The sequence below is a fragment of the Hippopotamus amphibius genome, chromosome 4 (assembly GCF_030028045.1).
Source record: "Hippopotamus amphibius kiboko isolate mHipAmp2 chromosome 4, mHipAmp2.hap2, whole genome shotgun sequence".
Taxonomy (NCBI): Eukaryota; Metazoa; Chordata; class Mammalia; order Artiodactyla; family Hippopotamidae; genus Hippopotamus; species Hippopotamus amphibius.
The window spans coordinates 12,108,793-12,250,034 of NC_080189.1; the positions used below are offsets into that span (position 1 = coordinate 12,108,793).

General features: G+C 45.5%; 6 protein-coding genes and 1 long non-coding RNA gene across 12 annotated transcripts; 2 read left to right on the forward strand and 5 right to left on the reverse strand.

Moving 5' to 3' along the window:
* The first annotated feature begins 5,039 nt into the window (after positions 1-5,039).
* Positions 5,040-11,390, forward strand: FAM131B (family with sequence similarity 131 member B). The gene is made up of 7 exons (XM_057732300.1): positions 5,040-5,162; positions 7,656-7,765; positions 8,069-8,104; positions 8,435-8,528; positions 8,850-9,047; positions 10,475-10,618; positions 10,816-11,390. The coding sequence occupies exons 1-7, from the start codon at positions 5,135-5,137 to the stop codon at positions 11,286-11,288; spliced, it is 1,083 nt and encodes a 360-aa protein (XP_057588283.1). The 5' UTR covers positions 5,040-5,134; the 3' UTR covers positions 11,289-11,390.
* A 3,969-nt stretch (positions 11,391-15,359) lies between these two features.
* On the reverse strand, positions 15,360-45,383 carry CLCN1 (chloride voltage-gated channel 1). 2 transcript variants are annotated; one of them, XM_057733685.1, is made up of 23 exons: positions 45,126-45,383; positions 42,435-42,555; positions 41,904-42,035; positions 41,189-41,317; positions 40,820-40,953; positions 39,680-39,757; positions 38,562-38,640; positions 32,389-32,514; positions 31,973-32,057; positions 31,652-31,753; positions 31,257-31,341; positions 30,830-30,979; positions 25,766-25,835; positions 25,468-25,578; positions 23,574-23,787; positions 23,195-23,328; positions 20,746-20,990; positions 20,343-20,454; positions 19,927-20,006; positions 19,650-19,688; positions 16,570-16,674; positions 16,383-16,469; positions 15,360-15,852 (listed from the first exon to the last, which is right to left on the reverse strand). In XM_057733685.1, exons 1-23 carry the CDS (start codon positions 45,303-45,305, stop codon positions 15,481-15,483), a joined length of 2,970 nt encoding a protein of 989 aa, XP_057589668.1. In that variant the 5' UTR covers positions 45,306-45,383; the 3' UTR covers positions 15,360-15,480. The 2 variants fall into 2 exon arrangements, with proteins under 2 accessions (XP_057589668.1, XP_057589669.1); XM_057733686.1 differs by lacking the exon at positions 45,126-45,383 and adding an exon at positions 44,559-44,654.
* Positions 45,384-50,101: 4,718 nt separating this feature from the next.
* CASP2 (caspase 2) lies at positions 50,102-66,903 on the reverse strand. 3 transcript variants are annotated; one of them, XM_057733028.1, is made up of 11 exons: positions 66,702-66,899; positions 63,057-63,207; positions 62,592-62,759; positions 62,350-62,431; positions 61,662-61,756; positions 61,218-61,394; positions 56,068-56,196; positions 55,827-55,917; positions 52,737-52,886; positions 52,491-52,600; positions 50,102-52,325 (listed from the first exon to the last, which is right to left on the reverse strand). In XM_057733028.1, exons 1-11 carry the CDS (start codon positions 66,773-66,775, stop codon positions 52,194-52,196), a joined length of 1,359 nt encoding a protein of 452 aa, XP_057589011.1. In that variant the 5' UTR covers positions 66,776-66,899; the 3' UTR covers positions 50,102-52,193. The 3 variants fall into 3 exon arrangements, with proteins under 3 accessions (XP_057589011.1, XP_057589012.1, XP_057589013.1); XM_057733029.1 differs by lacking the exon at positions 61,218-61,394 and having other exon boundaries at positions 66,702-66,901; XM_057733030.1 differs by lacking the exons at positions 50,102-52,325; positions 52,491-52,600 and having other exon boundaries at positions 52,771-55,742; positions 66,702-66,903.
* A 226-nt stretch (positions 66,904-67,129) lies between these two features.
* Positions 67,130-68,988, forward strand: LOC130851572 (uncharacterized). Its single transcript, XR_009053226.1, has 3 exons — positions 67,130-67,196; positions 68,075-68,127; positions 68,837-68,988. It is a non-coding gene; the product is annotated as an uncharacterized LOC130851572 (long non-coding RNA).
* Positions 67,152-69,688, reverse strand: TMEM139 (transmembrane protein 139). Its single transcript, XM_057732071.1, has 2 exons — positions 68,982-69,688; positions 67,152-68,763 (listed from the first exon to the last, which is right to left on the reverse strand). Exons 1-2 carry the CDS (start codon positions 69,488-69,490, stop codon positions 68,370-68,372), a joined length of 903 nt encoding a protein of 300 aa, XP_057588054.1. The 5' UTR covers positions 69,491-69,688; the 3' UTR covers positions 67,152-68,369.
* A 12,577-nt stretch (positions 69,689-82,265) lies between these two features.
* Positions 82,266-86,710, reverse strand: GSTK1 (glutathione S-transferase kappa 1). 3 transcript variants are annotated; one of them, XM_057733869.1, is made up of 8 exons: positions 86,535-86,704; positions 85,915-85,996; positions 85,600-85,728; positions 85,187-85,287; positions 84,980-85,015; positions 83,288-83,404; positions 82,859-82,952; positions 82,266-82,576 (listed from the first exon to the last, which is right to left on the reverse strand). In XM_057733869.1, the coding sequence occupies exons 1-8, from the start codon at positions 86,604-86,606 to the stop codon at positions 82,527-82,529; spliced, it is 681 nt and encodes a 226-aa protein (XP_057589852.1). In that variant the 5' UTR covers positions 86,607-86,704; the 3' UTR covers positions 82,266-82,526. The 3 variants fall into 3 exon arrangements, with proteins under 3 accessions (XP_057589852.1, XP_057589853.1, XP_057589854.1); XM_057733870.1 differs by lacking the exon at positions 83,288-83,404 and having other exon boundaries at positions 86,535-86,710; XM_057733871.1 differs by lacking the exon at positions 85,600-85,728 and having other exon boundaries at positions 86,535-86,707.
* A 21,254-nt stretch (positions 86,711-107,964) lies between these two features.
* On the reverse strand, positions 107,965-108,921 carry TAS2R40 (taste 2 receptor member 40). Its single transcript, XM_057733278.1, has one exon. The coding sequence runs from the start codon at positions 108,919-108,921 to the stop codon at positions 107,965-107,967; it is 957 nt and encodes a 318-aa protein (XP_057589261.1).
* Positions 108,922-141,242: the final 32,321 nt, after the last annotated feature.

The window sequence follows — 141,242 nt, forward strand, 5'->3', positions numbered from 1 at the left end:
GCCACTGCCAAACAATCTACCCCAGCCCCTTTACCCAGCTTCTCCAGTATCAGCACGCCCACTTCCGGTGCCTTAAGCAAACAGGGTCGCTGGTGAGACACTAAGGAAGGACTGCCCCAAGCTGACTAAATTTGGAGGCAGCCTGAATCACCTACCTGTTGCCTCGAGATACAGACTCAGATATGATACATAGACATTTATAAGTAGGAACTGAGATGTTCCTGTCCTCAGTACTTTGTGGTAGCACCAAAGACCTGTAGCAGGGGCTGCAAGTCACCTTGAGGAAAAATCATTGCTTTTCAAAACTCAGGAATGGGACTTCCCTGGTGGTGCAGTGGTTAAGAATCTGCCTGCCAATGCAGGGGACACAGGTTCAATCCCTGTTCTGGGAAGATCATGCCGAGGAGCAACTAAGCCTGTATACCACAACTACTGAGCCCACACACTGCAACTACTGAGCCTGCATGCTGCAACTACTGAGTCCACATGCTACAGCTACTGAGACCTGCGTGCCTAGAGACCTGCTTGCCTAAAGCCCATGCCCTGCAACAGGAGAAGCCACCGCAATGAGAAGCCCATACACCGCAACGAAGAGTAGCCCCCGCTCACAGCAACTAGAGGAAGCCCAAGAGCAGCAATGAAGACCCAACACAGACAAAAATTTTTTTCTAAAAATTTTAATTAAAAAAAAAACTTAGGAATGGATAGATGCATCCCTCTCTTCAGTTAATGGTCCCACCTTAATGTTAAAAAACAAAAACAAAAAAAAGACAAGAGTGAAAAAATGTATACCAAATAAAATTTCCTGAACCAAGTCACACCACTTATTTTGAAAAATTGAGCAGACATATAAATAAAGCTTTTTCCTACAGCATCCAGGATGAATTTTCCATCTAAGGGGCTGAGTTTAAGCTCTAGCTCCTTCTCTTTCCAGCTGGGTAATCCTGGGGAAAAGAAAGTGAATTGGCCTCTAACCCCAGTTTTCTCAACTGCAATGCAATGATAATGGCTTCCTTATTGGGCTGTAATAAGAGACTGAAAACTCCTTGTCAACTGTTAGGTGATATTCATATATTATTGATTATTATTTTATTCTCTGTCTCCCCCATCCTTAGATCTTGCTTCCTACTTCTCAGAGAGAATAGATGCTGTCAGACAGGAATCCCTCATTTCCCAACATCAAACATGCAACCGACCGGCATCTGCTCCAACCTTCCTTCTCCTAGAAGAGCTGGGTGCCTCCATTTGAGCCTAATCCTTATTCCTGAACTTTGCTCCCATTCCTGTATCTGCCTTAGGAATTCACCCTCGGTTCGATGAATCTTCCTCTCTTATACTTTGAACCTCATGATCAGATCTTTTCATAACCCCTTAACTATGATCTAGTGTCTCGCATTAAAACAAAAGCAGCACTTTATTAAGCTGTCGTGTTTCAGAGTTGCCTCTCCATTGGTTGGGGGCAGGCGTGCCTTTGGTGAGTCTCTTTCAGTCCTGCAGATAAAAGGGACATATCTTTATTCTTGGGGATCCAGTCTTCAAAACGGGATAAGTGTCTTGCTTGGGCCTTTAAGTTGGTTCTATTAACTGGACTATTAAGCTCCTGCAGAATTAGAGACCTCCCCCCCACCCCCACCACCAACACCACCAAATATGTGTTTAGAGGCCAGGGGTTCTTAAACTTTTTTGTGCCCTGGTTCCCTTGGCAATCTCTATGGTTTCCCTCTCAGAATAATATCACATGCGTAAAACAAAATACAGATTACAAAGGGTACCAATTATACAAAAATAGTTATAAAATTGTAGTATAGTAGTATATCTGCTTCTTTATAAAAGCATTAAGTAAGAAAAGAGAGAGGCAGGTTCAATACTACTATAATTTCAAAGTAGTGAAGAACATATAGGATATTGTAAAAAATCTGCAACAACGGTTGTATAATGGAAACATCTGCAATTTTAATGGCTGATATAGACACAGTGCAACACCTCTAATACTACTATGGTTTGCTGCCTACGTGCCTAATTCAAATGCATGGGGAATTTAAGTTACAAGTTAGTGAGCATAACAATTTTTTTTTCTCATCCAAGGTTATGGACTCTGGATTCTGTCCATGGATCCTGGGACAAGAGCCCCCATTTTAGGCAGTACTGGTTTGTCCTTCCGTCCAAGATCTATCCACAGGAGATTGGGAGCACGAAGCAGTAACCACAGAGAGGATGGAAGCATAATCTCACCTTGGGGTTGTGTCCCAAAGGGAACCAATAAGGAAGTGCCAGTGCCATACTTGGGCATTCTGCCAAAGTCCTATATTTTTAGACTTTGGAAATGGACTGATTAATATTGTAATTTCATTGAGAGTCAAACTGTAACTGATGAGTGGAATTGGACATTTGTAAAACATAGGCTTTCTTCAAGGAATCCCATCAATTATTTGGGATGGAAAGCCTGACAAAAGGCAGGAAAAGAAGCTGTGTGTGTGCGTGTGTGTGATTTTTAAACAAAAGTTGATATACTTTTATTCTTATAGCCTGCTTTTTTATATCATAATATATCATGAATAATTTTCAACAAATACAGATATGATAGCATTAATGGCTGCATAATATTCTATTATAGGCATATAGCATAATTTATTTAATGAATCCCCAGGTTTGAAGGTGTGGCCTGTGTACAATCTTTATAATTATTATGAAATTGTGCACTGATGGGTGCTGCAGATTTCATCTTTGTCCACATTCTATTTTTATTTTCTTAGAATATTTCTATAAATGGAATTGCTGTGTCACAATTTAGTAACAATAGTAAAGCACATTTTAAAGATTTTTTGATCTGTACTGTCAAATTGCCCTCCAGAAAGGTTGTTCCTGTTTAAAACAGAACTAGAATCTTTGGCCTTGGCTCAGAAGACAGCAAAGAGACTGGGAGGATGTCTCTACATGGAGAGAAGTAAGAGGATTCAGTACAAGAAGCAGGAAGGAAGCATGCCAGTGTTGTGCCTATGATATTCTCCTTTTCTCTGATGCTGGAAATATCTTTAAGACAGAATATGGGATGGGACTGAATCTTCAAGACCTGGAATCCCTTGTGTTGACTTGACTTAAACCATTTGGATAAATCTAGCCTTATACAGCTGTGCTAAGGGGACCCAGGGAGGGGTTTGTATCCATGTTTGGACCAGATTAATAGTGAGAGTAGTGGAATCAGAAAGCACCCCAAGGGAAGAGCACTTTCAGGTGAGAAGGCATGAGCAGAGCTGGCCACCTGGTCCATTACTCCTGATCTGGAGAGTCAGTGCCTTCTCTGCTCACACAATAGGGGTTTGGGAGCATTACTATAGTAATGGAGGCGGTTTCTTCTTTTAATCTTTTTTTTTTTTTTTTAACTATCTTTCCATTTTCTTTCCTTTGCAGCTAGGCACTATATTCCAGGAGGGCAGAAACCACTTGGTACCTCTTTTGTATAAGCAACAAAAGCTGACATGGGGGTGGGGGAAAGACTTTCTAATTCCCTTCACTGTCAAAATAAGACAGCAGATCTAGCCACAAAGTGCCCTGGACAATTAAAATCTAAGCCTGCCTAGCACTGACCATTCTCTCTTCTCTCTCATGGTTCTATAGATGTAGATTTTGTTTCTTTCTTCAGGCACAGAGACCAAAGATCAGTTCCCTCTCCGTCATCCTATCTCCCAGATCTGCAATTAAATCATTAGTGTCTTCCCCCATATCTGTCATCTGGGATTCCACAGAAGGCAATGGTTATCACCCTTCCTATTCATAATCTGAAGATTAAAAAGTTGTGTCCATGAGACTTGGTCTCTCTCCCTGTTCCATGCCCGCACTAGAGCCCTCTGGCCCACAGCCCTACTCTCTGTCCAACCTCAGGAGGGACATAAAATCAGGTGAGCAGCAAACAGACCCTGGATTAGCACCTGCTTCTGACATTGGTGCCCACCAGGTCGGCTCTCTAGCACCTTGGGGTACCCTTCCTTTCTCATGTGACCTTTCTGGATTCCACTTCTTGCCTGCTGCAACTATAGTGCCCACCTGACCCTTGCCATTTGTATGTCTCTCAGTCTCTTACCCAAGAGGCCCTTGATACCTACCTCAATAGCCAGAGGGGAATCCTCCCCGCTCTTGACCGCTTCTGACATCCTTGAGCTCATTTGTCAGAGAAGACCAAGGCTCAGAAAAGTTACATCGGACATAAAACTGTCTTCTACTCAGCCTTGGGTCCTGACATTTTTATTTCCCTCGAGATGGGATTGAATTACCTTCTGTTCCCCCCCTCCCCCCCCCCCCCCCCCCCCCCCGCAATCAGACCTGGAGTTAGATTATCTGCACATCCCCACACCCATGCCCGATTTTCCCGCGAGCGCAGAGCACGGGGAAGTCTAATACACGATCCACTTGCAAAGACTTCGCGATCTGTTTGGGTGGATAAAACAGCGCACAGGAAACGCAGAGCAACCGGAGCTGCATCCAATCACGCTCCCGTTTGTGTCCCAGATGCAGTCCCAGGAAGAAAACAAGTGTTTGCGGAATTTGGCGGCCAAGGCCCTTCATCCAAGCTTTATTCTCACTCCCGCCCCACTTTCTCTCTAGGCATCCCCCAACCCCGAGCCTCAAAATCAATCCCCCAGATCGAAAGGGTGGACCCGGGGTTCTTTACCCGGCTCCTGAGACCCAAGGCGGGCATCCTCCGGGTCTCCAGCAGCCCCCGGGCTCGAGCCCAGCGGGGACCCGGAGAGCAGCCCCCGCATGGGGCTGGGGAAAGGCGAGGGAGGGAAGCGGCGGCGAGGCCCCGCGACAGCCCGGCTCCCCGAGGGAGCGCGGCGGGGAGCGCGGGGAGCTCAGCGGCGGGGTCGGAGGCAGGGCGGGGAGGCGCCGGCTCAGCCAATCCCCGGGCCGCCCCCTCCCCGCCGCCGCGAGCCGAGCCGGGGCGGGGGAGCCAGGCGGCGGCGGCGGCGGCGGCGGCGACGGAGGCTGCCGTGGGGAGGGATGGAGAGGGGAGGGGGGAGCGGAGCCGAGCGGAGACAGCCGCGGCGCTGCAGAGCGGCTGGGGCGGCGGCGCGGCTCCCGGTGCTCCCCCCGGCGCCCGCCCCGCGTCGGTGAGGGCCCGGCCTGGAGGCCCGGAGCCATGGGCTGCATCGGCTCCCGGACCGTGGGTGGGTACCGCGGCGGCGCGGGCGCGGACGGAGGGCAGGGCTCCGCGGGGTCCGGTCCTCCGGCCCCCTCCTCCCTCCCCCCGCTCCCCGTGCCCCTCCGGGTCCCTCTCTCCGCACCCGCCCGGCCGGGCCTCGCTCGCTCACTTTCCCTCCATGCCCTCGCGGTCTCCGCCTTCCTCTCTCCTCCCGGCTCTGCTCTCGCGCCTCCGGGGCTTGCATCCCTCTGGGCTCTTTGCGTTCTCTCCGTCTCCCTCCAGCTTCCTTCCATTGCCCTCCCCCAGGCGCGGTCGCTCTCCATCATCTCCCCACCAACCTCTCTCTTCAACGTCGCTCTCCCCTACTCTCCCGTCCCCGCACCCTCCATCTCCAGGCAGGCCGTCGGCCTCGACTCTGCCTTCCCCAGCGCCTCCTCGCCCCCCTCCATTTCTGGAGCAGCCCACCTTCTAAGGACCCCCAGCCTCAGCCCCGAGTCTCTTTCGCACGCCCTCCCCCCCTTCTCCTCCATCTGGCTTGGATGTTTTGCCCCTATCTCTTTCCCTCTCCATTGCCTTTTTCTGTGGTCCCTGCCTCCCCAGATTTGCTTTGTTCACGTGCATTTTCCCTCCGGGGCGGGGGCGGGATGAGCCTGGTGCCTCGGGGAGGGGAATGCGTTCCACGCCCAAAGGGAATGGGGCCGAGCTGGGCTGGGGTGGAGGGGAAGAGCCGGGGGCGCCGGGAGGATGCAGGGGGTTAGAGGGCCAGAGAGGGTCGGGAGCCGGCTCCCAGGAGGGTGCGGCCCGCCCAGCGAGGGAACCCGCGGACCTGACTGCACCTGTCAGCGGGGGCTGGCGGGGCGGGGCAAGCTCTTTATTTACCTTTGACGGGGGGGAGGAAGAGAGGCGCCTCCTAGGTCTTCTCCCCTCAGCTGTTGCCTCTCTACCCCCCTTCTCCTCCACCCCGTGCACCCACTCCGCTCTCACAGCTCAACAGATTGATCCAACCCTCTTCCAAACCCCCCAATTTTTCCCATCCCAACTCCCAATTTCTGCCGCCTACATGCCCCAGTGACCTCAGGCTGAGAGAATAATTCGTATTATTATCACAAACAAACTCACTCTCCGGAAGCCTGATTTCTCTGAGACCCGATTTATTTCCATGGATACCCCCACCTTCCTCCTCTGCTTTCACCTCTTCTCTGGGTTCTTTCCCTCCCCCTCTCTGCCCCCTACGGCTCTGACTCAGCTCTCCCTTTTCTACAAAGGCCACCTCCCCCCACCCCCTCTCCCACTCTGCCCTCCCCATCTCCCTTCCCCTCAGAGGTTGTTCTCTGCCTGCCCCATTCCTGCTCTGTTCACCCAGATGTCCTTCTTTCCTCGTGCGTCCCAGCCACCGCCTCTGGTCTGACCCATCGCACAATTCCCCTGTAGCCCCAAGGGAGAATGTGCACATTTTGGAGGGGTCTTACCTCTCTCAGACCTGTCCACCACAGTCCCTTCCTCTTGCAGCAGCTATGTTGTTGCATGCCGAATGCCTCCTGGTGCCAGACCCCATTCAATTCACCCCTTCTCAAGAGTGGACACCTAATCCTAAATTCAGAATCATAAAACTTTATGTGTAGAAAAGATCTCTAAGGTCAGGTGGTTCACTTGGGTCTACCACTCAAGTGATTCTTCCCTAAGTCTTCTGGTTAGGCACACCCTCCTCTCATGCCAGCAGTCTCCCTTTACGAGGAGCTGTGGCCTCGGCTCAAGAGTTACCACCCTCCTAGGTCCTGCAGTTTGTCAGTCAGCCCTCAAACCCTGTCCACCCCCTCCCACTGTCTTTTGTCTTCTCTCTGACTTGAATTCTTATTCTTTCAGCTCTTATTTTTAAAAGTCCCCTTCTCTCCTCTTTAATCCATCACTCGTCTCCCAACAGTCAGGTAAAAGGATTGCCTCTCACTCTTTCTCTCTGCTCTCATTGCTTCTGCGTGGACACACCCAGCTCTTGCCCCTGTCCCAACCAGATCTCCTCCCTGTCAGACAAATCCACCAACTCCTATGGAGGGTCCACTAAGCAAGATGCAATCCTTCCACCTCACTAAAGCCAACCCTCAGAGAAGCTTGCCCCTAGAAAAGTTCTGCCCTTATTTGTAGAAACATAATAGAGGGAGAACACAGCTCCCATGTAGAAATCCTCAGAGATTCCTCAGAACAGAATGGAGAACTGCTTTCCTGCTAACACCCAGCCACTGACCCGTGCATTTAAACAACAACACATTCAGCCACAGAACACTTTCTCGAGTGCGCTGTTCTTGACTAAGCTCAGTGTTATTTTCTCTCCTACCGAAACTTTTGGGGCAAGTGGGGGTTTCATGGGAAATAGGCAGTCAGAAGGGGGGGGGGAAGGGGGAGGGGTCTGGAGGGCCAGCCCCCAAGTGTGGCTTCAGCATTCCAAAGGGAAAGAAAAAGGAGGGGCCTTCCAGGTGGGCACAGGGAGGCAGAAGGGAAGCAACTAACCATCTGTCCACCTCAGGAAATGAGGTGATTGCCGTGGACTGGAAAGGCCTGAAGGATGTGGACCAAATCAACATGGACAGCACCAGCTCGCTGCACGGGAGCAGCCTCCACCGGCCATCTACCGAGGTGAGGCCCTCCGTGCTCAGCCGCCCTCCCAATGGACCTCGAAAAGACCCGTGGAACCACCACGGCAAAGCCCAGTCCTTCAGCCGTCTTCCTAAATTTTAGGGCAACATCCCAAACACGCCTTCAGGCTGACACTTTCACAGAACGTTTCTCCTCCTTTCCTCAAAAGCAAGCCAAATGCTCCACACTGAGACCCCAGTTCCCTGTGTTAATCTCAGGAAAGCCCTCCCTACTTCACGCACTTCTGTAAGTCCCTCTGAGCAAGTGCCCTGGGTACCCATCCCCTCTCCTATCTCCTCACAGCAAACCCGGACCGACTTCTCCTGGGACGGCATCAACGTGAGTGCAGCTCCCCCTACCCCAACCTCTCCAATCCACCCCAAGTCCTCTTCCTTGTCCTCTCCCATCCAGCCTGCCACAGGACACAGTGCTCCCTGCCTCCAGCGGGCACCGGCAGCCCTCACATTCTTCACCTTTGCCCAGACTTTCAAGGGTGGCTAGGGGATAGGCCTCCTAGGGACTCTATAACGGGTATAACGGTGCCCTTATCGCCGGCCCCCCTTCCCCAGCTCATATCCTTCCTCCTGGAAACCATGGACTGTCCTCCACATATGAAGCATCCCATACCCTCGTATTCCTCTGCCCCTCCTCCCACATTCCCTATCGCAGCTCTCCATGGAGGACACCACTTCCATTCTCCCGAAGCTAAAGAGAAACTCTAACGCCTATGGCATTGGGGCCCTGGCCAAGTCATCATTCTCAGGTAAGACTCCCTACCTGGGGATGCGTCCAGACAGGAGACTACCTATGGGTTCCTGGTCTCAGTCTCCCTGTCCCTTTGGCCCTGAAGAAGACCCTTATCCCCATACCTCAGGCCTATTTGCCCTGTCAAGCCTCTCCCATCCTCCAGGCCACCCCTCTTATATGGAGTCTTAGGGCATACCTGCCCCCTTCATGGGATGGAGTCTCATGAGACTACGGTGGGGATAACGGGGGGGTGAGGGTAATGGGGGTGGGGGGATGGGGATCTAGTATGGGTATTGTGTGATGTTCTGGAGGACCTGGGGAATGTCTGACCCCTCAGGGATTTCTCGAAGCATGAAGGACCATGTGACAAAGCCCACAGCCATGGGGCAGGGCCGGGTGGCCCACATGATTGAGTGGCAGGGCTGGGGGAAGGCACCAGCCATTCAGCCGCAACACAGCCACGAGGCCGTGCGCAGGGATACGGATGCCTACTCCGACCTCAGCGATGGCGAGAAGGAGGCACGTTTCCTAGCAGGTACTAGTGCCCCAGCCCCTCAAGAGACATTTTCAGGATGGCCTGAGACCAACCCTCCCACCTGATGCCCTATGGCAGGATTGGCTCTGTCCATATGATGACCATCAGATTTAATTTCCCGATTAGCTTTAATTTCAAGGACTGTCTTGTTAACTCTGATAAGCACCCTCAAACTTATTTTTATTATCATCTCAGAAGTTGAGGGGAATTAATATGGGATTATGGGTCCACCTGATGCCTTCTCCCCTACACGGACTGTCCAACCCCTGGATTCCCTTAGTACAGGAGGAAAAAAAAATTCAGGAGCGTTAGGCTTCAAAAATCTCTGCTTCTACTCGTGTTTTATGATGAAAAAGAAAGAAAAGCCTTGGGGTTCTCTTCTAGCCATTGCCCATCAGCACATTGTAGTCATGGATTCACTTACAGAGCTCAATGCTTGTGACAACCACCAGAAGATCAAGGGACCTGGGTGAGGACAGAAGAGCTTGTATTCAGTATAGGTACGAGGCAGGCATATGGTGTCCCTACAACACTGGCTGAGCCCTAGCCAGAGATCTCAATAAGATACCCGGGGAAAATGATAGATCTGGGGTAGAAGAGAGGGTTCTTTGGTTGGTGGTGTGGGTGGTGGAGGAAATATTAGTGGGGAGGGGAGACAAACATGTAGGAGGTAGCGTAGGGCCACTAGCAACGTAAGCTTCAACTTACTCATGGCTTTGACTAGCATGGGAACCCCAAGTCTACCCATCTTCATTATTCTATCCTCCCTCCCTTGTCCTTCCCAGACCTTGAACTTTCAAATTGATACCACTGTGGACCTACGATCCCTCCCATTTAGACTCCTCTGGCCTTGCCTACCTAGCCCTAGCTACCATTCTTAGAAAATTCCAAAAATAAACTTCTGGAAGCCCCCAATTTCAATCCCTTAGGATATCTCACCAGAAGACCCCCAACTCTTTCCCCTAGGAATCCTAAATCTGAACTTCTGGGAAGTCCCCCACGATTTTGCCTTGTTTCGGGGCATGTACAAAGGCTGTGCTGTCCAATACTGTAGCCACTGGCCACAGGTGGCTATTGAGAACTTGAAATGTGGCTAGTCCGAATGGAGATGTGCTGTAAGTGTAAAATATCAACTGGATTTCAAAGACTTCACATGAATAAAAGAACGTAAAATATCTCAATAATTTTTATATGGATTACACATTGAAATGATAATGTTTCATATAAATTAGGTTAAATGAGATGTATTATTAAAATTAATTTCACCTGTTTCTTTTTTTCTTTACTATGGCTACTAGAAGCTTTAAAATTGCATCAGTGGCTTGTGTTATATTTCTGTTGAACAGCGCCGCACTGATGTCCCCCACCCCATGCATGTGTCTAAGGCTTCCCGGAGGTACCTCGTGTTAACCACGTTTCCTCTCTAGGTGTCATGGAACAGTTTGCCATCTCCGAGGCCACTCTCATGGCCTGGTCTTCCATGGATGGTGAGGACATGAGTGTCAACTCCACCCAGGAGCCATTGGGCTGCAATTACAGTGACAACTACCAGGAGCTGATGGAGAGTCAGGGTGAGGGATGGTTCCAGGATCCGACCTCAGAGCCCTCCTCAACTATCTAGGCTACCTCCATTCATCTCTGTTCTAAGACTTTCTGTTCCTGTCAGCTTTCCTACCCCTCACCCCACATCTCACCCTCAGTTCTCAGTGTTGTTGTTACTGCCCTTGATATTCTGTGACCCCACCAACCGCCATGATTCTCTTCACAGATGGCCTCGCTCAAGCCCCAATGGATGGATGGCCTCACTCCTATGTGTCCCAGGGCATGTACTGCCTGGGGTCATCGGATGCCTGGGAAGCAAGCGACCAGTCCCTCATTGCCTCTCCGGCCACAGGATCCTATCTTGGCCCTGCCTTTGATGACTCACAGCCTAGCTTGCATGAAATGGGACCTTCCCAACCTGTTTCCGGGTACTCTGCTCAGGAGCCTCCACCTTTGCTGGGGGAAGACACTGACTGGGCTCCAGGGGTGGGCGGGGTGGACCTGGCAAGGGGCCCTGCCGAGGAGGAGAAGAGGCCGTTGGCCCCCGAGGAGGAAGAGGATGCAGGATGCCGGGACCTGGAGTCACTTTCCCCACGAGAAGACCCCGAGGCGTGCACCGCTCTCAGCCGGAAGGTGTCTGACGTCACATCCTCAGGCGTGCAGTCCTTCGATGAGGAGGAGGGGGAGGGCAACAACTAGTTTCCTCCCACTCCACGCCCCGCTTTCCACTCCTACTCTGAGGGGCATGGCTGCAACCACACCCCCCTTCCCCCAGCAGTATGGCTGAAACCTGGGCAGGAGACCGTGATGAACCCAGGCACCCTCGCCAGCAACACGGAGGGCCAGGGTGCGATTTTATCCAGGCTTACACTGTAGAGACCACAGGTCCAGGAACTGAGGCCCAGGCAACTAGATGACCATGAACTTGGCTTGGCTGCGGGCTTCTGGCTCTGTGGTGGTGGAGCGCCAGTGTGTATCCTGAGCACAGGAGCGCAGAGCGGCCGGGGCCATTCCCTGGATCTCAGTTCTTTGCTGCCTGATCTCGTCTTCCAGGAGCCTTGACTGCGGCTGTCTGAAGGCCTCCTTTCCCCACATCACTCTTGCTTCTCCCGACTGTGTTTTCTCTGGCTGTGGCCCAAGCTCAACCCTCCTGTGAGGAACAGACCTCAGGGGCTGTTGGACGTGGTTCGATGGGTACAGACCACGTCTTCTTAGAGGGTGCGGAGTCTGCCCTCAGAGGTAGCTGGGCTTCTGAGATCAGGAGTCACGGAGGAGGTGGACACGGCAGCTGGGATGCACAGGGCCACAAGGCCTGTCCAGAGACCAGGCAGTCACTGGTGAGACCAAGGACAAATGTGGCCACTGTTCTGCGATCTTGAGTATCCTGTGGCTGAAAGGAGGACCCTAAGGATCTGGGAAAGGACCCCACCAGGCTGGCTGCTCCAGCTCTTGCTTTCCTTTTCTGCCTTCTTCCATCCCCTGCTCTGGGAGCCCCAGGGCCCCAAGGGGGGGTGTCACAGAATGCAGGTGTCCTGGCCAGACGGGGACGCGTGAGGCTGTGTCTCCCTCCATCCACCCCTAATTCTCTGGAGCTGTTTACACTTTTCTCTTTGCCTTTTCTACATTTTTATAACTTCTTGGGGACTCAGGGTTGAGTGGGGTGGAGGGAGGGGTCCGGTGCTGTCAGGCCCCCGGCCGGGGTGGGGTGTTTGCCGAGGAGCAGCGTGGGCTCTTGGCTCCCTTTGCCCCTCTTCATCTCCTCCCAGGACTCCCAGGAGGGCCTCACAGGTGTGCCCCCTCCCTCCCCAGGCCTCCTGAGGAGGAAGAGACGAGGACCCGGGTATTCTTCCCTCCAGGATGTGCTGCAATGAGGCATAAGACCCTGAAACTGCTTGCCCTGCCACACCCACTTTCCGTTCCGGTGGGGACTGCTGCACAGCACGTGAAGCCCCAGCACTTCTGTAAGAGAGCCTGAGGGCAGACAGCAGGGTTAAAGGGCAGAGTGGAGAGGTGGCAGAAGAACACTGCCCCTCCTCCACTGCAGCGGTGCCCCAGGATGAGGCGGTTGAGAGTTGGGGTGTTTCTGTCCATCGATGCCCCTCCCCCCGTCAAGCTCACACTGTCATACATACGTGCCCCTGAAATGCAACCGAGGCCGGGTCCCACGTCTTCCAGGGCGGGGGAGGATGGCTACCTGAAGCTGGTTCTTGGAGGAAACAGGAGGAGGCGTTGTGAGCACGGGCAGGTGACGTCCCCTTGTCTACAGCTGCTAAAGGGGTGTGTGTGCTCACGTGACCTGACTCGGGAGGCCCTCGCTGCTGCTGGCCTCGCCCTGCACTCCTGCTACAGGTCCTTGGGGTTTTGCACGTCACAGTTCTCTCCTCTCACGGGGGTCCCTGTTTCCTCACCTTGTGGAACCTGCCCTCTCTAAGACATCATCCTTTTCTCTTAGTCTCACCCTCTTCGTGCCCCATATTCCGCCCCCAGACCGCAGTGCACGTCCCGTTCAGGGAGCGGATGCGTTCGTCACAATTCCTTTTTTGCTCAGGGCCCTGAGGAGTGCGGAAAGGTCACCTAAAGCAGTGTTCTTTCCTCCCTCCTCCCCTGAGGAAGCCAAACAGTCCCTGCCGGTCCCTGCTGAAAGATGACTAAAACGCTGAGGGACTCTAGCGGAGTTCAGACATGCACGTGAGCAGGGCTCAGCATCCCTGGGTGCTGGCATTGCTGCTGACCAGGGGTCAGGTGGGGGTGGTCCTGCATCTTGCAAGAAGCTCCCCCTCCACTCTGAAGAGGGAGAAGACCCATGACCTGGCCTGGGACCCTCTTCGGACTCTGCTGGAGGGAGGAACTGCCTCTCTGGTGCTGGGGGGCAGGGTGCATGGGGTTTGCTTATAGCCTATTTTAGGGGGAGGGGAGGGGCATGTGCAGGAAGAGGCTGTTGGGGGGTGGGGGAGGGTTGCTTTTCCTTTGGGGTTAAAGGCTGTGCAGCACGTTTTACAACAGTCCCAGAACGGGGCTGTTTTTATATCATTGTGAATGAAACTGCTCTTGCTAAATGATTTTCTTCTGGTGGGGGGGCGCACTTTCATTTTCGATTCACTTTATTAAAGGAAAATCCAAATCTTCCCTTCCTCCCCTCCCACTGCCCCCCACCCCACCCCCACCCCCACCCTTTCCTTCTTATCCTTGTGTCAAGGAGGGAATCTTGGTGAATGAATTTATTACCTCTCCTCGCCCCCACCTGTACATCCCATTCTCCGTCTTCCAGGTCTGGGGAATACCCATTTTTATGGCCCGTCTCAGCATGTTTTCTTAATGTGACATTTCCATCCCAGGCCCAAGAGAGATTCTATGGCATATATTACAGAGAGAATTATATATAAATATATATATAAATATTATAGACTATATACACATGGGCGTGGGCCAGAAGGCCCACTGCCAGGCCCCCTCCCCAGGCTGCAGCCTCTCTCCCTCGGCCTGGGGAGGCGGAAGGGATGTATTGTTGGAGACGGCTCCGGGCTGTGTTCAGTGGCACTAAACAGAATGTGGTGGCACCTTTGACTCTACGTGTCTTATTTGGGGGGTGATGGAGGCTGAGTGGGGAAGGAGGAGGATGCTGGGGAGGGGGCACCACTGCAGAACTAAATAAGGTGTAAAAGAAGGGAGGGACAAAAGCCTTGGGGGTGGGAGCAAGGGTTTCTGACTGCTTGGAGCACCTGGGACCACTTACAGAAAAGGCAGGGTGCTGGCAGCCTCCCTGCGGCTGGTTTGGGGAGGATAAGGATACGACTTCCCAAGCGTGGGAAGCATCGAAAGGTCTGCCGGGTTGACGCTGAACCCCTTGAACAGGAGTACAAAGAACCAGTCCCTAAGAAGGGCTAGTCTCTGAGTGAACCAGTGGCCCAGCTGCCCTGAGCCTCGGTTTCTGGCAGGAGAAGCCCTAGCTAGAGCCGCTCCGGGGCAGAGCTGACCCTTGGGCAGGACAGATCAAGGACTACGGTGGGAGAGGGAGTGACCTGGAAACTGGAGGGTGAGGACGCTGTGATGTGAGATGGGAGGAATTTCTGCCAGAGGGAGTTAAACAAATCCATTGGGACTGCAGGACTGTTTGGCCACAAGGTACCACCCCTTTCACACAGAGCCTTCCTGCGACCTTTCCTCTTCCGGGCTGTTGCCCCTGATAGGCTCTTTATCCGTGTCTCGCTGCTTAAATGGAGGCCAAAAGAGGGAGAAATGGGATGGGCCTTTTCCTGTCCTAGTAATGGCTCTGCCCAGGGGCAGATAGTGGGAAGCAGGCCGGAGTCTGGAGGCCAATTTCAGGGAGTGGCTGTGGGCAAGTGGAGGACAGGGAGGGGAGCCCTGAGAGGAGGGGCTGTGAACACATTGCAAGTATACTCTGGGGCCACCAGTCCATGAGGCCGTGAGGTGGTCCCATCTCCTCCTCCAACATGGCGCTGGCAGGACCACAGTCATCCTGGGCCTCCCTTAAGCCACTCCCTGGGGAAACTGAAGGAGGATGGGCAAGGCCAGGAAGGCACTGGAACAAGAAGACAGGGGAGTTGTGGGGGAATGAGGGGGGCCAGGGAGAGGCAGGTATTCCCCACCCACATACAGGCAAACTCAGGAAAGCCACGGAAAACCAGGGGCCCTTGACAGCGGTTAGAACCACCGCCTGTCTGGGGATGGGGGGCCCAGATGACTGACCAGGGCTACTCCCTGCCCAAATTCTGGCTCCTCCTCTAAGATGAGTGGGATCTCATTTTAAAGTTCCCAGGAGAGGCCGGATATTGGTGGGATCTCTCCAGCTTCAGGAAATACCCTCTCCCACACAGGCCCATCCTCTAGCCTGGATCTCTGGACAGCCTTTATGCGGAGATCCGGGAGGTGGTCAAAGGATCAGCTCATCCTCGTCCTCCTCATCGGTGGATCGCAGGCTAGGGCCCTGCAAGATGTCGGCCAGCTCCTCTTCCGGCCCTGGACCCTCCACCAGTTCCAGCTCCTCCAGCTCGCTGTCTGCAGTGGCCGGAGCCCGGGAGAGAGGGGGCTCTGGGGACGGGGGTGGCACGGGCGTCTCTGGGGAGGCAGGAGCCACATCCCCTGCCTCAGTGGCCCCAGTTCCATCGTCAGGCAGGCTCCAGGCCTCTGCAGGTGGGAGCGGGCCCCCAGGATTCTTCCGAGCGGAAGTTGTACTCCGGAAGCTGGCAAAGGGGGGGCGGAGCTGCACCCCAGATTTGGTGTGGCCTTCAATGGCCTTCTGCAGCTGGGGAGCAGAGGGAAGGGGAGAGAGGGTACAACGTTGGGAGGAAAAGAAGACAGGCGCAGTGAGAGAAACAGACACGAGAGAGGAACAGACAAAAAAAAAGGAAAATAAATGGGAAAGCTATTGCGTGGCAAGAGAGATGGACAGTAAGGATGAATCAAAAGGAGAAGACAGAAAAAGGAAAAAACGGGCATGACGGACGAAAAGCCCCTCCTACACAGCAGTGGATCTCAAGACCCCCGACCCAGGACCTCCCTTGGGCCTTCTTCAGCCACTTCCCATCTCCTCCCTCTTTCCATGCCCCCCCACAGTGCACCCCTATGAAACCATGCCTCGGGCCCTGAACCCCCTTCCCGAGCCCATGCCGTCCTAGGAAGGGCACAGAACTGCACTCTAGACCCCCTCCGGTCTCTGCGTAAGAAATAGGAGGGAAATCTGGAGGACCTCCTAGATGTCAACCCTCCCCCCACCTCACCCTGTATCCTGTGCCCACCCCTTCCCCACTGCTCAAATGCGACAATGGCTCTTACCTCCTCCAAGGCCAGCACCCCCCTGAGCTTCCCCATGCTAGTCACGTAAGCAAGGTGGAGGCCGAGGAGGGAGAAGAGCGTGTGAGTCTGCGAGGAGAGAGCAGCAGGTCAGCGCCGTGACCCCCACACCTCCAGGCCCCCCTTGCAGCCCTGCTCAGTGGGCTGTGGGTCGTGGGCGTGGACTTGCCTTGTGCAGAGACGTATGCTCCACCAGCTGGAAAGGGGACTGGTCAATACAGCAGGAGTCGAAACAGACAGGCTGGCTCAGCTGGTCCTGCTCCCAGGCCTCAATCTGCCAGAGAGGAGGGCCGTCACCCAACATCAGGGCCCCCTTACACCTCACATCCTTGACCCCAAACAGCCCTTCAAGTCGTGGCTTAGAAGCCTGAGATGTGCAGTGAGCTATCACAGCTCCTCCAGATCTCTAGCCCTCCTCCCTTCTTCCCAGGGAATGGTACCACCCTTCTCCCTCCTCCGGCCCCAAATCAACCTTCACCCTCAGGTGCTCAGAACACGCTCCTTCTTCCTGGTGCCCCGGACACTTGCTATTTCCAACCCATCTTTCCAGTCTTATTTTCCACCACTCCTGTAACACCCACGGCGCCAGTGAAGTCAGATGTGCTTCTGCATCTGCATTTGCTGTTTCCCCAAGAACCCCAGCCTGTACCTGACGCCTGACATCCCTGGACAGACATGCTCTACCCTTCTTTCGACTCGCCTAGTGCTCTACTGGGCTCTCCTTTTCAGAAACAGCTCCATTTCAGACTGGTGTTTGCCTTAGCTCTGCCCCCTGGCAGGAACTTGTCGGGAGCCCTGCGCGGCATCAATTGCTGTGTGTCATGGAGAAACCTGCACTCTGACCTTTTACACAGCACATCATGGGGAAGATTTGTTGGATTTGAAGAGCTGTACTGGGTCACATGGCAGTTTGTTGACTCAAGCCGTTTTTCTGTGTGCGTTTGCTTGGTTTACTTCACACTGTTTTGTTTTGTCTGTGACCAAATCTCTAAGGCAAAAGTTCAACTCTCCTTTGGATTTTAGATTTGCACGCCAAAATCCCCAAGATTCCAAATAATCCAGTATCACTCTTGTTCCCATAAATGATTTTAAAATTTTCTGTAATCTCTTTTCAGGCAGTCCCTTCTGAATGAGGTACTACTTTCTTTGTTTTTCTGTTTGTCCAAATTTATAGGCTTCAAGCTTCAGAGGACATCACCAAATGCCATCCCCTAGTTCTCGTGTCCAGTGTTTGGTCCACAGTGCTGTGCTCTCCATCTGTCCTGTCTGGACTGCAATCATACCTGCTCTAAATTCTCACCTTCCCTCACTAAAGGTTCACACAAAGTTCTCACAGGATGGATGACCACTTAGCAGGTATGTGGCAGAAAGGATTTATTTATAGGACAGGGAGGCAGACCCTTGCCAACCCCAGTTTGGTGGGTCCTGTCCTCCTGGAGTGCTCTATGATCACGTCTGGCCTCCCTGGTTCCATTTTTGCCTGCCCTTAGGGGACAATGATAACAGAACCATTTCCAGCACACATGTACCAAGCACTTCCTCGGTGCCAAGCATTAATCTAATTGCTTCACTCACTGAATCTTCTGCAACAACCCTATCATTATCTCCATTATACAGATGAGGAAACAGAGGCACAGAGTGCTTAAGTGTTTACCCAAGATTACACAGAGGTGGGTTTCCGACCTTGACTGCCAATCATGTTCTGGGACCCCTAGCTTTTGTCTGCTCTTGATCTGATGTGTTCCACGACTTGAAAAATCTCTGCATCAGTTACAAACCAGGGCTCTAACTATGTGTATTCCTAACAGAGCAGTGGAATTAACCAAGTCATAGCAAGGACTTCTGGTGACCTAGAATTGAATTCTTTGACTATCCCCAGAGGTATCTTCTTGATGTTGTCAAGGATGTCATCTTGATCTAGCCTGAAAACCGTGTTCAAAATATGCTGAAATTTGACTCCTTCCAAAAAGTCTTGGTGGTTCTCATGGGAGCTGAGAGCTGCTTAAAGTCTTCCTTGAGAAAGATATCAGCTAAAAATGTATGATCTATCTTCCTTTTATCCCTAGTTTCTCTTTATTTCCAGCGGTCATTAAATAAACTCACTGATCAACTATCTGGCTTTCTTTGGTGTATTTAAAAAAAAAGTAGTATTGGTTTGAGCACCCCAGAAGGGCACTCCTTAATTGTAGTTATGACCTATCTGATTCCTGCTTGTGGGCAGAAGGAATAGTTCGGTTTTTTTTCTCCTGTGGTCATCCATTTGATTTTTCAGGTCATTTATCAGAAATGTGTGTGCCTTGAGGGGTGACAAGAGGAGAAGAGGAAGACTGCCTTCTCTCTTGTCACTTACCATCCCCTCCTCCAACCCTGAGTACTTTAAATTTTTAGCCATATGTATTCTGGACATCCAGTAGATATTTCTTTAAAGATAATACACAGTACGGTATTGCATCAGCTACATGCTTTTAAAGCTCCACCTTTCAGCCTTCAGAGCAAGCTGCATTCTCTTTTACTACACGGAATGGGTGCGAATGGGTTTTGCTGGTGTCTCTCCACACCCCAGAGTCGTTCTGGTTCTCACAGCCCGGCGGCCTGCTCACAATCGCTGCGCCACGTTCTGTTCCCTCGGCACAACCAGCCCCACCCAGTGCTTGATCTTCTCTCTCATGGATCCTATAACCACCTCTTTGGGGAAATAGTTATTTGTCCCAAAGAGGCACCACTGTCAATATCCGTGGATCTTCCCAGTCTCCCTTCCTGGAATCTTCTCATTGTCTACTGTCTCAGAGCCCTGATCAATCCAGCACAGGAAGCTTGCCGGGCACTGAATTCCCCATCATAGTTTCCATGCTGTTCTTCCACGTCAGTTTGTGTAAGTGCTGGTTGCCCGGTGCCACTTTCCTGCAGGTAAATCTCATCCTTCCCGCATAGCCTCTGCCTGGTCTAGAACTTCCCTAACGTCTAAAAGCTCTAAGGCTCATCCTAGCACCACGGGCCCATCTACACACAGAAGCTCAGAACTTCCCTCTCCTGAAACGATGCTGGTCCCCGTGAGGACACTGCCATGTTTCCCCACCTCCGAGCAACGTGCTCAGCACTGTCTCCATAGTCACATTTCCAACCTCTCAAAATGCTTTCCTGCCTCAACTCACATCTTATTCTTACAACAACACAATGAAGAAGGTTGAAAAAAAAGAACAATATCTTTGACAAAACAATCCACCCCAAGTTCCCGTTTCCTTTACTGACCTCTTCAGGTGACATGTTATCCACTAAATGCGTTGAATCCTAGAGAAGAAAGACATAGGTCCAAGTTCCTTCCCTTTTCCTCCCCGGGGAACCATAGCCATCTCTCCCTGGCCAGGCCATAGATGTCTCTTTCCAACCCATCATCCCGTCCATGTGACGAAGCTTCTCCTCCTTGGTGGGACCTCTTCCCTCCCGATTTAAGGATCATAGGTTTCTCACTCCTCAAAGACAAGCTCCCTTTGCCATATCCCCTCAACCCCAACACATCTCCTCTCACCTGGGTCGTTTTCTTCTTTGAGGGGCTAGCTCTGCCTAGCAAGCAGCACAGCAGGGACTGAAAGATGGAGGGTCTTTGACCTGAGAGGAGTGGTGAGAGAACGGACATGGAAACAAAGCAATATCCATCCTGGGAGGAAATGGTCAGGGGCTCCAAGTGGTCCTGACACTTTTCCGCAAAAGGTCCATAAGTCTAAGGGCCTCTCCTCCATGGAAACTCTCCCTTCCCATCTTCCTAATCCAGCCCTTGCCCCCATGCCTTTGGATGGTAACAAGGAGACTCAAAGAATAGAAACCCCCTCCCACCGTCCTCTGACCTCACCCTTCCTCATTGTAGGAGCCCTTAGGTTGAGGAGCACCCAGAGATAACCAAAAGGCATGAGGCAAGGGTGAGGTGCAGGATGGGAGAATCTTTACCTGTGGGCTCCGGTGCTTCCAGCTGCTGTTTGTGACTGGGCAGGGGCCCATTGGGCTCTTCGGGGGGCAGTAAAGCAGTAGGAAATGGGTGAGGAGAAGGAAGAGGAGGCAGCTGCAAAGAATGGTAAAAATTCTCAGTCCTAGAGAAGAAGCTACTTTTTCCTGCCTTTACCAGCTGGTGTCCTGGGAAACCTACCTAACTCTATTCTTCTTCCCACTTCAGAAGTCCTTTTAACCCTTTGAATTCTCATGGTACCATCATCTGCAACCTTATCTCCTTCAGTCCCTGGACCCAGGGGCACTGGTCTCTTTGACTTTGTCAGTGATTAGCCTATCCCTCTTTCTTCCTGTTTTCCCTTTGTCCCATCTATCCTGTTCCCCTGGCTCTTCCCAGCCCACTCACCTCCGGCTTCCCATAGAGGTCCTCATCTTCATCCTCATCCACAAAGGCAAAGGACTCAGGTCGACCTTTGGGCCAGACGCCACGGCGCCCCTCCCCAGCCTTCCGGGCCTTCCCATCGAAGGGCAGCTCGAACAACTTCCTCGCCATGTCCTGGGCTAACTGCAGCCTCCGCTCAGCACACAGGTGACGCTGCAGGAGAGACTGCAGTTCTGACCGCTCCACGGAGCCCAGCAGGATCATCGAATCTGGGGTAGATCCAAGCTCAGCCTGAGGGCCTGCTCAATTACCCCCTTACTCTGCTCAGCAGGATGGAGTCAGGGACAGAAGCCCAGCGCCCTGTCTCTTTTTTCAGCTCTTACCCTCTCTTCCTAAAAACTCATTTCAAAAGTCTTCCAGGATTGACCCCACTCAACCCCTTTTATTTCACCCATTGAGCACTTAGAGACCCAATTGGTAGGACACTAATTAGTGCTAATTTGTACTTATTTTGATGCAGCCCTCACACAGACTGCTTATAAAGAGGTGAACTTGGTATCAAAATGGCCAATCAACCCTGTCTCCAAAAGAAGACACATTGAAAGCCATTCAGACCCAGATGTGAATATACTTTGAAAGAAGTCTACAGGGATATCTGATGTTTAATCACTTCTAGGTATGAAGAAAACGCCTATTTTTCCTGGTAAGGTCTTTTATGTATTTATTGGAATTCTGCTACTATAATTAACATTTTCATTTTTTGTTTGTTTGTTTTAAGATTTTTTGATGTGGCCCATTTTTAAAGTTTTTATTGAATTTGTTACACTATTGCTTCTGTTTTATGTTTTAGTTTTTTTGGCCACAAGGCATGTAGGATTTTAGCTCCCCGACCAGGGAACAAACCTGCAGCCCCTACATTGGAAAGCAAAGTCTTAACCACTGGACCGCCAGGGAAGTCCCTACATTTTCATTAAGCTTCAAGTCCATAAGATTGTGGCAGTGTTATTGAGACAAATCTTACCACTAGGTCTTAGTCATTATTACGAAAACTCTGCACCCCATTGGCTGCGCCCCTGTTCCAATGAGAAGCCACTGCTTTAGAGGCCACCGAAAGGAATTTGGGATTTGGGAAAATATTAAAACTAAACTAATTTGGGTAATTTGGATACTCTGATTACCTGAAATTAGAACTAACAATTTACATGGCTCCATATGGTCCTACATGATTGTCTCTATTACACCAATACAAACATTAGACAAGTATTTATTTAATATCCAGTAAATACCTATAAAGAGGCAGTCTGAGGGAGACAGATGTTATAGTCTCTTCCCTCAAGGGATACCCAATCTAGTGAGGAAGATGAGACATCGATATAGAAACCACAATCAGAAATAATTACAAAGCAAGATTAAGTGCCAAAGGTGGGCAGAAAGGATGGTGAAGGAGGTGAGATCACTGTTCATTAAACACGCTCACTCCTTCATATGGGACAGTTTCACCTGTTCCTCAAATTGGGCTCGAAAGAACAGCTATCCTTTAGTGCGGCAGCAAAGAGAACCACATAAGGGGCTATAAGATTTATAGCTGAGCCTCATTATTCTTGGATTCCCTATCTGCGAATTCACCTATAGCCTCAGATATATTTGTAACCCAAAATCAGTACTCGCGGTGCTTTACCCATCATTCACGGACATATGCAGAGCAGCAAAAAATTTGGGTTGCCCCACATACACGTTCCAAGCTGAGTATGAACAAAGTGATGCTCTGTCTTTTCTTTTCTTTTTTTTTTTTGAAGAACTTTTATTGAGCTCTGCCTTTTTTTTTTCCTCTAGCTTTCGTATTACAAACAAATGTTCCTTTCGTGGTCCACCGAATGCCATGTTTTTTTTTTTTGCATTTTTGTGTTTTGTGTTGGTGATTTTGCTGTTTAAAATTTCCCCCAAGCAAGAAAGCTGTGCTGTGCTTTATGGAGAAAATATGTGTGTTACATAGGCTTTGTTCAACCATGAGCTATCATGCTATTGGCCATGGTGAGCTTAACATTAATGAATTAACAATAGATATTAAATAATGTGTTTTTAAGGAGACACACACCTAAGACGAGTATATGCTTTGATTACTTGAAGAAAGTGTTGTGACCAGAGGCTGGCAGGAACCTCACCTTGGATTTCCTCTAGGAGCAATGGTTCAGTATAATATCCCTAATTCAGTCTTCATGGAAACTGTATAGAACATAACTACAAGGAATAATCTACTGTATTTCTTTCACTGGATTTTTAACTGTCTTCTTGTGCTTGTGTTATGGCTGAGTTTTTCCTTCCTTGAAGATGATCACGTTCCCTAAGGCTGGGTGTCCTGTAGCAGACTGGGTGGCCCCTACAGACAAGCCCACACCACAATGCTGCCTCCACGTCTGTGGAGCCCTTGTTCGGGTCACTAGCTCAGGAAACTGCTTGCTTCCCTCCCACTCACCTTTTGAATCGACCAGTGGTAATGTCTTGACTGTGGTAGTCTGGAGCAGATTTTGCAACTCCCCATAAGTGCAAGAAGCTGAAACAAACTTCACATCCCGCACCATGATGTCCTCAACAAAGATTGTAAATTTGCTACGGAGGGAGAAAGCACAGAGGGGGGTTAGCCCCGCCATATGCCTGTCCCTTGTCTGTTCTTTCCACTGCTCCCATGAGGTTTGCCATGCATTTGACCACGCATAATATTTATTAAGTACATGGGAATATAAAAATAAGCAAAAAGCAGTGCTTCTGGACATTGACCCTAACCTCATCCTCAATCTTAGAACCTCCCACCCAACCCCATCAAATCTGAACTAATTCCAGCTGGTGCCCCTGACCTGAGCTGGTTCCAACCAAGGTCAGGCAAGTAGGGTAGCTTCTTGACCTGGATGATGCTGTCATAAAGGGAGGGCTGCAGGCTCTGAGCCACCATGTTGGCCAAGATAACAGCCACCATCATGGGTAGGATGTGAGCAATCTGACCCGTTAGTTCGAAGCAAATCACGGCCGTGGAGACTGTGTGGGATACTGCACCAGTCAGTGCTGCGGCTCCTAGAATGAGACACAGGGGGTACCCGTGGGTTAGGGCTGCCTTTATTGGCATGGAGGCTACATGGGGATGTGACGGGAGTGACATAGGGTGGGGACACATGACCTTGGGCAGTATGAACACTCCCGAGATAACCATTTGTCGGGAGTAGCAGCTTAGAATGCTGAACTGTTAGAAAACCATCATTTGGATCTCATTCTATGACCTTGGCAACTTACAAAAATGTTGTGTGTGTCCAAATTTTCATTTCTAAAATAATGATAGTGATGTGCTATCTATTCCTTGCTTTTAAAAGTTTCCATCACTCTTAACTGAGCATTTAAAAACCCATTTACAGCATTTTACCTTGGACCTCAGGTTTTGATGCCAACAATTTATGAGTGGATAGAATCAAAACCCAAGAATCATGCTGTGGAGTTGGAACAATGAGATCTTGATTCTACTATTTCTCAACTGTATGAGTAGAACTTAATTCTTCTGGAATCCCATGCTCTCATCTCTAAGGTGAAAAGGGTCATTAGATAAGTTCTCAGATTCTTGCAGATCTAAATCATTACGATTCCATAAGCACTTGGAAGACAGAATCTGTCTTACTCATTTTTGGTTACATTTTCCCACCAACCAAAATAGTTTCTAGTGCATTAACAATATTTCTTATTTAAATATGAGAAGATATTCTATGAGAAAAGATGCTGGGGAAGCCATATATCAAAATGGAACAAAAAGTCACAAAAGGGAAATATTGGGAGGAATGATTCTACTTGATGGTATACCAGATATCCTTCAGAACATAAATTAACACAGGATATATATATATATATATATATATATATATATATATATATATATACTGACAAATGTCCACAAGGGAGGTTGGGGGGATACCTGAGAGGCATGAAGATGGAGAATAAGAGCAGATGACTCTCACTGATGAAACATATTTTTGTGAATAATTATGATGGGGGAGTAAGGTCACCATATGCGCTATAAAGCTGGTTAGCTCTTCTGAATCAGAAGAAGGCGTGGCCTTAGATGTTATAGAATTTTGGTGAAGAGTGGAGGGAGGGAGGAAGCATAATAATTCTGGGACATATACCACTCATTTCGTTAGACATGGCTTTTGGTTGGAAAGGACTACAGATTTAATGGAAAAAGATTATCTCAGACTCTCAAAATGTTAGCACTGTAAAACATCTCAGAAGCCATTTTAGAATAAAGAAACTAAGGTTCAGAAAGGCAGCTAACTTGCCCCACGGTCATCCAGGTGACAAGAGACAGGGATGAGTCCAGAGCCCATGTTTCTTAGCTCTTAGTCATGTGCCCTTAAGTGCCATCAACATGAGCACATCTGCAGGTTAGGAGTATTTGAGCCAGTCATCTGGTGTTTCCACGATTCTTTGTAAAAAAGAAAAAGCTCTTACCAAACATTCAGAGGTGATCCTAGGTGCTCTCATCCTTATTATCTCATTTAATCCCCATAATCCCTTTTCTATGTGAAGAAACTAAGGCATAAAGATGTTTAATAAGAGCTAATGAGAGTCAGAGCCAAGGGTTGATTATTTGAATAAAAGTTGAATTAAACAGCATCAAATTAAAACCATATTGTGTAGCCTGGAATGCGGATGTCATGGGAGACATGAATGTGGGTATCTGGGGTTACAGGAGGATGGAATGTGTCTCACCAATTACTGCATAGCCCCCAGGTAGAATCTTGTAGATGATGTCGTCAAATAAGATACCATCAGGGAAAAGCATGGCCATGATCTCTCCTACCAGCCTTCCGAATGCAGCTCCTAGGGAGAGACAAAAGGAAGGAAGGTGTTGAGAGATTCAAGGTCTTTATCTTCTTTTTTCAGAGCCAATCCCTCTTTGGGCGCTAAGACCGAATGCAAACCCCCAGCATTCCAGACCATGCCTTATTTTCCCAGTACCCTAGATTGCAGCCATCAGTAAGATCCCAGGCTTCCCATCAGAACTTACCAAGCACAAACACAGGCATGAAGCCCCCGCAGGGTATGGGCATAGTGGTGGCCACGATGGACATCCAGAACTGGGGTAAAAAGAGGCGTCAGGACACACTCTCAGCTCTGCCCGATGATACACACACACACACACACACACACACACACTCACTCAACCCCCTTCCCCTTCTCCTCCTGCCTCAAGAGTTACAGAAATCCTAGGATAGCTAATCCTTCTGGAAGCCATCCTGTCTGTCACCCTTCCTCCAGAACCAAAAAAAAAAAATGGAGCACTCAGAGTGATCACCAAAGACAACAGTATGAGATTGCTCCAGGCAGTTAACTCAGATTGCTCTGCTTGGAGAGACAGTGTTTGCCTGTGAAGACTCCTCTGTCATTGCCCCAAAAGGGCCCTAGCCCACTGTATCCTCTGAGTCCAAAAAGGTCACCTCAGCAGAGCAGCCTGAAGCTCTTGAACCTGGAGGATATCTTTTACTGGACAGACTATGTTTCTGAAAAAGAGCCACAGTTCTAAGTGGCAGACACCTTACAGCTGTAGTGACTTACTGCATGACTGATTTAGTTTCAATATGGTCACTTAAAAAGCCATCTATATGGCAAACCTCACAAGGGAAATTGGAGTGAAGATGGTTCTGCCCCAGCCCTTTCCTTGAACATCAAATCACCTCCAACAACAGATCAGAAAATCAGATCTGTCCTGACCATCCTGGAAAAGCACATTGAGAGCCAGCTAAGTTAGCCAGTGTAACAGAAAAGACCTCCCAGGCCAAGGTAGTATTACAAGGGGAATTGGGATGATTTTAGCAAAAGCAGTGTGTATATTGTACAACAAAGAATGCAAAAGAACTGAGAAATGAAATGGGAAAAGGAGTGGTGGTTGAACTTTGGAAATATCGGTAAAAGAAACAAACATATGAGACATAATACATAAATTAAGCAACAGGTTTACATATCACTTCCAAAATAAATAAGCCAATCTTAAAAAAAGATCTCAAACTGATCTGGTAAAAGATGACAGCAGCTAAAGGTCAACACAAACTGCCAGGATCAAAATATTTACAATTTAAAAAACTGCACCAACTTTATTGCAAACTAGTGAGAAATAAATTTCTCAATTTTCTGAACCTTAGAGAGATTCCCTTGAGCCAGGGATGACCTCAAGAGACAATGATAAAGGCTCTGAGAAGCCTTCATTCCAGAAGCTCTGAGATGAGACAAAATACATACATTGTCATGTCCAAAGAGGACTGTTTAAAACAGTTGAAAACAACAAAACTAAAAGTACAAATGAAGATGATATAGACTTAGGAACTCCTTGATCTTGTCACAAGAGAGTATCTTGTTGTCTCAGCCTTTTCTCAGCACTGGCACAGTGCCCAGTAAATGCAGGTAACGTAAGTTAAATAAGAAGGAAGGAAGCAAGGAAAGAAAGAAAGAAGAGAGTTTGGTCAAACAGTATTCATGCAAAGCAGAAACGCTACTCAGAGCTAATATTTGCTTAAAACATCCAATAGTAATGCTTGCGGGGGAACTTGTTTAAACTGTGGTTGACCAGACACCACTGGAAGCTGAATGGAGACAGAGTTCTATGCACTTGTAGTTTAAGCTTCTTAAGTGATCCTGACATATAACATTTTGAGACCCCTTGAACTATTCTGTACTATCTCTTTGGAATAAGCACATGAAAGCCATAAGGGATTTTGTAGGCTCAGGTTAATCTGAAAGCTCCAGTGATGCAGATAATAGGTGGCCGATTGGTCTGATTTCAGAGGATGAATTTTAGATTATCCTCCAAGATATGTGTAAGAACAGCACCAGGACTGGAGGACACTGAACTTAATTAACAACTCCTACAGCACAGAGAACGACACTTGAGAGAACAAACTTTTTGAGCTATTAGCACATGAAAGGGAAGATCCAGAAGCAGGGTAAGTGATCTGTAACCCAAATAACTCCAAAGATTTTAAACACCCAGTTCGGACTCCCCTGGTGTCACAGTGGTTAAGAATCGCCTGTCCGTGCAGGGGACATAGGTTCGATCCCTGGTCCAGGAAGATCCCGCGTGCCGCGGAGCAACTAAGCCCGTGCGCCACAACTACTGAGCCCGAGAGCTGCAACTACTGAAGCCTCTGTGCCTAAAGCCTGTACCCCACAACAAGAGAAGCCACCACAATGAGAAGCCCACATCACAATGACGAGTAGCCCCTGCTCAGCGCAACTAGAGAAAGCCCGTGTGCACAGCAATGAAGATCCAACACAGCCAACAAATTAATTAATTAATTAATTAAATAAACACCCAGTTCTAGAGAACCAGGAAACTAGAGACCCTTTACCACAGGTTGTACTTTATGTACACACTTCACAGGAAGGAACCACGGGAAGATTAGGCAAGAATTCTACACAGCCTCAGGCTGTGTTGAGAACGCAGTGATACTAGGTAATAATGTTAGACTTATTAAAAAGGAAACTGAGATGTTGTAACTGTATTCATACTCTTTATAAAGACTCCACACTTCCAACCTGATGGTACTTTCCATGTTTTAAAATTGAAAACATGTAAGTTTCCTTCATCAATGTTAATAAAAGAGCCGAACTGAGAATCTTATCTGCAAGCACTGATATTGCCAGAGGGCCACATAGGCTAAATTTCAAATCAGACTGTGGAAAAATAGTTCTAGTCAATTTTATGTTCTAATTTGCCTAGGTACTCTGTTGTCCACATTTTGGAAATAATAAGGACACATATGCTTATGTATTCAATAATAGGACAGTGAAAATGCTGGAAGCAGTGATAACTAGGTAATATCATGGATTTACAGCAGTGAATGGTTTATATTTAAAATATTACAGAATAGTATAGGCCTGCTGCAAACTGTTGGGCTTGAAATATAGCCCAAGAAATGTGAGTTTCTTTTCTTGATTCTCTTATTATTAGATATTATCGAGGATGTAATTCAGTGAGAAGTTAATAAGAGTGACGTACAGTTGAGTCCTATATAATCCAAGCAGTTTTCTCAGAATAAACTTTAATCTGTGAAGTGAAAACCAGATATACTTGGGGATCTGGGGAAATGAGGTGAGGTGTGAAGGAAATGTTGAAAATACATACAGAATTTTGTGTCTCCAAAATTTTTCATACAGTTAACATTTCAAAAGTATATATGATCGTAAAGTTACAGCTCAGTCTAGAGGAGTATCAGAACACAATTATTATCATTGAAAAATAAATTCTGAAATGCCATCAAAACTTGGACTTGGTTACTGCAGATGGGTTTATATGCTCAACAACTAATTACAGGAAGTTGGTGTTTATAAATTAGAGAAGATAAACTCTATAACGAAAGTCCAAAAATCAGATCCCTAAAAAGACACTGAAAACTTCTTTATGACAAAAATATCAAATCTTTTGAAGGGAGAAACAAAACTAATCTAATTAATAAAGTGAGTGTGCAAAATATGGAAGCCATAGACCCAATTAACCCTTGTGGGGTGGAGTGAGAGAGAGCTTACATCATTAAAACTTCCAGAAACCCCACAGCAAACCCTGAGAATATAAATGACAGAATTGGAACCTGGTGTGTCAAGCACCTGGTATCTCTAATCATAAGACCATTGACAAGCACATTAAATGAGCAGCAAAAACCAAGAAGGAAATTTTAAAATAATTTTTTTAACCATAAGTGTAAGATTCTCCAAAGATCAAAAATTGAGTATTATATATTTGACACACAGTAGGTGCATTAGAACATTTATTGAATAAACGAATAAATGAACCCACTACAGCTATTATAATATAAATATAACTTAGTGACTCATATTCTGAGGAAATATAGATTCACAATAAGTATCAAGAATAAGTTAATAGGGGCTCCCCTGGTGGGGCAGTGGTTAAGAATCCACCTGCCAATGCAGGGGACACAGGTTCAAGCCCTGGGCTGGGAAGATCCCACATGCTGTGTAGCAACTAAGCTCGTGAACCACAGCTACTGAGCCTGCATGCCACAACTATTGAGCCTATGCTCCACATCAAGAGAAGCCACCGTAATGAGAAGCCTGCGCACCGCAAAGAAGAGTAGCCCCCACTCACCACAACTAGAGAAAGCCCATGTATAGCAACGAAGACCCAATGCAGCCAATAAATAATTAATTAAAAAAAGAATAAGTTAATAGCAAGGTATTAAAATACTTGAAAGTTCAGTGTGGGCATACTTTCAAATGAAGGCCCTATTACATGGAGGAAAGTGCTGGGTTATTCAGGCAAGACATACTATTAATAATGAGGCAATCATCAAAAAAGAGGGAAAAAAGGCAATCAGCAATTATAACAGATGTCACAACCAGGGGTGGAAATAAAAATATACTTGTATAAGGCAGTAATTGAGAAGTCTATAAACACGTGATCGTTGATGGGCAGATATGAAAAAGAACTGATGTAAAAGAGATCGGCTTTTGTTTCCTAACGGAAGTTAGAAGAAAATGGTTTAAGAATGGCAAAATCCTCACAGCCTCACTGCCTAAATAGAGAATAATGACATTTATAAAAATTATTCATAGGTACTAACAAAATGGATTTAAATATTTTATCCCTTTTGTAATTCTAGAAAAGAGATCATCCACTAGACTTGGGGAAAATGGATATGCAAATCATCTGAAAATGGATAATCAGATACAAGGAGAATGAAGTACCTAATTATCTAACATGTGGGGGGATTTGGTTTAATTTATCTGAGGTCTTTATACAGTTATCTGTATTGCTAAGCTCTGTCTCGCCCTTATTTACTTGGCTGCTGTGATGTCTCAATAATTTAGCGAGTGGGACCTTTAAAAGGGTTATAATAATTACGGCAACATCACTAAGTCGACATGAATGAAACATTAAGCCAGATATTGGTTCACTTCTCTAAATGAGCAGCTTACTTATGCTCTGGTTTCCAAGCTGTCATTTTTTTTTTTTAGATTGGACGAAGACCCAATGAAGTTTTACCCTTCCCTACACTATGCACACCCCGGTTCCTAGGTTGAAAACAGAAGCTCAGGGAGTCAGGAGTGTAGGGAGAGGTACCTTCATGATGAAGAAGAGGAGGAGGATGACGACGACACTGACTTTGGGGTGGATCCACACAGCCGACCGGCCCAGGCTTTCAGGGTCCCCGACATGCTTTACCCACGTATTGTTGTCAAACAGGCTACTGATGGCTTCACGAGGCATCAACTGGTGAGAGGAGGAAGCAAAAGGGAGCAGTTCTCCAGGGATGTTCGGTACTTCCATTTTTTTAAGAGAACCGATTCCCCAGTCTCATTTTTCATGGGTCCCTTTTGCTTTTTTTTCTCAGGAAGAGATCCTATCCTTGGGCCAAAGCACATACGTTTAGAAGCCTGAGGGACACCTGTGCTGTTTCCTCTTTTCCATGTGGCCCCAACCTGGCTGGGTCCCAGTCATGTGCTCTCTGACCTGACCCCCACCCTCAGTGGTCACCCTGGGAGCCGACCTCTCCAGCCATGAATTGCCCGATTCCCGGTGGAAAGGTGAAGGAGGCAATGACAAAGGTGACGATTCCAGGATAGAGCAGACGGCTGAAAAAGAAACAGAATTAATCCTCATCCTAATTTAGCCAACCCACAGTGGACAACACACTGGACTCGGTAAGCCAGAGTTGCCTGGAGTCCACTGTAGTCTCAGGCCGTTAGACACAGCATTCTCTCTACCAACAAGCAATCTTTAAGGGGAAACCACACCATTCACACCTGGTGGAGTATCAGGGCCTTTATATTTTATCACAAGCCACCTAAAGGCATTTAACGCCCTCCACAGAGATTAAAAGGGAGGAACTGCTGGAGAAACCAGAAAGTAAATAGGTAGGGCAAAAGAAGGGCGGTGACTCACTGCTTAGCCAGAAACTGGCTGAGGGCCTTGTGCTTTCGGACACCAAGCATGACTTGGCGATGCAGATACACAAATACAGCTCCCAGGAACCCACAGCAAATCCTGAGGGTGTGAGTTATACAGAAATGAAACCCTCATCGCTCGGACCTGGCCGCCGCAGGGAAGCAAACACCAGGCACCCACCTTCCCTTTGTACCCACCTCCCCCCAACAATGTACACTTCACCCATGTCTCCCCCACCTTCCCAGCTTGGGTCCTTTCCAATCCAAAGCCACGCCCCAGCCCTGGCTCCCCGCTCCGAGAACGGACAAACCCACTGACCCGATGACTGCAAAGGCTGGGAGTTCCTGCAGGTCAAAGGGGAAATCCATTCGGAAATTGGTTCTGAAGAGGGCTGTGATGGTGACTATAGGATGGAAAGGCCAAGGATTATGGTGGGAGCGTCGCAGAAACCCACCGAGAAGGAACCAGGGTCACCAGCTTTGAGGATTAAACCTTCCTCCCAGCCCAATGTCTCCTCTTCTATTTAATTTCCTTTTTCTAACACTACCGGCAGAGACACTACTCCCCTACTCCATGACCTGTTTCCTTGCCCTCTACATACCCTTGGGCCTTTGTCTCACTTCCCAAATGACACCATCCACTCCTTGTCTGCACTGCCCCACAGAGCTTTCCTCCGCACCCCATTACCAGCCTCCCTGTTTCACACTGCCTCCACCCCAGGGCTCTCCTGTTACCAGCATCCTTGTTCCACACAGCTAGCACTCGGAAAACAAAGGCGCTGAACGTGGCTGCAAAGAATCCTCGCCAGTAGTTCCTCACGGCAAAGTAGGTAGAGGTGACCTCGATGCTAAACAGCACTCCTGTAGGGGCAAGGAAGTAGGGACAGGTGCAGACAAAAGTGTGAGTCTCTCTCCCATGCTCCCACCCCGTGGACCCGAGGAGCTTTTGCTGAAACTCGAATCACAGGGGGAGCGGTAGTGGGAAGTGATGGTCTCTTGGACTGTGCCGTGCTCTAAACCATACACCGGATTGTGCAGTTTTTTGCAGGCCAGGGGTGTGGCCATAAGGTATAGAGAGGATGGGAAATGAGGGGGTTTAACCCACAAAATGTGAGGGTCAGGAGGTCATGCCCTCTCCATCCCTTAGAAAGCAGGGTTGGGTGGGATGCACAGTTGTCTGATATCCATGGGGATTTGAAAATTTTCTGCAGAAAAGTTACAAGAGAGGAAGCGTCCAGAGCAGATGCTCGCCAGAGTGCCAAGCAGAGCTCAAGATTTACAGGGACTCCCCTTAACACCTCCTTCAATCTCTCCTCCCTTCTCCCATGCACCATATACCATGCAACTTTTAGGGAAGAAGTAAGAAAAAAATGAATAGGAAAGGGCTTTATGAGAGCTGACAATACTCAACATTCCAAGAAAAGAAAGAGGATTCATCCATATTTTTTAAAAATTAATATTAAAAACCTGACCGACAGGGAATTACCTGGTGGCACAGTGGATAAGACTCCGCGCTCCCAATGCAGGGGGCCCCGGTTCGATCCCTGGCCCGGGAACTAGATCCCACATGCATGGCCACAACTAAGAGTTTGCATGCTGCAACTAAGGAGCCCTGGAGCTGCAACGAAGGAGCCCGCCTGCTGCAACTAAGACCCAGTGCAACCAAATAAATAAATATTAAAACAAAACAAAAATAAAACAAAGCAAAACAAAAACCTGACTGAAAAGGATCAAATCCAGGGGGGAAACCAAGAGGCTAGAAGAAGTTATAAACAATTATGCTTAAGAAAGGTGAGTGAGGTAGAAGGAAACCTAATTAAGAGTCCTAAGTGGTACTGTTTCTGAGAGTAGATGCTGGAGCACAAATGGGAAGGTAAGTAGATAGAAAAATAGCAAGAGTTGGTGGGGACAAAATAAGGAAGCTAATAAGGGCATAAAAGATAGACTCAAGAGATGCAATGAAAATAATTGTTAAACATACCAAGAATCAGAGAATAGACTGTGATGAGCTGCAAAGTAGAAACTTATGACAGAATTACCTAACACCTGGCTAAGCCTCATCTTTATCAGAAATGAAGAAGGAAAACAAGGAAATGCAGCCCCTAATTAGATGAATGGAGAAGAGGCCCGGCCGCAGGAAAGCCTGTGAACTAGGTAAGGTTTGTCTCCCCTTGCTCTCTGCGGAAAGAGCTGCTGGCCAGTCCAAGACCCCCCTACACTTGCTTCTGCCTTCAGGTGCTGTCTCACAACCGAGCCATTTTCTTCTCCCTCTTCTAGGTTCAAAAGTCACATCTCTTGAATCCCTCAGGACCCTAGCCCTCTCCCCTGTAGGTGACAGTCAATGGTGATAGGAAGTCATTTGTGCCAAGGGAGTGTTGCCTGATGGTTACTCCCTCATGGAGTAGCTGCTGCATTTGGACAGAGGACTCCTCATGGTTAGCTCAGTGTCCCCTTCTCTGGGAAGGTATCCCCCATCCTGCTCCACAGGTAAAAACAGTCCCTCCCTTACCTTGTTCTCTCAGAATTTTGGACTATCAGAGCACTTAGCACTTTCAGATACAGTTGTTTATTTAGATCTCTGAGTTCCCCCAGGATTCAAAGTTCCTTGGAAGCCAACACCTAACACAATGCCTGGTCCTTGATCAGGGCTCAATCCCTGTTCTGTGGGTGCACAGAGAGGAGAGAAGGAGAGGGAGGAGAACGGGGGAAGGAAGAAAGAGAACAGAAGAGAATAGATGGGTGGAATTTCAGAAAACAGGGAATCAGGGACAGAGCTTTGCTAACCATGCCTGGCCTCTGTTCCCCAAATCTCATCAGGTAAGGCAGCTGCTTCCTTGGGCTAAAAGGAGGATTTAACACAGTGGGGAGTCAGGTAGAGCAAGTCTCTACTTTTCTTTACCAGTAACAAAACCAAAGTTGGCTTTGATTTCTCAGATGTAAACTATCCAACTTATGAATATTTTACAAGCAGTTTTTGAAATCCTAGGCTAGATTTTCTTTCCCGGGATGTAGTTCTGGGACACTTTCTCTAACAGTCTGTCACTGTGTATTTTGGAATGAGAGCTAATTTTCATATTCGCCTGAGCCAAACAGAAAATGTGCTGCAAAGAGGAAACAAAGCATTAAAAACACAAACAGCATTTGGAAACTCTCTGGTCTCCTAAGTTCTGTAATATTGCTCTCTTTCCTACCCTGAAGGCTCCTCTGTCTTCTCCTCTGGCACCTTTGCCTCTGCCCAGCCAGTGCCTTCTCCTTGGTCTCTGACAATTGCCACTCATAGACACACTTTCTCAGTTTCATTTATGCCCACAGCTTCAACTACCACCTCCAAGCTAACCTACTGGTTAACAGAGCCATGCCTTCAGCTCAGTTCCTGAACTTCAGATTCATCACGCCAGCTGCTTATCTGACATCACCTGGAGATGCCACAGGAACTTCAAACTTGATGTATTCAAAGTGAAATATATCAACAGACCTGTTTCACTTCCCATATTCCCCATCTTGCAGCACCGCTCTCCACCCCATTTTCCTCGTTATAAAACTGGAAGTTGGCCTAGACTCCTCCTCCTTTCTTACCTTTCACATCCTCACGTAAATCGGCCACTAGGTCCCATCAATTTTATGTTCTATCACCCAAATATATCATCCTGTTCTCTACCTCTTCTGCCTCTGCCCAGTTTTGTCTCTCATCCTCTAGCATCAGGACTATGACAATAGTCTTCTTGTTAATCTTGGATAAATCCTATTAATCCACAGGCCAGTTCTATTCTGCACAGATCTGCCAGAGTTAGCCATGTCACTTCCTTATATGAAATTCTTCCATAGCTCCCCTTCACCCATGACATTGTATCCCAAAGTCAGGTCCGTGAGATACTGAGTTCCATAAGAAGGTCCTTGCAAAAAGGATTCTGTGGGAAATGCTGTATTTGAGCCACACTTGGGATATTCACAATGCAGGTCAGCATATCAAACGTTCTGATAACTCTTCCAGTTTAAAACTATCTGTTTATCCCAGTATTTTCCAACTTATTTAATCTTGGAACAGTTTACCTGTTATGTCTATTAACACCGTGAACTGTGTTCTGTGAAACACATTCAGGCTATTCTAGCCTAGAGAATGACATCGACATTCTTGTTCATTTCCTATGAGGACTTTCATGATTCAGCCCCCACGTACCTGTCCAGACTCATTTCCTGTCATTCCTTCCCCTGTATCCTCTAGAAATGCTCATATATGGTAATTTCAGTCCCTTACATCTTGACTTTGCAATGCTGTCTCCTCTCTCCAGAGTATCTTCCTTGCACTTTGCTCAGGCTGCCACTGGGATACTCCTTTGGGTGAGCTGTGATGGTCTGCTTGCCTTCCTGTCTACCCTTCCTGCTGTGAGCACCTGTGAGCACAGGAACCGGCACATCGCCCAGAGGGCTCCCGGCAGAGGGCACATATGGAAGCAAAAACATGTCTGTCATTTTAGCCAAATGTTGAAGTAGATTTCTTTCATCCATGTAAGGCATTAAGAGTTGACTACAGGGCTTCCTAGGTGGCGCAGTGGTTGAGAATCCACCTGCCAATGCAGGGGACATGGGTTCGATCCCTGCTCCAGGAAGATCCCACATGCCGCGGAGCAACTAAGCTCACTCGCCACAACTATTGAGCCTGCGCTTTAGAGCCCATGAGTCACAACTATTGAGCCCATGTGCTGCAACTACTGAAGTCCACGCGCCTAGAGGCCGTGCTCCGCAACAAGAGAAGCCACAGCAATGAGTTTGCGCACAGCAAAAAAGGGCCAACACAGCCAATAAAATAAATAAATAAATAAATTTATTTTTTACAAAAGTTGACTGCATAGTGAATAAATTGTTCTAATACTAATCTTTTTCTTTTAGAATTAGTCTGTGTTCATAACATAGAAGCAATCAAGTCATGTTATCTGCAAGTCCATTTAATATTTGCCACTTACTACAAACATCACGAAAACAGTTTTAACTTTTCAATACTTAATATTTTCTTACATCAAGAGCCATGTTTTATCTGTAACTTTCCTATCTGCCTCTCCCATTCTCTACACAGGATCACAATGAACCTTCCTCACTCATCCCAAAACTTCCAGTTCTATGCAAAAAATTCACATTCTCTTCACTTTAAAAGAATCTGATTAAAAACAAACAAAATGCTACCTTTCTAAAAATGTTCTTCAGACCTTCTGGATTTGTAAGGCAAAAGACCAAATAAAGAGAAAGGGGGTATAAATGCAAGTGTGAACATTTCATGTGTGCAGAAATCCAAACACACTACCCTTCCTGCTGGGGACTATGACTTTAAGGACAAGAGCTGACAACAAAAGTGCAAAAAGGATGCCAGCTGACACGTTTGCTGACATTGGTGCAGTGTCAGTTCAAGTGAGTAGGATACGTTTTCATTAACTGTAAATGTTTATCCATGTATCATTCCTGAGCCAAGTCATCTTAGTTTCCTGAAGACTCCTCTACGAAAGGACTGATTACATTTTCATAATTGAAAGATACCTCTAACAGCTGGTGCATTTAAGAAGCATATGCCTTTCCTGCAACTTTGCTTCTCCGGTTGTCAACATGGTGTCTTTTTTTATCACCAGTGAATCCAATGAATGATCTATGTAATCCTTGCTCTGTTAATGTGGTTACAACTGTTACCTATGAGTAAATAAACAGATACAACCATGCCCATTTGTTAGTTATCCAGGACAAGGAAAATAATCTGAAAGGTTGCCCTTTGTCTAGCATTAGTAGAAAGAGCTAAATTCAATTTTAAATTGCTATCAAGGAAAAATGACCTCTAACTCCCATCTGTAGTCCTCATTTAAAGCTTACTATTGGGACTTCCCTGGCAGTCCAGTGGTTAAGACTTCGCACTCCCAATGCAGGGGGCACAAGTTCAATCCCTGGTCGGAGAACTTAGATCCTGCATGCCCTACGGCACAGCCAAAAAAATAAAAATAAACCTGACTATTAATCTAAATAAGGTCTACCTAAACTCCTGTGTCCTTAACAACGTACAACCAAAGGTAAGTCTTCCCTTGGAGAAGAAAATACATAGAGACGTCAATTATACTTCAATATAAAACAACAACAGAACTTCCTCGGTGGCGTAGTGGTTAAGGATCTGCCTGCCAATGCAGGGGACACGGGTTTGAGCCCTGCTCTGGGAAGATTCCATATGTCACGGAGCAACTAAGCCCATGTACCACAACTATTGAGCCTGTGCTCTAGAGCCCGTGAACCACAACTACTGAGCCCATGTGCCACAACTATTGAAGCCCACACACCTAGGGCCCGTGCTCCACAACAAGAGAAGCCACTACCATGAGGAGCCTGCGCACCACAATGAAGAGTAGCCCCCACTCTCAGCAACTAGAGAAAGCCCGTGTGCAGCAACGAAGACCCAATGCAGCCAATAAATAAATAATAAATAAATACATTTATAAAAAAACCCAACACAACAACAAAAGTGAATTTTTAAAGAGAAAACCAAAGAAGGGGGAGGAGGAATATACATAGAAGTTCCCTGTTAGAAGATGTAATAAGTGAAGGGCAAAAACATCCAACAATACAAAGGGTTTTAATATAAGTAGGGGACCCAAGAGGCCACCTCAGTTTCCCTTCCTGGCTTTACCATTCACTAACAGGATGACCCTGCTCAAGTCACTTACTCTCTCTGTCTTCCTTAATATCAATCTCATACAGCTTTGGGCAGGAAAGAGTGTAACATCCTTAGAACATTGCCTGCACATAGTAAATGCTCACTAAAAGTTAGCTCTTGCTTTACCCTTGTTTTAACTGGTAATGCTCGAACTTGGAGATGCTGACAAAAACTCTTTTGGGAGTAAGATCAGGCAAGTGGACAGACGCAGGCGGGATAAATCACTTGCCTCCAAGTGGTGTCCCAAAACAACAGCCGACTCCTACCGCACAGCCCACGGTCAGCATGTCAGTGTAATAGTACGGCTGCTACTAGGGGAGAGACACACAGACAGCAAGATGGGAGGGATGGGCAGGGGGGGAAGAAGAGGAAAGGAGAACAGGCAAGGGTGGGGAATAAAGGAGAGGCTTAAGTCACGGGGAATCACAGTGGCCCCATCTCCCCCTGCGATCTCAGGCCAAGAGAAACTCAGTAAGTCTGGCAAACAGGAAGTGATCTCATAGTGCAAGGCCAAACACAGAAAATGAAATAAATGTTAGGCAAATATATGGAAGGCAGGTAAGTCAATAAATGGTCACCAGAGAGGGGCTGGAGATGGGGACACTCAGGACAAGAAGTGCCAATAGCAAGAGAGACAGGAAAGGACTTCAGACAAACTGCACCAATAAAGCCGGCAAGAAATAGCCGCCAGCCTCAAAAGAACATTCAGCTCTCGGGTTAAAAAAAAGCGCGGGTGCCTGGAAACCAGGGGCTGTGATCCAGGGTCACTCCCCGAAGGCCCACCCACTGGTCCCTTCCGCAAGCACCCCTCCCCACCCCAAAGCCTGTGGCGGCCACCCCAACCCCTCAGGCCACCAAGGTAGGGAGGAAGTGGGACTTGCCTCCGACAGGGGCTGCAAAGCAGCATCCCACGCCCACGGCGCAGGCCGACACCAGGAGATCAAGCTGCCCAGGCACGGTCTGCAACAGAGAAGCGCGCGGACGAGGCGGGTGGAGGGCTGGGGCGGGGTAGAGCGCACGGGATGGGGTGGAGGACCAGGAACGACAGAGGAACGCGGCGGCACAGGAGGGAAACGTGGAGGGGAACGGACACAGGGGCAGCAGAGGAGTGGACCACGTGCGGACCCCCGAGGCAGGGGCAGGGATCAGGAAGGGAGGGGCGTCAAGGGACCGGCACAGGCTAAACAGCGGCATCATGTGGCTGGAGTAAGCAGGTTGGGGGCGTGTGTGTGCAGGAGGAGGGAGCGTGGGTTAGCGCAGTGCCCGGCTCAGCATCGCGGCCAAGGCAGCCCTGCCCCACACCCCCAGCGCGCCCAGCCCCACATCCTTTTACCTTCTCAGCCTTACCTCATACACCCCACAGAACATGGACATGAACTTGCTGAGGACTGCAGCGCAGATGCTGGCAATGTGGACAAAGGGGCCCTGGGAGAGAGGAGGGGGACGAGGGGTCAGGGGCAGGGGGCCGGATGGGGGATTCGGTGACATTCTTGGACAGACGTTAGTTGCTCCAGGCCCTGTACCAGGGGCTGGAAATACAGGTGAGTAAGATAGAGATTCTGTCTTCGCAGACCTTCATCCCAGGGAGGTAAGGCGGTGATACACTGTCATGTATCATTTCAGAAAATGCTAGGGGCTATGAAAACATTGAGGGAGGGTCAGAGGAGAGAGAGACAGCAAAGACGAGGGCGGGATGGGGAAGGCCACAACTGAATAGGGCCTTGATAGAAATGAGACGTGAGCCCCACGGGCATCGGGGAGAAGCATGTTCCAGGCTGAGGGGAAGTGAGTGCAGGAGCCCCTAGAGGGGGCAGGCTTGCCTAGTTGAGTGGCAGGATGTGCTTGTCACTCAAGCACGGGGAAGGAGGGGCAGCCTGGGAGGACAGAAGCCCAGCCAGAGAAGAGCCTGATGAACATAGGCCCCCAGGCCCCGGGAATAGCTGTGGACTTCATTTTAAGAGGAATGGAAAGCCACTGGAAGTTCCTGACCAGAGGGCAGACATTTCTGATTCCATTTTGAAAAGATAACTGGCTGCAGCGGACCAAGAAGGTACATGAGCAAAACCTTGAAAAAAAAAGCACAGCCTCTCTTAGGTCTCAGTTTTCACAGAACATGTCTGGATGGTCTCTAAGGCAGTGGTTCCTGCCTGGGGAGATGTTGCCCCCAGGGGACATTTGGCAACATCTGGAGACATTCTGGTTGTCATAACCCAAGGCGGCTGCCGGCATGTAGGGGGTAGAGGCCAGGGAGGCTGTGAATCATACTGCAATGCACAGGATGGCCCTCCAGAACCAAGAATTACCAGCCCCTGGTGCCCACAGCACCCAGGATGCGAGATTCTGCTCTGCTAGTGCTATGAGGACCTCCCCGTGTATCTCCCCCCAGAACCCCCATGGTCCTCGGCTGCCCCAGAGCTCCCTCTAGACTCAGTGCCACCCTCTACCTGAGGGCCTGCACAGCTCACCCCGCAGTAACTGGAATCCTACCTCTTTCCCCACAGGGATGCCACTGCCCAGCCCTGCAGTCAGGGCCACAACCTTGGCCACAAAGGCCTTGACGGTGAGATATTCCTTCAGGACAACCCCACGAAGTATTGTCTTCATCTCAGGGATTCCAGAGCCTAAAGGGGTTTTTAAAAAATGATTGTGTTCAGGTTCAAGCTGGAGGTTAAAGTAGATGGACATCCAGATAGTGGACATGGGGGTGGGGCCAGAGGTCCATGGCGGGGAGGAAGGTTGCAAAGCAGGGAAAGGGCTGTCAGAGGGGCGGGGGAGGGAGGGGAGTGCAAGTTCTACAGGCCAATGAGATGCTGCTGGATTACGTGGATGGCATGATAGGATCCGGGAAGATCTCACCGACAGCCTGGGGAGAGATGAGGTGGCAGAAGAGGGCGCTGAAGAGGATAAGGATGAGTGGGAAGGTGACCCAGACCAGGAACTGCAGAGGCAGGTTGGGCTGCATCTGGTAGTAGGTCCACTTGTAGGCTGCAGAGACGGGCACCTGGGCTCAGTCCTGTGTGGGTGGCATGTTGCCACCACCCCCACACCGCAGCAGGGACAGCATGCTAGGAGACTGCTCCCACCACGGCTATCCCATTGGACCTCAGAGGTGGCACTCTTCTTATTGGACACATGGGGGGGTCTGAGCTAGAGGAGGTGACGTGACCCATTCAAGTTCCCACCATTTGCAGCAGGTCGCGTGGGTGGCAATGCAGCAAACCACACTCTGTGGGCACGTTGTTATAGGCTGTGGGGCACCCGACTGCCCCAGTTAACCCGGCACTGAGGGGTTCCTGGGGCCCCAGGTGTTTTCAGTTGCCCGAAATGAAAAGTGCTAGGAAAACTAGGACAAGTTGGTCACCCTATGAGAGGGCCCCACAGCTTGGCTGGCAGCAGGTGGAAGGGGCAGGAAAAATGGATCTGGTCTTGTCCTGGGCCAGAGCCACACCCAGTCTCCTCTGTGCTCCATCCCCCTCCCAAAGCCCTCCCACCCCCAGCTTACCCTAGGTCGAAACTCTAGAACAACCACAGTATTGGCAGGGCTGAGGGCAAAGGGCCAGGTTAGACCTACCCTGAAGGGTTTTGGCACTGACGTAATCCATGCACCAGCTAACCAGAGCCATCAGCAGCCCCAGGAGCACCAGAAAGATCCAATCTTCCCCTAATTTTCTTCTCACCAGGAATCCCAGACGGTGCATACAATCTAGGAGGAGAAAGAGTGAGGAGGTGCAGGTAAGCAGTTGCTGCTCTGGGTGTGTGGCTGAGGATGGGGAGGTGTGGGGCCCTCGGGGTCTAGTCTAGATGTCTCATTCCCTGAGTTTCTCCTCACCTCTCTGCCCTTCAGAAGGCACCAAAGTCCAATTCCCCATTGGCTACTTGATTCCTTTCTAAACTCTGGCTTCTTGGGGCTGCGTGGGAGGGATGGCAGGAAGGCAGAGTGAGAAGGACATGGGAGCCATGTCTTTTCCTTCACACTTGGAGGAGGGTTTTGGTGCGCACGTGGGGACTGTGATGAGGAAACATGCAGCGGCACTTCTGAGTGAGTGTCCTAACCCCTGTACCTCCTTCCACTCCAGATTCCTTGATTCCCCAGGCCCATCACCTTGACATTTAGAGGAGTGATCCCCATCGTAGCTGTCCATGGAAGCGCTGGAGCCCATCGTCTTGGGCATCCCGGTGTCCTGCTCCTTGTCTGAGAACTGCTTTTTCTGATGCCCATAGATCTGGACAGAGGGAGAGGGGAAAGGTCTGTCTTGTTGGAGTCAAAAGAAATAGTGGGAAGTATAGACCGCAGATAAAATGAACAAAGAGCTTTTTCAAATCCTGGGTGTTGAGGGCCTCATGCAGGGTCACTTTGAGGTCATCCGTGCCCTCCACTCCCCGCTCTCCGACTGCACACTTCCCACTCCTCACCCTTGTCTATCCCTCCACACTCTCACCCATCTGTACTCATCTTGGTTGATAGCAGCCTTCATCAAGGAGACCAATTTCTACTCTGAAGTAGGGATACGGGAACTGTGCTAAGACGGGGTATCTGTGTCCATTACATGTTTTTGCATCGCTGCTTCCTGTGCCTCGGCCTCTCTCTCATTTCCCCAGACCCCCTCACACTGACGTGGATGAGGTGAGGACAGACTAGCAGGTGACTCTTGGTTGCTCTTGGCCTTGGTATGTCTAGCTTTAATGAGGGCCCTCAGGTGCTCTGCCTGGCTTAGAGAAGCCCACCCACCTCCCGTCCCCGTGCTCATATGCCCAAACTAGACCCAGCCCCAATAAGCCAAGTCAGTCCACTTCTTCCCGAAGTACAGCATGTATTTTTTTTTTTTTTTGGAAGGGGGGGGGTGGTATGCGTGCAAAGTCTCTAACTGCTTTTAACTTGCCCCACCTCCACTGCACTAACTCCGTCCTCTGGGGCCAGGGTCAGGCCAGGCCATGTTTCTCATCCTGGGAGAGCCTGGGTGGAAGAGATCTGATTTCACGATACGAGCAGTAGAATTTATGCTTGAGTCCTGGACAGGCCCGCACTAATACCCTGCTCATGGCTCTTTCGTCTTCTGGGATGAGGTTAGTGACCGAGGGATGTCACGTTTGCCTCCATGCCCTATCTGGGACCCGAGAGAAGACATGACCCACGGGGGGCCAGCACATGGGCTGCCTCAGGCTGGTGGAGACGAGAAGAGGGTGCTCCATGCCAAACCTGGGCTGGAAAACACTAGAAGAGCTGGATCTGTGCTGGCTGGACCGGGGCTCGCCAGGGAGCAGGGCTGGGAGGGGAGGGAGAAGCCAAGCCTGAAAGGGGTGTGGTATCGGGATTCCTTAGCAAAAACACCTGTGTGTGTAGGATTAGGGCTGGGGATGGGAGGATGGATGAAACAATGCTGACACAATATTGATAATTGATCATTGGGCCCTAGGGGTACTAGGGGACTCATTATACCATTCTCTCTATTTTTGTGTAAGTTTGAAATGTACATAATAAAATTTAAGCAGAGAAAACTTAAGTCTAAACTCCTCTTCTTTGCTTTCAGGGCTCTTTAGAGACCAGCCCAACCCAACTTCCCAAGTCACTTCAGCATTCCTTTCCAACAGGAAGCCTCACGCTAGTGTGCCTGGTTTCCTTGCTGTCGCCAGGGGTCATAACTGCACCTTTCCTCAAGTGTCGTCCCACCCAGACCGCATACATGGTGACAGTGAGCTCAGGGCCATGAGGAGGGGTCTTTCTGTCCAACCCCACCCAGTGTTCCAGGGTCCCCTTCTCCAGGAAGCCCACTCTGACTCACCACTGGAACCTCCACTGGCTTCTGTGTCCCCATCCGCAACTGCCTCTCTGGGGCTGCCCTTACCCACCACCTTGGGGACAGATCAGGACTGAGACATGGATCCTCTTGGCCCCCAATGCTGAGATCACCAGCCCAGCCCTCAGCTTCCCAGCCCTGTCTAGACCCCCTAAACTAGAGGGACCACAGTCTGTCCCTTCATTGGCTAAAACACTTGTAAATCTTGATTTCCTGGTCCTCCCGACAGGTTCCATCCTGTGGCTCTCTGCACGCTTGCTCACGCGCTAATCCTAACCTGTGTATTTATCTGCAACAAGCTCCCAACCTGTCCTTCAGTGATGCCCATCCCATTGCCCGCTCCTAGATGTCTAGAACCCCTGCAGGAAAATTATCCCTGCACACCCCTAATGAGTTCACAAGCCCCTCTCGCTGGGATCAGATCTCCATACCTTTCCAGGTGTCTGCCATCTCACAGGTTCTTAATTCTCCCACTTGAACGTTTGATTACATTTCTTCTGCTCACTTGACACTGGTCTATCTTTGATCACGGATAAGCAGTTCAGTCCATTTTCTCTACTCATTCCAACCTGCCCTCTACAGAAGAGCTGATTTGTGTGTGTTCTACAGAGGGTGAGGAGGGAGAAAGCCGGGGGTGTCTGCATGTGGGTGAGGGTGTAAGGACAGCTCGCACACACAGAGGTGTGGGCTCCTCTGTCAATCACCTCCTGTAGGTTACGTAAGCACGAGCTCATCACGCATGGCTCTGCCGTCTCCCCCCAGGATTCCAGGGTCCTGTTAGTAAAGCTTCTGTTGAAGTACACCTGTATCTCTATATAAGGTGCTCACAACGCTAAACCCAGACCTTTGAAGAATGTCCATATGTTGAACACATGACCATGTATTTTTCAGGTTGAAAAGATCATACTGCTCCCTCTTTTCCCCTAATTCCCCATCTCCCCCATTCCACGGCCCCACTGTCTCACCCAACCCGCCGCCCCCTCCCCTTAGGCCGTTACCTGTGTGGGGTGGGCGTTGGGACGCGGGCCTGCCTCCCTCCGGAGCCTGTGCTGCAGGCCCCCATTCTCGGAGGGCAGTCCGTAGCTGGTGCAGTGTTCAAAGGGCACGTACTGGTACTGGGGGGCGCTACCCCACCAGCTTGGCTCGCCCCCACGCCGCCGGGACCCAGATGGCTCCATGCTCCCGCCCCCGGCCAGGCCTCGGCCGGCGTGCCCCCGCCCTCCCCCCAGCACAGCTCCTTAAGCCTGTCCTCCTGCCTGTCCCCAAGGCGTCTGGGGCAGCGTGCCCACCCCCAGCTATTTATAGCCATCTCTCCGTCACATGACCCCCCCACGGCCACATCTGATCTGCTTGGGGTCGAAGCAGGTGTGAGAGCCGTGCGGGGGAGGGGCTGGGACGAGAACCTGCGGGGCAGCCCCACAGGGAATTCCCTCCGCAGGGCCAGCGCGGTCCCCCTCCTTAGTCACGAGGAGGCTTCCAGCCCCAAGCCACTGGTCCGGCTATAAACATCACCCAGACCAGGATGGGAAAGCTTCTTCCCGTGCTCTCAGACCTGTGTACTCCCCCAAGTCTGCACCCTCTAAGCAACCCACCTCTTTTCCTCGGTCCGTGGGGAGTTGGATGGGGGTGCTTCTAGGGTCTGGAAACACTGAGGAGTAGCTCACCTGGGAGAGCAACCTGCGCCTCTCCGCCATCCCTCCCTGTGGGGTCCTTCCCAGCTCTGTGTCTTCCTGAGGTTTAGTCCTCATCTGTCAAGCCAGCTCTCCCAACCCAGCCAATGTTCAGTTTTCCCCTCCAGCTCTGCCTTTTCTGTCTGCCAGAGGCCGCTGGTGGTGCTCTGGGGCCATACCCTTGACCCCACCTTTATCACCGTTTCACTGAGGGTGGGGTGCAGGGGTAATAGCCTTGGGTTCTGGCACTTGTCCCACTTCCCAGACTGATACATGTCAGCCACCCAGCAGCCTGGACATACAGGAGGGACTGAGCTTCCATTTAGACCATGGAGCATCCCTGGGAGGTCTGTCGGGGCAGTTAGATAACAGCGAAGGGGAAGTGGGACGGAGGACAGGGGAGGAGGCCCAGGAGGCAAGGGAGTGGGCGTTTCTCGTGATGAGCCCAACAAACATGAAAGATGACAGGGAAGTACTCTGATATTCTTCCCTTTTCAGGTCAATAAATAATTTTTGGCCAAGGCCAAACTACTCTATCTGGCATCATGCTTTTTTTAAAACCAGTTTTCCTAGTACAGTCCTTTCCCTCTGAACTCTTCACTATAGAAGAAAAGCTATATACATCTTTGGAAGGCCAAAGATGGGTTTCTGGGGAGTTCTTTGTAGTTTGGGGTCCATTACCCATCAAGGTCTGTTCCAGGACAGTCCAAGTTCAGAGACTGCAGGGTAGGGACCCCAAACATCTGGTCTACAATTAAATTTTGTTCTAGGCTAAATGGCACTGTCCAAAGCAGGTGGGAAAGTGAATACCACTAAAAGCACCTTTTCTAACATAAATCCAAAGGCCTATAAATCTACCCATAAAGAATGTGATTTGAGAGCCTAGAGTTTCTATAATATCTCCCTTCACTGCAAGCAGAATAAAAGAAAAAAGATCTAAGGGGTTGGTGTGAGATGAAAAAAATACTTTTTTTTTTTATTAATCTATTTTTATTTTTGTCTGTGTTTGATCTTCGTTGCTCTGTGCGGGCTTTCTCTAGTTGCAGTGATTGGGGGCTACTCTTCATTGCGGTGTGTGGGCTTCTCGTTGTGGTGGCTTCTCTTGTTGAGGAGCACAGGCTCTAGATGCGTGGGCTTCAGTTGTTGTGGCACCCGGGCTCAGTAGTTGTGGCACACGGGCTTAGTTGCCCTGGGGCACGTGGGATCTTCCCAGACCAGGGATCGAACCCGTGTCCCCTGTGTTGGCAGGCTGAACCCTAACAACTGTGCCACCAGGGAAGTCCCAAAAATACTTTTTAATGAAGAAAATAGAATGCCAAAGTGAAATTATTGTCTTTGGGGCAGGGGTGCTTCAGAAACAGAACAGATTTTCATCCCTTTGTGGAGTATGGCTCCCCTGAAGGTAGTCAGTTTCTGGGTACCTTAATACCCAGGGGCTTGATAATCCCAAGAAACAAGTATCTAACGCAATTGCTATTTCTTCACTGTTCCTGAGAAAATCAGGTCCTAGTTATGGATTCCAAAATTTGAAGGCAGAGATCTCTGGCACTGAGAAAGCCCTCATACTCCACCAAGCCTAGAAGCACCAGCTGAAATTCTGAAAACCAGATTCTTAAATCAGGAGGGTCAGGGAAATCTACAGCTGCTAGTGCTGAAGGGCAAGGATTTGAGAGTAATGAGCTTGAGTTTGAGATTAGAACTAGTTAAAATCTCACGGGTTATCATTCTGCAAGAGAACAAGAAAATAAAATGTAAACTGTGCCCACCCCCCACCCCAAGATGCCATGGGTAGAGTGCTTAGGCTCTTATTTGGAGGGCCAAAGATGGGTTTCTGGGGAGTTCTTTGAAAAGCTTCTAAATTTGGAAACAAATTCATAAACATGCATTTATCTATGAGATATGCAATATGGTATATGTATTCTTTGGGGGGGTTTGAAGATTTTAGATTTTCTTGAAGTCCATGTGACTAAAGTTTAGAACCTATGGAAGGTTGTTGAAATGACCATCTGGGACACAGGTGCAAGGAAAAGTGTTGGGGTATAGGTGGTCGTGAACGAGCCAGCCTCTTGGCATCCTCACATTAATTTAAGCAGAAACTTTCTCCCTGGGTTACACCCTTGTTTTCCCACCTCGTTAAGTCTGGCCTCCCAACCATTGGACAGTACACCACCATGCTCTTTAAGGGGCTCTTTAAGAGGCTTTCAGTCATGACTTTCCCTTTGCACATCCAGCCTAGCATGGAACCCATGACCACCTACTTTCTGAAATTTCACCTAGGCAACTGCGACTTCCTCTGAACACACTTTCTCTTTGTAGTTGTCCTCACTGGCAGTCATTTCTCCTCTACTGCTTATTGGACCTTGCCTTCTGGATCCTCTAAAAATTCCTGGCCCCTTTCCATACCCAGCATTTGACGTATCTAACGCCATTGCTCAATAGCACTGGACAGGGCTCTTTCTCCCCCTTCTGGATTTCTGAACACAATACACTTTTCCCTTATTCTCTGCCCAACGAGGGCTAAGATGGAATAGACTTTGGTCTCAGACTCCTTCTCCCAGCTCAGTGCGAAATATCTATAGCCCCAAAAAGTGAGGAGGGAGAAAATCTCACACTAAGGGAAAAGTCACAGAAGCAATATTGTTAGTTGAGAGTGCACTCAGGCCGACAGAAGGTTTCCCATCCTAGCCTCTGTTTCCTCAAAAGGCAGTAACTTAGAGGGTTATGGAGAGAAAAGAATGCATGCAAAACTCACAGTGTCTGCCCCAAAGTGAGGTCTGAATGTTAACTTGTGTCATTAAACCGAAGCTCATTCTGTGAGACAGTTAAGAGCATCTGTGATGTGTTAACCCCGTGTGATCCACCATGCATCCTCATAGGGTAGCATCCTTCATCCTTTTAAGGTAGCAATAATTTCCCTGTGTTCAGATAAGGGTGGGGTTAGGTACCTTAGCCAAGGTCTCTGATAGCTTCAAAGGCCAAGCCACCATTTGCAATCTAGTTAATTCTAGAGTCTGTGTCCTTAAAGCTACCTCTCTCTCTCTTTCTTGTATAATTGAAGTCTCTGAGCCTCATTTTCCTCCTCTGAAAAAGAATTGGGGAGATGACGCCCTCCTGGCCTGTGGGAGGATGGTGTAAAGCTGCAAGCAGGGTGCCTGGGAGATGCACTAAGCGCTCAGGCAGCTGTAGCCGTTAACATCTTTGCCTCAGACCAGACACTTTCCCCCTCTGCTAGGATATCCCATTTGTTCCATTTCTTCCCGTTTTCCCCTTCCCTGTTACAGGAAACAGGACAGGGTAGGGCAGCAAGCAGCCGCCCCCAGCTCAGCGATGGGGGATAATTTTAGAAGAGAATCCCCTGGCAGAGGGGACAGAGCTGTGAAATTCAACCTGACACCCTTATTCAAGGGCGGGGCGGGAAGGACATGGAATCCAGCTCGGCAGATGCTGCTCTCTAATCCCCGACACACCATCCCCAACACGTCGCGCCACCCCAACACTTTCCTCCCACTTACCGTCCCCCCAACGATTCCAGTTCCCCACCCCTCCCCACCTCCCCTTCCTTGAGAAGGTCCTTGGGTCCAGCCCACTCCCCAGGCCCCTTTGCCCCTAGTGTTCTTCAGCCAGTTCCCTGCCCCGCCACTGGTGATGTTTCAGCTCAACTTCATCCCTCTTTGCTCTCCTCCTCTGGATTCCTTGACAAGCTTCCTTCCCCAGGGTCCACAGCGGCTTCCTACCACAATGCTCCCACAGAACGTGCTAACCCCCGTAGCCCACCTGCACGTGTATGCCTGCCTCTCCAGGGGTAGACACGTCACACCCCGAGAACTCCTCAGCTTACACAGCCCACTGCTTAGATCTCTGCTGTGCTATCCGAGAATTCTCTCACAATCTGCGCCCACCCTGGAAAACCTTAAATCCAAATTGGACCACGTGAGATGGGGAATTCTGTGATCCTCCCCATCCTATTCTAGCTTAATCTGTTTCTTCAGCCTCCATCCCATAATCTAAGTAATCCAGAACCAACACTGCTTGCCTGTGACCATTCCACCTCTTCTGACCACAAGGAACCCCAGTGCTAGTACCCATATTTTGGGCAGTTGCCTGTGGCCACGGCAATGGAGATGGGCTCCACCGAGGTGTGGACCCGGCTGTATGAAAGGATCTGGCAGTAGAACAAGGGGTGTTCCGCTCTGGGCAATGCCTTGTGAGGCGGCGAGGACGGCTGTAAGAAGCTAAGGAAATGAAAGTAAGTGGGCTTTGTAACACTGCTTAGCTACAGACAGAGACGTCGGCACACGTCGGTAATAAATATGAGCATTTATTTGGCACCGGATGGCAATAGAAAATCCTGGCAGTGGGAAGTGGAAAGGTTCTATCACCCAAATACTTCCATACAATAGTGAGCCAAGGGCAGGACTCGGCGACACCTCTCTGAACCCCCAGCTCACAGAACAAGGATTCACTGAGCACCTGAACTACCGGAGGCCCAGCCCTGTGCCCGGCACCACGGGACACAGAGGAAGTTGTCTTACGTATGACTTCTGTCTTCAGGAGCTAATAATACTAGTGGATAAAACAAAACACACGGAAAATACAGAGTAAATATACTAAACTGACTATCTTGCCAAAAGGGAAAGTTTGTCACAAAGCAGGATGCTAGCGAGGGTTGCTTCCTTCCTTCCGCAAACATTTACGGAAGCCCTGCGATGCACCAGGCGCTGGGTGCATACTAGTGAAGAAAGAGACAAGGTTTCTGCCCTCCTGGAACTTAAAGGGGAGACAGGAATGAACACGCGAAGCATGCAAACGGATGACTTTACACTGTGATGAGTGCAAGGAGGGGATTAAACAGGACACAGTAAAAAAGAAACACTGGATTCTCAGAGACAGAATGGCCTGGGAAGGCCTCCACAAAAAGGTGGTGTTGAAGCTCGGACTCGAAGGATAAAGAAGCCACCAGAGCCAAGAGTGGTGAAGACCCTGGAAGAGTGTCTGATGGTCTAGGGCAGTAAAGACCTCGGAATGTTGGAGAAACTGAGGATGCCACTGGGCTGTTGCCTACAGGGAAATCAGCACTTAATGAGGCACTGAGGCCTAATAAGAAGTTTGGGTTTTATTTGAGGTGTGATAGGAAACCAAAGGGTTCCAAGCAGGGGAATAACAGCATCAGATTTATATTTAAAAACCAAAACCCAGGGGGCAAGAACAGCAACAACAACAAAAAGGCTTTAAGAACAGAAAAGGTTCATACAAGCACAGATGAAGACGGTTTCCAGGGTAAACTAATCACAGGGCACTGGCCTCCCTGAACTGGAGTCAGGATGGGAAGGGGAAACAGGCCACATAAAATCAAGAGGAGATTTAATACTGAAGCAGAAAGAGGGAACAAGGTACTACATTACATCATTGAGCAGCCAAACGCGCCAAGTAAGGAGTACTGTAGAAGGATTTGATGGTAGCAGTAAATGGGATGAGATGAAGGTAAAGAGGAGAAACAGGAAGCAGGGCGATAACAACGAGAAAGCTTTTATAGAAGGGACACTTCACAGGAAGAAAAGCGATAAGGAGACAGATTACAAAGTATGAGCAAGCATACCACTCTTATCTGCCTCTGCTGACACTCCCTGCAAGGCAAGGTACAAGTTCAGGTACAAAGCTCAGAAAAAGAACAAGCAATTCAAAGAGCTTTGAAACTTCCATGGGCAAAGACAAGCAAGTAACAGATATGAGGCATTCAAACCCTAATCTCTGCTGAGAGGCTGGATTCCCTGAACCCCAAGGAGCCAAGAGTGGGGTATGAGAAGACAGTCCTTCCACGGGGCAACCTTTTGGAACAGGTCAGGGCCCACCCACAGCAGCAGAGAGTCACTCCTGTCCTGCCTGGCCTTTTGAAACCAAATGAAAAAAGGTCTATGTTAAACTAGGACACCTTCCAAACTCTTACTCTGAGATAAATGGGGCTGTGATATGAAAGAAAATATGGCAGATCATCTCTGAGACATCGCAACTAGTGTAATAAAAGCAATTATCCAATGCTTCCTACAAGAGCCCTGGGGGCAGAAATTGAACACAAACCCACATGCCCTCTCCCCATCGAGACACTGTGTTCATAACATCATTTGCCAGGTCCCTCAACTAAGGCCAAACGCTCCTGACAAGTCCAGCCAGAGCGGCTCTAGAGCTGCTCTACAAGGAGAGCCAGAGCGGCTCCACACGGGTGGAGCTGGCCTGCAGTCTGAGGTCAAAGGTGGAGATGACGGGCGTGTGAAACGAGGCTGGGAGATTCCTAATCCCTGAGGGGGAGGAACAGAAACCGTGCATCCTGCAGAGAGAAGGTTCTGTGACGCCTCCTGCGGTCCAGTGGCTTCCAGTGGCACGGGTGATGGGGAGATGGCGTCATGTGGGAGGGTGCCCCGGGAAGAGATAGAGGTGGCGGCACAGAGTGCTACAGTACTCGGACATCTCCTTGCACCGGTGGAATTCTGTGCCGGGGGCGTAGCCTTCACGCTCCTTGATGCGCGCGTTCACCTGGAAAGGCAGAAACCCAGGGTCCAGGGTCTGAGAATCAGGTGTTGTCATGATCGCAGCAGAAGAGGAAGGGTAGGGAGACTGTGAAAAACAGTGCAAGCGGGGAGGAAGGCGGAACGCTGTGGGGACGTAAACGGTTCTCCGAGCCGGGCTGAGCTGACTTACCTCCACAAGCATGTCGGCCACGTGCAGGTCACAGGCCCTCTCAGAGAACACCTGAGTGAGGGCCTCGACGTACCAGGAGCCCCGCTTGGTGTTGCGCATGGCAGCGGTCCCTGCAACCAGGACGGCAGTGAGCGCAGAGTGAAGGTCACGGGCACCCGCCCCCTCCCCAGTCAGAGAGCCCTGCGTGACAAAGCGCGAGCCTAAGAGCCAGCCACCTGTGGATTACTCCTCTGGTACTGATGATACCTTTGAGGCAGGCGTAGCCACAAATCATGTCCGAGCGCGTGGGCAGCCGCACCTTCAGCAGCTCCTCTCTGCCGGCATCACTCTCCTCACACTCAGGGGATTGCTCATGGTTCTTTCCGTCTTGCTGGTCAACCCCACGATCTGTTTCATCTGTACAAAGGCAGACACAGTGGACAAAGAGGTTATTTCCTCCCACCTCTCTTGGGCCTGTCACAGGCAAGTCCAAGTTCCCTGCGACTTTGACTGGGAAGAGCCATTTCCAGCTGTTGCCTCCAACCTACGGCTGATGAATTAAAAAAAAAACAAAAAGAAACCAAACACTATTACTCCCATTCCTCTGCCAGTGTGCACCGATCACGCAGAGGGTGCCCAGGACAGGCCGGACACCGTGCCCGAGCACACGCACATACACATGGTCTGAGCTTCGTCCACTCTGGGTAAGACCAGGAAAGTGCTGAATCAAATACTCCTTGTAAACAGAATGAAAAGCCATCTGTGTCCGTGATTCACTTGTTCAATTACCAATATACCTGGAAATCAAAGTGCTCCTTATTGCAATACACAATAAAATATTGATTTATTTAGTTTTATTATATAAAAAAGAAAAGCAAGTTAATAAATCAAAAATATGATTACTACACGTATGCTATATGAAAACTATAATATCAAATCTATGTCTCAATAAACAAATTGTAAGACTAAGCATGAACAGCTGTTCCCAGGGTGTTGTTTATTAATTTCATAAGTCAAATTATAGCTGGTATGCAAAATTTAAGAGAAATTTAAAGAAACTTAAAATTGGGATAATTTGACAATTTTCTCCTACACAATGTAAAAAGAACACTATTATTCAATCTTAGCAGTAGAGTCCCAACATAGCCTGAGCACATGCCCAGCCTCCTGACCCAGGCCTTATCTACCCCCAGACGTTCTTTTTCTGATGCTGCTGTTTTGGGAGTGGTACAAAAGAGACAGAAGGACACACAGCTTGTCATGCCAAAGGTAAAAGAGTAAGTATGCTTTTTACAATATATCCTGCTCCATGTGACACCTAAGACAGCCTAAAAGGGGAGAGAAGCATGAAGATCTCTGCAGAAAAAGATCAAGATTCACTGATCCAATAAAAATTTATTGAGCAACTGCCACATGCCAGCCACTGTTTTTGTTTTAAGCCCTAGGGATACAGAGAAGAAAAAGTCCCCGTCCTTATGGAGCTTACATTCCAGTTTAGGAGCCAATCAACTGGGGTGAGGCGGTCCTTTTTATAGGCATCAATTATGTTAACTAAATGCAGCAGAAGACAGGTGAGCTCAGACTTTAAAGGAACAGCTGGTCATCCCTTGGAGGATTTAATTTTAGAAAAGATTCACATTAGCCCAGAAGAGAGCAATTTTTCCCTATCCAGGTCTAGTATTTGTATATGATCTCTGAACATAGGAGGAGAAAATGATCACAAACATGTTTATTTCATTTTAGTTTGCTAGTGACACCTCCTAAAGGAAATAGGTCAAGCTGAATGTGTCCCTCAAGAGAAAGGACACTCCTCTCTTGCCTTTGTGTCTCAGATCTATTCATCAATGAATAGTTCTTTTTTCACAATACCCTGATATCCATTTTCTGTATTATGGCTATGTTTTTTAGGCAGATTCATTTCCACCCCTTCACTCAATATTTAGTAAGTGCTACTATGTATCAGGCAGTGCTCTGAGCCTGGGGATGCAGCAGGTACATGAAAAAGTAAGCTCCTGCCTGCACGTACTCTTTTCTTAGCACTGCTCCCTGCCACGGTAACTGTCCTGAAAAAAAAAAAAATTATCTCATTATTTCTTACGTAAGCTCCCAACAGCCCTGTACTATTATCCGTCAAAGTCAAAAATCTCAGCTGTGACTACAGGTTTATAACCAGGGATCTCTCTCACGTGATCAGCCACATCTCACTACATATGACTGACACAGATGATCAGTTTTCAAATTGGATCTGGGCATACTTCTGCTCAGCACATCTTTTTTGTTGGGGGGAAAGGGGATATGCTTTTAACCTCGGTGTGCTTGTCATACTGCAGTCCCCCCAATTCCCTGAAAGGCTCTATCTGCTACTCCACACCCACGTAAAACACATAACATTTGAATGTTTAGACAAAGTGACCTTTATATCAAACTGTAAGTCCCTTAAAGGCACGGATCATGTCATAACAGTCAGAGCTGGCATTTTCTGTGGATTTCCTATGAGCCAGGTACTGTGCTACATAAGCCCTTCATACAAACTATTGCACTTACTCAGCACAACAACCTCACCTTACGAAGTGGGTCACATGATTATCTACATTTTATACTGAGGAAACTAAGTGTAGGGACATTGAGTAACTTCTCTAACTTGACAAAGCTAGTCAGTGGTAGAGGCGGAATGTGACTCCACATTTAGAGTTTTTCATTATTAGTTTTCCCCCAAGATGAGAAACACGCCCGCACATCTTCTGAGCCCAGGCAGGGAGCCCTGGCTCTTCACGGGGTAAAAGAGACAGCATGCAAGAAAGAGGAGGGAGGGCAGCAGCTCACGGAAGGCTGACGTGGGGCTTCTGCTCCGCTCTCCTGCGTGACACGTGAGTGATACAAGGAGGAGAGGAGGCCAGAATGGAGTGAAGGTGAGAAAGAAGTAAAAGGAGCAAGTGGAAAGGGGGAGGAGAGGTGGAGAAAAAGAGGAAGAAGATATAGTGAGAGGGCTAGGAAGCAGAGACAGCTGGAAAACCCTTAACCGGAATGAATAACAAAAAAGCGCATCAGCATTAGTAAGCACAGAAAAAAGGAAGCGTTCTCAGGAAAGAAGGCGAAGACACTGGGAAAGAGCGTCTTGAGACCAGGATGCGGCGGTGCACAGACAGCTGACCAACCTGAGAGCCACGGGCTGCCCAAGTCCCAGCACACCCCATGCATTGGGAGACACTTACAGAGCAAGAGAGGCGGTGGCAGCAGTGAACAGAAGGAGGTGCCCAAGGGATCCAATAGCACCTGAGAGGAGCAAACAGGAAAGTGAGCGCTGGTGGGAGGCTGCCCAGGAGCCACACCCAGGTGCTGGTCTGCCAGGGCACTCACCTCCACGGCAGGCCTGGATGAAGAACATTTTCGGTTTGTTCTGTAGGTTCGGGCAGTTGGCATTGTCAAAGAGCCGAAAAACCTCTTGTAGCTGCCAGAAAGACATAAGGGAGAAGGGAGGTTGGTGGTCAGTGGGACCCCCTGAGACCTACACACAACAGCAGCCATCACTGGAGAGACGGGCCGGCGGGAGGTGAAGCGACCCAGCTTGAACAGCTTCAGGCCACGGGACTGCACGCACCTGAAGCAGTTTGCCGTCCACGCCATAGACGCCACCCTCCACGCCGTGGGAGAGGAGCGCCACTATGCAGGAGTCAGTGACACGGTGAGCGGGTAACTGGGCAAAATTCTGGAGTTTCTCTTGCATTTCCTAGAAGAAAGACACTTGTAAGCATTGTTCACTGGAGTCAGCACCCACAGAAGCTTGTCTTTGGTGTCTGAAACCCTAAGCTATTAGAAGATAAAATGTGTTCTCTGTATTTCTGTTGTCAATGACTAGTGGGGTCAGGGATCCCGAGAGAGGCAAAAGAAAGCTATGGACGCACCGGAAAACCACATGACTTCAGACAAAATTCTAAATATAATTTTATAATTCACAGACTCACTGAGATATGTTAAGAACTCCTGGATTAGAGCAAGTTATTAATGAAGCTATTCATGCATGAGCTAGTTAACTTTACCCACTCCCCAATCATCTACTAGATCCTTCTTCAGAGCATGTGCCCTTGTATACAAACAGCACAAGGGGGACCGCCAGGTAAACTGTGAATGAATAAGTAACACACCTACAAGAAAATAACAGTTACAAGAACTGCTGTGTGACAGACGGCTCACAGGATCACGAGAGTAGAGAACTGCAGTACTTCTACACTGTTTTCTATTTGAGAATTTCAGTTCCCAGACACAGTGATGATGTCTGTATAAAACGCTTTGTCCACGGAAGAACACACTCTATGGAGGACTGTGTACAGGGTAACAACTACACATACGGGCTAGGGGATCAGACAGATCTACGTTTGATCCTTGGGTTCATAAATCAGAACAGGTTATTTAGCCCGTCAAGGCTCTAATATCCACTCTGTAAGAAGACAATTAAGAGTAAATCTTCTCCAAGTTTGTAAAGTTTAATTGAGATATTGCATAGAAAGGACTTATCACTATGTTTGGCACATACTGCAAAGATCTGCCGTTATAATGTGCCTGATAATGAAGGGTAACAGTATTATTTTTTCAAAGAAACCTTGTAGTCTAACTTAAGAATATCTTCCCTCTTGCACTAGACTGTCAAATATGAATAACACTGTAACCGAAGCATTATACCTGACAGTACAATAATACGACACAAACTATTAAACCTGTGTCTCCCTCTACAACTCAAGATGTCTGGATCATCTCTATCTGAGATGAGCAGAGAGAAAATGAGTTCATTTTATTATGAACTTGACCAAAATATAACGAAGAATACACTGTTTAGGCAGAACAGTTACAGTACACGTATGTCTAACAGTCCACACGCAGCCCCCAGTAAAATGCGCACTTGCATAACACGCTGCGGTGGTCCTCCAAGTGCAGCCCCTAAAAGAGCAGCAGCAGCATCGCCTGGGAATCTGTAAAACATGCAAAGCTTCATTCAGCCCCCAGCAAACTGTGCTTTCACAGGCGCTCCAGGTAATTCTGATGTGCTAAAGTTTGAGAACTGCTTCTCTGTTTGGAATACTTCTGTTTGCAGACTAATTGAGACTTAATAAAAGCCTTGAAAGTCTGCAATTTCACTGGAAATGGAGAAACTGGCTGTGCTGAAAAAGTGTATATTTTCTGAGCAAACAGAACCCAACCATATTGGAGATCTTAAGGTAATAAAAGCTATCCAAAACTCATTTATTTTAAGAATACAATAATCTCAAGAGACTGCATAAGTATAATTGCTCCTATGGAGCTGATTATAACAGAATTTAACCTGTTATAGGTGAAGTTAATTTTGCTCCAAGAAGAGAATAAAAATATAGCTTTGGCACTCAGCAGCATTTTGAATTTAAGTGAGATTATTAGATCAGTAAATTGAAGACAACAAAGCCCAAAGTAAGAACGCACAGGCTTTGTAACTGAATTTAATAAGACTAAACCATTCAATAAATGGGAGTTAGTCATTTGGGGGAATTTTTCCGAAAGTAGCATAGCTTAAAATAGGATCTCTAGATCTATTTCTGATAAAATTACAGTACTTCTATAAATAGCAGGGCTCTCAACACTTCCATGTGTTTTTGGCTGGGGGACACAGAAGAAAAGAATAACCTGTGAACTCCCTGAAATGATACACAAAATTTTACAGGCAGCTGTATTTTCCAGAGATGACCCATAGTTTGCCCCTACAACCCTCAAAGTTGTCTGTGACCAAATGCAAGTTACAAACCAATACCACCATATGGTAAAAGAAAATCTGCCACTTTAAAATGTATCTCATTTCCTAATATACAATAAACTGTAACTTTAGAACTAGTAACCTCATGAGGGAGATGCAAGGAGAAAAGACTCTGATGACGAACAGGAGCACTGAACACCGACACAGGCAGTGAGGACACCAGCGTGCTCTCCAGCACTGTCAGGCAAAGACAATTCTCTGAGACTACAGTATCTCCAATTTTTAAATGCAATTATCTCTAAAGCAAAAAGGAATAATAGGGGAAGAAAAAGAGGATCTAAATTTTCTTGGTTCTGTCTCTTTGCTCGCCAAATAATTATGTAAAAGACTTGAGGGACTTCCCCCTAGGTCCAGTGGTTAAGATTCGACACTTCCACTGCAGGGGGCACGGGTTTGATCCCTGGTCTAGGAACTAAGATCCCATATGCCTCGTGGCGTGGCCAAAAAGTTAAAAAAAAAAAAAAAAGACTTGAGCCTCTTGAGATGCTCTCTTAGGAAGACAGTATTTTGTGGAGATGCCCAATGTACCAAATTATCTCACCCACTGTCGCTACCTGGTTTAACTGCATCTGAAAGTTCAACTGGCCACTGTCAGACATGGATTCTGCAACGTCCTCCTCACATTCCCGAATCTCCAGAGCTGAGGACTAGGATACATGGAGGGTGATATCCCCAAGGTTCAGTCATAGCCCTTTTGCTCTTTTTCAAAGATCATAATCTCTCATTACTTAAAGTCTTTTTCCTACACAAGTCGTTCCCAAATTTACATCTTTGGTCCTGACTTCCTCTGAGGCTCTCCATTCCTTAAGTTTTCCATCTTCTTCCATACGTAGTTATTTAATCACAAAGCACTGACAGTACAGTCATGCCATTATACTATCTTTCACATACATTCTTTCCCTTTTGGTCCACTATCCGTCCAGGCCCCCTCCGTCTCATACTGGCATTATGATATTAACGCCAAACTGGATTCCCTGCCACTGGTCTCTACCTCACTCTTTACAACACTGTCACATTAATTTTTCTGAATCATCGCTACGAGTGCATCACCTTTCTATTCAAAAACTACTGATGTTCTAATGTCAACACAAGGAAGTCCAATCCTCTGGGAAGACATTCAAGGCCCTGTGCATTCTGATTCCTTTATCTCCATCTCACTTTTTGCACTCCTGTGCTCTTGACATTTGGTTCACCCACAAGGTCCCTAACATCATACACATTTCTAAACTGTATGCTGTTCTCCCTGCCTAGGACCCCTTCACGCCTCCTTTTTGCCTCAATAGCTTCCATCCTTCAAGGGCAGCTTAAGTCTCACATCCTCCATTTATCCTCTGACCACATCTACCCAAGGGGATGGTTTCTTCCTCTTAACTACTGTAGTAGACACTGTCTCTAGTTTTCTGTTGAGCTTAGGAACATAAGGGGACATGCTTCTTTTTTTTTTTTTTAAACTGATGTCAAGACTCCCTCATCTAACTGAGGTCCCTTGAACTCAAGGTCCACATTTTAAAAAATCTCTGGCAGCTGACACTGTTTCCCCATTATAAGGTGCTCAATATTGAGCTCTACTGCAATTCAAGCAATAGAACAACATAACCAGAGAATTAGAATCCAGCAGGTCCTTGAATCTGCATCAGGGAATGGCGTTTGTGAAGGGGGCCCATAGGCCCATCGAAGCTAGTGAGCGTCTCTAAGAATCAATAGTGCACAGCTGACCTGGTGATTAGGGATGTATCTTTAACTACCAAGCACATAAAAGCCCTTATCAACTGCATAAAATCTGGAAAACTATGACACAATAAATTCCTAGTAAAAAGAATGACTAAACCAAAACGTGAATAGCACCTATTTTATTAAGTGACCTTCTAATAGGATTCCCTCTGTAAGACTTACAGCTGTGGTCCCGCCCTTATTCCCTTCATGCCCAGCAGACCTCCCAGGAAAGCGTATAACCTACTAGGATACTTGATGAGGAAAGAAGCTGTTCCAGACAGGGCTTTGGCGGGCTTACTTCTTTGTATGAGCTATTACTGGGAAGCTGGTAACACCATGTAAAGAACGGCATTCAGGTTTCTACCAATGGAGCTGGCCTTACCAGGAGTCTAACAAATACACAATCATTCTCACAGAAGCAAGACAGCTGAGAAATAGAAATGAAGACCACAGAGAACGCTGGAGACAGAGACCACCCTACCTCAACAGATCAAGGTGAAACGCCTAGAAACCTTAATTTTACCATGGACATTGCCAAAGGCAAGCTTAGGAAAGGACTATTATTGTGGAATCAAAATAATTAGTATTAATTTAGCAATGGACTATATTCGATTTCAAAACAGAACTACCTCAAGGTCAGTGGTCCAGCCCGATGACTGAGGCTAACGGGGACTAACAACACAAATGCTCCTGCCGTGCATCCCTCTGGCTCAGAAGAGATCGCCCCTAAGGTCTGTCCTGTGGCCACACGACGGGTGGGAAGAAGTTATGTTAATTCATGATACGGCCACAAGACACTATTTACAAGGACAATTCTAGCAAACTTTCATCTGCAAGGATTTTATCTGCTAACGTCATCTTGAAACAGCTGGACTCCTAAACAGCAATATTGACCAAGAAGTCAACATCCTGTGCAGTCCTGACTTCTCAACATCTTTTCTTGGTTGTCGGACACATGTCAGTATCTCACCTCCTGAGGGACTGGGAATCAAGCTGCTGAGCATGTAAGAGGGAGGACCCGACCCTGGGCTAATCTTACTCAGAGAGCGCACAGCCACCCTGAGAAGTCAACACCGAAGCAGCTGGCTGGCCCCAATTTTTCTTTTCCAGGTGAGAGGCAGAACACAGGAAGTGAAAGGGAGGGAGAGGGCGTAACTCTAGCAGGCAGAGCCCAGCCGGCCCAGGAGCACGGGGGTTTCTGGCCCCCAAGTGTCACCCAGTTCTCTAATGCCCACGTCAGCACGTCCTGCCTCGGGTACCTGTGCGGTCTGGTCAAGAAGAACATGAACTCTGTAGCCCAAGAGCTTGAAGAGGGTGACTAGAGTGCTGCGGTCCACATCCCCTCCAGAGCGGAACTCCAGGTCTTTCTCTCCAGTGAAGTGCACGTTGCTCAGCACCAGTGCCAGGCCACGCGGCCGAGACTGCAACCTATAGGCCTGGGGAGGGGAGGCCGTTAGACCAGGGGCTCCCCGAGGACAGAAACTATGCTCTTCCCACCAGATGAGACATGGCAAGAAAAACACATCACGTTCTTCTTTTTAATCCCACCAGGTCAAAATACAGAAACGCCCACAGAAGACATTCAATCGGCAATGTCTGACTAGTAAGGCACAGAGGAGATGTATACACGAGCTAAGTTCAAATGCTCAGGAAGGGTATTTCATTTCCCAACGCTTTTCCTCTGGCCATTTGGCAAGACTCACCTGCTGGTAGTGCTTTTGATAAAACTCGGGAGTGCAGGGCTTCACCTGAAGGCAGGGAGGACCATCTCCGTGGTCCAGGGAGTGCTCCACTGTATCTGTGGCATAGAGAGCAGAAAAACTAGCACACCATCCACAAAGCAAGCCTAGTATTTCATTATAACTTCAGGCACCCTTTTAATAATTACTGGTCTTACTCACCCCCCACCCCAAGCTTATAAGCTCTACGAGGGCAGAGACCCCGTTTGCTTTTGCTCATCACTGATCCTCTACACTCAGCCTGCGTACAGTAGTAGGTGCTCAACCCACTGAATGACTGAATGAGGTATCTGATAAATGCCTTGTTCTAATCACTAGGCTACTCAATCATCAGGGTAGAGGCCCATGATACAGTCTTTCATCATTGTAAAATAACTTAGTTTTATAGAGGAGACAGGCCAATCGTGCAGGAATTTCCTAGCTGCACAAGTTGCTCCAAGGGCCAATCACCATTAAAAAATCACCTGTGATGTAAGGAAAGCAGGCCCAACCCACACCCCACCTAAACTGTCCTGCTGGTCCCTAACAAATTCACCGAGGAAACTGCGCCAACGTGAATCAAAACAGGTTATCACACTAGGACAAGGTCAGATGCCAGTCACGGAAACGGAAGTCAAATCTGCGGGACCCATCTTACACCATCAATTCTCACCTGGAGACAGGCGGGGCTGCTTGCGGGGGGAACAGGACTCACACACCGGGAAAGGGAGACTCAAGTTGTAGTCGCAGCTCAACTGTAAGAAAGCAGGACCCACCATGCCAAGCCTTAGGGAGCTCATGCAGTCCAAATAATATAGAAATCTGGTTCCTTCCCCCCCACCCCCCGTCAAAGTCTCAAAAATTCCTTTCCCACCAAACTAACCCTTCTCAACACACATGTCTAGGGCTCCATACCGGTGGGAGTACAGGCTGAGGACCAGACAGGGTTCTGAGCAACAGATCCTCAAGGTGACCCTGCTTGGTCTCCCTCAGGGCCACACAGAAGGCATCAAAAGCCTGGGGGCCCCTCTTGGGCAGCAAGTTGAGGAGTTCCACATTCTGGCCGAAACTGCCCGCCTTGGCCTACAAGAATAAAACATGACACCACATTTACTTATCTAGCTGTAATTCTATTTCTCCAAATGAGTTTCCTTGTAATATCATCATCCAGCTCAAGAAGTCCTTTACAGAAAAATGCGTACATGTGAAGTCCTTTCCATTATTCCTGAATTTCAGGTCTTTTCTGTTAAATGCTCTAGGGTAGAAGGGCATTTTCATTTCCCTGGTAAATCACTACATCTTTTTCACACTTTATCATGCTCTGTTCCTCTTCCTACCCCTAATATATTTACATGGCTTTTCTCTTTTGCCTTCAGATACCTGAATGTGCTCCCTCATTTCCAAGGTGATAATGTCCTTCTCCAGGAGGTGTTCTAACAGCTCGCTCAGCAACAGCTGTTTGGCCAGCACCACTCGGTTCTTTTTTAGAGCTTCCTGATGGTCAGGATGCATGCCACACACTCCCAATATCCTACGGATAAAAGGTGGACAGAAAAGCTGTCAAGTACAAGATCTGGCACAGAGGAGTGAAGCAGAAGAGGTGTGGGCAGGAAAAACATAAAGAACAGGACTTATGATAACTAAGATTAGACATTTGATTGAATCTGCTTAAAATCAAAGAAGTACTGAAGCAGTGACACATCAATCATAAGGAAATGACAAACAATCCTTTATGGAGGATTCACCTGAGGCCATCTTCTGAGGCGAGTGGTCTGACTAGGGGAAATACCCATCGCTGACAAAACTAATACAGACACAACTACACATATTCACAAGAAGGGCTAGTCCTCTGTCTGACAGACCAATTTTTTTTTTAATTTTTTAAAAATTTTTTACAATAAACTGCATACATTTAGAGTGTACAATTTGGTACCCCAATCTCCCGATTCATTCCCCCCCCCAACCCTCCCCGCTTTCCCCACTTGGTGTCCATGTTTGTTCTCTACATCTGGGTCTCTATTTCTGCCTTGCAAACCGGTTGATTTGTACCATTTTTCTATAGTCCACATATATGTGTTAATACACAATATTTGTTTTTCTCTTTCTGACTCACTTCACTCTGTATGACAGTCTCTAGGTCCATGCATGTCTCTACAAATGTCCCAGTTTCATTGCTTTTTACAGCTGAGTAATATTCCATTGTATGTATGTACTACATCTTCTTTATCCATTCATCTGTTGATGGACATTTAGGTTGCTTCCATGTCCTGGCTATTGTAAATAGTGCTGCCATGAACACTGGAGTGCATGTGTCTTTTTGAATTATGGTGATTTCAGGGTATATGCCCAGGAGTGGGATTGCTGGGTCATATGGTAACTCTATTTTCAGTTTTGCAAGGAACCTCCATACTGTTTTCCATAGTGGCTGTATCAATTCACATTCCCACCAGCAATACAAGAGCGTTCCTTTTTCTCCATGCCCTCTCCAGGATTTACTGTTTATAGATTTTCTGATGATGCCCATTCTAATGATGATGCCCATGTGAGGTGACACCTCAGTGTAGTTTTGATTTGCATTTCTCTAATAATTAGTGATGCTGAGCAGCTTTTCATGTGCCTCTTGGCCATCCATATGTCTTCTTTGGAGAAATGCCTATTTAGGTCTGCTGCCCATTTTTTGATTGGGTTGTTTGTTTTTTTGATATTGAGCTGGATAAGCTGTTTATGTATTTTGGAGATTAATCCTTTGTCTGACAGACCAATTTTAATTAAGGAGTATCCAGAAAACATTTCACATTATTGATCTAAGCTGCTAACGGTGATATGAGTCTAAAACAATCCTTTGTGAGAATTAAGATAATACAATGGCAAAAACTCAAGCCAATGGACAGCTTTAATATAAAATAAATCAGACACACACATTTCCTCGAGCCTACTTATACCAATTATAACTATGGTTTTTAAAACTGTAAATCCCTGTGACAAAATGACACTAGAAATGACCAGAATCCTATAAGAACCGAATTAAGCAGAAAGTCTGACAGAAAGTCACAGTAGATAAATGCCAATGATGAAAATAATCAACGTAACATGAAATCACTTAGAGTTAAAACATGTAAAGGCTAAGTTATTTTAGTAATTTAGTTCACGAGGGATGTCTTCATTCCAAGGATTCCTTAGTTTTGCTACGCCTTTGGAAGGAGATCAGCTTCTGTTGATGAACTACAAGAATCCTATTTCCAATATATAACATCTATGTTCCTAGTTTATATAAATCCAGGGCTTGCCAGCCTGCTTAGTCACAGTTTTCAAATACACGACAACAGTAAGGACCTGATGGCAGTGAGAAAGGAATATGGTAACAGCTTCGTTTATAACTTAAAAACCTATTTTAAAACGCATCCTGGCCGGGGGGCCGGGCGGGGGTGGGGGTGGACGGGGAAACACATACAACTCAGAATCAGTGAAATACCACACATTTGTAGAATGTACTTGGCTTAACTCTAGGTTAGAGGAGGGAAAAGCTGAGTTTTGGAAGAGCTGAGACCCAAGAAGACAGCACATCGAATCCAAAGGCAGAGGAAATGGCCAGCAAAACACTCCCAAGGGTGACAAGCAGCCAACTCTGGTTAACTGTTGGGTATGGGACAGCGACGTTTGAAACTCTAATTTCTTGTTTCTGTTCTATTTTAATACTCCTGTTACTCCAAACCTTCGTTAAAAACCTGCCACAACAACACGATCTAGAGAAATCAGAAATCTCATTTAAGAATCACCCTGGAACACACCAAAGCAGTAACAATGACATGTATGAACTCTGGTAAAAATAAGTGCTAATAGGTCAATTGCAAGATAACACCGCAGCTAGATACTGGTATTTCCTCAGGATACACCAATGGTGGGGCAGGTTTACTTGACTTTTTCCCATTAATTTACCAGTAGCATTTTCTCCTTAAAACTTTCTCTTCCCTTAGTTTCCATGACACCATTCTCTCCAGTTTCCCTCTCTGCCTACTAGGTCCCTATTTCCTTTAAAGGACCTTTGGTCTGCCCTTAAATGTTGATATTCCATTAGGAACACCCCCTCAAAAAGCCTCTCCCTATTCAATCTCATCCACACAATTCACTCATTGACTCCAAGTTCTTAACTCTAACTTCTAGACTTAAATTTTCAATCCACAACTCGTTAGATTTAATCTGAAGCACTATCCATTCTCCGTACACCTGCTCCTTCCAGGATTACATATTATGGGGAGAGCCTCAAATGTGGACTTTCCAAAAGTAACCACAATGACCTAGAACTTGAGGACACATCTGGAAAGGGAGGAGGGGGTGGAGAAAAGGACACAAAGGCAATTCTTAAGTCTTGATTCTGTGTCCTTCTGCAGCTTCTGGCTCCAAGGTCCTCAATAAATCATCTAGGTCTGGACCAGGAGGCATTAACATGTTATCCTGGGTGGGTGATGTCTGCCATGATACGATGTAACTAGGGCTGAGGCTGAGACACGCTCGGAGCCTCGGGCACCTCCTTGTCTCAAAGTACTCAACCCCCCAAACCTGTGTTGACTGCTCTGAAAATCTGGTCACTACACCCAACGCAATCCGAATCATGATATATTCAATCCAAAATGCACATCAGGCGGAATTCCGAAGTCTGCAGGTCTCACCGGTTTTTATGAGATCAGAGTTTAGTTTCTAAAAAGGAAACCGGGGGAAATAAAGGATCAAGAATCTCTAAGAGAAGCCGGGATATGGCAGGACTGGAAAGAGCGCCCCCGGTTCAGAGCCTCCTGGGTTGCAGGAATCGAGGCTGGGGAGTCCTTGTTCGAGAGGGACAAGGCCCAGGAGAGATTCGCCCGCCCGCGATCCCCTCGGGGGCTCCGCCGGCCTCCCACCCTCGGCTGCAAGCGCGGACACCGCTGCTTCCAGGGGCTCCGAGAGGAGGCGGCGCCGGGGCCACACGCCTGAAACCCGCGTCCCCCTCCCTGGGCCCCACTCAGGACCCCCGGACCCTCCCCCACTCACCTGCGCCCCCTATCAGCAGCCATCAGCCCCTTTGGCTGGAGGGCTGACCGGGAACCCGCGCTCGGCGCCGCCATTTCCCGCTTTTCCCGGGCTCTGAGCGCACCGCCCACAACCCAAACACACCGCGGGCCGTCGCGTCCCCCGCGTCCCTCCCCCGTCCGGCAGCGCGCAGGGCGCCTGCGTGCCACCTCTCCTGGCTCCGCCCCCTCGCGAGGCCGGCCCCGCCGTCATCGTCGTCGCCGGAGCGCGCGCAGGCGCAGAGCCCCGCGGTGGACGCGCGGCCCAATGGGGTGAGCGAGCGCGTTCGGCGGAAAGGGAAGCGAAGAGCCGCCCCGCCCTACGTGGCCGTCCGATTGGTCGTCGGTTCCCGCGAAAATCACAGCTCCCGCCCCCCCGGCACCGCCCACCTGTCCTCACCCGCCTATTGCAAGGACTGTACAGAGATGGGTGTGGCCGGACTTTTCACTTTATTGAAGTTGAGCAGTTGGGATCAAGGTAAGCAGGACAAGGAGAGCACTAGAAGGCGCTAGACAGGTCCCCGCGCAAAGAATGAGGAGCGTGGGTCAGCGGTGGTTGAGCAGCTCCCGCTGGCTCAAGCCTGCATCACAGGCACAGCACGTGATGACAGAGACGCTGGTGTTGTGTTTGGATCTGAGGAAGCAGGGCAGGGGCCCTGGGGTAAAACCCAGCGGTCAGAGCGCAGGGCTGAGGCTGAAGCGACTCGAGACAGTGCAGGTGGCTCCAGTGCTTCATACTAGATGATCCAAGAGGGATCCTTGGATGCTTAACCACCCCTCTCCAAGGAGCTTGGGTTTCCACGCATCTTCAAAATCAGAAGCCCCTCGCCGTGGGGCAGTTTACTCCACTGCTTCCTGATAGGCTGGGGGCCCTGCACTGGGGACTGCTCTCCAGGCCCCCCGGGCCAGGAACTGCTCCCCTGCCGGAGCAGTGGCCATCACAGTTTTGATTAGCTCTGCTCTTCCAGGAGGCCTGGCACACTCCTGGTCACGCTCAGCCCTCCCTGTGTGCAGACACAAATGGTCCCCCATTCTGTCTACACGAAGCCTTCCACCCCTCCCCAGTCACTGACCAAGACAGAAATTGAGAGATGTGTGGATGAATTGGCTTCTGTTGCCTTGTACTGAAAACACAAGGGCCGTGGGATCAAAAGAGCAAGGTTCAAGACATTTTTGTGCTCTTCACTAGCGGTGTGCCCCTGTGCAAATTATCAGTTTTTTTCTGACCCTTAGAATCCTCATTTTTCAAAGGAGGGCAATAATACCTCATTTTTGTGATCTAATAGAGGCAAAGGACCTGGAACAGAAGCAACAGAGCTGTCACTCAGAATCGTGTTTCTTTTCTTCCTTCCCTAGATTCTCTGGATCATCTCCTCATCTCACCCTCAGCCTAACTCTGGAAATACCAGGTATGGGGTAGGTCACTGAATACTGCCTGAAGACTCAAATTGTGCCACCTACACCTCTGGGATGCGCCACCTCAAAACTGGGAAGGGCTCACCGTAGCCTGACTCCCCTCTGGGATAAAGCCCTCGTTTGTGACATCCAGGTGGAGACACAGTTCCTGACATAACAGGCACTGGGAAGCATTGGTTGAATGACTGAGTTAGTGGGTCTGGTGCAGAAAGATGATACATCCTGGGCAGGTCCTTTAGAGGGGTGTCCGGTTGTTTCCATAGAAAACATCATCATCGGGGTTACCAAAGCTGACATCATAGGCAGGGGGTGGAGTAAGGGGTTCCAGTTTAGGGAGCGTCCACAAGCTCTGCAGATCAGGAACAGTGGACGCCACCCGTGGTCCCCGAAGCCGCAGGCTGACTGGAGGTCTTCTAGGGCTTCTTGAGGTCACAGATCCCTCTGAGCCCACTCGCCTGTCCAGTCTAGCTCTCCTGGGCTTCTCTGGATGGTTAGGCTGTCCCTCCTCAAGTCCTGGGGGGATTACAATACTGCTATAGGAGGGTGGTTGATCCGACTCTTGGGGGTGGCACTGTGATTCCGACACTGTGGCCTCTTCATAGGTTGGCACCTCAAAGGCTTCATTGTCCCTAGAGGGGAGAAATAAGATCATTAGTGATTTCCTGAAAGGAGCCTTTTTTTCCCTTTTCTATCTTCTACCAGCGAAAGACCCCTCCACTAGCCCCTGACCCCTCCATTCCCTGATACCAGTGACAGGGGAAAGCAGAAGCTGTATGCCTAGAAGCTAGAGGGACACAGGGAGAGGGTCCACATGTACTCCTCCAATCCTGCCCATCCCTTAACTCACCGTGCATTGCTGGAGGCCCCTGGGCTCTCGGTCTGCACCCGTCGGGACCTCCGTTCCAAAACACAGGCCAGGAAGCAGGACAACAAAAAGAAGCCACCCAAGGTGAGAAAGAAATAAGCAACAGGGACGATGTCCGGCCGTAACCCCAGCAAAGCCAGCCCCAGGAGGAAGGAGGTGCAGCACAGGAAGAGAAGTGGCTTCTCCAGCTTCCCCCACAACTGGCTTGGCACCATGGCCCCTCCCCAGGCTCCTGCAAAAAGACACACAGCTGTTGTGTCTAAACTAGTAACTGGCATAATGGCTGGGTCAGATTTCAAAGTAAGCATATTAGACACCTTTGTTTGGGTTTGTTTCTTCAATCTCAAATTAAATAAATGGCCAAAAGAAATGATCTGCAGGGTCTCCTTCAGCTCTGGAATTCTCTCCAGGATCACACCATTGTCCCAGGGTATCAATACGTATGGCATAGTCAGGAAACCAGCCCAGGAGTTCTGACTCCTAGCCCTCATGAGAGTTTACTATGTCATGGCCCTGCGTTCCTTCCTTTTTCCTTGTCCCCTGTTACCTCCCTTCCAGCTCTACATTTCTATGCCTTCCAGGAACCAGTCTCGGGCAGGGCCTGCCTGGGGCCACAGTGCTCACCGGCATCTCTGGAATCCAGGTGATGGGGAGGCCCTGCCCTTTATTACTGCTGGCACTGAAGCTCCACCCCCACGTCCCCAATCCAAGGCCCTCAGTCTGACCCTGTAGGGGAGAGAGCACCACTTACTCTGTTTGACCCCGTCTTCCCATTTCCTCCAGTCAGCCAGTGCTCCGGTTGGAAGGAGAAAGTGCACATAAACAGAACAAAGTCACAGGACACAACTACCTGAGACTTTTACAGACAAAGGTCTAGGGCTACGGACAGAGGCCCAGATGATTCATGACCTCTCTACGCCCCATATCTGTCAGGGTCCCCCACCCTCTACCGGCCCTAACTCGGTAAACTCAGATTTCAAGTTTCCTGCCTGGAGGTATTACTACAGGGGCTGGGAGGCTGGTGGGGAGAAGCCTTTTCTTTCCTCGGCAACACAGCAGCAGCACCTGGGCAGCCCCTACCCCCCACCGGCCTGTCAGGAGTTCCCTGAACTGCATAGGAAGGAACGGCAGATTCTACCAAGGGGCCAGACCCCCTCCTAACACCCCAGCCCCAAAGCCACCTCCCCCCTGCCCCTCTTACCAGCGCTAGGAGCTCCTCCCTCACCTGTGTCGCCAGACTCTGCAGGAAGTAGGTTTTAGTGGGGTGGGAGGAGGAGAGGGGGTGGAGCCCACTGGCTCCACCCTCTTTTCTGCCCCAATCCCTTCATTCCCGCGCAGGCTTCCTCCTCCCCTTTTCTGCTTAAGGCTGAACCCCTATTACTGCCTGACCTTGATTTTTCTGGCTCTTATTTACTCCACCCACCCCCTACAGAGCCCTAGAGAGAGTAGTGTACTCCCCAACCTCACTGCCAGTGATCTTTGTACCTCAGACCAGAGGTAAATTCACCTTTCCATCTCCCTTCTTCTCAATGCGTTTGGTATTCCGAGCAGTTCGCATTGTATTTAGGTAATATGTTTTGTGCCTGGGAGCAGAGACCATGGCTTATTTAATCTCCGTGGATCACATAGTGCTTTGCACACTCTTAGCACTACTGTGAGCATGGAATGATGCGTCCTGCTTCTGCTGCCAAAGTACCATTTCTGTAAGTTCCTTGTTTTCTGCAGACCGGTAAGACATGTTTGTGTGTATTCTTCTTGGCCCAGTTAAGTCTTGATTCTTCAAAAGCCACCTCCGAGGTGATGCCTGCTGCAGAGACTGTCACCACCGCGTCTGCATGGCATTCCTTCGTACCGAGCAGGACCCTGTGGGGCCCTCCTGGGTACAAAAGCCTTTCCGTGTCCCCCATCTCTTGTTTGTAGGAAAAAGGCTTTCGCCTCCCAGACCTTCCGGGAGTTTCAAAGTTTCTAACTAGGGAAGTAAGGGAATGTAGAAACAAAGGAGGAGCGGTCAAGAAACAATAGTTCAGAGATAAAGCAGAGTTCTGGTTCCTCCTCAAGGGATATAGTAACAATGTATCTTTGAGATCTTCTACAGGAACTAAGGCCCCCACCCAGGTGGAGGATGATAACTTTAGGCAGAGCACAAAATTCCTGGGGCACTGCCCTATTACCTCACCGCTAACCAATCAGAAAAAAGTCACACATCCCACAGCCCTCACCTCATATTTTGCCTTTAAAAACTTCCCCCAGACCATCAGGGAGTTCAGGTCCTTTGGGCAGGGGCCACTTATTCTCCTTGCATGTCCCTTACGATAAACCTTTCTCTGCCCCAAACTCCAAAATTTGGGTTTATTCAGCCTCCCTGTGGGTCAGGCAAATGAACTTGTATTGGGCAGCGCTTCCACTGGGAGCTTCTCAAGGTGAGTGGTTAGTTTCAACCATCTCTGAATCTTTGAAACTAACACAGTTCCTGACACATGGTAAGTGCTCACTGAACACAGTCAAATGCTCTCATTAGAAGGCTGCCGTTGCACCTGGCCTCACCACAGACTGGAGATCTGGGACCCACTCTTCAGGTGTGAATCTGGCCGTAAGTCTGGGTGACACAGGTGCTGGGAGGTGCAGAGTGGCTGGAGGCGTACTTTGTTCGTGAGACAAGGCCGGACTTCGTGCCTTCAGTGTTTCTAGTGGACAAACCGAAGGGGTAGTAGTCCTGGGGCACAGCCAGGGCTACTAGAGCAGAGGATGTGGAGTGTGTGTGTGAGAGAGAGAGAGCGAGAGAGAGGAGCAGGGCCGGGGGTGGGGAGAAAGAAAGGAAGAGAACCAGAATGAGGGCAGAGAGGAGAGTGCGTGTGCCTGGGGCTGTGTGTATGTAGTGGTGGGGTGTGAGTGTTGAGCTCTGTCCCAGATTGACAAAGGAGGGGATGATCCCGGTAGCAGGAAGGCTGTGATAGTCGAAACGAGCTGTGTCTCTCTAGGAAGCGGGAATGCAGGGTGGAGGAGAACTGGTTGTTGCAGCCGGCCCTATGTAACTGCGGGTTCCACATTCACTCAGATTCACCCTACCTCGCATAGAAAATATTCAGAAAAAACAATCTAGAAAGTTCCAACAAGCAAAACTTGAACTTGCTGAGTGCTAGCAACTATATAGCATTTACATTGTATTTACAACTATTATGTATCATTTACATTGTATTGGGTATTATAAGTAATGTAGAGATGATTTACAGCATATAGGAGGATGTGCTAAGTTATATGCAAATACTACATCATTTTATATAAGGGACTTGAGCATCCTCAGATTTTGAGCATTTATAGGGTTTCACTGCAGTGTGTACTCTATGATATCCAATGAGATGTGAGCTTTGAATGAAGGCTTTTCCACATTTGTCACATTTGGGGGGTCCTGGAACCAGTCCTCTACCAATACTGAGGAATGACTATATTTTGTTTCCACCAATTTTCTTACTATTCAGCTCATAAGGAGAAAGTATGGCTGGGATCAGAAGGACTTGGATCTATAGTGAATATATTAATAGAAGGAAGTTGGCCCAGAGTCATTGGTAGGCATGATAACTAAGAAGGCTTAGTTAAGGAGTGAGTTCTACACTGGGGGATTTGGGGAGTGTCGGCTGAGAGGCGAGAGGGCCAAAGGGTGAACGCTGGAATGACTACAGTATGAAAGGTCATGCATGCAGTCTGGGTGAGGTGGGACCTTTGGAGCTTAAGTCTCTTGGTTGCTAGAAGGAGCCTGCACTAGAGAGACTTGTTAAGTAAGAACTGGATGTAAATCACAGGGGCTGGACTTCTGTCCAGCTGTGCCCTACAATATATTCTCCCTTTCAATAATTTTAAATAGATTGTCTAAAAATTCCCTTTGTTAAAAAATATAAAATGTGGGACTTTCCTGGTGACGCAGTGGTTACGAGTCCACCTGCCAATGCAGAAGACACAGGTTCAGTCCCTGGTCCAAGAAGATCCCACATGCCGCGGAGCAACTCAACCCATGAGCCACAACTACTGAGCCTGTGCTCCACAATAAGAGAAGCTACTGCAGTGAGAAGCCCGTGCACAGCAAGGAAGAGCCCCTGCTCGCTGCAACTAGAGAAAGCCCACGTGCAACAACGAAGATCCAAAGCAGTCAAAAAAATTAATTTAAATTAAAAATAAATAAAATGTTACAAAATATTTGAAGGCTAAAGAAAAAATTATCTGCAACCTCATTACCCTAACATGGCCATTTAAAATTTCTACACATTTCTTAGTCTGTTCACACACAAACCAGAATATACTCTAGTTGAGATCACAGTATGCTCACCATTTTATCTTTAAAAAAACTTTAAACATTGTAACATACAGAGTTGCCTTTTGATACAGTCTTTATTGTAGTAATTTCTAATAGCTAATAAAATAATATTTTATTGAATGGATATACCATAATTTAACATACTTTATATTATGTTATTCAAAAACATTGAGTTTGTTTTATTCAATTTTGCTTTTTTTTTCTTTTGGTTATCATAAATAATGCTTTAAGAGATCAAAAAGTAGATTAATGGTTACTAGGGGCTGGAGAGAGGGAGGAATAGGGAGTTACTCCTAATGGATTTATTTTTGGGGTTAATGAAAATATTTTCAAATTAGGTAGTAGTGATGCTTCTACAACTCTGTGAATATACAAAAAGAAAAAAAAAAAACAACCAAACCCTGAATTATACACTTTAAAAGAGTGAATTGTACTTTTATAAAGCTGTTTAAAAAAAGCTGCTCCCTTCTAGGTTTAGTTTTTCCTTCTTTTGGATTATTTCCTCCAGTTGAATTCTAAGGAATGCCATTATAGAGACAAACAAGGTGAAATTTTTTATTGCCCTGAATGCGTGTGGCCAAACTCCTTCCCAAAGGTTTTATTTTCCTTTTTTCTTTATCAACATAGTATCCTTAGCAGAATATGAATTCCCCACTTAATTCAATTGTTTTTCTACTTTCTACTTGCCTGCTTCCCACAGACCACCTTGCTGGAGGTTGGAACACCCCTCTTGACTGGCCCACTACTCTGTGTCATTTTGGAACATGATGGTGCAGGGAAGTGGGTGGTCAAGGGAAAAGGGGAAGTGGAGATAATCCACAGCCTTTCTGAGAAGGGTCATGGGTGTCTCCAGATTTCCATGGTTTTGTGTTTCTGAATATGGATCTGTTTTATACTTACAGCCAACATGTGTGGAATGTTTTGTATGTACTGCTCACTGTGCTAAATGCTTTACACAAATTAGGTAATTTAAAATATAATGTAGGGACTTCCCTGGTGATCCAGTGGTAAAGAATCCACCTTCCAGTGCAGGGGAATTGGGTTGGATCCCCGATCAGGGAACTAAGATCCCACATGCCACAGGGCAACTAAGCCCTCGCACCACAACTACAGACCTTGTGCGCCTCACCTAGAGAGCCTGCATGCCACAAACTACAGAGCCCAAGAGCTCTGGAGCCTATGCACCACAACTAGAGAAGAGAAAACCATCACGCTATAACTAGAGAGAAGCCCACATGCCTCACTGAAGATCCCATGTGCCGCAACTAAGACCCGATGCAGCCAAAAAAAATTTAAAATTTTTTAAAAATTAAAAAATAAAATATAATAAGAGGTAGTTTGTATTATCATATCATTTTGTAGGTGAAGTCAGAAACTTGAAGAAAATATATAGCTAATCAAAGGTGAGGTCAAGATTTGAACCCACAGTCCCAGTCCAGAGCCCTGGCTCTTAACCACTGTGTCATCCAACTCTGAACACTTTTTTTTTGGCTGCCTAGTTGTGATAATTTAACGCAACACCTATGACATTCTAAGATCATTACCCTGGTCTTCCCTAGAGGAGTGGTTAGATGTTATTTTCCCCATTGTTTGGCATCTTAAGAAAAGACATTTTCAGACAGCAAAGGCAGCAAAAGAAATTATCAGAAGATAGAGTAAGGTTATCGGCCTATAAAGCAAGATTAGGAAATTAAGATTATAGGCTCTATCAGGATGCTCATCTTTTATGAGGTAATTAAGACTGAAAATAAAAAGTAACATTTTAACTAAACAGCTCTTAGAAGTCTGATATGCAGGTGACTTCTTCCAACACCATATTGGTGGTAGAAACAGTTTAGTTCACACCCACAATCTCATTTAATCCTTACTAACAATCGTGGGGTAAATTTGATTATCATTTTCATGTTGCAGAGGAGAAAACCAGCTCAGAGAAACTCCATGATTTGTTTAGTTAGAATCAGACTCAGAATCCTGAACTTTTAACTCTGTCGAGAGTTTTTTTCCTCTGTGTTAGTTGCCTTACAGCTCCTCCAAGTGTGTAGGGAAAGTGGTTAAATGATGTAACGGGAAGTAAATCAGAAACATTGATATTGGGGGGACAGAAAAGCTTTCAAAGAATCCTCAAGTATGTAAGGATAAATATTACCCTCATCAGCTAGTTGTAATATTGTACAAAGCTCATTGGGAATGAACTGAGTGAACGATGGGGTTCAGAGCTGTCAGGTATTCAGCACTGAGTCACAAAAAGCAATCCTGAAATTTGAGAAATCAAGTGTGGTACTTGCCAAATAACTCAAAAAGCATTGTGTTTATTGGAAAATTCTACAGAGAGTGGCACCAGTATCCCACATAAATGTCTCCACACTTGAGAGAATAGGGATGCATTGTAGTTAATCACATATTTTTTGGAAATGCCGAAACCAGGTTTCAAATCTCAGCTCTACCACTTACTGTGTGACCTTGTATAAGTACTTAACCTTTCTGGGTTTCAGTTTCTAATTTGTAAATTGGTGAAAATAAGCCCAAGCTTATCACCCCTTTCCCACCCTGCTCCTCCAGCCTGGCTATGACGCCTGAGCTGCAGCCAAAGTCAAAGTGTAATGGCCACACCACGGACCCACCGACGGGGCCACCATCCTGTCACAGGGACTGAATTTCACTGTGGAGCATTTGTTTGTAACTCACATTTTACATCGCCTTCTGCTAATCTCTGGAGTTATCCACCCAGGAAATATAACACTTTTGATCTTGGTCTCCAGGATTTTCTGAGGTGGATGGAAACATGATACCCTGACACGTTTGCAAGGGTTAATGATTAAAGACAGTATCCGAGAAAGTATCAATGTGTGAAAGTATCAATGTGGGGATATTAACAAATTTTTTAAACATAAAAATTAAAGATATAGATTACTAAAGATAATTATTTTAGTTAATTAAAAATAATCTATACTCATGGTATACATTTCAACAGTTAAAAAGGACTAGAGTAAACAGTAAATCTTCTTTATACCCCAATACCTCAGTCTCTTAGTCCCCTATTCTAGAGACAACTACAGTTTCCCAACTTTTTCTGGATATCCTCCCAGAGAGACCTTGACTGAGCAAATGTAATACAGCCAGGCTCCCTTTCTTTATGCACATGGGAGCATGTCATAGATATTGTTTTACATTTTGCTTTTTCTACCTAACAAAATATATTGGAGATTGTTCTTTATCAATATGTAGAGTTCAGCATGTATAGACCATTTTATTGTGAATTTTTAAAAACACAGAAAAGAATTTTACAGTGAACACTCATACCATCTATATTCTATAATTAATATTTCATTATACTTGCTTTATTACATATCTATCCATTGCTTTATCTATCCATCAATACATCTTCTTTTTTTGACAAATTTCAAAGTAAGCTGCAGTCATCAGCACAATTCCGCCTAGCTACTTCAGCATGCACAATAGTAACTTAAGTTAAATATTTGTTTACAGTTAACTTTTTTTTTAAGTAAAATTTGTATGCAATGAATTGCACAGATTTTAGGTGGACCATTCCATGAGTTTTGATAAAACTTAAATTGGTATAACCCAGACTCCAATCAAGATAAGAAACATTACTATCACACAGAAAGTTCCATCATTCCCCTTCCCAGTCAACCCTGTAGGCAAAAGTATGTTCAACATTATTAGCCCTTAGGGAAATGTAAATTAAAATCACAATGAGATACCACTACACACCAATCAGAAAAGGTAAAATAAGAAATTGTAATAACATCAAATGCTGGTAAGGATGTGGAGAAACTGGATCACTCATGAATTGCTGGTATGAACGTAAAATGGTATGGCCACTCTGGAAAAGTATAACAGTTTCTTTACAAAACTAAACATTTATTTACCACATGACTCAGCAATTGTACTCCTGGGCATTTACCCCAGAGAAATGAAAAGCTATGTGCACACAAAAACCTGTACATGCTTGTTCGTAGCAGCTTTACCTGTAATAACCCCTGTGATATTGTGATTGATAAGATGGATATAGATATACACATATTTGGATATTCAGATGACCAAAATATAATTTCTCATATACATGTGGTTTTAGTCCACAGTTCCTTACTCACAGCTTCCTAAAGCCTTGGAATTTCCTGAGCATTGAGAGTGATAAAGGTGTCTTTTGTGAATGAAGTGATTTTTAGAAGCACCTAAAGCTGGGGGGCCTGGTTAACAGGAGAACCAACCAAGTGATTAGAGGGTTGGAATTTTCAGTTCCACCCCCTGATTTCTGGTGAGTAGAGAGGAGCTTGAGGTTGAATCAATTACCATTGGCCAGAGATTTAGTCAATCATGACTATGTAATGAAGTGTCCATAAAAATTCCATTTTCAGAGAGCTTCCACATTGGGAAACTGGGATGCTTCCATGTGCCACTGTTACTGAGTCCAAACTCACTCTGCTCACTGCACGACAGGCCAAGGAATTGGAGAGGAGGTGTTGAGGCAAGGAATATGACTATCTGGAAAGCCAGCAGACTGTGAAGATAACAGACTAGTGTCTCCTAAAAACCATCTTATCAGGGTCTGGACGCCAGTTTCTTTCATAGAATCAGAGAGGGAAAAGGGGGGAAGTAAAGTAAAAAGTGTTATCAGTCCTGCAAAACATTTCCTGGAATGACTAGCCTTGGGGAAGGGGTGTGTTAATTTCACAGTGTGTAGGGTTCCCTGAGGCAGGCCACTGTGTGTGATTAAAGCCACGGAAAGCAAAGGTTAAAGTCAAAGAAACAGATCCAACATGGAATCCAATTTAGCTCTTCCCTGTTACACCATCAAGCTGGTCTCCAAGCTCCATGAGGACAAAAGTTCCTTTGTTCAGGATATCGCCCTATGTATCTCTTCATCTGGTTTTTAAATCATATTCTTTAATATACTTTTATAATAAATTGGTAATCTAGTGAGAAAATGGGTTTTATTGAGTTCTGTGAGCCGTTCTTGCAAATTAATCAAACCTGAGGAGGGGGTCATGTGAACCTCTAGCTTATAACCAGTCTGCCAGGAGCACAGGTGACAACCTGGACTTGTGTCTGGCATCCAAAGTGGAGGGTGATTTTACGTGTGGAATGTGATGCTGTCTCTGGGTAGATAGTGTCAGAATTGAGTTGAATTCTCAGACACCCTGCTGGCATCCGAGAATTGCTCGTTGGTATGAGAAAGCCTACACACACACACACACACACACACACACACATACACACACACCAGGAATTTGGTCCAGAAAGTTTTTTCAGCCCCAAACTGGAAATATCCTTCAACGGGTGAAACAAAACTGGCACATCCATGCTAAGGAACAGGACTCAGCAATAAAAAGAACAAAAAACTTGGGTGGACCTCAGGGGGTTATGCTGAGTGAAAACAAGCCAATCTGATTCCATTCGTACAGCCCTCGTAAAATGACAACTAAGTGAACAGATTAGCAGTTCCCTGGAGTTAGGGAAGTGGGGAGAGAGGAGGGGAGGTGGCTGTATGAGGAGTCCTTAAACTGAAAGCCTTCTGTATCTAGACTGTGGTGGTTGTGGTCACATGAGTCTACAGGTGATAAATTTGTTGTGTGTCTGAGCTCGCTCTGCTTGACCCATGACAGGACAGTGAATCGGAGATGAGGTGTTGAGGCAAGGAATATGACTTTATTCAGAAAGCCGGCAAACTGAGAAGATGGCAGACTAGTGTCTTCAATAAATCATCTTATTGGGGTCTGGCTGCCAGTTTGTTTTATAGAATCAGAGAGGGAGAGGCTGTGAGGAAGTAAAGTAAAAGGGTCTTCAGCCTTACAAAAGATCTCTGAGAATAACCAGCCTTGGTGACAGGGTATGTTAATTTCAGCCATTCACACAGGTGGACTGGGCAGATTGTCTGCCCGTGGGCAGAACATGGGCAGTTCAGTTTAACATTCAGACAGAGAGGCAGTGTTCCCTGAGGCAGGCCATCATGTATGATTACAATATCAAAAGCAACAAAAAGCAAAGGTTAAAGTCAAAGAAACAGATCTAACATGGAGTCCAAGTTAGCTCTACATGGTTACAAAATTACATGGAACTAAACACAGACACACAAATGAGTGCATGTGAAACTAGTGAAATCTGAATGAGGTTGATGGATGGTATCAATACCAGTTTCCTGCTTACGCTATTGTACCAGATATGCACGTTACCACTGGGGAAACTGGAGGAAGGGTATATGGAATCTCTGTATTACGCCTGACATTTGTGTTAAAAAAAAATGAGTATTTCTGGAAGGATACACAAAAAAGCAGAGAGTGGGAAAGGGAGCACTCTTCACCTTTCATGTCACACGTTGTTCTTTGTTTTTGTTTTATGATGTGCATGCAATACTTTGTTGTTTTTAATTACCACCTGTGTTTTTGGTTCTGTAAAAAAATATCACTTTTAAGAATTTTACCTAAAAAAGTTGTGTTTTGGAAGCATAATGTTATTTGGTAAACTTGGAAGTTGAATTACAACATAGGAAGCAGTTCAGTATTGAATTCTGAGCATTGACATAATTGCAGATTTTATATTACAACTCTTGATCAGAAGGAGAGGAGAGGAAGAAACTAAGAATAAGTATGAAACTGTTTAAATTCGAAGAAAAGAGTGTTCTTTTATCGAAAAAATATATAGCTGCATTTGGAGGCTTTTCCCTTTCTTGCCGTGACAGTTAATTTTATGAGTCAACTTGACTGTGCTAACGATACCCAGAGAGCTGATAAAACATAATTTCTGGGTGTGCCTGTGAGGGTGTTTCCAGAAGAGATTAGCATTTGAATTGGTAGACTGAATGAAGGAGATGGTTCTCACCAGTGTGGGTTTTCATCATCCAATCCATTGAAGGTCCGGAACAGCACAAAAAGGCAGAGGAAGGGACGATCTGCTCTGTTTGAACTGACACAGCAATCTTCTCCCCTCAGACATTGGTTTGTTTGTTTACCAGAATAAATGATCGTTTAAAAAACTATACAAATAAAATGGAAACATTTTGATATATTTTATTCCAGATTGATACCTTAATGTCCTCTGTAATGTATTTTTTAAGAACTTTTATTGAGATATAATTGACATACAATAAACTGCATTGTAATGTATTTTAATACATCAAGACATAATTGATGACTTCCCTGGTGGTGCAGTGGTTAAGAATCCACCTGCCAATGCAGGGGATACAGATCTTCCCTGGTTGGGGAAGATTCCCACATGCCGTGGCGCAACTAAGCCGTGCACCACAACTTCTAAGCCTGCGCTCTAGAGCCTGTGAGCCACAACTATTGAGCCCACATGCCACAACTACTGAAGCCCGTGCACCTAGAGCCCATGCTCCGCAGCAAGAGACGCCACTGCACTGAGAAGCCCACTCACCACAACGAAGATTAGCCCCTGCTCGCCACAACTAGAGAAAGCAACGAAGACCCAATGCAGCCAATGTAAATAAATAAGTAAATAAATAGACATAATTGAGATCATACTATATAGTTTCATCTTTTTTTCCAATCAACATTACATCCTAAGAATTTCCAAAGTTCCTAAAAATTCTTCACAAGTTTTTGATGCCCATGAAACATTACATCCTGGATGTACCCTAACTTATTCAAAAATCCTGTTTGATATTTAAGTTATTTGATATCACAAATAATGGTGAGAGGGACTTCCCTGGCAGTGCAGTGGGTAAGACTCCGTGCTCCCAATTCAGGAGACCTGGGTTCGATCGCTGGTAGGCGAATTAGATCCTGCATGCATGCCGCAACTAAGAGTTCACATGTCACAACTAAAGATCCCACATGCCACAACTAAGACCTGGTGTAGCCTAAATAAATAATAAAAAACATATAAAAAAATTATGGTGAGACAAGCATCTTTAGTCACAAAACATTGTCTCTACTCCCCCTGCTCTCAGCATATGAAAACTTCAATATACTTGAATATATTTAACTTCAATACATGAGAAGTTCCACTTTGTTTTAATTTGCCCTTATGTTTCCCCATATTTTTATTTTATATTAGCTGCACATGTCACAAATCTCCTTCAGAGGAGGGAGTGCTTATTTAGATTTGTACTTCTGACATTACTTCACAGGTAAGCCTGGCGAGGATGATTTGAAGTCCTAGAGTATGCTGGAATAACAGAAAAGGGGAGAGAGGAGGAAGACAGAAAGCAATGGTGGATAAGAGGGGAAAATGGGACATGAGATGAGAAAGCCAGAGCGAAGGAGCAAAGGGAAGGTGGCAACTACTTCTTGAGCCATCGAAGTCACCACACAGGTGTCCAGGTGTGGTTTCAGCTTCTAAATAGAGTATTCTCAAAGAAGTCCAGACCCTATCAAAACACAAGGCATTCTGCTTATCACACAGTGGACACAAAAAGCATAGGGACTTTGGATTAACAACTGGGGGAGTGGGAAAGCTATAGGTTTGTGTGGGAGGGAATAGGAGTCATAATAGGCCAGGAAGAGAGGCCTGAGCTTTCCTTGGGATCTGCTTTGTGGGCTGGGGGGGAGCCACGAGGGAATGAGCAACTTCTTCAGTCTCCTTGCCCAGCCTTGTCCTGGTTCTGCTGGTCATCTGTAGCTGGACCCCATTTAAATATCTGGATGCAAACTCAGTCATGCTCTGGTTCTCTCCAGCCTTCATTCCCCCTGGGTTTCTGGCCCTAGTCCTGTCTCAGGCACCATGGCTGGTCAGAAGACAGAGCCCAAATTGTTAACTGCAAAATCCATCTGCCTTAGTTTTCTGTTTCTGACAGTCTCAGGAAGCTTCTGTAGACGAGAAAGAGGGGCTGTTTCCTGCTCCCTCCACATAAGCTGCCCCAAGGTGGGCAGGGGTCTGGGAGTACACAGTGACCTTTTCTTCTCAAACACCTAGGATGGCCAGGATGTGACTGCAGGAACAAGAACACACCAACACCAGAGAAGACACAGACCCAGAAATATGATGCCTGATGGCATTAGGTTTATTTTGTGGGAAGCAGAGTTTGGGGCTCTTGAAAGGCACTTGTGAGGCACAGAAGGAACAGCAGCCATGAGAGTCATGGTAGATGGTGTTCTGCACAGCCCCTCCCCGGCATCCCCCAGAGCCAGAGAAGAACCCCTATCAGATAGGACACCAGAGTCCCAGGGCCCCGTGGTGGAGGAGGGGTAAGCAGATGGTCTGCTTTTTTACACCAATAATTTTGCTTCCTCTGGGCTCCCTTAAAGTCTGGCATTTACAGCTGGAGGCACGGGGCCCATCCACTTCTCTCCTGGATGGAGAAAATCACATGTCGGAGGCTGGCCCCACAAGCCCCCAGGGGTTCTCTAGGAAGAACCCCACCTGGCTTCAAGGTACAGAAGTCTTCCTTCTCTTCTATGGGCGAAGGTGGCCCCTCCCCATTCTACCTCAAACACACCTGTGTCTATATGAGGCTCCATTATTGGAAGTGCCCAGAACATTTTTTTTTTTGGTCTGAATCCATCCTTCCAGGGTAACTGATATAATGCAGGGGTGGGGTCAAGGGCAGCTCAGCATGAACCCGTTAACTTACCCAGCAGGTGTGCCAGCAACTCCATCCGGTCAGAGCCAAACAGCACGTGGCTTTCATCATCCAGGTGGACCACAGTGACGGGCAGTCCAAAGGCCTGGAGAAAGCAGTTACAGGGTAGGGAGGGTGATGGTGCAGGTGCTTACTGGGCTGCATGTCAACACTAGTCTGAGGTCACAGACCCAAAACAGCCAGAAGTGTTTGATAAGAGGCCCCAGGGGTCTGAGCAGAGTTTTCTGTCTCCTCTCTCACCAGACTAGCTCCCTCCTTTCCTTTCCTTGGGCCCAGGGAGAGGGAGGGAGAGAGTGAGGGCAGTCTGGGAGAGCTGGGAGGAATCATGGCTAGGGAGCAGCTTTTGGGCAGGAGTGTGGAGACCTAGCCGAGATCCCCGCTCTGTCTCAGCACTGGGGTTGGGGACACAGAGCTGCTCACCCCATATCTGCAGGCTGCCTCAGTGGTCTCCTTGAGCTGATTCTTCACCTGCGGTGTTGAAACCCTTCCCAGAAGTTCCTGGGCTTGTCCTGCGGACATGCCAGCCTTCTGTGCAGCCTGCAGGGATGCGGTAGGGAACACACCTGTGTCTGCATTAGTGGGGGTGGGGAATCTCAGGAGAAAATTCTGTTTTTTTAAAATTTTCTGCCCCCATATTATCCTGGCAATGCCTTTACCCACCCATGAGTACAAGTCTATCCTTGCCAAGAGGGGCTGTGTTTTTTTCCTTCAAAATCACGAGATGAGTGGAAAGAACAGGTGGCATAGAGGCATAGTTGCAGAAATTTAATGCCAGAGGGCATCTTAGAGATCAGCCTCCCGACCACTTCATTAATAGATGAGGAGCCTGAAGTCCAGAAATGGTACACATCTTGGTCAGCGCTGAAGAACTTGTTAGTAGCAGAGCCAATGCTAGAATCTGAATCCCCTGACAGTAAGTTTGGGGCTCGTGACTTCCTACTTCTCAGGATTCCTGAATCAAGGGCTGGGCTCTAATGCCTATAGAATTTCCTGAGGACTTTGGACAGGGCACACGGCTGCAGCCACCAGTGTCTGCCTTCAAGAGAATGTATGTTGCAATTAGTAGTTCTCAACTTTGGCTGCATATATTAGAATCTCCTCGGGGAGCTTTTGAAAAATCCCAGTTCGCACGTTTCCCCTGAGAACAATTACAATGGAATTTCTGGGTGGTGGTGCCCAGGTGCTCCAGGTGACTTTAACATAGAGCCAGCGTTGACAACCACTGCAACCTGACCTCCTTGACCTGGAGCAGGAAACACCAAGTGATGCATGACTTGAACTGGCTACACAAGAGAATTGTTCTGATCAAGTGTTCAATAATAGGGCAGTGGTTAGGTAAACAAAAACAGGCTCACTGAATGGAACACTGTGGAAACTAACAATGATACTCTCCAAGAGTTTTAAAAAGCATGGAAAAATGATTGTTAAATATTAAGTGAAAAAGCAAGCCTGTGTATAGACTTTGCAGGAATAAAAACACAGGAGGATATATTGGACATGCTTTGTACGTTTAACTTTTTGGTGACTTGCCATTTTATATATTACATTTGAATATGCCTCAACGATCTTTTGTAAACTTAAGGGACAAAAATATGGTGTTGAATTTCCTGATTTAATCCTGAAGAAAAACTTACTTTTTATATTTCTATTTATGGCTGGCACATATTTTAACATTTTGAGCTATTTCCATTTTTCTCACTCAGGCTTCTGAATAATTTTGGCTTGAGTCAGTTATCTCTTTTTGTCTTTTTAAAGCCTGTTTTTAAAGTCTCCTGGATGTGATGGTGAGGTCTGTGTTGGAGTCTTTGGGGCCAAGACTTGCCAGTGCTTCACATCTCCCCATCTGCAGGTGTCAACATTTATCACCTCCTTCCCACTGATTTCTTTCATCAAATACATGCTACTCATGTAGAATTTTGCACTTCCTCTTTCAACCATGATATATTCTTTCATGAGTCCTTTTAGTTCCCACCCTTTAGTACTTTGGCCTCTCAAACATCTTTTCTCCCCCAAATAACTATGACCTCTTCTGCCCAATAAGAAATGATGTCCTCTTTGCCCCTGGAAGCCAACTGTCCTCAGATTCCCCATCAGAGGAGTAGGGACACTCACAGCCAGGATGCTCTGGGGCTCCGTGATGTCTTCGTCCTGGGAAGAAGAGGACACTTAGTATGAGTCGGTGGTGAGGTGAGGGGTGTGATGGAGGACCCTAGGTCATCGAACAAAGAGGAAGGCAGGACCTGGACCCTTGGCTTAGGGCAGGGTCACCAAGTCATCCAGGGTCTCCTCGAAAGCGGGTTCCCAGAGTCCCGCCCTCACCCGTGACCAGACGCGCATCCACAGTTCCCTGGACACTTTCTCCAGCATCTCTGGGTGCTCCAATTTCACAGCGGTGAGGAAACGCATGGCTGTAAGACTTCCTGTGGGGCAGAGGCACTCAGAGGTAGGACTCCTCTAGCTTGTTTCCCCATGGAAGATCAGCTTTCTCCTGCTTCTGACACCCCCTAGTGCTCCATCGCCCTCAGTCTCCCATCCAAGTTTCTGATAACTGATTCTTCCTGCTCTCCCTCCCCTTAGGTCTCCCCAAACTTCTGTTCACTCAACTCTGATCCTGAGTTTTCGCACGGCTTGTTTCACTCAATGCAATCACCCAAACCCCTCCTTTCCGGCCCTGCAATCTCCAAATCCGCTCCTCTCCACTTGATGCCCCATCCAAATCCCACTCTCTTCACCTTTTTCAAGGATCACAGAGAAGAAATCCTTGGGGAAGTGTATGGGAATCTGGAGATGCAGTCCCAGGAGCCTAATGTCATGTCTCATGTTTAAGGCTTTGCGGGGAAGCAAAGCTGGCGGCTTGTTTCCTGCAAGTGGAAAGTTGGGCTCCTGAGAGGACTTCAAGGTCCCAGGACTGGGAGGACGCCTACCCGGGTTCCAGGCATGTGACTAGCTGCCGCCTCCAATATGAAGACCCAGTGGAGGGCCACTCCCTGGGCCTTTGAAATCAGTCTTCCCTCAAATCCCTGCCCCAAACGCTGCTGCCTTCATACCGCTATCTTTCATGATCCCTGCAATTAAGGTCGGGCGCAGCTGCAGGTTGACGTTCCAGATGTTCTTATACCGGCACAGGACCTGCAGGGCAGGGGGGAAGATGCAGAGCCACTGTGTAAGATGGAGAGTGAAAATGGCTGAGGGAGGGAAGGGCATTTTATGGCAGTGATCGGCCAGAGGCTACCGGCGCAGAGAAGGGGTTATGAGGGCGTCCTAAATTGTTTGGTTTGAAAGGGCAAAACTCTCTCCACTCCTGGAAATCGACCCCAGAATCTTTGCTTCTGTGGACAGTTTTAAATCTGCTCTGCACTCCATTCCCCCGAAACTGAAATCGGAGGGCTACGAAGAGGGCTTCTATCCTGGATTCTTTGAACCTGATCATCTTCCAAACCGCTGTGGAAAGCCCCTGCCTTAGGCTATAAGCGTTCGACTGGGAGCCAGCGATCGTAACCCATTTACCAACAAAGTGCCCTTCAGCCCTGGCTCTCCATCCGCTGCTCCTAAATCGCGTCCGGCAGCGCCAGGAATCTCACGAGACCGCGGCCCCTACGCCCTTCGCTCGCCCTTCCCTCTGCCCTCTTCCTCCAAGCCCCGGCCGAAGCGGCTCCCCCGGCGTCACCTCGAAGGCCAGCCAGCTGTAAGGGGACACCACATCGTAGAATAATTCAAGGGTCCGCGGCAGCGGCCCCATGCTGCGGCTGGACGCTGGCGAAGGGAGCGCGGCCCCGGAAGCGCGACGCGCGGCTGCTTCCTTCCCCCGCAGCACAGCGGCCGGGTCCCAAGCTCCTGACCTCCCCGGAGGACCGCCCCGCCCCGGCCCCGCCCCGGCCCCGCCCCGGCCCCCGAGCTCCCCAGAGGACAGCCCGCTTCTCCCGGCCCCGGCCCTGGCCCCGCCCCGGCCCCGTCCACGCTCCGCCCCGGCCCCGCCCCGCCCCCGTCCTGGTCGCCTGGGGAGCGCGCCGCTCACCTCGTGGTCACCGCCCTACCTTAGGGTGGACTGTGGGGCAGAGGGGCGTGGTTTGAGATGCGTGCTTGCCTCTCACTTAGCTGTGCACCTCTGGCAAGCCTGTTGACTTATCTGAACCACGGTGTCCTCGTCCCTCCTAAGAATAGGCATAAAAGTAGGGGACATACAATGATAACCCTACCTATATAGGCTTGTGAGGAGTGAAAGAGCTCCGATTCACGTTAGTTATTAGTGTTACTGGGCCATTACAAGAACTTTCTGGGATAGCGACAGAGCAATGAAGCACCCCAATGATACTTTTTTTTTTTTTTTTTTAATTTCTCAAGACTTCAGCACGATGTTTGGAATATATCGATGATGAATACGTATTGTGAGTGAAGGGGAGGAGACCTCATTGCAATGATAATTGGAGGGATAATGGGAATGGTCTGCCCTACTTTTATTTGTAAACATGTCATATTGTCTTATATTGGGATTATATTGACTGCAAAGAAACAGAACTTTCTAAGGTCAATTTAATTTTATTAAAATTATTTTTGATATTACTAACTTTATGAATTGGCAAACATAATAAATATTCCACTTCTCATTTGTGTGCATTGGAAAAACAACTCTAGGCCATCAGAGTTGGCCATACAAGGACACAGTGTAAACCTTTACATACAGTAAAACATAAAATGGAATGAGAAATGAGGTTATCTTCACCCACTTTCACATTAAACTAATTGCATGATGATCACTGAAACGAAAGAGTTATACTTTGTTTTTCTCCAGTAATATCGATACTAATTTAAAAGTATCCAAGAGCTAATGTAGCCTGGTAACAAGATTTTATTTTGAAAGTACCTTTATATTTGGAAATAATTTTAGGCTTACAGAAGACGTGAAGGTAGTACAAAGAGCTTCTGCATGTCCTTCAACCAGCTTCCCCTAATGTGAACATTTTACATAATCATGGTATAGCATCAAAACTGAGAAATTTAACACTGAGAAATTAACTAGATTACAGGCTTCATATTTTACCCATCTTTCCACTAATGACCCTTTTCTGCTCCAGGAACAAGTCCAGAGTACTACACAGCATTTAGATGTCATGTCTCTTTAGTCTCCTATCTATGAAAGTTTCTCGGCTTTTTCTTGTGTTTCATGATCTTGACACTTTTGAAAAGCATTGGGCAAGTAATTTGTAGACTGTTCCTCAATTTGGATTTGGTGTTTTCTCAGGCCTAGGCTGGGGTTATGGATTTTCGAGAAGTATACCACAGAGGTGAAGTGCTCTTTTCCTCCACTTGAGTCAGGGGGTTCCTGACATAAACATGACTTAGTATCAGTGATGCTAACCTTGATCACTTGGTCACTATTGATCACTGTTTCCCTCCTTTCCATGCTCTGTTCTTCGGAAGGAGGTCACTAAGAGCAGCCCACTCTGGGGGTGGGGGTAGGGGTTAGGTAGATGAAAACCACCTTCTAGAGGGAAGAACATCAAAGAATTTGTGGACATATGTTAAAACCATCACAGTAATTAAGATATATTTTGGTTGAGATACTTTGAGGCTGTGTATAAGTCTTGTTCTTCCTTAAACTTTCACCTACCAATTTTATCAGGTTTCAGTAGGTCTTGCCTGCAGCAGTGATTACTGTGGTGTTTGAATCATGATTTTCTATTTTCCTCATTTCTTCTACATTTATTAATTAGAATTCTTCTGAAAGAATTGTCTCATTCATTCATTCATTTGATCACTTATTTACATCACTGTGGACTCATGGATATTTACTTTAAGAGTCATAGAATGGTAAACATTGATCTAAGTCTCTACTTCCTGCCTCCATACACCATTGTTGTTATTGTTATTATTATTGTTGTTATTATTATTAGATTGGGCTGTGTTGTGGATAACATGGAGTGGGAGCAACAACAAAAAATATGTACACTTCTGTGCACAATTATCTGCACTTTGCTGGGAGAAGTGTCTCGCTAGTGCTTATTTGTTGGAACTAGAAATAGTGGCATGATTTAAAGTAGCGAAAGTGGACTTCCCTGGTGGTACAATAGTTGAGAATCCACCTGCCAATGCAGTAGACACAGGTCGATTCCCAGAAAAATCCCACATACTGCGGAGCAACTAAGCCCGTGTGCCACAACTACTGAGCCTGAGCTCTAGAGCCTGCGAGCCCCAACTACTGAGCCCACGCGCTGCCACTATTGAAGCCCACATGCTCTAGGGCCCGTGCTGTGCAACAAGAGAAGCCACTGCAATGAGAAGCCTGTGCACCGCAAAGAAGAGTAGCCCCAGCTCACCACAACTAAGGAAAAGTCCATGCGCAGCAATGAACACCCAAAGCAGCCAAAATAATAATAAATAAATTAATATTAAAAATTTTTTAGAAAGTAGCGAAAGTAACTAGTAGTACTTAGTAATAGAGGAACTCAACATGATGTACTTATCAAACTTTGGGGGAGGGAGAGAAAGGGTGGTGTATATAAACTAAATTGTCATATTTCACAGACAAGTCATTGAAATGGTTTACATTCAAAACAACACTAGAGCTTTAATCATGTAATTTGGAATTACGTATTTGAAACCAGAAATGCTTTAAATAAGTTGCCTTTTTAAATCAGTAAAAGATGGATTATTAAATGGTATGGGACAGGGCTTCCCTGGTAGCACTGTGGTTAAGAATCTGCCTGCCAATGCAGGGGACACAGGTTTAATCCCTGGTCCGGGAAGATCCCGCATGCTGCGGAGCAACTAGGCCCAGGAGCCACAACTACTGAGCCTGTGCTCTAGGGCCTGCAAGCCACAACCAGGGATGAGCCCATGCTCCGCAACTACTGAAGCCCGAGTGCCTAAAGCCCGTGATCTGCAATAAGAGAAGCCACTGCAATGAGAAGCCCGCGCACCGCAACAAAGAGAAGCATCCGCTCTTTGCAAATACAGAAAGCCAGTGGGGAGCAAAGGAGAACCAACACAGCCAATAAATTTTAATTAGTTAATTAATTAAAAATAATAAATGGTATGGGACAACTGGGAAGTTTAAACACAATGTAATTCAGTACATACCTCACACCTTACACAAGGAACATTTCTAGATGGATCAAATATTTACATGTTAGAGAAAGAAACCAATAAAGTACCCAAGGAACTTAAGGAAAAAAACCCTTTAAAAAATTCCGGGAGTAGAAACAGCTTTGCTTTGTATGTTAATTGTATCTCAATAAAAGTTCTTAAAGAAAAAAAGAAGAAAAGAAACAGCCTTGCTTACTAATACCAAACGCAGAAGCTGTAAAAGAAAATATTTATACATTCAGTTACGTAAAAATTTTAAAAAACCTTTGAAGAAAAGATTTATACATTCAGTTACGTAAAATTTTTTAAAAATCCAGCAAGTCAAAAAATAACTGGGAGGGACTTTCTTGGTTGGCATAGTGGCTAAGAATCTGCCTGCCAATGCAAGTGACACAGGTTTGATCCCTGGTCCAGGAAGATCCCACATGCTGCGGAGCAACTAAGCTTATGAGCCACAACTACTGAGCCTGTGCTCTAGAGCCGATGCACCACAGCCACTGAAGCCTGTGCTCCTAGAGTCCGTGCTCGGCAACAAGAGAAGCCACTGCAATGAGAAGCCCCGCGCACTGCAACAAAGAGTAGATCCCGCTCGCCACAACTACAGAAAAGCCCACATGCAGCAACTAAGACCCAATGCAGCCAAAAATGAAATAAAATTTTTAAAAAAATAACTGGGAAAAATATTTGGGTTTATTTCACAATCAGAAAGGTAGTTATCCTAGTGTAGAAAGAGCTAAAACATCAATAAAGTAAAAGAACAGAAGCCCCATGGAAAAGCAGGCAAATAATATGAGCAGAACATTCACAGAAATGGACAAATGGATGGTTCTCAAAAACAAACCTGCTTATATACACTTAGGAAAATTGCAAGTTAAAATTACACTATGATATGTTTTCATCTATCCAGTTGGCAGAAATCAAAAAGGTTTATGAGTCACGGAGTTGGCAGGAATCTGTGGAAAATCATTGTCTTATGTAGGTGGTGGGAGTGTAAATCAGTACAACCTCTAAGCAGGGCAGTTTAGCAATATCTTTTTGTTTTAAAAATGCACACACCCTTTGATCCAGCAGTTCCCCTTCTAAGAATTTATGCAATAAACATGTTTACCTACATGCAATATGATGTGCTGTGAGGTTATTTATTACAGCATTGTTTGTAATAACAGCTACCTAAATGTTCATCTATGTGGGGCTAATTCAAGACACCAAAATTTATAATATTTTCAGCTTTAAAAAGAACTTGGAAGCTCTTTATGTGTTAATATTAGATAATATCCTGTATATTAAAAAGTGAAAAACAAGGTGTAAAACAGTGCAAATAATTTGCTATCTTTTTTGGGAAGAGTTTAAATACTCTCTAAGTGTGTGGATATATACATACCTGTATATGCTCGTTGATACTAATAGATGGAGAGACAAAAAAATGATAAAACCAGTTGCTTTTGAGGAGGGGAGCTAGGTTACTGAGGGCAGGGCAGGAGGGAGAGTTTTTGTTGTATATCATGTTTAATACTTTTTGATTTTTGACCCATGTGAATATATTATCTACCCCCTAAAATTAGAAGACAGGAAAGAAAGACAGAGAGAGGAAGGAAGAAAAATTGAAAAAGGAAGAAAGTTGCCTTTAGGAACTTTTACTGGCTGAAGGGGGGAGGGGATTGCAAGGAGATTTATTTATATAAATTATTAGCATTTGTATATTTTACTTTGATTTAAGGAAAATGTCAATTATGAAGACCATGTGACAGAGTTTTAAGATCTAATATTTGCCAAGATACAACAGAATATTTACATCACTGGTTCTCAGCGCCTGATATTTTCCTAAGGATTTGCCAAGGGTGATGTGAAATTCCATGAGCTAGCTTCCGCACGAAAGAAACCATACCAAAATGCAAGAGGCTCAAGTTGACATTATTATGGTTCTAATCTTAGAATATGTTGTGCTGTATTAAAAGAGGTAAACCTTGGCAAACTGGGTATTTTAAATACAATTGATGACAAATTTAGTTGGAACATCTTGCAGTCCGACAGGACATACCAGTGTGACAACACTGCAGCTGAGAAGAGCTAATATATGCTGTCATCATACCCTTGTAAAATACATACATATTGGACATGTGGACAAAAACAAAAAACAAAGGAAAAAATGAAAATAGCTGTGTTAGGGGTTATACATAATTTTCTTAATTTCTAAGACTCCCTTTCAGGCTTTGATAATTTTTCCCCCTTCTTTATAAAACAGTTTTATTGAGGTGTAACTGACATGCAACAAACTGCACCTACTTCAAGTGTAAACTTTGCTAAGTTTTTTTTTTTTGTTTGTTTGTTTGTTTTGGCACACGGGCTTAGTTGCTCGCGGCATGTGGAATCTTCCTGGAGCTGGGATCGAACCCGTGACCTCTGCATTGGCAGGCAGATTCTTAACCACTGCGCCACCTAGGAAGCCCCTTTGCTAAGTTTTGACATAAGCACACACCTGTGAAACCATCACCACTCAAGATAGTGACCATATCGGTCACCCCCAGAGTTTCCTGTGTCCCTTGGCAATGCCCCTCTCCACCTCCATCCCCAAACAACCAGTGGCCTGCTTTCTGTCACTAGAGGTTATTTTGTGTGAATCTGTCACTGTGAGATTAGACTTTTTATACATTAAAAATCCTCATGTTCCAAAATAAACTTTAGAAGTCAGAGCCATTGTTTTCCGTTGTCACAGCTGGGAGGTCGCCTCTTGGAGGTTAGAGAGGAGGAGCTCTATTAGGGATTGATTTTATGATTGACACCTGTGGAAAGGAAGGGCCAAGACGGGGAGGAAAGAGAGACATTGGGCTGTGATGCTGTCTTAACAAAGGCCTCAGCCGACCCCTAAGGAATTCTGAAGCTAGATTAGCCCTTCAGAATTACCCCGAGCTGGGTGAGTTGCTGGCCCGTTACACACAACCCCTCCCCCCTTTCCCCCATAAGCCTGTCGTAGGATGTGAGCTGCCCTGGGAAGAGGGCTTAGCCTTGGCTGAGGTGACTCTTCACCTGCGGGCTCTCGGCTGGCAACACCCCATGAGCTGGGGGTCGTGTCTAAAGGGTGATCTGTGCAGGCCATCACCGTGCCTCTGATATAATAATTCTGATATTTCTCCCATCCTGGGGACTTCTTTAAAAATACTATTATTAGAGAAACAAATATCAAATTGTGGAAAGGGGAGGGGTGTTGAAATGTTTTTAGAGATTTAGCTTAGAGTTTGAGAGGATAATCCTTAAATTCAAGTCTAAAAAACAATTCATTTGTTCATCAACTCACACTTTGCTTCTACTACTGTGGGATTTCTCAGCCTCAGCACTACTGACATTTTGGACTGGATAATTCTCGTTGTGGGGGGCTGTCCTGTGCATTACAGGATGTTTAGCTACATCTTTGGCCTTTACCCACTAGATGCCAGTAGCATGCTCCAACCCCAGTTGTGACAAAAAATATGCTAGGTGAAAGAAAACAGATGCAAAGGACTCCACATCATATAATTTTATTTATAGGAAATTTTCAGAGAAGACAGAAAGCAGATCAGCGGTTTCTCCTGAAGCTGGAAGTAGGAGTGGGGATTGACTGAAAATTGGCACAGGGGAACTTTCTGAGGTCATATAATTACTAGATGTCTTCTGAGGGGTTGAATCGCCCAATTGTATGGATGGACCATATTCTGTTTATCCATTCACCAGCCAATGGGCATTTGCATTATTTGCAGTTTTTGGCCATTATGAACAGTGCTGCCAGGAATATCTGCATAAAAGTTTTCATGTGAAAAAGTTTTTATTTCTCTTGGGTAGATACCTGGCAGTGAAATTATTGGGTCTAACATTCAGTTTATGTTTAGCTCCTCCCAAATGGCTGTTTAGGTAGATGCTGTTTTCACCATGGTCCTTGTTTTATTGATGGAGAAATTGAGGCATGGAGAGATTCAGAAACTTGCACAAGGTCATAAAGCCTGTAAGTGGTGCAGGTGGGAATTGAACCTGTGAAATTTGGAGCTCACCCCTGTGAACTTGACACTAAACTTTGGTGGCCACTTCCTGGGTTGGAAACTGTTCTCAGTTTCAAAGAGTGCGACTTGTGTCCTTTCCCTGACCAGATTTTGGTTTCAAAACTGCTAGAGAACATGTTATTCAAGCTCTGTCCGTGGGAATTGTGCCTTAAAGAATGTCTGTGATGTCCTTTTCCTTCTTGACTTCCAAGGTCATTCCCTAAGCAAATTTCAGGCCACTCAAGTATTTTTATCTTTGTGTTTCTTCCGTGAGAAAAATGAACAAACCTAGCGAGTGTTTTGCAACTGGGATTTGTAAAGTCTCCAGTAGAGTCTCTTTCTTGGTGAATTTAATGCCGTCCCAGAGGTCTCATAGGCTGTCTTCATTTCTTTTCATTCTTTTTTCTTTTCTGCATCAGTGATTTCCACCATGCTGTCTTTCAGGTTACTTATCTGTTCTTCTGCCTGAGTTAATCTGCTGTTGGTTCCTTCTAGTGTATTTTTCATTTCAGTTATTGTGTTGCATATCTCTGTTTGTTTGTCCTTTAATTCTTCTAGGTCTTTGGTAAACATTTTTTTCATCTTTTCGATCTTTGCCTCCAGTCTTTTTACAAAGTCCTGGATCATCTTCACTATCATTATTCTGAATTCTTTTTCTGGAAGGTTGCCTATCTCTACTTCATTTAGTTGTCTTTCTGGAGCTTCATCTTATTCCTTCATCTGGTACAAAGTCCTCTGCCTTTTCACTTTCTCTATCTTTCTGTGGCTGTGGGTTTCATCTACAGACTGCAGGATTATAGTTCTTCTTGATGCTACTGTCTGCCCTCCGGTAGATGAGGCTATCTAAGAGGCTTGTGCAGGCTTCCTGATGGGAGATACTGGTGGTGGGTAGAGCTGGGTGTTGCTTTGGTTGGCAGAGCTCAATAAAACTTTAATCTGCTTGTCTGTCGATGGATGGGGCCGAGTTCCCACCCTGTTGGTTGTTTGGCTTGACGCAACCCAGCACTGGAGCTTACAGGCTCTTTGGTGGGGCTAATGGTGGACTCTGGTAGGGCTCACGCCATTGAGTACTTCCCAGAACTTCCGCCACCAGCCTCCCTATCCCCGCACTGAGCCACATGCCACTCCCCCACCACCTGCCCCGCCTCTGCAGGAGACCCTTCAGCACCAGCAGGTAGGTCTGGTTCCGTCTCCTGTGGGGTCACTGCTCCTTCCCCCTGGTCCTGGTGTGCACACTACTTTTTGCGTGCCCTCCCAGAGTGCAGTCTCTGTTTCCCCCAGTCCTATGGAAGTCCTGCAATCAAATCCTGCTGGACTTCAAAGTCTGACTCTCTGGGGATTCCTCTCCCTGTTGCTGGACCCCCAGGTTGGGAAGCCTGACATGGGGCTCAGAACCCTCCCTCCAGTGGGTGGACTTCTGCGGTATAACTGTTCTCCAGTTTGTGAGTTGCCCACCCAGCAGCTATGGGATTTGACTTTATCGCGATGGTGCCCCTCCTACTGTCTCATTGTGGCTTCTCCTTTGTCTTTGGGATGTGGGGCATCTTTTTTTGGTGAATTCCAGTGTCTTTCTGTCGATGAGTGTTCAGCAGTTAGTTGTGATTCCGGTGATCTCTCAGGAGAGAGTGAGTGCACATCCTTCTACTCTGCCATCTTGAACCAAAATCCTACGCCTGAGTCCCTTTCTTGGACCAAGAACCGCCTCCTTAGGACAAAATAACATCCTAGCAATTGACTCAATGTGTGTGCCTGGTGGATTTGTTTTGCATGCAACAGCTGGTAGCCTACAGTGCACATGCTGATGACGGCATGTGGGCTGACTTGCAGCCACTCACGGGCCAGTTGCTCAAAAGACCCTTTTCAACTGACTGGTTATTCCTCCTGATTTTAAAGGCCAGCACAGTCATCACTCTCTTCTGCTTCCAAGATTTAATATGCTCACCACTGTCTGCTCCCTTTGTTTGCTGAGGATTGCAAAAGAACACCACATCCCACCACCCGGCATGCTCTAAACAAACCAGTGAAGAGACACATTTTTAGACCTTTAGGTTAATGTACACATGCTTGACAATACGCAATTTGAGGGATTATTCTTAAAGAGATGTGAACTACTTTGAGAGAGGCTTTTTTTTTTTCCTTGCCACGCGGCTTGCGGGATTGTAAATCCCAGACCAGGGATTAAACCCACACCCTCGACAATGAAAGCATGGCGTCCTAACCACTGGACTGCCAGGGAATTCCCTAGAGAGAGGCTGGATCATAGTTAAGGGTGTGAGGAGGTTTTGCCAGGGTCTTTGAGCTCCAATAATATATTCTTAGGGAATGGTGTTTTCTAGGTGTCATTTCTCTGGGAATGTAACTTGCCGAAAATGATACAGGCTGGTAGGAGGCACAACTGTGATGCTAACTCAGGTCCCAAATCGGAAGCCCTAAACCATACTGCCCGTCAAGATGCTTATCCTTCAGAATCTCCTTGTGAATCTACATGCTAAGCTAAATGTCTGTCTTCTGGGTTCTTGTACTGCCCTGTGCATTCCCTTACCATGCGTTTGCCATCGTATATTGAAAATTTCAGTTTCTCCCATTGTATTGCAAGCTTCTGCAGGGAGGAATACGTGTGTGTTGGGGGTGTGTGTGTGTGTAACCTCAGGTACGGAGAGAGTTAAGTTAATCACTCCCTTCAATTCATAGCTCACTATGATCATGCATACAAGTCCCCACACTTGCTTTTTTAATTTAATTTTCTCTCCCACTCTTGATCCCCTACTCATCTTGTTACAGATAATAGCATCAACATCTCCACCCAGCACCTACCGACAGGCATTAAGTGCTTTTATGAACTCTGCTCACCCTCGCAAGAACCCCACTGAGTAGTCAGTTACTATTAGCATCTCTCATTCTTCAGATGAAGACACTGATTAAACACAGAGGTTGAGAGACTTGCCCAAGGTGACAGAGCAAGTAAGCAGCAGAGGTGGGATTTGAACCCAAGTGGTCTGGCTCCAGAAGCTGAATTCTGCGCCTTTCCCAGACACGCTGCTGTGGGCGGTGACGTCCCTGGACATCCTCAACATGCACGTGGCTCTTCCGCATGGGAGGGGTTTTCCTTACACACAGGTGGTGTTGGGCTACAGATCTCATTCTGCTTCTTACATGCCACAAACCATGCCCTGAGGAACATCCTTATCTCAGTCCCCCATGAACTTTCGCTAGAGTTTTTCTTGGGAACGTACCCAGGAGTGAGTCTCTGAGTCAAGGCATATGTGAAACTTTTATTTCACCAAGTCCTGGCAGATGGCTCTCCAGCGTGACAGTACAGCTTCACACTCCTGTCAGCAGCACCAAGCTTTCCTTTCTTCACATCTTCATCAACGTTTGGTAATTTTTGGCCATTCCAATGAATGTGAAGTAGTATATTATTGTTGTTTTAACTTGCATATTTCTGGTTACAGGTGAGGATGAGAACCTCTCCTGTTGTGCGTTTGAGTTTCCTCTGCCTCATTGTGCGTGTGTGTGTATCTGTGTCTGTGTGTGTGTATGTGTGTGTGTGTGTGTTTACCCCAGTTTTCCTCATATAGCCTAGCTAGTTGTCTCCTATGTTGTGCATGTCTTCTCCCTGACTGTCATCTGTGCCTTTCATTGAATGGAACCCCAACCAATTTTTGAGCTTTTAGGATCTTGTTTAATAAGTCATTCCCCGTCCTTTAGTCATGAAATTATTCTATACTTTCTTCTATTAATTTTATAATTTTACCTTCCACATTTAGATCTTTTATCCATTTGGATTTACCTTTGTGTAAAGTAAGAGAAAGGAATCCAAGTTCATTTTCTTCCAAACAGTGAACCTCTTTTATAATACCATTTAATGAATAATCTACCCTTTGTCCACTCACATGCGGTTCACATTTTATCCCATCTGAAGTTCCCACAGATAAATGAGTCCATTTAATGCTAATTTCCCTGTGTATTTGTCTCACTATAACTTAGTAATATGCCTTCGTATCTGGTTGAGGTTAGTATGCCTTACTATCTAGTTGATGCCTTTATTCTTCTATATAAGTTTTAGAAGTCAGTTGTTGAGTTCATTTAAAAATTAATATTTTATTTCTGGAAAGATCTAGTAGATTTGTTGATAGGTAAGTTCCTTGCTTCTATATGATTCTTTTTTTTTTTAATATCTCATGTATGTATGTATGCATGTATGTATGTATTTATTTGGCTGCATTGGGTCTTAATTACTGCACCCAGGATCTTCATCAAGCATGCAGGATCTTTAGTGGTAGCATATGGACTCTTGGCTGCTGCATGCAGGATCTAGTTCCCTGACCAGGGATCGAACCTGGGCCCCCTGCATTGGCAGGGTGGAGTCTTAACCACTGGACTACCAGGGAAGTTCCTGATCCTGTATGATTCTTATTTACTTTTATATCCTTACTGCTTGGCATAGTATCTCACATATACAGTAGTTCGGTAAATATTTGTAGAACTGAGCCATTGTTCAACTGATTTAGGTCTCCTTTCTGGGGAGGGAAACGAGTGATGTGGTGATGGAGGCCACGTTTGAAGTCATCTTGTCTTCTTTTGAGCGAGAGGAGAGAGATGAAGAGAGCAAATATCAGGGAGCTGGCCCCTCTGTAACAGGGACAATTGTGGCTTTGGCTTTAATTCTTATAAGATTGAAAATAACTTCTGCCTAGAGTTTCAGAGATGGCTACAATCAAGGATCAATAGCTGGGTTCCTAATGGATTTTCAAAGGAAAATATGAAGCTTAAACTGGGAGATGAAAGAGGGGAACGTTTTTGTCAGTTCATTCCTATGATTGAATTTATGACTTGTTGGCTGTTGAATTGCAAATACCTCTGCAGAAAGGGTTTGTTTGTGCTACAGAAATGAGGAGGGTGCCATCTAGTGGCAATTAGTCCATATAACACCATTTGATTTTCGGTCCCAAGTAATAACAAGAAACGTGTTACAGTGGCTACAGTATGCTAGGCACTATTCTAAGAATTTTGCACATTACAACAGTAATCCCATGAGACAGAGATGTTCATTACCCCTATTTTAAATATGAGGAAATCGAGGCTCAGAGGAGTTAGGCTACTTGCCCAAGGTCGCAGAGCTAGTACTGTGTTGAAAGCTGGACTGTGTAGCTCTGGAATCAGTATGTACAATCCTTTTGCTATTTTGCCTGAGAAGAAGAGGGAGTATGGGGCAGTAGTTGGCTCCTACCAGCAAGAGGGCATGAATGGTGTGCATCTCTTTCCCACGAACTACCCAGTGACATCTCCTTGGTAGTTCAAATTCCATCATGGTAGGAGAATTTACACAGTGGAAACCAAAACCGTCTACACATCAGGGATTTCTTTTTTCTTTTTCCCCTTCCTTCCTTCCTCCCTCCCTCCCTCTCTTCCTTCGTTCCTTCCCTCCTTCCTTCCTTCCTTCCTTTCTTTTCCAGAGTGCCAATATACCCTGTGTAAGAATGTCTAAGAATTCAGAGATACAGCCCTACGCTTTCTTTGGGAAAGCTGGAAAAGAGATTTGAAAAATAATTAAAACCTAGTTTTGGGAGAGAAAAAGGATAAAAGGATCTTAAGACTTTTCTTCTTGATTTTTTATATAAGAACAGAAACAGGTAGTTTATGACTAATATAGAACTCCTTACACTGAAGAATAATGTGAAATTGCTCAACTGCTTTATGAGAAAAGAAAACAATAATTGCAGTCTGTGTTGCTGAGCATCCATTACAAATGGCCAAAGAGAGAGGAGCCAGGAAAAACCAGCAGGAGCACTTTCAGAGGAACTTAAGCTAATGCAGCAGGGCCTACTTAACCATGGTTGAAATGCACCAAGTAGAACTGGAAGAGCTAAAATTCAGAGAACAAACACAGTACGGCCATCTGAAGGCAATCAAATCACAAACTGAGTGCCATGGCTTTTAGGGGAAACAACACAAAGTTGCTACAATTTCCTGCTTTAGAACCCACAAAATCTTTTGGGCTAAAGCTACTAGAAATATTTGAGCCTTAGAAAAACCCGCTCAAAAGCTTTCAACTGACAGTACTGGCAAAATGTCGATAGTACTCAAGGCTGTGATACCTAGAGGATCCTTGTACTATCTCTCTTCTTTTCTGTATGTTGGAAATTTTCCATAATTAAAGTTTAAAAAGAGAACCAAGCCATTAGATGCTGTAAATGATTACATTCAGTAGAGTGAATAAAATGAAGCATCAAGGTCTGTCAGAAAAGGTAGTCCTGAGATGCAGTGTGCAGGGCTTTGCATGCCAATCTGAAGATCTACGGGTGATGGGAACCCACTGAAGGATTTTAAGAAGGCGGCATGTGTGTGCATGTGCGAAGTTCAAGTGTATGTGCATATCTGCTCGTAAAGGAAGGGGAACAGGAGAGAATATCATGACTGAAAGGTAACACTTGAAATCTGAATATAGCCTCTGTCATTTGGGTGATGCTAGGGTGACCAACTGTTCTGGCCTGCCCAGATCTTAAGGTTTTTCTGAGATGTGGGGATTTCAGTTTTGAAATCTGGAAAGTTGGTCCCTTTAGTGGTGGCAGCAGAGGAAGTGTACAAATTGTGAGTTCTACGTTTGAAGCGTGTTGATGGATGAGGAAACAGGAGAAAAACCAGGCAGCTGAACAGATTCTGAAGCCAAGGGTGGAGAGTTTTAAAAGAGGGCATGGTCACCACATCCCGTGCCATTGGGGACCAGGGAGGATGGAGACTCGCGCCATAGGTTTTGACTTTTTAGAATGACCTCTTCAGATCAGGACTTGCCAGGCACATTCTTTTTTTTTTTTTCTTTAAGAACTTTTATTGAGATACAAGTGACATACAATAAGCTGCATATATTTAAAGTGTACAATCTGATTTTTTTTCTTATCAGTAATGTATATATGGCAATCCCGGTCTCCCAATTCATTACCCCCCAAACCCCCCGCCCCACCCCTGTGTTTGTTCTCTGCATCGCCAGACACATTCTTTAGTTACTAAAGCAAAAAACAAAACAAAAATTTCTGCCATCTGGTACAATGAATATAATCAGCGCCAAAAAAATTAAACTGCATTAGGATTTTTAGATATTAGAATACAGATATGGGAATTAGTTAAATAGCTGATGATAAGATAAACTGCAAAGGCAAAGGCATTTTAGTCAATAACAATTTGATTACTTCATGCAAAGGTTAAAGCCATATTGTGCAGTATTTGGAGATACTCGATTTTTGTACATTAAGATAAATCTCACATAAAGTTGAACAAATTTTAGTCAAAAATGAACATAATAAATATAAAACATAAACACACAGCTGACTTAACACACTACAGAGCAAATGATGTTAGCCTCTTTGCTCATCTTCCTCATCAGAATTAACTGATGGATGGAGTCCACTTAGCCTTCACTCCACTGCGTGGTGAAGAGGGTCCTGGGCCAGGGTTTTAGGGAAGAGAAAGATGAGTTAGTTTTCCAGTGTGATCGTGGCTGGTTTTCTTTTGTCAAGAAGCCTGCCTCAGGCAGCGTGGAGGGCAGATCGCAGGCTGTACATTCTCTCGGGTTTGCAGCTTGGACTTGGAGCTTCATCCACCAAGCTGTCTGGGCACTGATTTGCTGGACCGCTGCTCAGTCTGCCCAGATGCACCACAACCAGAGACCCACCAGGTCACGTGGCTTTCCTTTCTTGTACCTCAATCCCTCTGCGGCCAGAGCTTGCCTGTGACTTTATCTACTTTCTGTTGCTGTCTCCACACCCTCCTTGAGCACAGAGAGAGAGCTTTGTCCGGTTCTGCTTTTGATGCCCATGCCTGTAGGATCATCTCACATGGGGTAGGGAGCCTGGGATAGGTCCCCAGCGAGGGCAGGGAGTTGGGGTGGCAGGTGGGGAGTGAAAAGGTGAGGGTAGGAGTTAAGCCACGGTTCCCTTTGTCTCCAGCCCCAACAAAGGATACAGAACCCAGTTTCTCTTGCCCGCCCACGCCCCCACACTGATCTCCTGGCAGATACTCCTTTGTTCCTTGGGAAGCCAGGTCGTGGCTAGGAGGAAGTGCTGGAGGGTGGCTGCAGGGGCCCCTGTATAGACGTGCCCTCCAAGGAGCTAGTCTGAGTTTTCCAAGGCATTTTTCTGGGTCTTTGAATCCATAGGTAAGCACATTTTTCTCACTGTATTGATGAGTAGAATGTGAATTGAGGTTCTATTCCATTGAGAAGTGAGGTGAGATTAGAAACCAGACTGGGAGCCTGTGAAGTCTCCAGACTTTTCCGAGACTCGACTTGCCACCCTCTCCCCGCGAAGTGTTTCTATCACTCATGGTCCCAGGTGCACTCAGGGCCACCAGCCATGATCTATTATCTAGCATCTGGTCTGAATAAACCATGGATTTATTTGCAGTCTCTGAGGGCTCTGGGGAGGAGATGCAAACTGCAGCTTTTCCTAGGGAGGGCTGGATGTAATAGGACCCCTATCTCTTTTGCATCTGTGGGGGCTGATGGGGCTATGTCAGGATGCTCAGGGAAACATTTCTTCTCTCAGCCCTGATCTTTCTTAACTGGCCATTGAGACTGAGAGGTAAGCGTTTTGTCCTGAATCTCTCTCTCTCCAACCCAAAAGGATATAATGCAGGAATATCGGGACTTACAATATTTTGCAGAGAATGAGTTTTAAGTGTGAACCTTGGAGATTTGAGCCACAGCCCTGACCCCACAGTACACAGAGGTCCGCTGAAGTATTTCCCACATGGTAATTTCATGAGCTGTTCTTTCCCAGCCTCTGAGCTCGGGGAGGGGAAAGTTTTGTTGCCTTGACCTTTGAGTTCTCAGCATCTGTTTCAGTGAGTAGCCCATACGCTCCACAGACTTTTGTTGGATGAATAAATACACTCACCTTTGTATGGAGGTTTACGTTTTATTATGCACCTGTGTCTTATTTCCTCTGAACCTCAAAACAACCCCTTGAAGTGGATGTTCTGATAATCTCTGTTTTCTAGATGAAGAAACTGAGGCTGAGAAAGGTTTAGTGACTTTCCAAAGATCACCCAAGTGGAGACTCAAATCTAGATCTTTGACACCAAAGATCTTCCAGCTCCTTCCCATGTGCCACACTGACTCTAGGCCTTTCCTGCCATCATGTAATAAACCAGCCAGTTACTCACCATCTGAAAGAATGCAGAGATAGAAACATTGCCCCCGGATCAGATCCACGAAGAAAAGGGCAGCCGAGTGTCCAGTCTAACAGTGGGAGTTTGTAGGAGCGTGAACATTTCAGAGCTGGAGACACAGCCTTCACAACGCTCCCAGGGACCCTGTAGGAACCGGTTTGCCAGTCTTTACTCCTTGGTATTGACTGAATAGCTTCAGGGTGGTATCTCTCAAAGCTTTAGATAAAAACTCACTTGGAGCCTCTGTGTCTGTCCTTAACAGCATTGTGGTGGTGGGAGAGAGCGGCCCAGGGCATTAGATGTTTGTTTTTCACGAAGAGTTAAAGGGTTGTGTTTTAGGGGTTGCAAAGAGATAGGTGAAAGCTGGAGAAACTGGAAGTGGCAAAAATGTTTGGAAAGTTGCGATGTTCAAAACATGGCAAAAGTTGTCATGACAAGTGTCTCTGGTTTACAGTGCAGGTAAGTGTAGTTTGGTGGTAGGTTTTGGTGCCGTCTTGGACTGGAGAAAGTACCAAGTGCAGGGTTGGCAAACTGTGGTTTGGGGGGCAAATCCAAGCCACTGCCTGTTTTTGAAGAGCTCATGAACTGAGAATGCTTTTTGCATATTTAAATGGTTGAAAAAAAGTCTAGAGAATATTTCACAATGTGAAAATTCTATGAAATTCATATTTCACTGCCAGTAAATAAAATTTTATTGGAGGACAGCCATACCCATTCACTTACCCGTTGCCTCTGGTGGCTTTTGTGCTACAACAGAAGAGTTGAGTACTTGTGACAGGGACTGCAAGTGGCCCATGGAGCTTAAAATTGTTACTGTGTGGCCCCTGACTGAAAGTTTGCTGACCCCTGACCTAGTGCCCTGCTTTATTCAAAATAGGGACTTGAATAATTGCCAGGGGACTATAAACCCCAGAGTCTTTCTGATGCCGTCAGGAGTGGGCGCAGGAGCTGTATACTTCAGGGCACACCCGTCCCTCCCTTCATCCCCCCTGGAGTGATTGAGCTGTGTTCTGCCGGAGCCCCTGGTACGGGCCTAGCCCTCTGTGTGCCTCCAGCCCAATCTGGGCTCTGGCCTTTTCACACCTGCCCTGCTCTGAATGTCCTCATTCAAGATACCTGCCTCTCGGCCTCACATCCCTTACCTTTAGCCTATGAACAGCTCATGTTTACTGAGAGCTTCCTCTGGGCCAGACAGTGTTTTATCTCACTCCTTTCTTACGATGAGATAGATAATCCTAGGAGGTAGCAATTATTGTTGTTATTCCCATTTTACAGATACAGAAACTGAGGTTCAGAGACATGCAGTAACATGCCTCTGATACACACCTGTCAGTAGCAGAGCCAGGACCCCAAGCTTAAGTCGTCTGGACTCTGGGGACCATAGGGCAGCAGAGGGAGGGATGGGGGCGGGGAGTGGTTGGCAGCTGCCCAAGTGAGGTTTTTCCACTAATGTTCCACCTTGGAATTCTTTCCTCAGATCCCCTCTCCCAGCTGCTGCCACACCCGAACTAAACCCACCCCACGGGATTATTGATTCTTTTTCTCTTTGGACTGTCTTCAAAACCACTTTTCTTTTATTTGCTCTGGATGCAACTGAGAGAGGGCAGAACACTCTTCAGACACTTTACTGAAAACAATAAGGAAAACCAAATGAGAGAAAATCCAGAAACTTTAAGCGTTTTTAACTTAAAAAAAAATCCATTTCCCCCTCCGTGAGGCTGGTGGTCAGGCTAGCTTTGCGGACACAGAGCACCTCTTCCATGCCACACCCCAAACTGAAGGATTCCCACCCAGAAAGTTCCTCTGGAAAGCTCTTGGAAGACGTTTGGTTTGGTTCTTGCTTGCGGGGCTAATCCCTGGAGGCCCAGGCAGGCGTTGTGAGTAGAGCACTTCTCCCAAGGAGATGGCCAAGTTGGTCTTGTGTACTCATCACCTTCACACCTTCCCTCTCCCAGGGCCTGCTGCTCTGCTCGCCACCCCTCACCTCTGTGCTGCTGTTTTCTGTCAGGGCCCCACCTGGACCACCTGGGCCACGTCCCAGGCCCCAGAATGTCTCCATCTTCCTTCCACCTATAGAAATTTCTAACTGCTTGTAACCTGTGACCTCCCCGCAGAGGACCCTGGAGATGAGCGTTTACCCCCAATCTTTACCTCTCCTGTAGAAGGCACTGCCTCCTGGTCTAGCGAAGGGGTCCGGAGAGCTCCCCCAGCCTTCACACAGAGTTGAGGACTGGCCCCCCAGCTTATTTATCCTTCCTCTCCCCTCAAACCCATCTTTCTGAGCACGGAAGAAATTTCTATCCCTCCACCTTCCTCTAAGGAGTCCGCTTCTTTCCAGAGGGACGGGGGAAACAGGAGTTGGGTGGAGGGCTCCCTCTCTCTCAGCATCTCTTCCTTCCCTTCCTGCCCCGATGGCTTCTGGTTTCTGCCCCCTCCCTCAACTCAAGACTTGTTACGGGTTGATTGAACATATGGTTTCTTGTTTCTTATTCAATAGATGTTTCTGGCCTATGAGCCCAAAGTAAAGAGTGCCTGAGAGGATAATGAAAGAGAATTCCAGTGGAATTCACTCCCAGAAAAGCAGGAACCCCAGTGGAATTTAGCAGACACCGAGGGATTAGAAGCAGAAGATGGTGCTGAATTGTGGGACAATCTGGTTCCTCTCAGATCTCTGCCCTTGGCTTGACCCTGGCTGCTAGTCTAGTTCTCATTTGCAAGGTCTCGGACCAGGTCTGAGACACCCGGCCCTGTATCGGGCCTTCCAGATAGGTCTCCCATGGCAACCGAAATCCCCTTAGCTGCTCCACATGGTGGATGACATCCTGGGTAACGTTGTGGGTAGAGAAATCCTTTACACCGTAACTTTCAACCTTTCTCAGGGGACAGGGATATTGTGTAGAGTTTGCAAAGTGGACCCCTTAGGAATTCTGTTTTCTGTCTAAAGCCAAGCAATTCGAAGACAGGGTATCCTGGCCCATTCTGGAAGTTTAGGTGTATTTTACAGAAAGAAAGGAAGAAAAAAAAAAAAGAGGAAGGGAGGGAGGGATGAAGGAGTGGAGAGAACTTGATCTGGTTAAAGTAGGGCAACATACAGTATCAATAAAGATGTCATCATCTTTAAAGCTCTTGTTAGCGCTCGGCTTTTGCAAACAATGAGATAATATCTCTTTACAATAAGCATGGAGAGGGATTACACAGTTTGTTTTCTCGGCAGGGTTCATATTAATGACGTGATGACTTTAAATCAATTTTCTGTTTTTCAGTGGGTTTGGATGCATGTTTTACTCAGAAAAAAATGTATATTTCTTTATTCTTTAGGAATTGAAATGAAACCTCAAAATCTAATTTGTTTTACTCTAACAGTTATGCCAACCTTAAATAGTCCTAAATAAATATCACTTAGGAAACCTATCAAAAGGGTGTGTTTTCATAAACATTTTTCTTTCCACTTGAGTAAGTCCCAAACTGTCTGAACTATAAAGGGATAAATGTGAGTGAGTGAGTCAGTGTGTGTGTGTAAGAGATTTTTGTTGCCATGTAGGAGGTGAGGGTCTCTCTGAAATCTGTGCTTGAGGGCCCGGGAACTCAGAATTTAGTCTTTGCTGGTGACTTTACATTTTCACTTGGGAGCCTCTTAAGCGTGATATGATCAGTAGCATTCTTCTCTTTTACCTGAGTAATTCTGATTTTAAAAATACCAAATACAAGAAAACCCAATCTCCTAACTTCTAGTTCCAAGACATTGGGGAGGTGGGTGTCTTATTCTGTGAACAGCCTTTCGGGGCACTGCTGAGGGTCTCATTCTGGAGCGTGACAATGAGCAGTAAGTGGTGTTTCCTCGTCAAACAGCCCCTCCCAGGTGCCCTGCCCCACCCCCCTCGTCACAGTGAGGTGACCCAGAACTGGAAAAGCCAAAGGCACAGGTGCCACGTACATTGTCACAGACCCAGGAGCAAAGCAAAAGATGCGAATCTCTAGTCTGGTCTCTTTCTATCTGCTGCTTCCTGCACACATCACTCTTTTTCCTTCGTCCTTCCTTTCCTCTCTTCTCACTTTGTCCCTTTTCATTTGGAAACACAAAACATTCAGGGGACCATCCACCACTGCCCACCTGCCGCTCTCTACTTCATCTTTACCTCCCAACAACCTCCTGAAAAGATTTGTCTTTACAAACTCCCTCACTGTTTTCATCCTTTCTGGAAACTCTTGTGTTCTGAGTGCCAACCCGTCACTCCACTGATAGTATACACGGCCACCACTTTAGTCAAGTGAAGACTGTTTTTTCACTCTCCATTTTCCTTGAAACCTCAGCACCACTTGATAATTTGGGCCAGCTTTTCTCTCCCAAATCCCTTTTCTCTGTAGATATTAAGGTTTCACTTCTACCTCCTGAGATGTTTGTCTCAGCCCTCCATTTTCTTGACTGTGGGTTAGTAGGATGCCTTAAGTGGCGTGACCATATAATTTTCCATTCTCAAGCTATCCTTGAGAGTTAAGGGTGAAAATGACAAGAGGCACCAACAGAGACCATCCCAGGCAAACGGAGATGTCTGGTCACCCTCTCCTTAAGGCTCAGCAGGGGAGGAGTAGAGAAGAGCTCAGGGCAGGACACAAATGACCACAGATTAAGGAGCTTTCATAAATCCATCTTAGAGTTGCTCAGCTCCTTCTACTTAGAATCTCAAGTTAAAAATTCAGCTTCACATTCATGAACAAATCCAGTTACCTGAGGAGAAGTGTCAGAGCAGATTAGAGAAGAAAAGATGGTTGAGGAGAGGGGTCTAGGTGAGGAAGAGTCAGAGCTGATTGGATAAGGTCCTGTGGTATCCTGTGGGTTTGCCCTTATGGGTAAAGATGAACTTGGTGCCGAAAGCGCTTCCATGCTCTTTTCAGCCCAGGGTTGCCCAAGATCAGTAGCACTGAGTGGCCGGCTGGGTAGGCAGCCATGATGATTTTGCACAAAATATTCCAGAAACTGTTGGCATCAAAGATGTTGGACATGGAAAGAAATAGAGCAACTGCATTGAAAATGTAGGAAATGAGAAAATAGCTGATAGCTTTGATGGCCCCCATGTGAGCCTCCATGCTGGGGTCCCTGAAGCCAGTGGCATTGCTTTCCATGTGTAGGGTGTGTCTCTTGAGAGAGATGATCAGCAGGGTGGCTGCTAGGATGAACATGATCAGAGGAACGAAGACCCCCAGGTAAAGGGTGACAGCCAAGTTGACCATGTTGGTCTCAGAGAAGTACATCTTCTCTGTGAAGTTGGAGGAGGGGATAGGAACGGAATTATTCACATACACATTGAAGATATCTTCCGAGAAGGGAAAGCTGGAGCATAAGGAGATGAACAACGACAGTCTTACAAGCCACGGCATCAGCACCATGATCTTCCTCTTCATCATGGAGAACAAAGGGTGAGTAAAGTTTGCAATTCTAAGACAATAGAAGATATTGAGCCAGGCAGCAAGCCAGAGGTTGGAATAGTTCAGAAACATGATGGTGGCTTTGAAAAGTGTATACACTCTTTCTTGCTTATAGATGACCTGGAATAGTAGACTGTACATATCCTCTAGCATCATCCAAATTTGTAGCAAGAGCCTGGAGAAGCTGAGCATCAATAGAATGCAGTCTCCAATGGGGAGTCTTTTGCCTCTGACCCACTCGGCCCCATGGATGGCCGTGATAAAGCCATTCCCAGCAATGCCAATGATGCACTCTATTCCAGAGACCACCAAGGTGAAGATGATTTTAAACCTGGTTGTATCTTTATCTGCAGCATCTGTGTTCACTGTCGCCATCCTCTTTGGCTGTGATGTTCAGAAATGGTACCTCCTCTACAACCACCTGATCTTTATTCAATGTTATTACAGGTTTTTTTCCCCAGTTAATGGTTATTTCCAATTGTTTTTCATTTGCTTGTCATGTGACCACAAGTTAGAGGCTTGAAATGCAAATGATGAGAGGATCTGGTTACTGGCTGTCTCCATTTTTCATCAAGACCCATTTGTCCTGGGCTTTCAGCAGCTCACTGAAAACAAAACATTGAGACAGGTTCCTATCCCAGCACCCTCTTTTTTTTTTTCTTTGGCCTCACCCACTCGGCCATCTCAGTTCCCTGACCAGGGATCAAGCCTGTGTCCCCCGCGGTGGGGGGGGGGGGGGGGCGGGCACGGATGCGGAGCCCTAACCACTGGACAGCCAGGGAATTCTCCCCAGCACCCTCCTACCTTGTTTAAGTCCATATTATATTGATCTGACAAGGCAAGAGTCCCAGGTTAGGAATCATACTCGTTTTTCTTGATTCACAAGACTTGTTACCTGCTAAATTATCCATGAAAACACATACAGAGCCTTTTGCTCTGCCTTCTCCTGCCTCCTCTATTATTTCCCTTATTTTGGGAGAGGTTTTTTATCCTACAGTTAGCATGTTTATGAATCAGAAATTCCCATCAGCTCATATCTGAACATTTTTACTTAGAATTAAGTTTCTTTCAGAAAGCCAGCTATTATAATGTCCTCAAACAGTACACAGAAAAGCCAAAATTGGATGTTATTTGGATTAGAGACAAACACTCCCTCATGACAGTGTTCATTGTTTGTATATATATCACCAATTCTAATTTGGAAAATGTGACAAAGCATTGTGACTTGAAATTTAATTCCCTACTTCTTCACCCTGGCTATGTAACAAAATGAACTCTGGTATATAGATATAGATATAGATGATATAGATATAGAGATGCCCAGGACTCCTTCCTAATTTAATAAGTCAGAATCTGAGAGATAGGGCCCAGGCATGCTGCATTTTAAAAATCTAAACGGTCTCATAGCTAGCATTGAGAACCAAAGTCTTAGCTAAAGCCCAGTGAGTCTTGGGCCAAATCTGGCCTGCAGTTGTGGTTTGTCTCGTACTGCCTAATGTTGAACAGCATTAGTCCACCAGTGTTTAATTTTTATCTTATAGGCCAACATCTGAATTTAGGAGACAGCATATATGCACACACAAAAATCTGTCTTCTCTTGAAAAACTAGGAAATTTGGCAATATAGGGTCTGCATGGTGAATCATTTGAGATGGGATAGTGGCTGCCCATTTAAAACAGGTATGTAGGCACTTTTCAGTGTTCTAGTGACCACCAGTTCCTAATGTCTTCTTCACCCTGAGGCTTCACGCCAGTGTGCTTGCCCTATTAAAACTGTTATAATATAAATGGAGGGATGATAAAATGAGTTTCCCCAACCCCAAATTAATTTTATTTCAAATAAATTCAGAGACTTATTTTTATTATAAAATTGTATTATTAAATCCTATTTGTCTAAAAATAGGGCCAAAGTAGTATATTGCAAACTTAAGAAAGCATTGTTGGGAGAAATGAAAATTCATGTCAACACGAAGACTGGTGCAAGAATGACTTTATTCATAATAGCCAGAGATGGACAACAAGATTCTTTGACAAGTTCTGCACCTTCAGTAAGAGAGTCATTAATTTATGTTACTTTTACTAATAGAGGAGAGTAGTATTTGCCAGCACCTTTCACGTATTACAAAGCAGCGAACTCATTTTTTTAATTTATTTTGTCCCAACTTATACAAGTTTGTAATAAATAACATCTCCCCAAATTTCTTGCACATAATTGTTGATTTCCATTGAGCTGGTAGCATCGTCTGTTGGTGTTCATTCACATTTTTCTCTGATTTTAAGAGGTGAGAGCGGGGGGGGGGGCTGGTGGGCAGGCACCATATTTATAGGTATGTGGGGCCAATTTGTTTTTTATTTTTTGGTCCTTTCTCATTTGGGGAGCTAGAATGGAGGCACCTTTATTTTGAGGAAGCTCTCATGGCAGACACTGAAGTTTTCAAATTCTTGGCTCTTAGATTCAAAAACTCTGATCCAGGTACAGGGTAGAACAGATTTGGAAGAATATGTGATTGAGGAACCATTTTTCTTTCACTTCTCTCTCAAGTCCCACCGTGAAGACTAGAAAATGCTTGTCCAAGTTAGGGAGGAATGAGAGAAGTGGGACGGAAGGTTAAAGAAGGTAAGCGTCTCTCTGAAAGCGACCCATCAGTCATGGCTGCGTAGGGATGTCAGTGGCTGAGGGGGCGTTGCAAGCTTGCTCCCGAGTTTCCCACATCCTATCCACCCTTGGGAGAATCACTGTACCTTCCTTGTGTCCACAAAAAGGGCCTGGAAATTTTCTGAGGGAGTTAGTAGGTTCCAAAGGGGTCTGGTGGTGGGTCATACGAAGGAGGCTTTGCAAGCTTGGGTTCAGATGAAGCCAATGCAAGGACAGAGGGACATCCGTGGAAGAGACTCCCCACCTCCTGCCCCCCTTCAAGTCTCTGTTTGATCCCCAAGCAACATATCCGTCACCTCAGGGAGGACAGGAAGGAGAAATCCTAAGAAAATCTTGTAATCATGGTGTTTAAGCCTCGTATGACTGAGAAGACACTAAAGTACAATTGGTTTAGGGAGCAGTGTCAACTCGGTGAGGGGTAAACATGGACAAGATTTCCCCTTCAATCACAGATCAACTCTGCGCTGTTGAATCTGTTCCCAGCCCATTGTCAGACTCAAGTTCATGTGCCTGAGGCACAGTGAGACCAAAGCAAAACAGAGTTTGGTACAGAGAAAGGCTGATCAGTAGAGAAGGTGCCAACTCAGAAGGTGAAGACCTAGACTCATCTCAGATCCATCTGGTTGGCTGGCTGGGGTGCAAGGTTTTTAAAGACAAAAAAGGTAAAGGGGAGGGGGTCTTTGTGATTTCACCTTCCTGATAGGACCTTGGTTGCACACTTCCTGGCACTGTCTTGTGACTCGGGATGTCCTTGGTGATTGTGATTGATCTACGTCTGCTTGCAAAGCCAACTAGTATATTATGGTCTTGTGATCCCTTAACTTCTTTCCAGGAGAGAGCCAAAGCCGTGGCTGAAGCATTTTATTATTTACTTAGCGCTTTCGTGATGGTTCAGAAGCTTCCATTCTTAACTAGCCCTCCTGGTGTCATCGATTTTAAGTCCGTTTGGGGCCGCTGGTTGGAGCCACAGGACATTATCTCCACAGTTTGAGGTCATAAGTGAAGACGTTAGCTTAAACTACCACCATGGAAAAGGTTTTGTTGGGCTTGCTTTTTCTTTGTTTCTGCATTCCCTCCCTTCCCTAGTTGTAACTGCTTGAGTCTGCGGTTTGGAACTCAGGGAAGGTCTACGAGTCTAAAACCTTTCTCTACAAACGAGAAACAGGGGACATGGAGAGACTTTGTACCTGGGAGGGCCCCATAGGGTCCTGCTAGGTTTCAATCCCATAGTGTTGCCTTGGGTAAGTTGCGTCTTTTCTAGGTTTTTGTTGTTGTGCTTGTTGTTATCACTACTCAATCCAATTTAGTGTCATATTTGGTTTAAACCTTACCTTCTCCCTTTTCCCCAAGCACAGTTTGAGCTGAAACCCACCTGCTTGGGTTGGGTGGGAATGGGGAGCACTCCGGGACACCGGTCTCTCCTTCCTCTTCCTCTAGGGTGCCGGCGTGGGAGAGAGGGGACAGGGGACGTCTCATTATCTTACTGGCTGCTGCGGTAAACGTGCTGTCTTGTGGGTGCTGCTGCTTCCCCTACACCATCTGGCCGTGGGGCCTCTGGGGGCCGCCAGGCATCCCTGTACCGGCTATCTCCTGAGGACCATGAGCGAGTTCTTGAGAGGGCACTGCAGCAACTCTCCAGCGTGCTGCCCATGACTCACAGCACCCTCCCCTTCTCTGCCTCCCCTCATCTTTTTTTTAAAGTATAGACCTAGGTGGAGCGTTGCTGTTGGGATCCAGGCTGGTTATAGTAGGGCTGGCATTTCCACCTTTCGGTAAACTTTCAGGGTAAGTATGTTGCCTTAGTGGCTGCTTTCTTTAATCTGTCCTTCTCAACACTGTCTACATACCAGAATTGCCTGAATTACCTGAAGGGCTTAAAAAAAGAATCCATTGTCAGGTCCCACCCTCAAAAATTCTGAGCAATTGTTCTGGAGAAAAGCTAAGCATTGGCATCTCCAAAGCTTCCCACTGCAAGTCTAATATGGAGCAGAGGAGGGCTGAGAACCATTACAGGTAAGGGGTCCTTTCCTATGTGGGCTCTAGGGTCAATTCTGGGGCAACAGGAACTGAGCCAGTCAACATCTTTTTTTTTTAAAAAAATAATTTATTTATTTATTTATTGGCATATTAGCTCCTCGTTGCTGGGTGTGGGCTTTCTCTAGCTGTAGAGAGTGGAGGCTCCTCTTCATGGCAGTGCGGCCTTCTCATTGTGATGGCTTCTCTTGTTGCGGAGCATGGGCTCTAGGCATGTGGGCTTAAGTAGTTGCGGCAGGTGGGCTCAGTAGTTGTGGCTTGCAGGCGCTAGAGTGCAGGCTCAGTATTTGTGGCACATGGGCTTAGTTGTTCCACGGCATGTGGGATCTTCCTGGCCCAGGGACTGAACCTGTGTACCCTGCATTGGCAGGTGGATTCTTAACCACCGCACCATCAGGGAAGTCCCTCACTCAACATCTTTGTGGAAGTGACTCACGGACTTCCTGGAGGAGACTAAGAGGACAAGTTCTTCCATCAGGTAGAGGGATACCAGATTCAGAGGTTGAGTTATAGAAAGTTAAAATATTTTTAAAAACTGAGATCTGGGCTTGTAAAAACCACTTCTACTGTATAGTGTTAGGAAAGCAAAAATATTTCTCATGTCTCTATGAAAAGGAGGAAAAAGAAGATAAACCTCTAGGGTCCAATGTTCTTCATAAACTGAAAACCATTCCCATGTGCTTATTTGGCAAAGGATACGTGGACGAAAAAAAGTTGCTTGCCCTCTCTCTAAACTTGCCATTCCAGAATTATGCCCACCATCAAGCCATCAGCCACCGCAGCCTCCCTGATGGTGTGCCCTGAGGGGGATTTCAGGATGGAGAAAAAAGGATACTGACCCTAGATAGTTAAGATGCATATCAAGGAATAATTTCAATGAGCCCGGACTTTTGCATCTTTCTATACATAGAAAAGCACTAAAATCATTAACTTGAGATGTCTGTTTTTTTTGTGATTAGCAGTAATCTTTTGATGTTCAGCAACATTTTTTTGTTGTTTGTTTTTGTTTTTTGTTTGTTTTCCCCAACAAAAACTCCTATGTATTCTGGCTCTTCCCTTACCTCTTTGGAACAGTTCCTCAAAACTATCTACGAGGCCGCCTCCCAGGCTAAAGTCCTCAGTGATGTCCCTGAATACAACATAACTCTTAGGGTTGTGCTTTTTTTTTTTTCTTAGTTAAATGTAATGAAAGAAAACAGCCTAGATGCCCTAAGAAATAATCCACCGTAAGAACAAAGACCAGGGATGTGAAAGACATGTGATCAAAACCTAGCACTGCCAAGAGAACTGAAATGTCGGCAAAGTTTGTCTGGTTGTTCATAAAATAAGCAGTTATGTATCTGAGTGAAAAATCTGCCCGCGACATCAAAGTCTTCACAGATCGCAAGTTGTAAAAGAGTATCTTTTGAATATGGCGGAAATTCTGTGTCCTGAAAAGACAGAAGCAGGTGCAAATGTAAGTGTGATTGGAAATACTCTTCCTCAAGGTTTTGGAAATATGGCTAGGAAATGAAAAGATACATTGTGTGAAAAGTTTTAAACATTGTGACATTTGCTATTGCAGCTAATGAGGGTACGTATTTAGTAGTACTTAGATGTAATAATTAGCTCTATTTATTCACTGTGGGTAAGAGAATTTTTATGATTGAAAATATTTGGACAGTGTGCCCATGACAGACACAACATGAGGAAGCAATTAAGAAATTCCCTTTCGTAACAGAGGAAACTTTCAAACAATTTAATGTAGATGATGTTCATGGGGTAGGTGGTGCTAATATTGGACTTGCCATTAAATGTAAGTTTCACGCTGCAAGTTGTGTAAGGACACAGCCTTTACATCTACTCATTTGCATTATTCAGCAGAAACTGCTTTCTGCTAGAAGTTAAAAATGGAATCACAGACACAGAGCTCACCACCTGTAAGCTGGATCTCCTCCTGGGGTTAAGTTGGATCTCCTCCTCGAGTTTGGACCACAGAGTCACTGTTTGATGAATTGGATACATAACACAACAGTATCCTCACTGCAGGTGGGTTGAGAGGCATAGTCATGGCTGAAGCTAAGGAGAATTGTTGAACTGTTGAAACGAACTCATTCATATCATCTGAGGGAAAAAAAATCTTTGCTTATGTTAAGCAGAAAAGATTGTTATCACATAGTTGGCCTTTGGGTTGACAAACACCTTGAATGCTTCCCTGCAAAGCCATCCACAGTAGTTGTAAAACATTATGGAGACAGTTATCTGGCACAGTGTAATCTGGTCCTCTTTTCTGTGCTGGAATTAGTTTCTAGAACTGTAATTGATGGCCTGAATTCTGTGATGGATACACTGACAACTGACTTTCCAAAGTGGCTTATTGATCTCAAACTCTGAAGATAGCCTCTCACTGCTCCGTTATCAATTCTTTCCTATAATGTGGAAGGTGATCCACGGCGTCATACAGGATGGAAAACTTAATACAGTGACACTGGAAAGTCAAACTCCTGCAAATATCTTAGCAATTGTGCAAAGAGTTTTTGAAAATACACACACACATATATATAATTTGGCTGCACCGTGCTGCACGCAGGAACCTTTGTTCCTCAACCAGGGATGGAACCCGTGCCCCCTGCAGTAGAAGCACGGAGTCTTAACCACTGGACTGCCAGGGAAGTCCCAGCTCTTTTCCAATATTAAACATCACTTCTAGTCAAGAATACCTGTCAAGGATGAATTCTGTGTTCATATCAAACTTGAAATAAGATTTTAAAATGTCATATTGATGTCAAATAAAAAGTTGCAGATTTCTGATTCCTAGACAAAAGCCAACAAATTGTGAAAGAAAATGTTAGAATTAAAACATTTATATTTTGGTGGGGGTTGGGGTGGGATGAATTGGGAGATTTGGATTGCCCTATATACATTACTAATAAGAAAAACAATCAAATTGTACACTTTAAATACAAAAAGTAAAATAAAACATTTATATTTTTATCTTGATTTCTTTTTCAATTTTGAATCTGAGATAAAATTGTCAATATCATACATGTGAAGTATTATGTGGTTTGGTTGCCATCACCGTTCAGAAAAATGCAGTTTGATTATTTTCCTGGCACTTGGCTTGTTTTTCTTTCTAGGGACATAGACCTTCATATTCCTGACTTCTGCAGACCCTGGAGTGATGTCTTCAATTCATGTCTCTTGCAGGGCGATGAATTATGTGGTGGCTCTAAAGCTTAGCTAACAGTTTTCACCATAAGAGGGGGCCAATGAATCCTTCTTGGAAAAGGAAGGAATTACTCAATTCTTCCACTAGTGGGAGGGCGTGCTCTTTCTTTCTAAATAGGAGCCTCAGGAAACTCTTTGAAAATCTTTCTTATTTTAGGTGGTTGGCTAAGAGTTTTAACTACTCACTTTTAAGGAGCGCTCTGAATCTTTATACTCTGAATTATTTCAGAAAGCTTTTTATGAGAGAATTCATATTATCTCTTAATAAAGTATCTTTTCATTAACATGTTGGTTAATATTTATTTTTGAAAGACATATTGCAAGTAAAAACTATATTCCTTAAATAGACTAACTTTAGAAGACTACAGAGCCTGTTTCTAAACAATCCAAAGCATCAGAATGCTAGAATACTAGCACACACTGTGCTTGACCTGAGAGCTGGTGTCGTACATTGAGCTCAGTATTCAGAGATGAGTGGACATTGTTAGGAGATGAGGACGTTGTTGAGTATCAAGTACTGCATCTTGGATAGTCCCTTTACACTTGCTTTTGGATTTCTACTGAAGTTCCCTGCAGGTTCTCTCTGGACCGATGGGTAGTTGCTCGCCTAATTACGTTCTTCACACCCAATCCAGGAAGTGGTAATGAAATTTCATTTAGGTCCATCACTCAACAATCTTTTTTTCTTTGGCCCTAAATTAAATGATTTCTTGCACTCAGGAAATATAGATGTATATCATGGCTATTTTTTCCTAAAAAAAAGTGGAGTCTCATTTATTCATTCATTCAACAGATATTTATTAATTGCCAACTATATCCCAGGCATTGGACATAAACAGTAAGTGAGACAAATTTAGTCTATGTGTATGTTGGGGGGTGTGTGTGGAAGGAAATGTGGGGGGGGAGAAGAGTGAGGGAGTTTGAGAGAGCAGATGATAAAATTTTAGATGACGATAGGCACCATAAAGAAAATAAAGTACTGATTTTCAACTAGGATGATGAAAGTGTTTAATGGGGGAGAATAGCCTTTTTAAAAATGATAGAACAACTGAACACCCTCATGCAAAATAATTAAGTTAGACTTCTATCTTGTTCTATGTACAGAATTTAACTCCACACGGGTCAAAGACTCAAATGTGACAGCTAAAATTATTGAACTCTTAGAAGAAAATATGTGTAAATTTTTGTGACCTTGGATTACATGAAGATTTCCTGGATATGACATGTAAAGTACAAGCAATGGAAGAAAAATTTCAAATATTGGACTGTCAAAATTTAAAGCTTTGTGCTTCAAAAGGCATCAAGAAAGTGAAAAGACAACCCACATAATGAGAGGAAATATTTGCAAATCATATACATGATGAGAGTCTAGTATCCAGAATATATAAAGAACTCTTACAGCTCAGCAATAAAAAGATGGCTCAGTTAAAAAACAGGCAAAGGCAAACTATTATGTTTAGGCTGGATAAGCAAGATTCTACTGTATATCACAAGCAACTATATCCAATCTCTTATGATAAAGCATAATGGTAAAAAATACTAAAAAAAAATGTGTAAAACTGAGTTACTTTGCTGTATAGCAGAGGTTGGCACAACATTGTAAATCAACTATACTTCAATAAAAAAAAATAGGCAAAGGATTTGATGATATTTTTTCCAAAGAAAATATACAAGTAGCCAATAAGTACATGAAAAAAAGCACTCAGCCTCATTAGCCATTAGGGAAATGCAAATAAAAACTACAATGAACTACCATTTCACATCCATTAGGATGGCAAAAATAAAAGACAACTACAAGTGTTGGCAAGGATGTGGAGAAGACAGAATCCTCATATGTTGCTGGTGTGAATATAAAATGGCACAACTATTTTGGAAAATAGTTCAGCAGTCCTTCAAAAAGTTAAACATTAAATATGATCCAGAAATTATACTCCTAGGTAGGACAAGTGAAAACACATATCCACACAAAAACTTGAACTTGAATGTACATAATGGCATTATTCATGATAGTGAAGGAAACAACCCAAATGTCTGAGGAATTAAAAAGAATGCAGTATATCCTTTCAAAGAAATATTATTCAGCCATGAAAAAGGAATGAAGTACAGATATATATTACAACAGGGATAAACCCTGAAAGCATCATGCTAGGTAAAAGAAGCCAAACACAAAAGGCTGATTTCATTCATATGAAATGCCCAGCATAGGCCAATTCATGGAGATAGAAAGTAGATTGGTAGTTAACAGGGACTAGGGTGGGGAAATGGGGACTAACTGCTAAAGAAGCAGGGCTTCCTATTGGGGTGATAAAAATGTTCTAGAATTAGATAGCAGTGCTGGTTGCACAAATCTTGTAACTATACTAAAACCCACTGAATTATATATTTAAAAGAATGAATTTTATGGCATGCAGTTATATCTCAATTAAAAAAAGAAAGAAAAAAGTGAGAGGATGGAAAGTGAGCATAGGGTGGTAGTGGGTTATTTAAACACTGGTCAGGGAGGGTTTTGAAGGAAATGTCACGTTTGAGTAGAATATTTGTTGAATTCAGAAATGACTAGATGAAGCACACAGACCCTGCCATGCTCCTTTTACTCTCTTCCTTTGTGTATGTCCTTTCTCTGATACATACAATATTAGAGTGTGTCTCTACCCCTTCCAAATCTACAAATTTGTGTGAAAGACACATTCAGGAAATGAAACTTATCATCATTTCATGGAAGTGCTTGCTTACAATGCTTCCCTGCAGAATTAGTTAACGGAAAAATCTCTAAGCTCCAACAATGTCTCAAGGAAGGTGTGTAACAAGATGTTAAATGAGGCTCTTGAGTGTTTTCTAAACCATTCAAGTGGAATACAATTAGTGATAAGTGGCCACATAATCTTGAGAGAATTCTTAATTCATCTCTGTTGGAGGACAGAGGGAATGAAAAGTGCCCACTGAATGGAGAAGGTATCTTGAGACTGAAAAACAAGGCAGGCAGCTCCATGTAACCAGTGGATCAGTTTCTTATAGGGTGACTTACTGACAGGGTGTGATTAGTACACAAGGATCCAGAAGCATTTGAAGCTGTGCTCTACAACCCTGAGGGGCCATTGGGACAATTCTGTAGTTAACATATAAAAGGGTATGGGGGTACATGTTTGGAAAGAAACAGGATATGCGTTCTTAAGTCAAGATTTATGAAAGGGTAACTAGCCTTTGGGAGTTGGGAACACATTAGAGAATTCTTCATGATTGTTGGGGGACTAACAGAGCATAGAGGCCCCTTGGTTCTAATGATTATTTAAAAATATCTATTAACTACAAAGCCCTTGATGACAGAGAAGTTTTTTTACCATATCTTACACAGGGTAGGGTCAGTATAAGGACTGGGGTAACTGTATGGAACCAAGACGGCGTCAGTTATGACAAGAGCCATACAATTGCCTACCTCCAACCTACAAAAGAGAGGATCCTTCAGTAGGTGCTGCCTGAATTGGGGATGTCCGGTGATCCAAGAATGGTAATGACCTCGCTTCAGGCACAGGTGGTAGAAGTGGGTCAATCTTAAGTTATTTTGAAAGGACCCTCTTAGAGGGGGGCTGACTGTTGGATAGGAGAGAAATTTCTAAGCAGCCAAAGAGTTCATTGCTTGCTTTAGATCAGGATTTCTCCGCCTTGACACTACTGATGTTTTGGACCTAATAATTGTTGTAGGAGCCTGTCCTGTGCATTGTAGGATGGTCAGCTGTATCTCCACCCAGTAGAAACCTCTCTTTCCCCCACCCTGCCCCCAGCCTCTGGCAAGTTAATGTAATTTAAAAAGTTTCCAGGCTTTATTAAATAGCCCCTGGGGGCGGGGGGCAAAAAAAATGCCCCTGTTGAGAAGCAGTGCTTTCAGGCCTGCAAGGCCTGTACATGCCCAGCTTTAAGATGGAAGATAGAGCCCAGAGTCAGCAACAGAGACATCAGTGGTTTAATGGATGGGGGCGCTTACACGTTGGAGGCAAGGTCCTGGAGCCACACCCCATCGTGTGTGGAGGACTGACTGTGGGCAGGACAAGGTGGCAGTCTCCCCTCCAGGGTGGGGGTGGCGGGTGGTCGTGGAGGGCGAAGAGTTTGCCAGGTATGGGGGAATTGACATCAGGTTGGCTCATCGGTTACCAGGGAAACTAGCAGAGGGGCTCGCCCCTCACCACCCGTTTGGTAAGAACAGTCACTAGCTGGGGCCGGGGGCAAGTGTGTAGGATGGTCAGTCACGTGAGTAGGTGTGGGTGAAGCAGGCACTGGTCGAGCTGGGGATGTACAGAGAACAAGAGAAAAGCCACCTTGAGCGGCCTGACCGCACAGTACAGGCCAAGATTCCCACTGTGGAAGTCGGGAAATTTCCCCATGAGTCAGCACATTAGTTTCTTATTGCTGCTGTAATAGATTACAAAAACTTGTGTTTTAAAATAATGCACAATCATGATCTCATAGTTCTGGAGGTCAGAAGTCCAATATGAGTCTCACGGGGGCTAGCGGGCCTGTGTTTCTTCTGGGAGCGCTAGTGGAGAATTTCTGTTCTTGAACTTTCTAGCTTTTTGAGGCTGCCCTCCTTCCTTGGCTCCCAGCTCCCAGCCTGCAGTGATATCACCTGATTTCTGCTTCCATCATCACATCTCCTTCTCTCTGACCTTCCTGCCTCCCTGTTATAAAGACCCTCGGGATTACATTGGGCCCATCTGGATAATCCAGGCCAATCCTTCCCATCTGAAGGTCCTAAACTTCATCACATCCACAAAGTCCCTTGTTCAATGCAAGGTAATGTATTCGCAGGTTTCACAGATTAGAATGTGGACATCTTTGCGGAAGGTATTCCCTACCAATGACAGTCAGTATTTAAGCACTGAGTAGCCAGATTGCAGCAGCACCAGTTAAGGAGTACCCGATGCTTTCTACAGTCCCCCTTGGTATCCACAGGTGATTGGTTCCAGGATCCAGCCCGTCCCCCTTGCCCCCTCCCCCCCCCCGCCCCAGGATAGCTGCAGATTCCCAAGTCCCTTATATAAAATGACATAGTAATGCAATGTAAATGTTTTGTAAATAGTTCCTGGGTGCCCAGCAAATTCAAGTTTTTTTTTTTAAGCTCTTTATTGGAATATAATTGCTTTACAATCTTGTACCAGCTTTTGAGGTACACCAAAGTGAATCAGCTGTATTTATACATATATCCCCACATCCCCTCCCTCCCACTCTTCCTGTCCTGGTGCTCTAAGGCATCACCCATCATCGAGTTGATATCCCTTTGTTATACAGCAACTTCCCACTAGCTATTTTGCAGTTGGTAGTGTATATATGTCCATGCTATTCTCTCACTTTGTGCCAGCTTCCCCTTTGCCCCCCACCCCCCCAACCCCATGTCCTCCAGTCTATTCTCTGCATCTGCATCCTAATTCTTGCCCTGTCACTGGGTTCATCAGTACCATTTTTTTTTTTTTTAGATTTCATATATATGAGTTAGCATACAGTATTTGTTTTTCTCTTTCTGGCTTACTTCACACTGTATGACAGACTCTAGGTCTATCCACCTCATTACATACAGCTCCATTTCATTCCCTTTTATGGCTGAGTAATATTCCATTGTATATATGTGCCACATCTTCTTTATCCATTCATCTGTTGATGGGCATTTAGGTTGCTTCCATGTCCTGGCTATTGTAAATAGTGCTGCAATGAACATTATGGTACATGTTTCTTTTTGGATTGTGGTTTTCTCTGGGTATATGCCTAGTAGTGGGATTACTGGATCATATGGTAGTTCTATTTTTAGTTTCTTAAGGAACCTTGATACTGTTTTCCATACTAACTTACATTCCCACCAACAGTGCAGGAGAGTTCCCTTTTCTCCACACACTCTCCAACATTTGTTGTTTCTAGATTTTGTGATAATGGCCATTCTGACTGGTGTGAGATGACACCTCATTGTGGCTTTGACTTGCATTTCTCTAATGATTTCTGGTGTTGAGCATCTTTTCATGTGTTTGTTGGCCATCTGTACGTCTTTCTTGGAGAAATGTCTATTGAGGTCTTCCACCCATTTGTGGATTGGGTTACTTGCTTTTTTGGTTTTAAGCTGCATGATCTGCTTATATATTTTGGAGATTAATCCTTTGTCTGTTGCTTCATTGGCAAGTATTTTCTCCCATTCTGAGGGATGTCTTCTTGTCCTGTTTATGGTTTCTTTCGCTGTGCAAAATCTTTTGTTTCATTAGGTCCCATTTGCTTATTCTTGATTTTATTTCCTTTATTCTAAGATGTGGATCAAAAAGGATCTTGCTTTGATGTATGTCATAGAGTGTTATGCCTATGTTTTCCTCTAGGAGTTTTATAGTGTCTGGCCTTAGATTTAGGTATTTAATCCATTTCGAATTTATTTTTGTGTATGGTGTTAGGAAGTGTTTTAATTTCATTCTTTTACATGTAGCTGTCCAATTTTCCCAGCACCACTTATCGAAGAGGCTATCTTTTTTCCATTGTATATTCTTGCCTCCTTTGTCAAAGATAAGGTGCCCATACGTGCTTGGGTTTACCTCTGAGTTCTCTATTCTATTCCATTGATCTTCCTTTCTGTTTTTGTGCCAGTACCATACTGTCTTGATCTCTGTGGCCTTGTAGTATAGTTTGAAGTCAGGAAGCCTAATTCCACCAACTCCATCTTTCCTTCTCAAGATTGCTTTGGCTATTCGGGGTCTTTTGCGTTTCCATACAAATCGTAAGATTTCTTGCTCTAGTTCTGTGAAAAATGCCATCAGTAATTCGAAAGGGATTGCATTGAATCTGTAAATTGCTTTGGGTGGGGTAGTCATTTTCACGATGTTGATTCTTCCAATCCAAAAACATGGTATGTCTCTCCATCTGTTTATATCTCTTTGATTTCTTTCATCAGTGTCTTATAGTTTTCTGCATACAGATCTTTTGCCTCCTTAGGCAGGTTTATTCCTAGGTATTTTATTCTTTTTGTTGCAATGGTAAATGGGAGAGTTTCCTTAATTTCTCTTTCTGCTTTTTTGTTGTTAGTGTATAGGAATGCAAGGGATTTCTGTGCATTAATTTTGTATCCTGCTACTTTACTCAATTCATTGATTAGTGCTAGCAGTTTTCTGGTAGAATCTTTAGGGTTTTCTGGGTATAATATCATGTTATCTGCAAAGACAATTTTACTTCTTCTTTTCCAATTTGGATTCCTTTTCTTTCATTTTCTTCTCTGATTGCTGTGGCTAAAACTTCCAAAATTACGCTGAATAATAATGGTGAGAGTGAACACCCTTGTCTTGTTCCTGTTCTTAGAGGGAATTCTTTCAGTTTTTCCCCATTGAGAATGATGTTGGCTTTTGGCTTCTCATATATGGCTTTTATTATGTTGAGGTAATTTCCTTCTATGCCCATTTTCTGGAGAGTTTTTATCATAAATGGATGTTGAATTTTGTCAAAAGCTTTTTCTGCGTCTATTGAGATGATCATATGGTTTTTATCCTTCAAGTTGTTGATATGATGTATCACATTGATTGATTTGTGTATATTGAAGAATCCTTGCATTCCTGGGATAAACCCCGATTGATCATGGTGTATGGTCTTTTTAATGTGCTGTTGGATTCTGTTAGCTAGTATTTTGTTGAGGATTTTTGCACATATATTCATCAATGATATTGGTCAGTAATTTTCTTTTTTTGTGATATCTTTGCCTGGTTTTGGTATCAGGATGATGGTAGCCTCGTAGAATGAGTTTGGGAGTGTTCCTCCTTCTGCTATATTTTGAAGAGCTTGAGAAGGATAGGTGTTAGCGCTTCTCTAAATGTTTGATAGAATTCACCTGTGAATCCATTTGGCCCTGGGCTTTTGTTTGTTGGCAGATTTTTAATCACAGTCTCAATTTCAGTGCTTCTGATTGGTCTGTTCATATTTTCTCTGTCTTCCTGGTTCAGTCTTGGAAGATTGTATTTTTCTAAGAATGTATCCATTTCTTCCAAGTTAGACAATTTATTGGCATATAGTTTCTTGTAGTAGTCTCTCATGATCTTTTGTATTTCTGTGGTGTCTGTTACTTCTTTTTCATTTCTAATTCTGTTGATTTGTATCTTCTCCCTTTTTTTCCCTGATGAGTCTGGCTAATGGTTTATCAATTTTGTTTATCTTCTCAAAGAACCAGCTTTTAGTTTCACTGCTCTTTGCTATTTCCTTCATTTCTTTTACATTTATTTCTGATCTGATCTTTATGATTTCTTTCCTTCTACTTACTTTGGAGTTTCTTTGTTCTTCTTTCTCTAATTGTTTTAGGTATAAGTTTAGGTTGTTTATTCGATATTTTTCTTGTTTCTTGAGGTAGGACTGTATTGTTATAAACTTGCCTCTTAGAACTGCTTTTGCTGCATCCCATAGGTTTTGGGTTGTATTTTCATTGTCATTTGTTTCTAGATATTTTTTGATTTCCTCTTTGATGTCTTTAGTGATTTCTTGGTTGTTTAATAGCATATTGTTTAGCCTCCATGTGTTTGTATTTTTTACAGTTTTTTTCCTGTAATTGATATCTAGTCTCATGGTGTTGTGGTCAGAGAAGATGGTTGATATGATTTCAATTTTCTTGAATTTACTGAGGCTTGATTTGTGACTCAAGATGTGATCTATCCTGGAAAATGTTCCATGTGCACTTGAGAAGAAAGTGTATTCTGTAGTTTTTGGGTGGAATGTCCTATAAATATCAATTAAGTTGAGGTGGTCTAATGTGTCATTTAAACCTTGTGTGTCCTTATTTATTTTCTGTATGGATGATATGTCCACTGATGTAAGTGGGGTGTTAAAATCTCCTACTATTATTGTGTTACTGTCGGTTTCCCCTTTCATGGCTGTTAGCATTTGCCTTATGCATTGAGGTGCTCCTATGTTGGGTGCATAGATATTTACAACTGTTATATGTTCTTCTTGGATGGATCCCTTGATCATTATGTAGTGTCCTTCCTTGTCTCTTGTAATAGTATTTACTTTGAAGTCTAATTTGTCTGATATGAGTATTGCTACTCCAACTTTTTTTGACTTCCATTTGTGTGGGATATCTTTTTCCATCCCTTTACTTTCAGTCTATATGTATCCCTTGGTCTGAAGTGGGTTTCTTGTAGGCAGCATATAGAAGGGTCTTGTTTTTGTATCCATTCAACCATTCTGTACCTTTTGGATGGAGCATTTAAACCATTTACATTTAAGTTGATTGTTGACATGTGTGTTCCTATTACCATTTTCTTAATTGTTTTGGGTTTGTTTTTGTAGATCTTTTCCTTCTCTTGTGTTTCCTACTTAGAAAAGTTCCTTAAACAATTGTTGTAAGACTGGTTTGGTGGTGCTGAATTCTCTTTAACTTTTGCTTGTCTGTAAAGCTTTTGATTTCTCCTTCGAATCTGAATGAGATTCTTGCTGGGTAGAGTATTCTTGGCTGTAGGTTTTTCTCTTTCAGGACTTTCAGTATATCCTGCTATTCCCTCTGGCCTGCAGAATTTCTGCAGAAAGATCAGCTGTTATCCTTATGGGTTTTCCCTTATATGTTATTTGTTTCTTTTCTCTTGCTGCTTTTAATATTTTTTCTTTGTGTTTAGTTTTCATTAGTTTGATTAATATGTGCCTCGGTGTATTTCTCCTTGGGTTTATTCTGTATGGCACTCTCTGAACTTCTTGTACTTGATTAATTATTTCCTTTCCCATGTTGAGGAAGTTTTCCACTATAACCTCTTCAAATATTTTCTCAGACCCTTTCTTTTTTTCTTCTTCTTCTGGGATGCCTATGATTCAAATGTTGGTGCACTTCATGTTGTCACCAAGGTCTCTGAGACTGTCTTCCATTCTTTTTATTCTTTTTTCTTTTTCCTGCTCTGTGGCAGTTATTTCCCCCATTCTATGTTCCAACTCACTTAATTGTTCTTCTGCCTCAGTTATTCTGCTGTTTATAGCATCTAGAGTATTTTTAATTTTGGTTATTTTGTTGTCCATTACTGTTTGTTTGCTCTTTAGTTCTTCTGAATCCTTATTAATTGTTTCTTGTTTTTTCTCTATTTTGTTGTTGAGATTTTGGATCATCTTTACTATCATTACTCTGAATTCTTTTTCAGGCCATTTTCCTATTTCCTCTTCATTTATTTGGTCTTCTGGGTTTTTTTTCCTGCTCCTTTGCCTGCATGGTGTTTCTTTGTTTTCTCATTTTGTCTGATTTGTAGGATTTGCTGTTTCCTTTCCCTATGCTGCCTAGTAGTAATTCCTCTTGTTTCTGCCCTCTGCCTCCTGTGGTGGGGTTTGTCCAGTGTCTTGAGTAGGCTTCCTGGTGGGGGGGTCTGGTGTCTGCTTTCCAGTGTGTGGCTCTGTGTCTTTTTTCTCTGATGAGCAAGGCTGTGTCAGGCCATGTGTTTTAGTGTATCTGTGAGGTTAATATGGCTTTATGTAGTCTGTGTGCTGATGGGAGGGTTTGTGTACCTGTCTTGTTTGTAGTTTGGAGTGAGATGTCCAGCACTGGCAGTTGCAGACAGTTGGATGAAGCCAGGTCTTAGACTCTGATACAGGGCTCCATGAGAGTTCTCTGCAGTTAATCTTCCCTGTGTCTGAGGACTCCCTAAGAGTCTAGCATCCTGGATTCAGTGCTCCCTCCCCAGTGCCTCCTACTTGACTTCTGATGAGTGGCCCAGACTTCAGAGGTTGCTTGTCCTGGCAATAAAGGGGTTTAAAGAAGACTGTCCAAGGCCCAGACTAATGGCAGTGTTGAATGAAACAAATACTAAATCAAGGAAACACATACATGTACAAGACACACAAATACTGAATCCAATAGAACATAAGGCACTAGAAAGACCTGACAGAAGAACCCCAGTATGCCATCAGACAATCAAAGAGAAAACCAACAGAAATTCAAAACAAGAACAAAAACAACAAACAAAAACAAACAAAAATAAACAAACAAAAAAACACCACACACACACACACACAAACACAAATCCAGGGAGGTTTTGAATGCTAGGATCAAATATAATAAAGAGCAAGGGTACCACCAAACAGACTGAAGATTCTCAGAATGAAATCAGACAATTATACTTAGAACTAAGATAAAGACAAAACCTAATAATAAAAACCAAAGCAGTGTGTCATCTGGAGAATAAAGCAAGGGAACAGAGCAGACCAATAATATTGCTTATAAGTATATTAAGATAAAATAAACTAAAAAAGGATAGAAGACAGGGCAATGGAAGAGCAGAGTGTGACTGGAAATATGAAAAGAAAAAGAAAAGAGAGAAAAAAATAGAAATGTATAAAAGATAGAGAAGGAAAGAGGGTAGAAGAGATAAAGTTAGCACTGCAAAAAACTTAGAAGTAGAAATATGTAAATTCTAAAAATAAAAATAGAAGAAAAAATGGAATAAAAGAATAAAAAGTTATAATACGTGTAGATCCCTTAAGAGTTGATCATAATTAATTAACAACAACAACAAAAAAAACCACACACACACAAATACATGTCCAGGGAATTTTTGAAAGCTAGGATCGAATAGAATAAAGAGCGAGAGTACAATCAGACAGACTGAAGATTCCCAAAACAAAATCAGACAATTATAATCAGAACCAAGATAAAGACCAAACCTAATAATAAAAACCAAAGCAGTGTGTCATCTGGAGAATAAAGCAAGGAAACACAGCTGAGTGATAACATTGATTATAAGTATATTAAGATAAAAGAAACTAAAAAAGGATAGACGACAGGGCAACATAATAGCATAGTGTGACTGGAAATATGAAAAGAAAAAGGAAAAAATAGAAATGTATAAAAGATAGAGGTGAAGAGAAGGTAGGAGAGATACAGTCAGCACTACAAAAAACTTAGCTAGAAATAGAAATAAATAAAAAGGCTAAAAATAAAAATAGAATAAAAATAGAATTAAAAATATGTCATAAAATGTGTAGATCCCTTAGGACTAAGATTGTAATTAATTAAAACAAACAAAACAAAACAACACAAAACAACAAACAAACAAAAAACTAGAACTGACCCCAGAATGGACCAGATCAATAGAATTAATGATAATATTTCTGTTTCCTTGGGGTCTCAGCTGTAAGTGTCCTTCTACCTGCCTTGGGCTTTTTGTATTACTCTGTGACCAGCAGAGCTTCCTTTATTGTTCATCTGTAAGCGCCAGTGTGTGGGGAGAGAGAGGGTACAATAGTGGCTCTTCCCCTGGGAGTGAGTGAGCAGTGGCACCCTGCCTGGGTCACAGTGGCTCAGTTGGCCATGACAGTGCCTGTTGCAGAGGGATGCTGGTGGCTCAGGTGCAAACAGAATGTCTCCAGAGCTGGGCCACTCTGCGGGCTTTTGGCTCTCGGCTGCAGGCACCCTAGGCCAGCCCTGCCTGTGGGCCTTTGTTATTGTTGAGTGCATTATCCAGGCCCAGAGGGGTCCTTCTTTTGTCCGTCACAGGTGCAGAGAGAGAGGCTATACCCATGGCTCCTCCTCCTACTTGTGAGTCAGCAATATCAAGCTGCTGCCATGGCCGCCCAGCTTTCCCTGGTAGGCACTCTCTGCTGTGGATTTCTTCCCTCCTGTCCTCTCAGTCCATCTCCCCACTGCCAACAATGTTTCTCACCCTGAACCAGTTCTCTGGTTCCCACGTCCCAGCTCCCAGACCCCCTGTTCAGCTGTGAACCAATGTCTCAGTCTGGACATGCTGAGCTGTGGTGCAGACCCTCCATGTGTTTCTCACTCTTTCCCATCTACCACAGCTCAGCTGCCTCACCCTCTTTGAACAGTTCCAAATGCCTCCCTTCTGACCCAGGAAAATTCCCTGTTGGGAAAGGGGTTTCCCTGTCAGATAAGGGATGTTTCCCTGAATTTGGCAATTTCCCCTCTGTTTCAGATCCCCCTGCCCCAGGGTGTGGGACCCGTCCCTTTCCTTTCTTCTCCTCCTCTTTTCCCTTTCCTTTTTTTTTTCTTCCCTCTGTCCTACCCAGTTATGTCAGGATCTTTGCAGTCCTTTCTGGTGTCTGAGGTCCTTTGCTGGTGTTCAGCTGGTTCTCTGTGGGAATTATTGCATCTTTTGGTGTATTCCTGATGCATCTGTGGAGAGGAATGCATTCCACTTCCTTCTACTTCACTGCCATCTTTCTTCCCCTCACAAGTTTTGGTTTTTGGAACTTTCTGGAAAATTTTCCCCCCAAATATTTTCCATTTGTAGTTGCTTGGATCTATGGATATGGAAGGGGAGGATACTGAGGGCTGACTCTACTTCCTTCTTCCCTCGCTCCTCCCAGGAATGAGAGGCAGCTGAGATAGCCAGAAACGAGGTTGGGGAAGAGATCTCACCCCAGTCTTCCTCCATCCCTGGGGCGGAGTGACTGTGTGGCTCAGGCTTAGCTGGAGAGAGGACAGACTTGAAGTTAGGTGGGAAATAGTGGTTTTGATTACAATAGAACTGAAAAAAAATTTTTTTAACCGAAGATTATGCTGTTTTAATCCCTGACTTGTTTGGAAAGCCACAGGCTCCATCTGAAAGGTTACTCGAGGCTGGAAAAGAACATTTTTTGGCTGTAAAACCAAAAGCAATGATGGAGCTAGAGAAAGTAACTTCTGAGGGTCCCTTGCTGAGTCAGCCTCTTTGAATAAACCCAGTACAAGATGATTTTGAGGGTGAAGGGATTTCAAAATTCTGTTCACTCACCCCATAAACTAAATTATAAGACCCTCTTCTTAGAAGGGGAGAGGCGGCTGAGTGCTTAGCTACCTGCACCAGGAGGCCAAGCAGTGGAGATGCCTCTGGAAGCCCATGGTTTTCCCTATTTTCTCAGGAACACCTGACGATTTTCCTCTCAACTAAAAATTTGGGGATGGAGGTAGAGGAAGGGGAGAAAAGAAAAGAGTGGGAAAAGGCTGGAAAGAGCTGGACTGATGACTGCTGGCACTCACATAGGGGAAAAGAAGTAGACAGCCTTTCCAATCTGTGCTGGCAGGAAAACCTGGGGCATATGGCCCCGCAGAAGAGGTGCAGCTTACACCTCTGCAGCTCCGAATCCAACCAACATGCTTCCCAATGTGTCAATGTGTGGCCTGCCCAAACCCGAAACCATCGCCAGAAAACTTTCATGGGCTTCTTGAGGACACCAAGGAGGTATTGAAACCCAAGTTTCTCCCCTCGGGGCTGGACAGGCCTGCTTCCTTCACCCCTGGGACCCGGAACACAGTGGACCAGGCCGCAGACAAAGACTAAAAATTATGATTGGTAATCGTTATTAAAACCAAAATTACCTATTGTTTTTTATTACCTGGGTTGTGTTTATATATAATTATAATGACTATTTGAAGTATTCAAAAATGACAAGTATATTCTATTAACAGCTCTTTCTGAAGAAGGGAGAGAACGATTTGGGGTGAGATGGTTTTGTTTTTGTTGTTGTTGTTTTGGAGATGACAGAGCACCAAAAATAAGTGCACCTTTTGTGCAGGAAATGAGGTGCTGGTTTGTCTGTTTTCTTGGAGAGGAGTAGTCAAGGTAGAGTGCAGCAGGTCATGAGGGTAACACAGAAAGACAAACGAGTGTTGTGTGCCTTCCACATCAGTATAGGACCTGGGGAAATATGAAGAAGAAGTGGGCCCAGCCCTCATCAGAGCTCCAGGTCCAGGGAGAAGAAACATGCCCAAGAGTGACGTGGGGAGAGGCAGGGAGCAGTTCAGCAGAATCCGCCTTTCTCTGGGTTCTAAACAGATATGAACTTTTAAAGCTTTACTCCAAGTGCGTGGCAGACCCTGGAATTAGGATGTTGTTTATGTATCTACCCCTGTGGGTGCATGCTGCCTTCACGCCCAAAATTCTACCCAGGATGGGCAATGAAAAAAGCCTGGATTTTTTTCTTTCTCTTCAGGTGGGTGGGCAGAAATATCCAACTGAAGCTGAATTCTCTCTCTCTCCATGTATTTCTAGCTTTCTACCTGGGGACAGACGCTTCTTACTCTTAAATTGCACATTGTAAAGTCTTATTTTCTAAATTAAGGAGACTGTGCCTGGCCACACGTTAGGCTCTTGGTAAGTAGTTTGCTGAAGGAAGGAGAGTAGGAAGGAAAGAGGGAGAGAAGGAGGGAAGGAAGGAAAAGGCAAGAAATAAGACTTGTCTTAGGTGTGTGCTGTGTGTGTTATCACAGGAATTTACTTCAGGAAGTGGCCCAGGGGATTAGGGAAGAGCTTAGCGCTGGGAAGCAGACTCCAAGGCTGTGGGTTGTGATGGAGGAAACAGGGAGGTTACTTCGGTGCCAGATTTTCAAGGTTTGTGGTGGGAGGGATAGAACCGTCCTTATTCTGTGACTGAGGGTAAGAAATGTTACCATGAAGAGGGGATGAGTTACCAGTGAGCTCAGGGACCCTTTAACGCGATTCTCCCTGAAGAGCTGCTTGATTGCCTTTCTCTGGGTGCATAAATCAGTAAAATTCAAGCAGCCCTGTGCTTTCTTCATTTACTGCCCTGCTTTAAAATCACTTCACCCTCTCCCTGGAGACTCTTTTTCCCCACCATCTGTCTTAGCCTTGTGCCCTGCACTTGTGGGTTTTGGGGGAGGTGTGTGTATGTGTAGGGGGCTGTTATCTACATTCTGTGGTCCCAGAAGAGATCACTGTTGCTCTGTCTTCACACACACCTTTTGTGCTGTCCTGCGATTTCCAAAATTTTTCTGTTCCAAGGTGGCTGAAACTTGGCTGGGTGTAAATAAGCTGTTGAGAATATTAAATGTGAAGAGTCTAGATGTAGAGTGGGCGTTGATCAGCATTTGTGGATTTGGGAAATGCTTACATGCTTATTCTTTACTATTTGCCTTTCTTTATTCTCAATGCTATCTTCATTTGTTGTCCAGTCAAGACCCCATGTCTAGGATACCCATGATTGAGAGTCTTATTTTCTGTTTTGACAAGTGTGAGCCACTACATTTCTAAACAGGGGTGGCCTGATCTGGGCAATTCCTAAAATAGAGTGCTTCCTGCTCTATTGGACTCGGGGGGTGGGGATCAGGTAGGGAGTTCAAGTTGGAGCATTGGGAAGTGATTAGAAGAGAAGTGAGGGAATAAAGTGAGATCTATACCTTTCCCCTCCCTTTCCTTTTCCTCATAGCTTGAGAAAGACAGGAGTTTTTAGTTCTGCAGAAAATGGGAACTCGAGGAGATACTGGAGCAGAGACAGGAAATACTCCACAAACATGGCCTGGAATTCCCTGCTTTTGCTGCTCCCCTTACGGGTAGACAGGGCTATGTTGTTAGTTCTGGCCCTGAGTGGAAGAAGATTTGTGACATCCTCACCAATGCACAGAATAGCAAGTCACAAGCTCCCTTCTCCTGCTAAGGTGACCCCTGGGTCTCATTTGAGATGGTGAAACATCAGCTCCAAGCAGCCTGAATCGCTGAGATGGCGACCCTCCAGCTGCCCTTGGAGTGCTCGGGCCTGCAGAGGGCTTTGAAGGAGCAAGAAGTAAATGTGTCACCGAACCAAACTTGGGTCCGTTGGCCCACGCGCAGTAAAGCCAATCTTTCGACAGCTGATTGTGATGAAGAGAAGTGCAGTGTTTATTGAAGGGCGCCAAGCAAGGATGGGTTTCAGCAAAGCATTTTTAAATGCAAGGTTGGAGGGGTGGAGAGCATCCCCTGGTAGGCGATCAGCTCGTGCACAATTCTCTGATTGTTTGATGGTACAGTAACAGGGTGGTGTCACAGGGGTTAACAGTATCAGTCCTTAGGCGCTAGTAGGTCTGGGGGCTTCATGTTCATGGTCATCAAGTAGCTAATTACTTCCACTTGGTGGTGGTTTTAGCATCTGTGAAACAACTCAGGAAATGTTCATCAGATACTATTTTCTAGGTACTTCAGATAGCTGCTAAAGCAGAGGATATAGGGGAGGGGTTCGTCCTGGAAAGGCCCCATAGGGCCCTGCTCCGTTACAAATATGTGTTTTCTTAAACTGTTGAAACTTCAGAATTTTTTTTTTAGGGAAAATAAATTTCATTGGATCCCTTCAATTGTGTAATTTTTAGTTTAAAAATATTTACATAGCACTTTACAACTTAGAGAGCATTTTTTTTCATAGATGTTATTCCCTTTAAAGCTCACCATGGTCTTCAGGTAATTTTTCTTTCTTTTAACTTTTATTTTGACTTAATTTCAGACTCCTAGACAAGTTGCAAGAAGAGCACACAGGATTCTCACATATCCTCCAACCAGATCACTGAAATGTTACCGTTATTGCATTGCTGGGTTCTTTTTCTCTCTCTCTATGTATACAGTTGTCCCTTGGTATCTGCAGGGGATTGGTTCCAATCACCAACCCCTCTGCCCCCCACCACACTCCCCCCATGGATACCAAAACCTGAGGATGCTCAAGTCCCTTATATAAAATGTAGTATTTGCATACAACCTTCCACATCCTCCCCTGTACTTTAAATCATCTCTAGATTACTTATAATATCTAACACAATGTAAATGCTATGTGAATAGCTGATAGTTGCCAGGAGCTGGCAAATTCAAGTTTAGCTTTTTGGAACACTCTTGAATTTTTTTTTTTTTTAATATTTTTGATTTGTTGTTGGTTGAATTCGAGACTGTGGAACCCACGGATACAGAAGGCCGACTCTACACATACTACTTTTTTCTCCCCCGAACTGTGTGAGAGGAAGTGTCAGATATGACACCCCTTCACCCTAAAGACTTCAGTGTGTTCCCTAGAAACACGGACAGTAGGACCATGTGTTTTGCAGCCTATTCTAGACTGAAACAGACAAACTTGTGGAATTCCTAAGCAGGGAAGGTTTGGTACAAGTTGAAGCTGCAGAACACAGGTCACAGCCCATTAAGGAAAGCCAGGTCAGAATTTGGAAGAGTAGAATCTTAAAGGAAGCAGGTTTTTATTTTTTTAACTGATATTTTATGATGTGATGTGGTATTTAGGGAGCCAGATAAAGAGTTAATGGGATTACCACATTCAGGTGTGTGGATAGAAGTGCTTTCGGGAAAATCTAAGCAAGACTTCCTAAGCAAGATAAATCTGGACTTTGTTTCTACTTTGTGCCAGGTGGGCTATTACTATCACAGTGTATTGACATGTTTTCAGTAAAATCACTTCTATTTGTTCCAGGCCTGAAAATGTGTCCCTGGCAATGAGGACATTCTTTAAAAGGATGTAGTTAATGAAAGTGTAGGAAGGTATCTTTGGGGGTGGTGGGGGGGAAGGCTAGCAGTTGCAAATGACACCCATTGAACTAAAGGAACATTGTTGGTATAGTTCAAAGTCAGGTTAGGGTTAGACATGGAGGAATGACCTCCCCCTTTCTCTTCTGACAGTGACTTGGGCTCAGTCATCCAATTTCCAGAGCTGTGGCCTTTTCACTCCTCCATCTAAATCCAACTCCACATGAGTTTTCAGTCTGTGCCTGGGTTCTGGTTTCAACAAGACACTGACTTATTTGCAGACATCCAGGATCTGGTGTGCAGATGCAAATGGCAGTTTTCTCCAGAAGTGTCAGTGGCAATTGGATCCTTTTCTGATTTGCCTTCTCAAGGCCCGCAGGTTTTCATAAAACCACATCTTACAGGCAGTCTGGTGAGGGTTATTTTTAATCTAAGATATAAACGCCAGTCCGTAATAGTTCTTAAAACAGAAAGAGCCTTCATTTGCAAGGCAGAGGATAGTTAGAGACAGGGTTATTAGTTTAGTAAAAATTTGGGCCCAAAAAGGAGATAGGAGAAAGGACTCTGGGGATAGAGAGGGCTTGAGGTTCCAGAATGAGAGACGGGGCGGACACAAATTTAGAAGCCATTGGCTTTTTGAGGCTCTTATTGAATAATGAGAATGGAGAGGTTTGCTTAGGGAGAGAGAGAAAAGTGCAACACAGACCTACCTTGGGCTTCTCCCGCATCTGGAGTTCTCTTTCCAAGTCAGTCTCATTATAATTCATCCCCATTTCTGATATCAGCAATGCCTTTTGAGGGTTCATCTCATCTATTCTCGCCACTTCTCAGTCTCTTGTCCCTCGCCTCTCACTTGGTCCTGGGCCCGCCTGGAGATGACTTTACTCCAAATTCTAGTCCAGCGATTGGAACTGGTTTATGTGCAGATGTCTGCATAGTGAGGAATTTTTGAAATCCCAGATGAGCTCCCACATAAGTTAGAGATGAATTTTAAAATTTGGAAATCGCGTGTGCGAAAAAGCAGCTTACATTTTAAAAGTAATTGGTTTAATATTCAAGTTGTCCCGTCCCCTCCATTCCCCCACCCCCGATCCACCTGGTGGGTGAAAACATAATTCCGGGAAGACTGACTCACTGCATGTTACACTCATCCCACTCAAGATACTCTCTTGTGCTTTGAGCCTGGCTGCTAGTTAAAGGTAGAAGGTGGTCTCCAAGCCTAGTAAGTGTCCAGTCCCACCAGCCCATCTTTCCCATCTGCAGAATTACTACCTGCAACCCACTATCCTCTCATTGTGACACCTATGTCCGGCATGTCGCCTTTTCTTCTCCCTTAAACTGCCCCTTCTCTTGTTCATTCTCCTGGCACTAGTGCCTCCATCTTCATGTTCAGCTAGGTTTGTTGTACAGAATCCCATTACTTGGTGGCTGGAAGAGTGTCTCCATGGTGATATAGGTACAAGACTTCAGGGAATCAGCCACCACGCCTTCTTCTATACTTGGCAGGAAAGTTAGAGTTGGCTGGGATGGCCTACATTCTACTTTTATCTTTTCTCTGTTTGTTCCTAAGTTCCTATGAAAAAAAATTCCAAAGATAATGGTGAGGGACATGTACATTGCTGTGCAGAATGCATGCTAAGAGGCCCCATATGGAAGTTTTTCTTTATTTTAAGAAAAGTGGTGTTCTTTATTTCTTAAAATAAAGAAAAATATCACAACTAACCACTTAACTTACTGATAAAACCTCTCATCTCCAGCCCAACAATCAACTTTCATGAATTTAAGCTTTCTGGAAATTTTCTATGAACCACTGAGAAAACGGAATTGGGAGCCGCCACAGTTTCATCAACTTAAAGCATTGATAAACTTTTCCAAGGGGGTGTGTGTTACATAATGGAATTAGCAGGTCAGTTAACCGGTGAAAAAAACACTGGCATGAAACAAAAACAAGGTAAGCCTGTTATCAATGGAGCTCATGTTCCAGTTCAAAAATTTCCTTAGAAATTTCCTGTAGTTTGGGGGCATTTTTATGATCCAAAATTGCAATTTGGGCAACACAAGATGGTCCATGATAAAACGTTGTAGACGTCAAAGATTAAACTGATGAAATATGCTTAGAGGATTTTGTATGTTAAAAAAGTTTGTAGGTTTCTGATTTTAAGTGTTAGACCAAACAGATGCAATTGCCTCCTCTTTCTTTTGCGACTCCATTGGGGGAGAAACCATAATAATGAAGAGAGAGGAGTGGGGATGGCCAGCAGCAGACTAGAAATTTCATCTCATTTCTTGGATGTGGATCATCAATGAAAACGTTTTGTAGGCAAAGTGGAGTAGAGGATGCTCAGAACAGGCACATGGTGGACCTCTGGGAATGTGGGGACTGATCAGCTTGCCACATCCAGGGCCCTGGATGTAGGGTTCTTAGCTTCGGACAGTGAGAGTGAGGCATGGTGCAAGACCAGAGGTATCATTAAAATTTTGTCTGCCAGATAGCTGCTTCATTGATCCCTTCCAACCCTTTCCCCACCACTGCACACGGAACCATTAGCAGCCTCCATATTGACCATTTGTTTCTAGAGAAATTGAATACATTTCCCAGGAAGAACTAGGGCTTCTATTGTGGGTGTTTGCACATAGATAAATTCATTCTTATTATGGCATATTAGGTTTCCAGGCTAATGTCAGGTTCCTCACTCTCATACCTGCAAGAAAAGCCACTTGTCAGAAGCCAATCCTGGTGAACCGGATGGATGATCCAGTTACATACAAAGCAGGGCTCTCCCTCAATCGTTCTAGTCATGAGACTGTCCTACTGGGGAGTAACGCTCCTAGTAGCAAAACAGCCTTTCATTTTCCCTCATGAATTAGTAATCAAGGATTACCAGAAATAGCAAAATCCACAGCTTGAAAGAGAAAGCCAAGATAAACTTTCAGAATAAATGACGCCTGAAGAAATAAAGATCAAAGGACACTTAAAAATTCAAACTTATATCCTCAGAGAAGGCAGAAAAGATATAGTATCCATAAAATAAGAAAAGGATGCTATTAAAAATAGAAACAAGAAGAAGCTTTTAGAAATTAAAAACATACTTTAAAATTACATTCAGTTAATATATGACCAGTAAAGATAAGATGAAGTCAAGGTAATTTCTCTGAATGCAGAGGAAAACTCAGTGATAAAAATGAGAACAGAAAGGATAAGAGACACAGATGTTTCATCCAGGAGGTCTAGAATCTGACTGAATGGAATTTCAGGGAGCAAGATTAGAGAAAATGGAGAGGAAGCAATTATTTTTTAAAAATAGAAGAAAATTTCTTAGTGCTGATGAAAGACATGGTCTTTTTTTTTTTTTATTGAAGTATAGCTGCTTTACAATGTTGTGTTAGTTTCTGCTGTACAACGAAGTGAATCAGCTATATGTATACATATATCCCCTCCTTCTTGGACCTCCCTCCCACTCCCCCCACCCCCCCACCCAAATTCCCACCCACTTAGGTCATCAGAGAGCACCAAGCTGAGCTCCCTGTGCTATACAGCAAGTTCCCACTAGCTATTTATTTTACCAATGTCAGTGTCTATATGTCAATCCTAATCTCCCAATTTGTCCCACCCTCCCCTTTCCTACTTGTGTCCACATGTCCATTCTCTACATCTGTCTCTAATCTCCCCTGCAAATAGGTTCATCTGTACCATTTTTCTAGATTGCACATATATGTGTTAATATATGATATTTGTTTTCCTATTTCTGACTTACTTCACTCTATATGACAGATTCTAGGTCCATCCAAATCTCTGCAAATGACCCTATTGCATTCCTTTTTATGGCTGAGTAATATTCTATTATATATATGTACCACATCTTCTTTATCAATTCCTCTATTGATGGACATTTAGGTTGCTTCCATGTCCTGGCTATTGTAAACAGTGCTGCAATGAACATTGGGGTGCATGTGTCTTTTTGAATTATGGTTTTCTAGAGTATATGCTCAGTAGTGGGATTGCTGGGTCATATGGTAGTTCTACTTTTAGTTTTTTAATGAATGTCCATACAGTTCTCCATAGTGGCTGTATCAATTTACATTCCCACCAACAGCGCAAGAGCGTTCCCTGTTCTCCACACTCTCTCCAGCATTTACTGAATGTAGATTTGATGATGCCCATTCTAACCAGTGTGAGGTAATACCTCACTGTAGTTTTGATTTGCATTTCTCTAATAATTAGTGTTGTTGAACATCTTTTCATGTGCTTCTTGGCCATCTGTATGTCTTCTTTGGAGAATGTCTATTTAGGTCTTCTGCCCATTTTTTGATTGGGTTTTTTTTTTTGATATTAAGCTGCATGAACTGTTTGTATACTGTGGAGATTAATCCTTTGTCAGTTACTTTGTTTGCAAATATTTTCTCCCATTCTGAGGGTTGTCTTTTCATCTTGTTTATGATTACCTTTGCTGTGCAAAAGCTTTTAAGTTTCATCAGGTCCCATTTGTTTATTTTTGTTTTTATTTTCATTACTCTAGGAGGTGGGTCAGAAAAGCTCTTGCTGTGGTTTATGTCAAAAAGTGTTTTTACTAGGTTTTCCTCTAAGAGTTTTATAGTGTCCCGTCTTACATTTAGGTCTTTATCCATTTTGAGTTTATTTTTGTGTATGGTGTTAGGTATTGTTCTTTTTTTTCTTTTTAAATAAATTTATTTATTTGTTTACTTATTGGCTGTGTTGGGTCTTTGTTGCTGCACATGGGCTTTCCCTAGTTGCAGCTAATAGGGGCTACTCTTCATTGTGGTGCGTGGGCTCCTCATTGCTATGGCTTCTCTTGTTGTGGAGCATGGGCTCTAGGTGCGTGGGCTTCAGTAGTTGTGGCACATGGCTCAATAGTTGTGGCTCACAGGCTCTAAAGCGCAGGGTCAATGGTTGTGGCTTATGGGCTTAGTTGCTCCTCGGCATGTGGGATGTTCCTGGAGCAGGGATCAAACCCATGTCCCCTGCATTGGCAGGCGGTTGCTTATCCACTGCGCTTATTCCTATCCTAGGAAGCCCTAGGTATTGTTCTAATTTCATTCTACAAGACAAGGTCTTTTGATTGATAAGCCCTGAATGGGTCTTAAATAGTTTTCACCAAATGGAACATTTGATAATTGCCTAAGCCAGGATCACTCTTCCCTCTTTCTCATTATAAGTACCCAGGTTTTCTTTAGCATAAGATCATGCACAGTTAAAAATAATTTCTTCTGCAGATTTCCTGGCAGGGGTGTCCACATACCCAGTTTTGCCTGTAATGTAGAGGGATATCTCAGTGCGTCACAGCCATTCCTGTGAACGGGAGGGTCAACAATGTGATAAGCATGGATTACATAAGAAGCTACAAGGATCCAAGCTTTTTAATCACTTCCTGGAGCATTTTCTCCAGCCTCTCGACTTTATATTACATTAGAAATACTAGAGAAATGGTACAGATGAACCTATTTGCAGAGCGGGAATAGAGACTCAGACCTAGAGAACGGACGTGTGGATGTGGGGTGGGGGTGGGGGAGGGGAGATAGGATGAATTGGGAGACTAGGATTGGCATAAGTGTGCTGCTCTGTGTAAAATAGATAGCTAGTGGGAACCTGCTGTATAATGCAGGGAGCTCAGCTTGGTACTCTGTGATGACCTAGATGGGTGGGATGGGAGTGGGGTGGGAGGGAGGTCCATCGGGGAGGGGATATATGTATATGTATAGCTGAGTCACTTCATTTTACAACAGAAACTAACACAACATTGTAAAGCAACTATATCCCAATTTAAAAAATATTAGGCATTATATGGTTACTGTAGTTAGATTTGTTACATCCAGATATAGTGCAATGCTAGTGAAGTCCTGAAAACTTCAAGAGAAAGAAAATACAAAAACTGACAAAGGACAAAGGTACACATTGCAGTCTGATTTTCAGTTAGTAACAATGAATGCTCAAAGATAATGAAATTTCTTCTAAGTACTTAAGAGAAATAATTTTAGACCTAGAATTAGCCAAACTAGCAATCAAGAGTGAGGGCAAAAAAAAAGGAAAAAACAAAAAACAAAAAACCCCTAAAACAACCCAAAACATTTCCAAACATTCAAGGACTGAAAGAATTTACTTTTTTTATGGTAACCTTTGTGAGGAAGTGACTTGAGGATATGTTCTAATAAGTAAGGTAGGAAATAATTTTAAGAAAAGAGTAAAAAGAAAATAAAATAGTGGCCACCAGGAGATTGGGTGTTGAGGGATTGAACAGATGTTGTTTAAGGGTACAAACTTATAAAGGGTAGTGAATAAACCCTAGAGATCTAATGCATAGTATAGAGAATATAGACAACAATATTGTATCATAATTATTAATCTTGCAAAGAGATTAAAACTTAATGATTCCAACCACTAAAAAAGGGACAATTCTGTAACATGATAGAGGTGCTAATTATTGCTACAATGGCAGTCATATTAGAATATATAAACGTATTAAATTAACATGTACATCTTAAATTTACACAATGTTATATGTCAAATATATTTCAATTAAAAGGAAAGAGTGAGACATGAGATCTAGCAAACAGTTGATGGAATAGCCAAGACATTCAGTGAAGGAATTTCCA

What these genes read in the sequence shown, in the direction of transcription:
- TAS2R40 (XM_057733278.1), bottom strand. Translation starts at nt 108,921, where the DNA reads ATGGCGACAGTGAACACAGATGCTGCAGATAAAGATACAACCAGGTTT.
- FAM131B (XM_057732300.1), top strand. Translation starts at nt 5,135, where the DNA reads ATGGGCTGCATCGGCTCCCGGACCGTGG. An exon ending in TCCACCGGCCATCTACCGAG is followed by an intron (nt 7,766 to 8,068) that starts GTGAGGCCCTCC and finishes ATCTCCTCACAG; the next exon opens with CAAACCCGGACCGACTTCTC. An exon ending in GGAGGCACGTTTCCTAGCAG is followed by an intron (nt 9,048 to 10,474) that starts GTACTAGTGCCC and finishes TTTCCTCTCTAG; the next exon opens with GTGTCATGGAACAGTTTGCC.
- CASP2 (XM_057733028.1), bottom strand. Translation starts at nt 66,775, where the DNA reads ATGGCGGCGCCGAGCGCGGGTTCCCGGTCAGCCCTCCAGCCAAAGGGG. An exon ending in GCTGCTGATAGGGGGCGCAG is followed by an intron (nt 63,208 to 66,701) that starts GTGAGTGGGGGA and finishes TTTTATCCGTAG; the next exon opens with GATATTGGGAGTGTGTGGCA. An exon ending in TGGCTACGCCTGCCTCAAAG is followed by an intron (nt 52,601 to 52,736) that starts GTATCATCAGTA and finishes TCCTGGTTGCAG; the next exon opens with GGACCGCTGCCATGCGCAAC.
- GSTK1 (XM_057733869.1), bottom strand. Translation starts at nt 86,606, where the DNA reads ATGGGGCCGCTGCCGCGGACCCTTGAATTATTCTACGATGTGGTGTCC. An exon ending in AGCCCCAGAGCATCCTGGCT is followed by an intron (nt 83,405 to 84,979) that starts GTGAGTGTCCCT and finishes GCATCCCTGCAG; the next exon opens with GCTGCACAGAAGGCTGGCAT. An exon ending in AGGCAGCCTGCAGATATGGG is followed by an intron (nt 82,953 to 83,287) that starts GTGAGCAGCTCT and finishes TGCTTTCTCCAG; the next exon opens with GCCTTTGGACTGCCCGTCAC.
- CLCN1 (XM_057733685.1), bottom strand. Translation starts at nt 45,305, where the DNA reads ATGGAGCCATCTGGGTCCCGGCGGCGTGGGGGCGAGCCAAGCTGGTGG. An exon ending in CAGTGCCAAAACCCTTCAGG is followed by an intron (nt 41,318 to 41,903) that starts GTAGGTCTAACC and finishes CCGTCTCTGCAG; the next exon opens with CCTACAAGTGGACCTACTAC. An exon ending in GGGTGCTGGCCTTGGAGGAG is followed by an intron (nt 15,853 to 16,382) that starts GTAAGAGCCATT and finishes TCTGCTCCCCAG; the next exon opens with CTGCAGAAGGCCATTGAAGG.
- TMEM139 (XM_057732071.1), bottom strand. Translation starts at nt 69,490, where the DNA reads ATGAGGGCTAGGAGTCAGAACTCCTGGGCTGGTTTCCTGACTATGCCA. An exon ending in GGGGCCTCCAGCAATGCACG is followed by an intron (nt 68,764 to 68,981) that starts GTGAGTTAAGGG and finishes TCTCCCCTCTAG; the next exon opens with GGACAATGAAGCCTTTGAGG.